This window comes from Metopolophium dirhodum, chromosome 6 (genome assembly GCF_019925205.1).
Source record: "Metopolophium dirhodum isolate CAU chromosome 6, ASM1992520v1, whole genome shotgun sequence".
Lineage (NCBI taxonomy): Eukaryota > Metazoa > Arthropoda > Insecta > Hemiptera > Aphididae > Metopolophium > Metopolophium dirhodum.
Window position 1 is genome coordinate 20,410,389 of NC_083565.1, and position 121,896 is coordinate 20,532,284.

Genomic DNA, 121,896 nt, shown 5'->3' on the forward strand with positions numbered 1-121,896 from the left:
TATGGAGCTATCTCGGGGCCCCACCCACCATTTGACAGCGAGGGTTCAATTTACATTTTTAAATTGTCAACATTAATTTATACATCAAGCATTCTTGCTTTGCGCTCGGTAATCCTAATGGTGGGGGGGGGGGGGGTATCTCAATATCTTGAATCTCTTGTTAATATATACAACCCGCCTATAAAATATCATACATTTACAAGCTATCTGTATAAAATAATAATTATTATAGTGGTTCTGTGTACGAATTACAGGAAATCTTGATGCTGAATTTAAATCTCAATAGAATATTGTTCTTTTCAATTTAAACGTCAAATACAGCTGTACAGGTTTAATCCCTTTTAAAAGCCCCTAACATAGATATGAATATTATATTATTATTAATTACATTTGATAACGAAAACTTCGGTCTACAGCTGTACCTACATACAATCTACATAATAATATTATGTATTACGAATGGAGTAAAAACTTTGGAAAATTCATAATATCGAGTTGGGCTGTTGAAATTAAAAAATAAATAAATACAGATACCTAATTTATCAAACAGTATAAACAAAATTAACTATATGAATACAGTAAAAGTGTTTGCACATTATAGTGTTAATAATGGTTTAGTTATTATAAAAAGTTAATAAAAATATTTTACCAAACTATGCTGGAGTTTAAAAGCACAAAAACTCCAACCTCTTCTAAACCACACTACATTATAATGGTTGACGGTTGAAAGTGAAATTAACAGAGGTGATTAACTCATTTTTATACTGTCCATATAATATAATAACCGACGACGTTAAATTTATTATTTAAGAGAACTTTATGACTTTGGATTATTACGGCAAAAAACACATCATATCAATCGATTTGTCGGTCTGTTGTTTTAGAGGAAAATTTTTGCCAATTTTTCCCTTATTCGATTTTATATAGTAGAAGTATAAATTATTGTACTATCTCTAAAGTTGCACCAGAAGCAGTAATAGAGCGATCTGCATCAACATGTTCTTAATAACTTTCTATAATATATTTTCGTAATTACCTTATAATTATGTACGACAACCATCAGGCCTAAAATCTTAGTAGGTACGTGCTACAAGCTACTATAACTGCAAATTTCAAATCTCAATCGATACCTACCTAATAACTAAACAACTTTAAACATTTTTTGTTTTCATAACAGTCAGTATATTGTATTGAGACATATAGTATAAATCATAGGTACCTACTGCGTAGTATGGTATTATAAACATCAAACATGGACTCTGGTAACAAGTCAAGTGGTAGGTACTGTAATAGACATTTTATGTGTCACGTTTTTGAATATCAAACAAATTTACTAAAGTTAATAAAGAATGTTATAAATGTGCAGTATACTGTATAGTGCACTAAGTGATGTGACTATAACTCCGCCAGGTATCTTTATCCGTTTTATAAATCATTGTGCCTAACAATAGAAGTAACTGAAGTCAATTACTTACGCAAAAATGTCAATAAAATCGTTTTGGCCCGCAACATATCAAACACTTTCAAATAATATAAAGGTTGCTTATAGTGAACATTTGACATCTGGACGTGGAATAATTCTCTTTTAACATTTGCAATTTCACTCGTAGCGTTTAAATAGATCTCGTTGAAATACAAATGTGATCATAGTATGACATATTGTAATATTTTTCTCGTGCAACAATATCGACAATATAGTTATATACACTTTTGCATAAACATTAAAATAAATAAATACAACAAACCATCGATTTGAATTCGCATGCGAGCATGCAGATTACAATGTAAGATAGAAAAATATTTCATATTAAAATTATACAATATTTCAGTAAGCAATAAATACATACTTACAAAAAATTAACTCAAATAGCTTAATATTCTTGTGAAGTCCGGTTTGGATAAAATATTATAATGAAGTAGATGCAAAGGGTTTTTTGTTATTACAGAATACGAATACACCCAATTTAAAAATAACTTCAATATATAATATAGTCAATAGTGAATATAAGCACATGAACCTTTTTGTTCCGGGATCGAAAGAATGTTAAAATAATAGGCAATCTTCGCTCACTTTTAAGGGGATTCGATACCGTGATTTTCTGTTTTTGTCCAACACACCAGCGACATAGTATATTAGACGGGTTTTTTGCCAAACATATCAATTGATCTAACGAAGCGATAAGAATTCTGAAAACAGATTTGAATTGGTCGTCAAGTCTACTTGAAATCGACTTTCTCACATTTTTGATAATATTATCCTCCGAATTTCTAAAAAATGTCATATCAAAAAAGAGTATTTATAAATTGTCGTATTTAAATTTTTGGAGAAGTTAAAATCAAAAAATCAAAAATGTGAGTAAGTCGATTTCAAGTAGATTTTACGACAAATTCAAATATATTTTTAGAATTCTTATCTGTTTATTATATAAATTTGTATGTTTGGCAAAGAACCCGTTTAATATTCTATGTCGAGCATGTGTTAGACAAAAACAGAAAATCACGGTACCGAATACCCTTAATGAGATGACATAAGACCTTTAAAAAATTTGGTAAGTTACACATAATAGTATATGGTGGATATATTCAATATTATAATTTGTATTTGTATCATGCACGCTATGCTTTATATTCAGTAATTACTAGGGCTCGGAAGTTGATGACCTTAAAAACATCAAAAAATGACCTAAAAAAAAATGCAAATATGACATAAAAATGACGAAAAATGTCTTTAAAAAATGACCTAAAAAAATTACAAATATTTGTTTGAAATTTATAAAAATATTTTACTCTATTTTACTATACAATTCTATATACATTTATCAAAGCTTACAAATTGCTCAAAATATAACATAAAAATGACAAATAATGTCTTTAAAAATGAAATAAAAAATATTTGTTCTATAAATTAAAATATGACATAAAAATGACAAATAATGTCCTTAAAAATGAAATAAAAAATATTTGTTCTATAAATTTATCAAACCGTACAAATTACTCAAAAATCATTGCATTGTATAATTAGAGCGTTTTTGATGTTATCAAAAGTAAATTAACGACGGTTATCTGTTAATAAATATTTATACTTTGAAATTTCTCTCCACGTCCACTGAAGTGATTGGGGCATATCTGAAATTACGACTTTAATCGGTCAGAGAAAATCGGATACTAATCGATTATTAGGAAACACGACAACGACAAAATGTAATCGGCGAGATAAAATCGGATAGGTACTAATCTTAGTCCGTGGTAATTTCCAAGTTTTAAGTTATCGTCATAGACAAGAAACGATAAGAAATGAACTAGTGTGAAATCAATAAAAATGACTTAAAATGTCAAAAAATGCCTTAAAAGGAAAAAATGCAAAATAAAATTTAGTTTTTTAGATTCACATGCTAATGAAACACATTTGTAGCCAGGAGAGCATCGTCTAAAAAGTTCCAAAAAAAAATGCAAAATGCCTCAACTTCCGAGCCCTAGTAATTACTAATTAGTATACCGTCGAAGTATGGGAATGCCTCATGTTTGGCAAATTTCATCGTTTAGTATCGAATAAATTCAATGGTATAGAATCAATATTATGCTCAATGTTATAGGTATAATTAGCAACAACTAGCAAGACAAATAGTAATAGGTTACGGCCACCACCCCCCCCCCCCCCAGAAAAAAACCAAAAGCCAATTCAGTATAGTTGTTCATCTACATCACTGCGGCCCAGAGATTCCCGAACTAGGAAGTGGGTGGCAATTATTATTATATTTTTGGTTTGGATTTCGTTCTAATTGACAAAGTTTTGTCGGGTGGTTTGCCCGTTTTATTATTGTCGTTCATTGGGATTGTTATTTTAATTGTATTATACTATTATAATATTAATATTATCTGTTTCGATGAAATTATGCACTAGCTATCTAAAGCTATAAAAGCGCATTTGCTATAAAGTAACACACGTGCTGCTGCTGCTGTAGTGTATAGGAGGTCAACACGTAATGTTATTACTTTTTGTTGATTTTAATTTAATCATCAATAATAATAATTATCCACGACAATTATTACGAATGTACTGCAGTGACGTGTCACCACGACGTGGCAAAAAAAGAAAAATATGTAAAAAAAATAGAACAAGGTACTTAATTATTATAGTGTGCAGTCGTAGGTCACCAAAATTTACAATTTTTCCAAAATAAGTCTTATACCGTAAAAAGTTTGGGAGCCTCTGATCTGTGCTCTTGAATTTCATGTATACCTAAACAGCAATATAAGCATATATACATGAATAATCTGTATATATTGTTGATATAATATGACGCAGCTTAGAGTCACCTGTTGAGTTTCACGCACTGCAGATAGAAAATAAAACACTTGTGTACCAACCAATCGATACTCGCCGGTCGCCAAATCATTTGTGCAAATAATCGGTTAAAAGAAATTGGTTCTTTGCAAAAGACGCGGCAATCGAATTCGGGCGTATTCCGGAACATTTTTTTGGTTTCAAGTTTTTTCAATAAATCTACAAAATAAATATATTTTATACGATCAAATGTATATGATAACCATCAAGCCGACGATGAATGTGTCTGTAGTTGCAGCAATAACTTGAATTTCTAAAAAATTTACACATTGTATAAATTCTTACATAATATATCTAGGTATACTATAAAAACTAATAATGTTTTTCAAGATGAAGTCTTGATATGTACCTATTTGGTTCATTTAAAAAATATACATTTACTCATTCTTGTGTATTGGAATAATAGCATAGGTACCTATTGTATAGTACGTACTATAAATATATCCATTCTTTTTTTTTAAACAAAAACTGATCGTTTTCGATAAATGTATTATTATGCTATACAAAACTATTTAACTTTTTTGGTTGTAAAGTTATAAATATGTGTGTATAAAAAACGGAGTATAAACTATCTAGCATAACTTGGGTCAAATCTTTATGAACGTTTTTTTCGATTTTAATTGTGCATGTTTGTTGTGTATTTTTTTGAGTGATAGTTTTTGAATTTATTTTAATTTTTGTGTCACGAAAAGATACACCCAAACTATAAATTACAAAAGGGTAAACATTTATTTTTTTAGTAATAATAAAGTAATATTAAATCATGAGGAAACTTTTTTAAATTACGACGAAATAGATTGCTTCAAAGTAATATTAAAAGAATGATTTTCCGTTAACATTTTTGATTCTTATAATACGGAGCAAAATATATATATATATATATATATATATGATATATAAATAAGCTATATGATTGCTATTTTTTTGGTCAAAGATGTTTTTATATTTGAAAAAATTGGCATGATTGTGTTCGGCAGGTCCGCCTGAGGCGGCTTCTTTCCAGTATGGAACGTTTGAAGGTGACAAGTGACAACAACATAATATAGCAATACACTGCAGTTTCAAATGCTACAGATTGTATTATTGGAGATTGCATTGTTGTAGACAAAATCGTAGAATAATGAGTTTTACCGGTCGTGGTTGTCGGTTGGGTATATACATGTGTGTGTGTCATATAGTATCTGTTTTTTACGGTGGTTTGAATTTGATCTTTTGCTCGGAGAAAATGTTCACTATATTGTTTTAAATATTAATTATTGTTGTTCAATGTACATAATATGCGTACACGGATCGTTATCCCGTATTAGTTTTGCCGCTTTGACTGAAATCATTATTTTCTCAAACCGTGTAAATGTTATCGCTGTTATAGAAGATGAGAATTTATGAAATAATGATGAATTTACCGATGAGAGGACGTAATGCCTTGTATGCCAGTACCTATACCTATTATCGCTGTATTGTTGTATAGATTCTGAACGAATGTTTAATTGTTTTATACACCGAGAGTCTGTATAAGTCATAAGACGCATTCACTTTAGTTTGTTGAAAAATAAATATAACACATTTTGAAGATTATTATTTAAAATTGCAATAAGGAAAATATTATAGGTACGTCATTTGACACGAATATTAGAAATCTCATTTAAGTTCACGGTTTACCATCTATTATATTTTAATTAAAATTAAATGTATATTTTAAAAGCAAATACTATTATGTAATGTTTAACCTCATCGGTCGGGATGAATATAAAATCAAACATATAAGTAAAATGTTAAATATATATATATAACTGAAATATTTATATTTGCATAATTAACTTGACAGCATTAGCGTGAATATCCCAAACATTATAGCCTATAGGTACTATATGTATTTCCATGTCACGGTGGTTGGATAATAATTTTGAAACCTGACTATAAAGGATGGGAACTTTATAAAATTACCGATACAATTTGAAGTTGAAAGCCGATTAGCAACACTTTGCCTGCAGCATCTTTCCGACAACTAATCTATCTATAAAGTTTTCATAACAACATTTAACCAGAAACCACCATCAAAAATTAAAAATATATTAAATATTTTTTTAAAAAATCTACTCAAACTTAATAGTTTTTAAGTACATAGTTTAACTTAAATATTGTAAATACATTAAAAACAAGATATATTTATTATAATATGCAATCCTATTTCGGTAAAAATAATAAATACTGGGTATTTAACATTAAGAAATATATTTTGTATTTCAATGATAAAAAATATTTTATACCTACTCGGAAAAAAATTTGAAAAAATTCAGAAGATATTTATGTATTAGATATTTATAAATTCGATTCAATTTAAAACTAAACCTTCACCTATTTTGTAAAGATCTGATACATAATATTATATGCACCAAGACTAATCAAATTAGGACTTACCGACACAAAACCACCAACCGCATCGACTAAAGCTGATTTTAGTTTTCAGTGCTTCTATTATTGTATCATGACCATTCATAACTCAAGTAGATTTATTAAATAAAATCATTGTTTAAATCATATCAATATATTTATATCAATACATTTATACATCAAATACATTAAATATTTTTTTACTTAATCATTCAAATATATAAGAAGTAAATAGTTAACTATAGAGTTTATATTATTTAAGTGTACCAGATATCTATAGTTATCTCTTTTCATTACGTAAATTTAATAATATGTTAAACTTTTTTACTATGTATAGGTATCGTGGAAATAAAATGACGAACAAAATTAAAATAGTAAATAATAATGTGCATTTTAACAGATTTTACATTGAAGGAGATGTATGTCATGCTTTATACTGTACGAAAGCAAATTCCCGTAATTTGAAATCTAAACAGACAAAAGTCCTTCACTGCTTTATAACAGTCCCTTTTGTAAACATATTGTATTTTATTTGTCAACTCTTTGTGAAAAAGTTGTTTGAAATTAAATTGAATAATTTCTATCGTGGTCGCGATAAGAATAAAAAAAAATAAAAGGGTGAAAGTAGATAACCGCTCTGTTGTACATTAAGGGTCGAGTGTATCTCATCATTGAAGAGTAAGTCACTGCAATATATGTGTTAAATTTTAATTCAACGATAAATCATTGCATACGAAAAACGATTCTGAGCCAAGATGATCTGTCAGCCTATACCACAAAGAATATTTTATGATATATTTTATATAGCTATTAAAGTAATTTATTTCAGTATTAGTAATAAAGAAGGTCGAATTAATTCTTGTTGAAAACACTGCGTTTGAAAGTGTCATTGTGTGCATAAAATATAATAATATAGGTATGTTAAAAGTTGCAAGTACCCACGAATAGTATTTTAAAATTACAACAAAATAACTAAAACCGTTATTCTTTGTTTAAATATCTTCATCCAAATTGGAACTTAAAATGTCTATAAAATAAAACTATGTTTATATATTTTTAGATTGTTTGGTTACATTATAAATTACTTATGAGGAACTTTGTATTACATTTTCAGTCGTTAGTTAAACAAATTGAACATTTCATACATTTTCAACAACAAAACAATTTGCAAATGTTAAACGAATTTTGAAATTGTTTATAAAAAAAAAAATCGTGTTTACGTATTTTTAATATTTTGAAAATACCTATAATAATATTTTATAAGAAACATGAAATTCAACTTTATTTTTTAATTTCAGAAATAAATACTTTTGAGGACCTTGTATTAATAATTTTTCAAATGCTATGCATGAATATTATAATTTTTAAGAATTTTTAAGTTCAAAATAATTTCAAAGTGTTCACATGTTTATCAAAATTCTAACTTTAAACTTTTATAAAATAATATTGTGACCATTTATTTTTATTTTTATTTATTTGGTAAATGTACTTTGTACAACTTATGAACTTTGACGATCTATCATCTATGTAATATATTTTCTAGGTTTTTGACCGAGCGAAAATGTTATTGACATTTATAGAAAAAAAAATGTCTAATGTCTTTCCCATGTCTTCTGAAAATTACAAGAAATTTTTCTCTTTTTAAACGCCAAAGTTCCAATTATGAATTAGATACAATTTGCAAGTTGAAAATCCAAGTATTTTTAAAACCCCAAAAGGCAATGAAGGACAAAAAAATAAAAAATATAAAGCTAAAAAAACACACATCATTGTAAAATAAGAATCTAAAATGTGCTAAAAATCCAAACCATGGATGGTTACGTCCACACTCTATATTATATTTTCTTACTTAATAAAAAAATATAATAATTAACAAAATAAAAGCACACAGAATTGTGTTATACATTTATTTTAAACAAATTTGTCATAGCAAAACAAATGTATTATTTTTTCAACGCCCAACTCGTATTCGTATTGGTACATCACATTGATGATTGAATAATACAACAAAATAAAAATGTAATTCACTCAATTTTTTTATAACTTTATTTTTCTTATACTATAAATTTGTAACAATACATTTTACAGGTGCTTAATCGGTAGGCATTCCCCTAATTGCGCTCATGATTTCTACCATAATATAGTTTAATTAAAACACTAATGCGAGACCAAAATTAATCGTTTATAAACATTGTGAAAAATATTTCTTTAAGCACCACCTTACAGAGTAATAAGCAATTAAGGACAAATTATGTAGATATGTACTTACATAAATATAAATTAGAGTTTGGATGTACTCAATTCATTCGTTTTTATTAAAATAGAGAAAGTGTAGGTAATAATAATATAGTTGAATAAACTGAATTTATATTTTTCTTAAATTAATTTGTTTTAATAATATATATATACCACCTACCTATTTCATCGTTAAATGAAAATGTTTTTTTAAACTATAAATACAAACGGGATTCAAGTCAGAGTTTTTTTTTTAATATAAAAACGTTTTATTTTGACAAACATGTACTTTTTTGTTTTTTTTTTACTGATTTCGCGTAACTGTTTGTCTGCATACATATATTTATGGTACTTTACATTTTTCTCAATCATTTTTTCATAATCTTTGAAATGTTACCTTGTCATTTTTAAGGGTTTTTATCCATAATATTTCATTTTTTCCGAATACATTATACTAGTGTTATTTTATGTTCTGAGATTCTCTGGAACGTTTATGAAAAACATGAAAATAAAAATCATTTGTAGTCTCATATTCGTATTATCAGTGTTAGTGGAAAAATAATATTGATACGTACGATCAAGTTACACAGATATCCATACCTAAAATAATAGATATCTGTATCAAGTTATGACGTAAGATATTATTATAACTGTATAGATCGAAATAATATTCTATTTAAGACACAAAAGAATATAAGATGTACAAAGTCATAGTCTGGGAGTACGTAGAAGCCCAACCAATTGATATCGTAATTTCGTCCAAAATAAAGCGTGTACATTTTAGATTCTGAGCGGAGCGATAAAATTAATGTGTATTGGTGTTACAATGATGAGTTAACAATTAAAAATAACAATAACGATTTATTTTTGTGTCTGTCATCGGCCATCGCCTCTATGAGCATTAAAACCGCTTGGGTTTCCAATTTTAATGGTCGTTTCTGGTAGTCTAGTCAGATCTTCGTTCTTCGAGAGAGTAAAAAGTAAAAATTTACTGTACTTTTCTTAAGAACTGAGATAATAGAAATAGGGAAAAACTAAAAAAGTATAAGAGTTTTTAATATTTTGATGAATTTAGTGTAATTCAAAAAGGAAAAACTTGAATTAATTGCCAAATATTCGTTCTAGACATGTCATTGTTTTCAATAAATTAGTATTTTTTGATGCTATAAACAGATAATATAAATTTTCGTAATTTTTTTTTACTTATATATAATACAATTTTTGCTTTTGAATAAAAAAGTTTGAACAATTAAAAAACAACATTCTTAAATTAATTTTAATTTGTTTATACCACGTACCGTGGAAAGCAATGAATGACAACGTTCTAAGGGTCGTTGGTATTTACTTAACTTAGTTACTAACAGCTAATGACATTGTATGAAATAATATTATAACATTTAGTATATTATATTGTATAGCTGTAAAGGATCGTGGTACCATACATTAAAATTATTCTTAATATTTTGAACATTATTAACAACTTATATTAAATATTAATATTCGTTATGATAAGTTTGAAGTCCCTACGAATAACGTTTTTGGAATTACAAAAAATTGGTTAACATTAGCCAAGATCGTTATTTTCCAAGAAAAAATTAAATGTTGTCAAAACTAAAACTTTAAATATCTATTCAACAAAATGAACCAACTGTAAGACCAACTTATGAAGAACTTTACACAGAATAATTTTTTAGCCTTATTGATAAAAATTTAATGAATTTTTACCTAGAAAATAATTTGAACATTTTCATGATTTTGACGAATATTGTCGAAATTTCAATTGTCAACCCTTATATAAAATTGTGTATTTAAAATTTTTTTTAATTGCCTAAAGAACAAACTGTGAACAAACTTTGTGTATTTTAAGTAAAACTTTCAAGCTGTTGTACAAACCACACAAATTTCAATCAATATTCTTAAAAAAAAACTAAAAAATTCTCGTACATTTCGTTCCTGTATATTAAATAATATCACTTCAATAATTTGTATAATTAATATAGTTTGAGTTACTTCAAGAATATAACTTCAGGGTATTTTAGTCGTTTATATAAATTAGAAAGACATGAGTGGTGTGATGTGAAATAATTGATCAAAATATTGTTCGCTGCGGGCAATTAGTCGGAAACTTGAGTGTTTAAATATTTGATGCTGAACAAGTCACAGAATTCAAAAACCGATGATATTCTGTTTGTAACTTCATATTGGTTCGCCGCAATGGTAAGAAGTTATTAAGTCAATCCAATTTGAATATTTGCAAATGCATCGATATAAGTTTATTCAAATAATATTCGTACTACTATAACTAACGTACAAATTTGATTCGGCGTTACCGGAATAAAAATTCGGTAAAAATATGATGCTGTATAATCTGTTTACACTTTATGTACTTTATTTATGTTGATTTTCAACCTGAATTATTATATTTTCAGTTTGTATGTTTGTTTCTATCTAAAGAGTAAAGAAATCAAATCGAACTCGATATAAATGTATATTATGTAAGGTACATTCCTGTATATGATTAAAAAAATCAAACGATTAAGGTAATAAGATTAATATGTCTTCATTTATTTTTATGTTTTAAATCTTAATGACTACTATTCAATTAATTCGTATTTATAGTAACATCTATGTACCTACTAATATAATTTGTTTAAATAGTGTAATAAATTAGATGACATAATTAGAACAGTAAATTAAGGATTTTAAATTTAAGTAGCCAACTAAACATGAAAAAGAACTTTTTATTTCGGTCAAACCGTAATACAAACAAAATAACACTTCGGTAAGTATCTAACAGAATTGTGCAGATTATGACGATTGCAATTCTAATTGGTAACGTTATATCCTATTAAATTATTAAAGTTAATTCTGCAGAGGTTATATTTTGCATTATATTATGTATTTATGTATATATTTCAATTAGGTTTAAAATTTTACGTATAGTAATTTTTCTGTTCTTTTTTTCTTTTAACTTATTTTTCTTCTTTACCAAAATATCAAATATTGTAACGACGTAGTTCAGTTATTGATGAAAACTATTATCTCGAGTCTTATATGGTATTTTTTTTTTTTTTATTATTATATAGATAATAGACCGTAAAATGTCCATTTTTGTTGTAACAATGTTACACCTATTATAGACTTGCGCTTGAACCCCTAAACGCATTCTTTTTTACGTGTTTCTGACTGGGGGTTTTTGAATTTGTCTTGGAATGTTTTATCGTCGAGTGACAACTAACGACTGTATACATAGTCAGAAATCTCCCGTTTGATGTTTAACCGTTTTAGAATGTGGAGAATTCACCATATCCAAGTTACATTGTATGCTTTTTACATGCATTCTACCTATAATATCATTCTCTTGTAGGGGCGTATTTAAGGCCCACTCACCGTATTCTTTACTTTTTTATTACCGAAAGTAAACCTCTCCTACTAATTAAATGTTATGTTGTATGTATAAAACACGTGTATTTTGGTTATTTGGTTAGTTATAAATTATGACATTATTTCGAGATGCAAAATGCCCCCAGCGCCCATAAGACATTTCTAAATACACCCCTGTTCTATTTTTCCAGAAGTGTGAGTTTTTTTAATTTTTTAAAAATCAATGAAGTATGCATTGACCATTTTTTGTTTCCAGGACATTGCTCATGAGTCATAAGGAATATGGAGAATTTTAATCGACTTACATAATTTTGTCAGGTTTCGAAAAGGCACAATTTGTTTCTATTGCAACAGCATTTAGGGAGTTAGTTGGTTTATTTTAAGTCCATACTATATCACAATACAAAATACAACAATATATATCGAGTTGCTATATAAATTGAACCAATTGAAAGAAGATTTTGTAAAGAAGAATAAACAACTATTATTGAATATTTCGTCTTAAGGTTTTTAATTTTTTTCCTGCTGAACGTTTTGCTTATAGTTGAGTTTGAAATTGTGTAATATATAATACAATTATTCATCTTCTTTCTTCTTTTTTTCTTTTGCATATAGTTAGGCCAGTTAGGGTACGTCGTAATTAATAATTATTTTCATTTTTATCTAGTATTGTACATTATAGGCATGCGGTTCCATTTATTGCATTTATTATAGATAGCTATAATATATTTAATCTCAGTTTACGATTTAAACTTTTTTTTATTTATCATTTAATTGAATTGTACCTAATGTTTTATTTTTGTTAGTACGTAAACAAGTCTTATGCTGGTTGCATGAACAATCACTAAATTTAGAGAATCAATAGTGAGCTAATTGTCCTTTAAACATAATTTAGTGGCCCATAATTGGTTCATTAAATTTTATTGAACCATTAAATTAAGAAATTTTTCATGCAAACCAGCATTAGTGTATACACAATACCCAATAAAACTTTATAAAGAAAGATGCCAAAGTTGAGCATTTCACACTATTTTGTCCCTACTGAAGGTTATCAATGAATTCGCATAACTAAAAATTATTGCCTCTCAACAACAATTTAATATTTCAAACTAAAAAAATGAATCAAATGGATTATAGACAATAACAAAATAAATAAAATGCAGGTATTGAAATATTTTAACACAATTAAAACACACAATGAATAAATAAATACAGAGGACTTAACACTGACCAAATTTAATTCAAATTTTAATTGCAGTCCCATTTTAATATAATAATATATGTTGTTATTTGTTATCGTGTTATTTACACTACGATACATTGTAAAGTATATGATCTATCATGATTTACACTTGTAAACACAAATTGTACTTCTATACCTATACACTGTGAAACGCTGTTTGTTGTATAGGTACAAGTATAGATTAAAAAATGTAATTAAAAATACTGCTTGGAAACTGAAAATGGTTGTTAATAAAATACTTAATAATTAAAAAAAAATTATTGCTACTCATGTGAACTATAGTTACGAGTGTATACGAATATACGAGTATACTTCGATTGAAAATTGTTAATTTTATTATGATAATATATTGATAATAATATTTTAATAATTTAATTTAATTTAACTTACAATTTTTATTTTTTATTTAGAAACAGCCAAACAAACACCAATATGTTATAAAGTTTATTACTATTTTTTTTTGTCCGGGCACAGTGTTCCTAAATTCCACATGATATACCTTATAGAGATTTAATTATTTATAATATGACTAATATTATAAGTTAAATCTACAATGAAATAAAATATTTAAGCATTTTACCTCGATAAATTATTAAAATTATATATTACATTCAAACAAGTAGTTAGTTTTTAGTTGGTACGCCATTACCATATAGGCCATAGTGTAATGTAGGTATTCGTTCAAAATCTACTTGTTATTAAGTGAATATTATTGTATTTTGGTATGGATTTTTCTTAATAATATATTCTTACCAAAATATTTAAACTAATAATACATTAAATGCTATTATTAAAACTACAATAATTTAAGAGTATAGATTAAATTATATAAATTCGTTTACTCACAAATCATTAACCATTTTTAAATTACATATTACATCATTACAATAAATTATTAATATAGGTAAATATAAAAATTGGATTCTATTTAAAATTTAAAAAAAAATCATTAATTATAATGTAATATAAATCATACACTGCAGATTACGCTTATCGTACCTACAATATTATGAATAACTGTTATTATATTACCTAGGTATGTGAGTAATAAGATTGACTTGAATCACAATTTGTGTTTAGGATCCAATCAGGCTCATATAACTATATAAGCTACCAAAGCATGATTCTTTTAAAACAATTTTGCCACCATAAAGTGTTTTTTTGAAAATTAATCCACATCATTGATCATTGTGTAAAATAACAGTTTTCTCACTCTTCTTAGAAACACTAAAAAATAAGATAAATGTATTTATATTTAAACTTAAATATTTTATTCATTATACTAAAAGGTTCAGACTTGTATATCTTTTATTCAAGATATCACGAATCTTAACATAATGTAATGAATTATAATATTATTGATTATAATACAATTAATTTTACCTATGGATTAAAATGTAGGTATACTTTTAAAAATATTAAAAATACAATTTACAATCTCGTCCACAAATGCTATATATTTTGTTCAATATTAAGTTAATATAAAAATGTTAACATCGTAAATATTATTTAACTATTGGTTTTAAAATTAGCTTATAAGACCTGTGTTACATTTATAATCTTCCTAGTTATTAATTTATTTCCTTCATTCATAATGAAATAAAAATAAAATGCCTGAATGTTATTTAGTATGCTAATTTTTTTATTAGAATCCAATTATATGCAATTTGTGTACCTCTGTTTTATAATTGTATTATAAACAACAAAATTGGTTTTATTTTATGAGCTTATGCATGTAGATATAACATAGTTCATAAATGGTAACTATTTATAATATGAATGATAATTTGCATTTGGTTAGTACCGCAAAAAATGTAATGTTGAAAAATAAAAATGTTCATATATTTGTTTAGTATAAAATAGTTAGGTATATACATTAATTAGACCACGGATAACAGTAGATATGTTAACCGAATTTAATGAATTTATGAGTCTAAAATTTGTATTTTTTGGAGAGGTGGTGTTTTTACAAAATTATTTTTTTAACAACAAGACAAGATACCAAGCAAAAATTAGTGTAAAGATAATTTTGAACGACTTATAAATAATATTATCTTAAAACAACGTTAAAAAATAAATAATTATTATGAATTTGGGTTTATAAAAACGTAGTTAATATAAACGTGCAGTGTAAATATTAAGTATAGATTAAGGTTTTAATAAATTTGATGTGAAAAAACCTTTTAGTAATGTTAATTAAGTAACAATACTTTATTTTAAATTTAGTTTTACACAATGTGGTAACAGACTACTAACAGTACTTGTAATATGATTTAGATTAGGTGAGTAATTTTTCCTATAATCCAGTGTTGGATGAAGAGTTTTTTTCTGGTTAACTATTAAAATTTTAAATTACTTAGCTTTTTCATTTTTTTTTTTTTATATTCACATTTCATTTATCGAATAATATAAGTCGTTGTAGAGAGAGAGGACTATTTTAAAATCGTGGAAGATTGACAGTGGAAAATGCAGAATATGCGAAAAACATAATAATTGCTGGAGAAGCTTAAGAAAATACACGTATTAGACAAATAGCTAAATAACTAAAAGTAAAGTAAAATAATTGGACGATTATGAACGAACAAAATGAAAAATATTTAATTTCACCCCAAAGGGATTTAACGTTTTGAAGGGTAACAAACTTTAAATACCTTGAAGCAGTTTTGTTAAAGATACATTTTAAAAGTATTAGAGTACAGATACGGATACTTACTTCGGAAAGTATATATTTTAAAATACGTACCTATATCTGAATAGTCTGTAAAAAAAAACTATTTGAATATAATTAAAAATACTTGAAAATAGTATATTTTATAGACAGGTACTTCCAAATACTTAAACATTTTTTAATCGATTTTCTTTTACCTTAAAATATATTTTAAACTAGTTTATTTTCTTATTCTACATTAATTTTGTAGATAATTCATACTGCACCGTTTGCATGTGTAACTATAAATTGCTCATCTGTTTTCCTTATTTGAAAGTTCAGTTGAGTATGAGTCACACACAAAAAAATATATTGTTAGTGAGAAAAATAATTAAAAATACTTATCTCTAAAAAGCTATTTCTTATTGTACTATAAAATTGATGGGAGATAGAACCTAGGTATCGTATACCGCCGTCTACTGACTACTAGTATTTGGAATTAAATTAATAGTTTTTGCTTCTGAAATAATAATCTTTAAATTTGAAACTATATATATAAATGAAAATAAAGTTACTAGAATATGTATTTTGTATGGATTATATATTTGTATGACTTATTCGCACACGTTCTTTATTATTATATATTATTTTTTATTGTGCTAGAATTGAAAATAGTAATTACCTATGAAGTAAGAACAACAAAAGTATAAAATACTATACCCAATTGTTTCTTTCACAAATATTTAAAATATTAGAATTCGAAAGGAAAATCTTTAAAAAAAACTTACGTTAGGTTTATGGTCCTGCAAAGAGATACGAAAAGCAATTAAAACATACATAATACATATGAAAGGAGAACTAAATATTATTATGAACTAATGTAGACCAATAATAGGAGCCCTCAAATTCCGTAGAATGTAGATTAAGCTGAGCTGGGCATATTTTGGAAACAGAAGGCAAGCTATTACGAGAAATCACAATGTGGAGACTGAAAAACCTAAAAAAAAAAGACTAAAAAAAAAGACTAGTCCAAGACAACGCGGTGGAGTGACCAATAAAGTGAGGACTTCTAATTAGAAATAAGGTATGGAAAGAAACTGTAATAAACCAATATGGCAACAACTAAAAACGTCGCTATTCGTTTATAGGGATAATAAAATGTAGTATGTATAAACACTAGTTTTTTTTCAAGGATAATACATTACATCATATTTATTTTAAAACTTTTTATTAAATTTTGAAGTTTTTCAAACTATAAAAACAAGTATTTTAATAATAATTTTATTTCTTGATTCTTCCCCTAATGCAGCTGCATATTGTGGAACCGGCGGCAGTGTCTTATTATTTAGAAAACTGCCAATATACCTATTTATTACGCCATCCTTGGCATAATTGACTATGATTAATAGTCATAATTAAATAGTAACTAGTAAGTACCTATTACAATAGTATTTTAAAACAAATGCCAATTATAACAATATAATATTATAATATTATTATGCATTATTATACAATAATTGTTTCAATTTCAGCTTCCGTTTGGTGTTTCAATTAGCTTATAAGTACCAAATTCGAAATATAATCGGAGGTAGGTATTTCTGCATAAAAAAACGGTCGTTTAGAAGTTATGTCTTTTAAATGCGATACCAGCGGCTTACATAATGTTCAACACGATCGGATTAGTGTGTATTATTATGCCGTGGCGCGGGCTAATTAAAATATAGTTTGTTAAGTTGATTGTTTAAATATTAAATACAGAGACGCAATATTTTTCGGTTATTTTATACAGGTATTTAAAAAGACTCATTAGTGTGGTGGCATCGCGCGTTTAGGACACGCTCTGTGGACAGACTTTCGAACGGGGAAGAATATTACATGCAACTATTTAATTGACATCAGCGACGGGCCAAATCCACGTGATATTTTTATCGGAAAAGAATGTTTATCGAAATACAGATCGAAAAGCGTGTAGGACACACACACATCTAAATATGATGGCTGTATATAGATATTATTAGGTATATAATATTATGGTGGAAATAAAAATATAAATCGACGATTGATCTCCCGAATTGAAATTTCCCGCGGGAAAACCGTTTTCGTAAACTTCTACAGTCGGGCCTTGTGTATTTTAGGTACTGACCTTTTATACGTATATTGTACATTTAATATCGTAAGATATCTATATTATAATTTTATGTTATATTATTCTGTTTGCACTTGACGGTTTATATTAAATATCGTACCAAATATTATACATTCCATATTATGCTCGTTCGCACGGTATATACAACATACAAACATTGAAACATTATACAAACGTATTTTATGTATTGGTGTATAAAAGCAGTATTTAAAATTTGACTCAGGAGTACTTACTTTTGTCGAAGTGGCTTTTCGATTGTTTTTTAAAAAAATTGTACGATGGTTTTGTGCGAATCAAATAGAAACATTAAAATGCTTTGATCGAGCACCGATTTGGAGTGAAATACTGTAGGTCCATTCATCATAAAAATTGTACCATCACACAAATATCGTACCTATAGATTTATCATATATTGTTATTAAATTCAGCTTTGTTTTACAGACGTAATTTATCCATTCAAAATTTGAATAAAAAAACACGGATACATTCAACAATCGAATTAGTATAAAAGTTGCTCCAGAAAAAAAAACGTGAAAGTGCTGCACGGTCCTTTGGCCACCTCCCGGTCGCCGAGTTTGTCGTTTGCGCATCATTAATTCCCCAGGCAAAATATCTGGTCGGTCTTTTGCGCATCGCAAGTGTCTTAACGGTATAGGCCACACTATGCGTTTTGGCGGGGAAAATTCACTGCAGGTAGACTGGAAAAACAAATCACAAATTGTTTCTAATCATAGGTGCCACATTAGAGGGAGTTTTGTCGCCACCAAAGGATTCCTGCCACTGACCGACCGCAACACGTTAATTATACGCTCATGACACACTGTCCGTTTCGGCGGTTTCGTCTTTGAACCAAATAATTAATACAATAGTTATAGGAAAATCTACCTGTGTTCATTATTTTGTCATATTTATTTAATAATGGTTTTTGATATATTATTACCGATAGTTAATGTTCATATCGTGTATTCAGAGTAACCCGCGGTCTATTTTGGGAAATGGATAGTAGCGAATACACGGAGAGATTCATCAAATAAATGTTAAATTAATGTTTACAATATTGTCAAATTTCAATGATATTTGTACCAAGGTGACAATTTCATTAAAATTAACGAATACACTATATAATATTATTGTCTGAACCACTTTTTGAGTAAAACTAATAAATTGTATATAGGTATAGGTGCATATTATAGTGTGAGATACTGAGATGTGTTGTGCGTGTGTGGTTTTATGCGCAAGATCGTTGTAGAATGTTTTTAGAACAAAATAAAAGAAGAAAATTTCCTTCGGTGCCGACTCGGATAGTGCATGCGCGTGTACATGTTAGAGTGATTAGTGGCTCTATAAATAGTATAAATACTCAGTTTTTCAGTCGTGCCGGAACCGCCGCTGAACGAAAAAGCTTAACCGCAAATCCAAAGTCAGACTAAATAATATATTGTATGGTATACTCGGTAGTAGAAATGTAGAACTATTATATACCTAGTAATAGTTTTTAGCATTGGTCGAGTTATTTGCGAAGCCCGTGCGTGCAGCAACGTTCATCACTTTTATCTGTGTTTTTCCTTATAGCCATAAATTATACGGTTTTCCGCATTTACCGAGCTGGATGAAAAATAAATAATCTTCATAACCGAAGTTTGTATAGGTACCTCATATACTTGTATTATATTCGCATTGGTATTAATAAAAAAAACCCACAAAAAATGGCTGAAAATACGTTTATTTTCAAGTCTAAGTAAATGAAAAACCAGTGTCTCGTAAATTAGATAATTTTTTCGAGGCGTTTCCTTTCTATATCGTTTTATAAAAACGTGAGAAAATTAAAAAAATGACCGCAGCAAAATACAATCTGGACCCGCAATGTTCTACTGAAAACGAGGTAAATCATAAAAAGCGGTAAGTGGATGTCTCGCTCTGCTGTACAGTAGGTTACAAGTGGGTCAGTGTATGATGGATTGTATTAAACTTGAATTCAATGATATAATATCATTGTATAAGAAAAACGATTATGAGCGGAGACGGTTAGTCTGGATATTTTATGTTGTTATTATTTATTATAGCCTGTAAGTTAAATTGATATTATAATATTATAATTTTTTATTCGGTTCTATGGTGATAAACAAAGCGTTAGAAATTAAAATCCTGTTTTTAGTAGTTTTTCGAAATTTGTCGGTGGTTTTTCCCGTGGCATTAAATAACTATTGAGAATATCGAAAAATTACCTCTTTAAAGTACCATCTTGATCCAATTTGCCAAAAGATAAGATACTATAATAATAATATTATAATATGTTAAAATCGAAACACTCCTTCTGGTAGAAATGTTGTATACGGGATAAGAAAATATATATATATATATATATATAAACACCATTGTAAAACCACTAGCTTCCTCGCTACATAATTATTATGATCTTAAAATGTGAGTAACAATATATTATTATTACAATAAAAGAGTATTCTATAATCGTCAAATCTGAGAAATTTGACTTTTGTATTTTATTCGGAAATACCGTCCCGGTTCGAACATACTTACCTAATAAAATATTCTTACAAAGTACAAAGTATTATGACTCCTACACTGGATGGTGCGCGTGCTGCAATTCACCACGACTGCTTCAAAATCATACATAGTATTATATTAGACGTTTCGCAACTCTGATACATCGAAATGAATGTTTCCCGAAGTCGTAAAATACACGGTATAATACAATAACACACTTGCGAGAAACTCGGCGACTTTTTCGCACGCATTGAATGTTCAGTCACTCGTGTCGTATAATATTAAACTGGAACATTTGAAAATATATTTTAAAAGTATATTTAAACATTTTAAAAATCAGAACTGTAAAAATTGAATGCGTTAAGCATAAAAGAAAAAAGGGAGGAGCGTGATGCTTGGTCAATAATTATTATACCCAGTAGGGTAAATCTATAGATAAACACTCGTTTTCATTAAAAGTTTTAACGACTTTTGGAAAAATTTGAAAAATAGGTACCTACATATTATTGATAATTAATCAATAATGATTAATACCTAAGTATATATTATATCTATTAGTGAATAACCTAATAATGGCTAATATGGATATGTATTAAGGCGTTGGACTAAGTTTATTTTGAGGAATGAACATATTATTTCATTATTTCCACGAAGGTATCTTATAAGATGAATACCGAATTTCCTTTTAGAACTTGAAGCCAAAAGAATGTACCTATTTGAATTTTGAATAAAAACTTAAACTTTTATGTGCGCATATTATATCATTTTATTATTAGAGCAACATATACATCTTCAATATAATTTAATTCCATATTCCGAAACAGAATATTATCTGAATGTATTAATATAATTTCTTTATATTATAAAAATCGAAAATCGAACGACTGTATTGTGAATCACTAGTTTTACTCGTTGGAAATTTGTATATCATGTTGAAATACTCAGAAGATATTTTTTTTTTTTTTTAAATATTTTGCGTTTACCTATTTATTATTTTTTTTTTTAAATATTTTGCGTACCAGAAATCATTTTAAACGCATCAATTTACCGAGCTACCAAAATAATATAATGACTGGTCAGTGATACGACAATCACTCTGTAATAATTGTATTCAACGTCATTGTATATATACAAAAAAAAAACACATAATATTCTAATATAGGTGGGTACACCGCGGAGGCGTGATGGTTGTAAGGAGACGAAACTTCGCGATGAGGTGCCAAATCGGTCGGCTATAATTATTGTTATACGACTACGACGATACTCGTGAGTACATATATAATGCCGCCGCGTAAGAAATTTATATTATCGTACGGCAATTCCGGGAAAAAGTGGGCGTTTCCGGACGCGCACGTAAGAAAATCGGTCGGGCGCGTGCCGTCACCGGCAGAAGAATATTGTCGTCGTCGCCGCCGCCGCCGCACTGTATGTCACAGCAGGCCACGGCCGACGAGAACTTCCGCGGCGCCTCTGTCGATTGTCCTCGCACACACACCATACTGACGATTTCGCACACGTTTCTGTTAAATATTTTATTATATTATTATAATATTATGTATATTATATTATTATAATTTATAGTGTATTATATTAAATAATGATGTTATGATATAATAATATACGGTTATTTGAGATATTCGCGAGATGGTCACATAATATTATTATCCTAGATTTTATTACATGAATTACGCGACCTACCATTAAAAAATGACGTAATACTATATATTATTATTGTGTTCGAGCTACCCGCAAAAATGTTTATATTCTCGTATTTATCTATTTCAAATTTCTGTTATCATCGCGAGTTTAAGACGATGATATTATTATGATTCATGTGACTGTATACTCTTGCTCTGTGCAGACGAGAGGTTTTACCTCAGTCGTATACAGAGTGCAATGCTATAGATTTCGCTTGTGTATTAGTGTATTATTATCTATTATCTGCATGTGTATATCATTTAACTCTAAGTTGTAACGACATAAAACTATTATTATTCGTATTTTTCATTTAACGGCATACCTACGCGGCGGCGTCGACTCTATTGCACATAATATTATTATTATATTATTGGTCGGCTGCACGAGGACGTTGATTTTTTTTGATTCGCATGCGCCGCCATGTATACAAAATGGCATAATGTGAACATGATATTATTATATCGGTGTGATCCCGTGAGCCCGCGGAGAGCGGTAGAGCGTAAAAAAAATTTATTCTTTATAAAATGTATTATCATGATACGCTTTTGCACAACTGCGCCACCGCCTTTTATAATAATACAATACGCATTCATCGTGTAGCTTATATATGTATTTATAATACTATATAGCTATATATAAGTTAACCAGTATCATCCTTATTTATATTTTAACGGTAAATAAAAATTCCAGAATTCGGATTTTTAAAAGAAAGTTCTAAGAAAAACTAAAATAATAATTTGTAAAGCATTTGATTTGGTAGGAGTTTTTTTTTTTTAAGCATAATCAAATCCAGTAAAAATGGATGACAATTGGGTAATTTTTTGATTTTTAAAAATAATAATTGTTACTACGTTATTATATAAGAAAACCAAAAAATTACTACATTTTAACAATAAAGACTGTAGCCTTTTAAAAATAATTGACTAAAAGGTATATGAATGAATGTGGCTTTTTAGTTTTAATATTTGCGAAATTATTTAAGTTAGGTATTAAAATAGACTTGAAGACATTATACTATTATAGTAAGTATAAAAATGAAAATAAAAATTAATAAAAAAAACTATTACTTTGTGCATCATGGTACCTCGTATACCTAGGTCCTAAAAATTTTGATTTTTTTTCAACGATTTTTCGTAATTATTGTTACTTATCGTTTATCGCTATAGGTACCTAAAATTTTCCAGTTAACTCAATATTCTGTTAAGTGTTTACGTAAGTTTAATATAGAAGTGACAAGTGTTGTATACGACTGTCAACAAATTCTTTGTAATCCGCATTTTCACCTCAAAAATCAGGGATTTACTATGAAAAGAATAATTGCTGTGACTTTTCTTTATGGTATTGACCTATGTCCATATAGAACTTTGTCGAAGAGACGAGAGTGTGGGTCACGAATTACATACTTCAACACTTTCAGTAAAGTATTCTACTTGCGATTATGAAATTAAAATTTAAAATAATATGTGTCAGAATATCTCGTAACAATGAATTTTGGTTATAAATACATCAAAAACATAGGTACCTATATTATTATATCTATAAATTATAAATATTCATAAATAACACAAAAACCGACAAACAAACATACATAAATAACAGGGAAATTGACTCGGAAAATAGTATTGTACATAAGTGTTGCCAGTGTTACTAGATTTTAATAGATCACTCCGTGTAAGTGTATAACAGTATAATTGGTATTTATTTATTTATTCAAACGCTCAATAACAGTTTTAAATATAAGTAGGTATAATAACAAAGTGTATTCAAACAGAAAAAAATGTAATAAATAACAGAATAATACTAATGGATATAGGTAACAATAAAAATAATTCACGCATTAAATCTAATAATATAAGTAGGATAAATAGGAAAAAAAAGACTCAATAGAGTTAAAATGGAAGTTAATCAAATTTGGGTTTTATTAGCTAGACGCATGATTTAAAAAATCAAAAGAATTCAGACCATAATTAGTTTTGATTATTTTTGTATCTAAAAATAACTAAAAAACTTAGTTTTGTATTGAAGGACGTGAAAATTTAAACAATTTAGTAATTGTGAAAATTCAATGTATCTATTCGAATTGTCTCTAGATATTATGAATTGCATTGATATATTAAGTTGTATCTACTATAGATAATCTTTTCAATAAATATAAGCCGAAAAATTGGGTTCACGCTTTAATGGTTATAATTTATCATAGTATAAATAATTACCATCTAAAAAAAGTATCCACGCAGCCACATATGACATATGCAGGTATATTGTTTTTAAGCTGCTAAAATGTTTTATTTTTATATTCTCTTATTTATATTTCTAATTTCTGTTATCACCATACAGCCCTACAGTGTCCAGTTAAATAAATGGTTATGAAACCTTCTGTTTGAGAGAAGAAGTGATGAACCTCGGTGTTAAGCCTTTAAAAACAAAAATATTTACAACATAAAAATCAAATCTAAACTTTTATAATATTATGATAAATTTTATAACTTTTTATATGATAACAATACATTTTAACAAATCTTAAAAACAATAAAATTCAATGCACTCCAAATATATTTCTTCATCCGTCATACACCGTCGTATGACCGTATGCTAGCGACATTTTATCGGTTTATGGTTTATCCAATCTGATTTCTATAAGGTGATGATAGTTTCACTGATGACGAATTACGATAACATACATTGATTGTAAAATATATAGCTACGAGTAACTTAATATTATTTTTGCCTGTAAATTCTCATGTACATAATATTTTACTTGTTGTGCTAACGTGTGCGGATTGTATACGATAATAATCAAAAATCAAAAATAACATAAAATATTGAAAAAAAAAAATCATCGTAGGCCCTATTGTATGCGCTAATACGGCCCTGCGTGCCTGCGTATAATGTAACAATTACCTAACTCTAGCCAAACACAACTGTTATTATTATTGTTTGAAATCGGACGAATGACGATTACCAACGGGTCCCTCCCAGAAGGCATTAGGTGACACGATAATATTATTATGATATCATTGGACCGCGCGCGGCACCGAAGCTGTACCGCGGTACACGGACGACCGCGCAAAGTCCGTCCGCGGTACAACGCGGCGCGTCATCCCGCGCGTACACGGGACGGACACACACGCCCCCCCCCCCCGCGCCCGCGAGCGGCACACGCACACGCACTTGCGCCGACGACCGACCGACCGACCGACGAGTCCGCCGCCGGCAGCCGCGTCGTCGTGTGCCGCCGCCGCCGCCGCCGCGTATTATATATATTATTTTGAATAATAATATAACACTACGCACACGCCACGGCCACTCGCGCGTTCGTCGTTCGCGCCGACGACACGCGGTGATTTGATCGCCGCTGCTGCCGCCGCCTCAGCTGCCTCCGCTGCCTCCACTTCGCCAGTCAGACACGACACGCATATTCTGTTAAATATTAATAACATACAATGTCATAATAATTTTTAATAATGTTTCGGACATTTGCCCGTCGGTCGTAGTCGTGTTTTTGTCACACGTTTGTCATCGTCCATTCGTGAATAGGTTCGCGACGACGAAAAACGCGTTCACATATCACGATTATATTCAAATAACAACAGTAGGTTTTTCGACATCCGATCGGCCCTCCCCGGACCGTCAATCATCCGCATCCCCCCCCCCCCCCCAATCAGTACCCCCAAACTGCACCGCCGCCGTTACGTAGAATATTATAATAATACGTCTCGTTAAAATGTTGCACAGGTAAGTGGTGTCGCTTTTTACCGAATAAATATATTCTATTATTTATATGTGCATACAATATAATATCACCCATATTATGTATTATTATTATTATTATTATAATTGTTATCCACGACGAGTGAATACCTGCAGTGAATAGTGATGCATTATAATAATATTATTATGATTTAGGTGATGTATTTCGCGGGGGGACGAACGCGCGTTCGTCGTTGTTTTGTTTTTTGTTTTTTTCAACTTTCGACTTTCATATTTCGATTTATCACAATATGTACCTGTGTCAATGTCACATATTATTATTATAGGCACAATACCTACGTCGCTTTAGAAATTAACATATAACTTTATAGAAATATCTTTTATCTTACGCGAAATAAGACGTAGTCGTGTAACATAATATAATATGTACATATTACTATTATATTATCTTATTTTTATGTATTTTTTTTTTGCCCGAGTTACCGTAGAAAAGTAGTAAATTATTTTATGTATATATAATATAGTTCAACGGCTAGTAAATAGTTTCCGTTTGTAATATTTTAGTAAATTCTTACCAATTTCATAGTTGTTTAGTCTGTAAAGTATATAGACAGGTACTATATTATAATAGTTATATGATATGGCGTTGTAGTTATAATAATATAATGGTTAATAGTACTTAATACGTATTGTTACTACTACCTATAGTATATTGATCTCGTTATTTTAATAATTTAATTCAATGTCAGGTTTTCGAATGCAAAATATAAATTATGATTTTTTTTCTTATACCTATTCATCGATCAACGATTTACTGATAAAAAAAAGTAGTAACTTTGGAATTCTTGATTTTCAATGGTTGTTTATAATAGTATTTCATTATTTGATTAAGAGATTTTAATAATAATAATAAAAAAATAAATAAATATGTGTCAATAAACTTCCGACGTTTGAATATTTTAATAGACAGGTCTTTTAATATATATTTTTTATTTAAATGCTGTGCTAAGATAAAAATGAATTAATAATTGCTTATTTAACTTTAGTCATTTGATTGAATTTAACCAGGTTTCTATTTACATAATAGGTGCATGGAAAATAATCAATTTAACTAAATATATGGAAAACAATAACAGTGATAAATTAATAAGTAATACTAATAACGTTTACCAAACATACGTACAATGTACATATATACAAAAATACTGAACATACTAATTGTAATATGTACATGAAATGTATAAAAGTACTGACTACTAAAAAATTAAGTCACCAGAAATGAATCAATGCATACAATAATATTATGTGAGTGGTGTTTTGAATACGAATTCATAATATTCATTAAAACTGTATTTTTCATTAAACAAAAACATATTACCCCAGCTATTAGTAGTCTTCCAAATCACATTGTGTTTATAAGTTAACATCGATCAGGGATTATGTATATCAGGGGTTTTGTTTCAAATAATATGTAAATTACCTTCGTTAATCTTATCTTTAAATATTGATCAATAGAAATGATTATAATGTAGGTTGCTACAAAACTGGCAATAATGCGTTACACGCTTTAAATGATCGGTATAAAATCGGTATTAAACATGTTCAATATAATACACCCTTTTATGTTATTATTACATTGGCTATTAATTATATAATTAATATACTTGTTCATAGTCAATGACAATATATTATGTATCTTTTTAAATTTTTAGTGGTACCGTCTGTATATATTATAATATAAATAGTATAATATAAATTTATCCTATATTATATAATATTCTCCCGATCTCATATTCATATTATGGTATACTACCTTTTAATTTTAGAAGAACTCGTTGACGAGGTACATTCAGAGTACATACTAACTTGCTTTAAGTAATTGATATGTATATCTAAGAGGATATCTAACTATCCAAGTTACCTATATACGAAACTATAGGTACCAAAGTAAAACAACGTGATTGGTAATTTAGCTACCATAACCATATTATTGAAAAATGTAATTAAACTATATAATATTATGTGTAGGTTAGTGCATAGTTTTTTTACCAATATATAAAAGATTAGTGTGTCCGTGGGTTCGTTATTTTTATAAAAATAAAAAAAAATGTTATATAAGTGATTTAGAAAACAGATAAATGCACAGGACAAACAAATACAATATAATATTTCCTTAGAAAAACATTTACCTATTTAGGCGATACAGTTTGTCTATTTTCAGAAATATTTTTAATGAAAGTAATTCATGACATTTGATTTTTTTTTAATTGAACTTAAGAAAAAGTACCTATTTGATGTACAGAAAAACATAATCAACTGAATATATTTAAATTATAGTCTAAAACAACCGAGTAAAATAAATATTATGAGTATTAGGTATATTATTTAATAAAATGCTACTGTTTTTTATAACGACCTTATCATAATGTGTCTGTATGCACAGTCAAAGTGTGTGTCACATAATTTGACTATGCATACAGAAATCATTCTTATACCTAATATAAGATCGGTATGCAATTTTATCGACATAATAAACATTATATTATGTTATAACATAATTTGTTAAGTTTTTAGACATTTGCTGGACGAAGAACTTACATAGTTTTAAACCGCAGTGTGATTAAATATTTTAATTTACCTGTATTTCAGTATACTTTCTTGCACTGTTATATTTGTGTCACGATATTTCTTATTTTATTTAACACGATTAGAATCTTTAAACACGGCTTTTTTTAAATTGGACATTTTCCAATGACAACAAGTATTAATCGTGTAAAAAATCAACTATAATGTCTAACTGTCGGGTAAAAAAAGACACTAATTTTATAATACGTTGTATAAATACATATTATTTTACGTGATGCTATAATATTTAAATATATATACGGTCTTGTCAAAGATAATGATAAAATATTAAATAATGACAAAAATAAACAACCCCAGCCCCCCCAATCCCCCCCACCCACACACACAATCTTTATTATATTTTACTATTATTGTTTGAAATTGTTATAAAAATTATAATTAAATAACATAACAATAATAATAAAAGCGTGTTACTAAAAGGAATTACATTTTTTTCGATCATAAAATATACTGTTTATTCTGTATCATAACAAAACAAACTGAATCAATTTATTGTATTGTTTTCGAGTCACGTAATCTACAATGTTGAAATGTTGGAAAAGCATTTACCATGCCCGTTAGTGCACTCTTTGTTAAAAACTGTCAATAAGATCTAAAATAATATTATATTATTTCTGTGCCTTTGTGGACAAACAACTAATGACTTGAATGATCCCACAAAAAATGGCACCATATTTTTCTTTATTTTTTTTTTTTAAAAGGTATTTATAATACTCATCCCAATAAGCTAGCTTAACTTGTTTTACAATAAATATAAAATGTAGATGTATTTTTATTTATTCAAAATTATTTATAAAATAAGTGAAGTGCAAAGATATATTTAACTATTTATAAATGTATTGTGTCGTTGATTATATAGATACGAGATACCTATACTTATGTAGTTATAATTACCTACAATACCTATTAATTATTAATTAGGTATGAGGAAGTATTTTTTATTATGGGTTAATTCAATATTATAAGTAGGTATTGTATATATGTAACGATTCGATGTTTTATTTAATTATTTTCAATCATGAAAAATTATGATAAGGTCGTTATAAAAAACAGTAGCATTTTATTAAATAATATACCTAATACTCATAATATTTATTTTACTCGGTTGTTTTAGACTATAATTTAAATATATTCAGTTGATTATGTTTTTCTGTACATCAAATAGGTACTTTTTCTTAAGTTTAATTAAAGAGGATCAAATGTCATGAATTACTTTCATTAAAAATATTTCTGAAAATAGACAAACTGTATCGCCTAAATAGGTAAATGTTTTTCTAAGGAAATATTATATTGTATTTGTTTGTCCTGTGCATTTATCTGTTTTCTAAATCACTTATATAACATTTTTTTTTATTTTTATAAAAATAACGAACCCACGATAACTCAAATATTTGATGATTGGAATTTGTTTTATTCACCGCGATATAATACGAGGTATGAGTGGTTATACACTTATACACTTTTATTTGCCAATACAATTACTTTTTTAATCTGTATGGGTTTAGGACATATCATATTATATTTTCTATATATTTTAACACGATTTATGTAAGTTTTTTTAATCAGTTATGTTTACATTTCTTTACCATGTGCTATCTCTATGTGTAAATATAAACAAAATAGCAATAAATTATAATTCATGTTTACATTATATAGGTAGATATCAGATTTAATTCTCGAGAAACATTTATATTTTACACTTTTTAGTTGTAACTGATTAATCCCTTAAAGTAGTTGGTAGAGTACTTAAGAGGTTTTTTAATACGTGTAATTGTATGAAAAAAAAATCCTCTTGATATAAAAAAAGCTATTAAATATTTTATAGAAAAGTTTGAAAAACTTGAATTAGTTATTTAGTTATTGATACAATTTTTGCTAATATTCTTCTTTAAAGCATTCAATAATTACACTAATTTAGTTGACAAACAAATTACACTAATTGTAATAAGACTACTCATACCTAATAACTTGATCATATTTTTGACTATTGAATATAATATATTATAAATAAACATAATATTATGTCATTTATAATAGGTACACTTTTTTTTTTATCAAGATCTTATAGTAATACTCCATTTTTAATCATTTGTAAACTTTTAATTTAATTGCAGCTTTTAAATTATCCAATAAAATGTCAAATTGAAATATTAAAGAAATATTATCTAATCTTCTTTATTAGGTTATATGTTTAAAATCACCCAGATTAAAAAAACGCCCACGTAAAAAAATACAAACAATCTTCATAAATTAGTTCTTCGCGTTTTGTGACGCTTAAAGTTAAAATTACATTTTTCTATTATGTATATACTTATTAGTGAAGCGAGTTTGGAACGTTATACTAATACAGTAATACTATTATTCCAAAAGTTTAAAATAAGAAACAAAATAACAATCAATCCAGTTGTAAATAAGTAAAAAAAAACAATTGTTAAGAACCAGGAATTTGGGAGAATATAGTCTACGACCGTAGTTGCCTTTAAATAAAAAAAAGCTTGATTAACCCAAAACTGTCAATTTTTGTCAATGGTTGTTGTTAGAATATATAGGCACTTTTCAGCTTCTTCTTGTTGCTTTTTGTTATTTTATTGATAACAATAATCAAATTGACTCTTTGAAATTAAGTTTGTGCTTTCAACTTATTAAGTTTTTTGAGCTTCATAACTACTCTGTAATTATATAAATGACAATAATATATAAAATTATAAATTAATAAATGAAAAATGAAAAATCCTAAAGTAATTTATTATAAAGAAAAATAATTAAAACTTTATTTTAATCAAAAACACATTTTATTATTATTCTTATTTTTTACGGCCATTTTGGAGTAAAAATAAACTATACAATTGATATATAAATTACTTAGTAAATTAAACAAAATATAACTAAAATATGAAACATTATAGTTCGTAAGTAATTTATTTTTATTTTAATATTTAATTGTATTTAGTTGAATGTTAAAAATAATTAAGCCATAATAGTACTGTACAAATTTACAATAATATATTTTGAAAATCCGTATTAGTCATTAAACTGTGGTTTATTAATTATTATATATTATTTTATTTTATATTTATAAATATATTTATGTAGGTATATTATTAAAAATATACCTAATGACAATAATAATTAACAATTAGTCTTATGTTTCAGAAAAATTATTCACAATTTCTTACTAACATATTATGTAAGGTCACTGAAATATTAATACTAGGTATTAACACTAAATGAAAGAGTTATTTCAACGTTTTCTGGAGTTGATCTTTTTCAAAATAATGTAATAATAAGGATTACACATGGATGAATCATGTGTGCAGATACGACAATGCTTAAGTTATAATACAATTGACTGCCTCTTAATGAAACTTCCATGTATTTAAAAGCTTCCAGTTAATATGTATATTTTTACATGCATCTATATTTTTACAGTTTGTATTTAATAATTTTAATTACTTCTGAATTATATACTTTTAAATGAGAAATTTTGACTTTCATAAAATTCAAATTAGAAATTGTAATTAAAATGTTTTTGAAACACAGTGCCATTCAGCGTCCTATTAAGCTTTGAAAAATTATTTTATAGCAAGTTGTAGATAACATATTGTATATAAAATACATTTAAGTTAAAAGTTAAAACAAAACTTATAGATTTCTACTAAATAATTAAAACCCCTATATAATTTTAAAATACAATGTTTAATATAAAGTGTGCGTATTACCGATTGCGGTTAGTAACTTTTTTCGTCATTATTCTTATAATGAGTTATTTTTCATAGCCCATAGGTATACTAATATGATTTATATTTGGATATTTCCATTTGAATTTAAGCATCTTGGACACTGGACTTATTCTTGTTAATTTAGTATAAGTAGAATAATATGATCATAAAACATTTTTGATGATGAATATACGCGCAGGTGTAATTTTCTTCGTTCTGTGCCTAATTGCATTTATTATGATATTGAAACCGTTATACATTGTTGGTACGTAAGTGTGTAGTGTTTTGTAAGTTTAAAAATACGATATGTATATAAATGAAGTATATAATATATACCTACATAACTTGTTTTTGTTAAGGTTTATGGCTTTAATATATTTGATCACTTTTCTATAACATATTTCTTCTCAATTGGTTTTCTATAAAATGTCAAAATTACAAAATATTATCGATTGCGTTAATAGTTAATACTATCACTTTAAAGGGGCTTCAGCGTATTATGTTTTAAGGAGTAATATTTAGGCAATACACATGACATGAACATTTGGGCTTTCTTGTTTGCATAACTATAAAAACTACTAAAAGCGATGGAAAATTAAACATACTTCTTGAAGTTCGATTGAAATTTTGAAAAAAAAATGTTTGAATTTATAAGCTTCTAGACTATATACTCTTTAAGAATCACTTTTTTGATTTAAAATCAGATTTGACCTAAATAAATACAAAAGTAATTCAATTATTTCATTGGATTTTTGAAAAAATCCTAATTTAAAGGTCCTTTAAAATTGAAAATTAAAAATCTACTTCATAAAAAGCCTATAGATATTTTGTCAAAGTGTTCATACATGTATAAAACAAATTAAAATCAATAATTCCGAAGTATATGTAATTTACACCGCTTATTGGTTTAAAACATATGCAAAATACGTGTTCTGCGATCCCCTTAATAGTAATATAAGTATCGTTTCTTGTACTATACAATTATAATTAAATATCTTACATGGCTTACGTTTCCGACACATTAAATATATATTTTATGATAGTATTGTTTATATAATTCAAAATAATTTACACATCTAATTTTCTAATTGCACTTGCGTTTACTTGATTATATCGAAATATTAATCATGATAATGTGAGAGACACTTTTTCTTTTTCCACGACCTACTCAAAGTTTTATTAATATTTCTGAAACATTAAAAAAAAAAATTCAACAATTTATGTATCAAACAATATTAACTCTTAAGATCTATGTAGATATTCTTTTCCTGTAAGTACCTAAGTTTTTTTTTAGTGATGCACCTTTTACTGAGGCCTGTCGTCTTAAAATTACTTGAGTTAAGCTTTATAATGTTTTAGATGATCGTATTTTCACTCAACAGTCGAAACAGTAAAGCTGTAAAGCTATATATAAATATATAATATGTATATGAATACATATATTATATTTATTATACCGTCTATGTTGAAAAATAGTGATGTGATGATTTTTATATTGGTCTGATGTTGTGGACTATCTCACAGTATTGCCTCATTTCTCCAACTTGAATAAACAAAAATATATTGCAACGAAATTAATAAAACATTCAGGTATTCTGTTAGCTAAACACAGTCTACTTAATGGGCAAATACCTACATAAAAACCATTATTACAAATTGAATTAAATCAACGGCTGTAAGTCCTTTACTTTTCTTCGTTCATTTTTACGACGTTGAATAGAAAACGTTTAAACCGTTTAAGATGGTTTTAATTAAAACTGCATAACACAATAAATAAATTCAAAGAAATCAGTATATAAATAAATCAGTTGATGGGTTTACTAATAATATATTCTATATACTGAAACTAACATGATATACGATTTGCCGTGACGAAGAGGTAGACTCTAAATTCTTTTAGGAAAAATCTTGATTATTTTGTGGGGAATGTTGAAACATAGAAAATATTAAATACAATACATGGTTTTTCTATATGTGTATGAGTATTATAGTCCTTAATGGTAATATTTTCAACATTAAAACATAATTACCCCGATTACATGTATATTTATTAATTTATCTGAAATTCTTTTAGATTCTGAATAGACTGATGACTCTATTGGTTTTACGATTGTGTGGTTGTTTTTTTTTTGTGCGCCTGGAGACACTTTTATAGAAAAAATAAAATAAAACCGCTTCAATCTCCAACTTTAAGGCTGGTTTCTGACAGGCACAAGCTGTTGAATATAGTTAATACTTTGGGGTGTTAAAACTAAAAATTTCAAACTACTTTTCTTAATAATTGTTGACAAAATCGATTTTGTTATTTTGTTGTAATTTAAACACGAAAAGCCGTAAATACTTGAAATTCTCACCAAAACATTTTCTAGAGATAATATAATATTCAAAATATTTCGGTCCTTTCTAAGCTATTTATATAGACATGTTAAACTCTTTTAGTTTTTCATCTATAAATATTTATGAAAAGTGTTATACTTGGTCAAAAACTTGAAAATGAAATAAAAGGTTCCTCATAATTTGTTCTTCTAATAATTTAAAAAGATTGAAAATACAGCATATTAATTATTATATACACATGTTTATTGACATTTGAAGTTCTAATTTTCAAAGAAAAATAACGATTATGTTGTAATTATTCAAAACATTGTATTCGTATAGGGACTTGAAATTTTTCATCACTATACGTATAAAACTATTTACCATACGTTCATACACACTATGAAATTTTCAAAATATTTAGACAAACTGTAAACTATTTATACCACGAACCTTTTTACACCGTTCTACTGAACGTTTCAGGTATTGTCTTACAGTCAATATAAAATGTCAAAAATATATTTGTATATGATAATATAACATCAAAATAACTATTATATAATTTGTATAGGCGATGTTTTTGGCAAAAATAATTTTAACTTCCGTAAAATTATTATAAATATGATTTATAAAACACTATAAGAAATAGAGGCTGTTATGTCGTCTTCACTGAAAATCGTATTACGTACGCAATTATTTTTTATTGTATTGCAATATTAAGAGCATGCATTACAGTAACCTGCTAAATGACGAGGGTCACTCAAAATCTACTATACAGCAGAGCGATTATCCAGTTTTTAAAAAAAACATTTTTACATAATTAAAACCCTAGCTCTCAAAAGTTACTAGAACAATTTTTGTGTAAAATATTTTTCAGAAAAAGTAGAAAATTTAAAAATAAAATTAATATATAAAGTCCGAAGGTCCGAGGGTAATAGTATAACGCCAATGCTTAAATAATTGTACTTAGATGCTATAATATTTTCACCAACATTCGAGGCCCTTGGGATAAAAGTTATAATATAGTTTTTAGGTAATATCTATTATTAGCTTAAACTGAATTTTAACTTAAAAAATGTTAATTAATTTCTATCAATCTTAATTAATTGAGTTATAACTTTGTTGAAACAAAATTACTCTGAATAAATTTAAGTAATAAACGGTTCGTAAACATTTATTGAAGTAATACCTGCTGCGACTTGTCCATTGTCCTTTGTGATTATTCCTTATACTACGGTGTTTCTCGGGAAGTTAATTTGCTTTTATTTATACATTGTTCTATCTTTATGTATAAAAGTTTGATGCAAACTGACAATTAAACGTTGGTAGCTCGTAGGTTTTATTATACTATATTATTTTTGAATTTTTGGTAAACAAAGTTACGATCAGAATCATTTTGTGAATGCAAAAATTGTCGGATTCAAATTAAAAATATTAATACGCCATCCAGCATCGACGCGAATGATGACTTTTTTTTTGTAATTTAATTTAAAAAATAATCAATGTAGGATGTACTGTATGAAACCGCTTATACCGCACGAACACTCCCCCGAGACATTGTAAGTTTTCTATATAAATCCGTACAAATTATAATATTTAATTTGCGTTGAATTATATTGCTGCAGTATAAATGATTTGCAATATTATGTGTACGCATGTACCTACCTATACCCACCGTGTACACGATAACAGTATTATTATAGGTATATGATAATATCGTAATAATATGACGATGATACGAATTGTGTAGAAATTGTTGAAAACATACAATTTGGTATTATGTTCGCACGCGGTGCTGCAGCAATATCTCGGAGATACACTACAGCAGCTGGTATCTTGTCATAGCCGTGCGGAGTGGCGGCAAGGGCGATTATAATTTGTTATTAGGCAGTTATATGGGACCGGCCTTTCAATATTTTCCGAGGAATGGCCGTTGGCAGTTTTTAACCAAACTGGATAATATAATAACTGCTCTGGTAACGGTGGCGACAGTCGCGGCCGCGACCGCTATAAAATCATATGATATATAGCGCTCCGTCTGCTGGAATGTGCGGAAAAATCTTCGGAATCCGGCGATGGCGTTTTATTCGCATTGAGTATATTAAATTTCGGATGGTCGTATACAGCCCCAACGTGTTCGCCGCCCACACTGTGTCCATCGCATTTTATATACACGCAAGCGGCGCCGCGCCCCCGTCGAAAACTATATAATAAACGGTAAATTATTTACGTCAGTTCGATTTGTATCCGAAAATATATACATATACACACACATATATAATGATATATAATATATATACAAATAAATAGGTGGACGTTATACCTATTACCTATGTATATAATATATACAACGGCGGATGACAATAGTATTCCCGCGGGAAAAGCGCATTCGCACATCCCAGCGTTCATCAACAGTTCAATTTCCCTTTACTTATAATATCTGTCACTAGAAATCTGCGTCCGAAATTTGGCGGAATTCGTTTTACAAAGTTTCTGCCACCACACGAAACACATAATATGTTATAATATAGGTATATACAGAGTGATTCGCCGAGCATGCTCATCCCTCTTTTTCTTCTTATTCAATTGTCGCATTTGATCGAGATCCGACTTTTGGTGGAATGACAACTATACCGTTTTACACTGCGACTTGTTTACCAATTGGATAATTTTTCTGAAAATGTCGACGTATCAAAATCAAAATTCGAAAGAGTGGTTTTTGAGTTATTTGACTATGCGTATATTAAGGATACTAGATCAATGATAATGGGTTAGGAAGAAATAAGTGCTATGGTGGTTTGAACATTTTAGTATATAATAATATTAATCCATCGGTATTTATAACTTGTAAAAATGATCAAGACGTGTAATGACTACTAGATCCAATATTTTTGTAAAACCATTTTTAAGGTCTATTAACCTTAGTATAAACATTTTAATATCTGAGTAATTACTCGTTCAAATTTTAACATCAACATTTTCAAAAAAAATACGCACTAATAATAGTTCACAGCAAAAAGGGGTGGGGGGAGGGTCTAATTAGAAAAACAGAAGTTTGTGTCGCCACAGAAAACTTATTAAGTGTTCCAGAAAATCTCTCAAAAGTTTAACACTATCATCTTTAAGTATATTTAAAAATTAAATTATTAAAAGAAAAAATTCGGGTGAGCATGCTTGGTGATTCACTCTGTATATATTTCATGCGTACTGTGAACGTGTATAACCTTTATGAGGCACTAGGCACCAGTCATAATATTATATTAACCGTTTGTTCGTGATTTATTTTCCTGTATACTACATCGTCTATATCCACGCCAATAGGTATAGGTACAACGATTTTGGAGTAATAACAAATTGTCAACTCAAAAAATATCATATGAAAACATAGTAAAATATTATATGGAATTGAAACTCAGAAATGCCGTACGGGACCTATACAATTGTAACAGGACATTCAAGTACTTCCAGCGAGTCGTTATTATATATTATACAAAGCGTTCGGGGCCCTAACTAATTGCGATTCGCGTACGTTTGATAAGTATGAAAATGATGAGGCGCACAAATCGACATTTTCTTATTTGTGGTCAATATCTGAAACTTGCGTTAATTGTTTTAGTACAAAATGTGTGCACTATGTAGTTGTGTAAATTAGCCCGTGTGAATTCACCATATGCGCTTTCAGTTTTGATATATTACGGTTATCCAAACTTATCGTTTTGAACGCATATTATATAGGTACTATATTATGTTGTGTACGAATCCCGAAACTCGAATAATTTATTTTCAAATTATATTTTACAAAGTAGATTCAAAAGTAGTGAATATTTCCGTATTGTGGTATCTACGCCGCCGCTATGATCGATATGATAATATTATTTTAAAAATTAACGGAAAACAGGCTATCTAAAGAAAGAATAATTTTTAACGGTATAAGTTAGTTTTTTATACTTAAAGTGTTATATTTTGCAGACTATATACCGTTAAACTCGATTACTTAAGAATTTATTGTAATAATATAATATAACATATATATAGGTGTAGTGGTGTACACTGTGCATCTGAAAAACGTGTGCTTGTTAAACTTCTAACGCACATCATATACTTTTATACAATTTAACTATATCCATATTTAGGTATGTTTTTAAATTAATTATAAATGCTAAATAGTTAACCCACACAACTATTATATGCCTACCTGCTATAATAGCACATATCCTGTCGAACTCACTATTGTGGTTATAATAATATAAAGGGCATATTTAAATATTTCCCCATTTCCCCCCATTTCCCCGCTCACAATGATTAAAGAAAACGATAATGGCACAAAGCGGTTTAAGTTACAGTTAAGACTATATTATTAACGTTGAATATACGCTATACTATATATACATCTTACTGAAAGAGACACATATACATTTATCAAAAACTAACATCGCGGATGAAGTTATTATACAAAATTGAATTATTAAACATTTTAAACGAATATTGTATTCAGTACGGACGTTCGCGGAGTTCCTTAACCGAGTAATATCGTTAGGATCCGTGCAATCAAATATTTAAATCTGATTGGAAAAAATAATCGAGGCTAATCTAAAAAAATAAAAAAATAATAATTGTAAGACGAAAAACAATACAAAATACGTATAGTTTTAAAACTTATTCAGGTTACGTCTGAAGAATACATCAAAAAAATAAAATAAAATAACTAGAATCAAATCAATAAATGAGGTAGAAAGGCAGGGTGGAATTTCGGTACAAGAATTTTATCTTTTTTTTATATTTTATATATAATGAGATAGTAAAATATCAAATATTTATGTAATATATGCATCATACTAGGAAAAATCAAAAATATTATAAAAATTCAAAAGAAATGCCGAATATTTTTTTTTATATACTGCTGGATATTTTAATATTTTATGTTTAGATGGTTTTTTTATAGAACATACACCATACTTGGAAAAAATACAAATAATGCGCTTACTAGCAAAAGAAAATAAAGAATGAAGACAATTTTTAAAATTCCGTAGAAAAGAGGAAAAAATGAATTTTGATCATAGTGGGTCATCTATATTATAGTCTCTAGCATATACAACACTTATATCTAATACCTTGCTATTTAGTATTTGAAATAAACCAAAAATCGATTCAAGTAATAAAATATAAGACTACAAAACTGTTGCAAAATATATTGTTATATTTTCTTTTGTCTTAAGAAAAATATTAAACATAATCATACCATACGGAACTAGAAGCAAACAAATTCTGTCACATACCTACCTATATAGTACGAATTGAATGCCATACAGTATAATACCCGTTCTATCCGACATTATTTTTATTGTTATGGTTTCATAACAAAAGCATTTTGATTTTATAAAACCAACATTTTTAATTTTCATAAATATTATTTAAAGTATTTCTTTTTTTGCGTTTTTTTACTTTATTAAATGACAAGATACATTTTTAATTTCATATTCTGAAGCAGGGTAATTTTTTTCTGAGTATATTGATACACACAAATCGACTTTTGAACGAGTAGTTAATAAGAACTTGAGTTTAGATGAGTGGAGTTTGTGGCTCAGGGGTACCTTTCAGAATGTTGGTTTACTACTCTACATGTCTAAACTTTAAATACTTAGATTTATTTAACTATACCCATTCAATTTTTCTGTATCGAAGCACTCAGAAAAATATTTATTGAATATTGTAATATGAAACTAAATAGTGTCATAAATATTTTCTAATTAAAAATTTACATTATTGTTTCTGAGTACCTATTCTATAATCAGTATTCATAAGTTATTTGTTTTTCCCAAAAATTAGTAGGTACCATTACTGGTATCACTACATTTTATTTATTGGCCCAACCCCTATTATTACGGTTATAGGCCCAAAATTCGTACTAAAATTGTATTAAATTTGATTATCCCTGAGCACTAATAATGACATTAAATATTAAAACAATGAAAATAGAAACTACACACTAACTTTCATGAGATTATTTACTGTAAACTTAATCTTCATGTTTTTTTTTAAATAGTTGTTTTATGAACATAAAGGGTTTATTCTTGAAAACAAATATTTGAATAATAATCATTGGGTACTCTTTAAGAAAATGTTTCCCTAATATTATTTTCATATTTATTATCTTATCATAAATTCCGAAAATTATTAATATTCTATTAAACATTAACCAACCCCCCCGGAGAACTAACAATCCTACGGTATTCAATCGAAACATTCGAAACGTTTTTAAACTAAAAAGAACACTATGTCATACACTCATACATTCAAAATATAAACATATTTAAATTGAAGTACCTACTACTTGATTCCGTATCACGTCACATACTCATAATTTATGATATTAAATATTTAAACGCACATGCATATTCCGTACACAACATCTAGCTAGCGCATTGTGCACGGAAAAAAATTTTTGGTTTATCTAACTTCAATTTTAGGTACATTATCTGTAAATTATAGTTCCCTATGGCATTGCTATATTTTTAGTTTCAGATACTATTTTTTTATAGTTAGAATATTATAGTCACCACATCTAAATATTGGTTAGTTGCATTTCAACTATTTCATATAGCTAAGATGACAGTTGTTTTAATGCATTCAGACTAAATGCAACTAAACTTTATAGGTAATATAATCACAATTTTCTGTCAATTTGACTTCATAATTAGTTATATACCTTAATTAAATTAGTTGAAACTGCCAAATAAAATACCAATTGCATTAAAATATATAGTTGCACTAGAAAATAAAATTTTAGTTAACTTACTATAAAATTATAGTCAATGCTCTAAAATAATTTAGTAAATGCAGTAAAAGCACGTAGAATAGATTAAATTTATAATAATTAATATATTTCATTATATTGTAATAATTAATAATTTAATCCATTCTGTGGTAAAAGTAAATAAATACAAAGTAAGTAAAAAAAACTGTTTTTATTAACATAAAATAATAATTGATAATATTTTTTTATTATGTAAGTATTTATTATACATTTTACATCCAGATTGTTATTTAAAGAATAATTTCAATTTTATATAAAAAAAAAACAGTAGGTACCTACCTAATCAAATGAAACTTATGTATATTTAATAGTAAATGGAAAATATGAATATAATAATTATCATATGTTATGCAATATATAGCTAAATAAAGTTTATATTTTATAACATTGAAAACTTATGTATTAAAAAAAAAACATATACCTATTACTTAGGTATATAACATAAACCATTAGATTTGACACATACAGTTGGGTGTACACTATTTAAATTTTCAATACAGCAACACACTAATTTACTTGATAAGGTTACATTATATGATTGAAGATGTTCGTTAAAATAATTACAAACAAACACATTGCATACTATGAATGGTTTGTTATCATCTTGAGTAATAAACAATGATAGTATTAAACCAAAAATTGGTAGAATATATGGATCTTCACTTAATTGTAAAAGGACTGACATATTATTATAATTATACAATGTACCTTTAAAATTAATCCATGAAACAAATGAAATATTATCAGTTAAAAAGTTAAAACTATTATTTAAGAATTCAGAATTATTATATTGAGTTAATTTTGATTCATTTATTGAAATATGGCGTCCTAATTTAGTACTGTTTACAATTAATTTATTTTTAGTTGATAAAATTCTATAAGCTACATTAAGCTGATGTTTCAAAGCTAATGTATAACATGCATTCTTCCTTGATGTTATCGATTTAGCTGTTTCTTTAAGTTCCTTATGTTTGGACTCAAACCTCATAGACCAAATTAATGATAATGGGCCACACTTTTTTATAACCATTGGATAATGCACCATATGATGAAATTTTGGTTTCAGGTTTGTGTTGAATAAATTCATATACAACTCATGGTGTTCTGTTATAAGGGTTTTACAAAGGTCTATATCATCATATTTTATACTTTTTTCCAGAAGAATACTAATTATTTGTCTAAGACTAATGTATAGACACCATATTTCTGAATTCAATGGTACTAAATCTCCTATAATTAAAGCAAAATACTTTGTAAAACAAAGCATCTCACTTGCAGACATTTTTATTGAGCCATTTTTTAATAGAGCAGTTGATAAAAGAGGTGGTCTGTTACGAATGTCAATTGATCCGTAATTAAAAGATTCAATTCTATTGTTTAAAGTATCAATTGTGAAATAATTAAAATCATAAATCATTTTTTTAAGGATCATACCTATATCATATTTACACACACCTTCTAAAATATCATGCATAATATCAACTGCAAAATTCTGAGTCACATGAAATGAATTTATTTGATTAAAAACACATTGCTCTTTTAGACCAGTAAGAGTAATATTATTAATTGAAATGTCCTCATCATAATTGGTTTTATTTCTTAACACCCCATCGACTTGAGTAACTTGATGATGACAATCTAGTTTTGGTGATTTACAAAAACGACAGGGAAATTGTGCAACAAAACTTTCGGTGAACCCTAGTATGGAGTGCAAACCTAAGTTGTCACCCAAAATTAAGCCTAAAGAAAAGAATACTCTATACATTTCACCATTATATAATATATCAATCCCTACATTCTCTATAAAATTTAATTCAGATATAAGTTCTGCAAAAATAACTTGATTTCCAAATTCTTGTCTATCATTGGATTTAAATAATTGTACCAAGAATATATTTTCCAATGAAGATGCCAAATCAGGAGGCAAACATGGCAAGGATACATAAACAGCCCCTAGTTTAGTAGTTCCTGCATGTGATCCCAATGCATTATTTATTTCAAAATCGTCGAAGTACAAAAATAGTGGTATTAATATTTTTCCTGGATTTTTTTTTAATTTACTTTGCCACAGTTGGGATTGAACAAAATTACTAATAGTGCTACACATTGAACTAGAATCTAGGTGGTTCGTAAATTCAAGAATCACATGAAATAAATTACAATCTTGGAATAGAACTTTAAGAACAGACCTCAATGGAATAAAAGACATGGTAACTGTTTTTGGTTCAAATATAACACGTCCATTTCTTAGCTTGTCATTTAATCTATACCCAATTTCAACCATTTTTGGACGAATTAAAACTCCCATTTTATCAAACATTTTGAAACGAAGATGTTCAGACTTGATATTAGAAAATGTATTGGAAAGTTCATCAAACATACAAAACAAATCTTTTGTTTGATTAGAATCAATCTGGTTTAAATTTATGATTTCTAACATTTTTGTTTTCAAATTACATAAAAATGAATCATTAAAAAACTGAATGTCATCAAATAGTGTTTGAATTATTTTTCTGGGAATTGAATTATTACTATACCATTTTGATGCTAAAGAAACTGTACTGGATTGAAGTGTTTCAATAAATTCAGTAATTGTAATTGGTTCTGGACAATGTTTTGGAGGGTAATTATAATTTTCAATGATAGAATGGAAATCGTTTAAATCAGAGGTTCCTTGAGAAGATGTTGTTATGACAGGCAAATTACAGGAAAGAGGTGTGTCTATAATATATTGTGTGTCTACATTAATATGTTGATTTAAATGATTTTTAAATGAATGAAAAGAGTTAACAATTCTAAAGCAGTTTAATTCATTACATTTAAATTCCCCTATGGATTTTGGATCATGAAAAATATTTATATGTATTAACAAATGAGAATTTAAGTTGAATTTAGTGTTGCACAAAAAACAAGAAGGCATCTTTGTATTCAAAAGTCGTCTAATATTTGTAATAGGTATTTATTAAACTTTTCAAATGAAATATACTTTTTTAATTTAAATTAAATTACTTATTGTAAAGTAAAACAATAAATTAACAAAAAATAAAATATTTAATTCGGTAAATGTCTACATTGTAGACTACAAGTAACTGTATAACACCTAATATTACTTTATATTAGGTAGGTATATTAATACAAGTGGGCATTTACTACCTAATGACAGCTTACATGTTTTTTAAATCGTTGATAAATGTTTTAACAAATAAAACATGTTTATCGGACTTGAGTGTTGTATCAAAGAAATAGTTTTGGATAAACAACCAAATTTGTTCACTTTCTTGAGGATAGTTTAAATTCAGAGCAAAATATGATTTGTAACAAACATCTAACGCTTTTAACGGTGTTTCCAACTTGTAATATATGCTGTTGATCACAGCATAAATGTCAGTGTTGTCAACAATTATTATGTATGGTTGTAATGTTGTACCATATTGAACTGCCTTCTCTATTTTTTGGGCATGAACATTTCTTAATTCTGAGACATCCTGAAATAAAATTTACCAAAAAATTATATTTAATTAATAATTAAAAACATAAATAAGTAACACTTAAAATTATTTGAAATCTATTTATTAATGAAACTTACAGGTATAAATAAAACAAAAGAATCTGCCTGTTCAGCCTTTGATGGTCTCCAAATTGAATGTTTACCGTCTCGTTTACGCTTTTTGTCCAACTTGATTGTTAATGGTTGAAAAAGTTGAGGCAAAAGTTTAAGAACAGATATGTTATCATTACCTTAAAAAATACAATTGTATTTGAAGATAAAACAAATATATTAAATAAAATATTAACTAGGTAATTAGTAATTACCTGGCCTTGACGGGGTTTTAAGTTCGGAAAGTAAAGTAGACTCGTCTTGTAATGAAAAACGTTTGTTTAGTTTATCAATATACTTGATTAACTTCACTTTAAATACATCAAACTTATGAAATAGGAGTTTATCTTTTCCAGGATACAAAGTCTGGAAATCAATCTCAATCTATAACAGTAATAATACAAGTAAATCCAATGTTGTTTGATAAAATATAAACATGTTATACAAATTTAGTAAAACCATAGATAATATTATAATACCAACGTTAATACATTAATTTCATTGTACACAATATTGTATTATTTACATAAGCATTTAAATACAAAACTCACTAATAAATGACCAGTAGGACTTTTAAAAGCAGGATAAAGTTCGATACAATTTTCTTTTATTGTCAATCTATAATTTGATGTCTCAGTCCAATATTTATGTAAAGTAAGGGTAGGTTGTGTGTTGTTCTTAAGCCACAATATTTTTTCTTTACACTCTAATAATTGGATATTACAAGTTAAAATAAATACAAAATATTTACTATCTTACATTAAGAAATTAATACCGTCATCAATTAAAATATCATTTTCTGTCGACTGTGTTGTTACAATAACCTTTGATGGATTTATTTGTTTAATTTGCTTTCGTAGATTACAGTATTTGTCATATAGTTTCCCTCGCATTGGGTGTACATTATTTCCATCTTTAAAATAAGGGGTAAAATAGGTTTGACCAGTCTCACTTAGAAATAATTGTTCAATGCCTTTAGTTTAAAATTTAAATCATAAAAAATTAGTCTTTTTATAAATGTGTAACGGTAAAAACAAACTAAAAACTCTTCAGAAATTCTACCTTTTGCTAATAGTGTAAATTTATTTTTTTCAATTTTGATAGACTGCTGAATTTCATGTTTAATAATGATGGAAGATAAACTATTTCTAATGAATTGATTTAATGTACCAACAGACTCATAATAATTTAGTACTACTTTCCCATCACTATATTTATTCAATATTTTACTTATATAATCTTTTGCTTTATTGGCCTAAAGAATAAAACAAAAATAATAGATTAAGTACAAGTTCTGACCTATTTTTTTTTAAATAAATAAGTAATTTAAACCTCAACAATTTCATCAGTACTTAATGATTGATGGCAGTCATTATTTGAAGTGCCAATATGGTTGGTCAAATTTTTTCCAGGATCTAAATTTTATGATTTAAATTTAATGAATATACTACATTAATACAAAAATATGTAGAACTACCTTGATAACTACCGCCTATAAATAGTGATATTTTTGTATTATCATAAGATTCAAGCAGTGATGTGTTACCAAATACATTTTCATCGGAAAATAAATCAATGTTATTTTTTACACCTTCAACATCGTGCAATTCAAAGTTTGTTATGTCTGATATATTTATTTTGTCTACATGCTCACCTAGATATTTATATGAAATAAAAATATTCAAGTGTATTAAGAAAAATAAATCTTTTAAGATTTTGAACCTACTTATTTGATCTTCCAGCACTAAAGGTGAAATTTCAATAGGTATAGATGCTTCAGTATATTTGATCGATTCCTATTGGTTAAAATAAGAATATTTATTGAGTATTTTGAGGTGATCCATTTAATATGAGATACTTAGTCGAGTATTTATCTTAAATTAAAAAAACTTATTGAAATAATCAATTTGGTAGGTATTAAAAACACTTTCTATTTAAAGTAATAATTAATGGTCAAATAGTTATTGTACAATTTATTAATCATTGTACATACTGAAGTATTAACTGATGTTTTATAGAATTATATGATATATATTATATTATATTTAATGATAATACTTAATATAGATTAAAGATTTAAATTTCCATAACTACTGCCAAGTGGACAAGAAATATGAAATAATATGTATAGGTATTGGTTATAAGTATAAAGTGTTTCAGGGACTGATTTGACAAGTTATTGTTGTTTATATATATAATTCTAAAATAGGTATACATAGGTAGGTAGGTATAATAACTTATTTACTCACTTGAATTTCTTTTAGCCTAGTTAGTTTACTATAAAATGATGAACGTTTACCCATCTTTGGTATTAATTCTTTTACCATTAGTTCCGTTAATGACAAAAAGTCATCTTTACCGATTTCTTCATCTAGTTACATTTAAAAACACTAAGATTAATACGTTAGTGACAATTGAAACATTCATTTTTGAGTCAAATAATTCTACCTACATATAGGCTATTCCTTTAACTCATAAGTAGGTATGTATTTTGTTAGAACTTAGAATTATAAAACATTTAAAGCAGATACATTCAAAACTGTATATCTTAATAATATAAACTTGTTAGTAATTTATGAATTTTACAAACAAAAAAAATAAATAATAAAATATAATAATTACCTTTAAACGTATCGATGAGTTCCTCAAATCCCCATTCAATCAGCACACCAACAGTAAATTCATCCATTGCAAAAGAAGTCGATCAACAATTATACGCAGACGACGACGACGGAAGTCAGGTGGAAGGTATAAGAATATACGATTATAATTCTCACTGTACCGTGTACAAGCACGATATAAAAAAATAGTTAGGTACAAAAGAACGGTCAAACATCTATTACTTATGTATACACATTAGTACATCACGACACAAGTAAATTCAAAAGTGCAGTGGAAACTGGAAATTATTGCAGTGATGAGTTTTTATATAATTTTTATATAAACGGATAATGCGCGACGTACGGATGTTAGGACAATGGACACGCGCGAAATGTTGTATGTATTTACTTATGCATCTAAAAATAGTATGACAAGAATAATAAAACTTAATTTTATAATTATCCCAACTGAATAATATAGTAACAATACCTAATCGTTTAGCTCTCGACATATGCAGACACCAGTTTTAGTTACTTCAACTAGTATTATTAGTAATACATCTAAATAATATTAACTATAAGTTTTAGCTTATTTAACCATTTATTTTTGTTGTACCTAAATATAATTTAACCATGCCAACTATATTTTATTGGTACAACTACTAAATGTCTGACCATAACTTTATAGTAAATGTCAGTACATAGTTGTATCAAGCCTCACTAAAATATAATTAGACCAACTAAATTGTTGTCACCCAAATTTATTTGGTTAATATTTTTTTCCGTGTGCGTTGACGGTCCGTAAATCATATTATATAAACATTCAATCAAGTAAATAAAACATGTGTATACTTAATAATAATAAAAGATTGCATTGCCAATAAATGTTAAATGTACAATATATTATGTACATTCCTACCTGTATTAAAAGTATAATACCTATATAGTTAAAATAGTATAATATCATTAATATCCATAGGCGTGCGCACGGGGTATGCAAGGTATGTCACAGCACACTCTACGACTCCAACAAAGGGGTTCATTTATTTCCCCTCGAAGACCGTTTTTTTTCTTAATGATCTCAGTGTTAGTACATTTTTATAATTTAATTTTCAAAAAGCGGCCTCGAAAACGGAATAATATAGATATTTGAAGAAGTTGTGAACAAGTTCTAAATTGTATGAATATTTTTTTATAAAAAGTTACCAATACATTTTATATTTTGATGACAATAATTTTATTACGGCACTTTTTTGTTATTGGTGGGAAGAGCCAAATTTTTATAAAAAGTTACCATTAAATTTTATATTTTGATGACAATAATATTTTATTACGGCACTTTTTTTTTGTTATTGGAGGAAAGAGCCAATTTTTTTTATTTTGCATACCCTGTCAATGAAGTCAGCGCACGCCAGTATAGCGTATTATAGTCTACCTAGCATAGATTAGCACATTATAACTACAATTTGATTCGATACATACCTATATTAATATATACATATTACATATACCACAGCTAGCTATTATATTATGCGGACTAGATGATACTGAAATACTAAAAAGGGATTTATATAAAAGCGTAAATATTTCCAAATATTGTCTGTTACTTGTTGTAGTTTAAGAAATAACATACGCATCAAAAGAAAACCAAAATAAAACTATATATATTATTACCTAGTTGAATATCCCTCGTGCAGTTTTTTTTTTTTTGTGGCAAATCTTATATAGTACTTATACAGAGTGATTCATAAGGCGTTAACACTCATTATCTCAAAAAATATTAATGTTTTTGAAAATATTTTTTTACATAGTTTCAAGTTGTTAAAAATTATATTTTTAAATATTTTTTATCTATATAATTTTTAAGTTTTTTACTTTTTTGAATGACAGCATAGAGTTTTAAATTCATATTCCAAAGCAGAATATTTTTCTAAGTATCTTGATTCATAAAAATCTAATTTAGGGCGAGTAGTCTATGAGGTATAAGCATTTAAAGTTTAGATGGGCGGAGTGGAGTGGTATGGGGTTACCCCGCAAATATGTGTCCACTACTCCGCCTGTCTAAACCTTAAATACATATAACTCATAAACTACTCGTCCTAAATATAATTTTTTAATAAAAATGTTGTTTTTTTAACAACTTGAAACTATGTAAAAAAATATTTTCAGAAACATTAATACTTTTTGAGATAATGAGTGTTTTACGCTTAATAAATCACCCTGTATGTGTGTCTCAGTTTGAGTAGATATATCACATTTTTAGTGTACCACAGTTCACGGACAAATCGGGGTCAGTGTATTTATCTTTGTGAAAAAAATTTGATCTCGATGGGCAACTATAAGGCGTGAATTAGATTTAGCAATTGGTATATTTTTTAACGTGGTTTCAACTACTTACGTCTTACACTCTAATCTTTTCTGACATCTCTAAATAAAAGCTCTGAGATTTTCGTCAAATTCAATTGAGTAGTTTTTGAGTGTATAAGCTGCACACATACATTTGGTTTCAAAATATACCTAGTTTCTTTCTTCGAGGCCATAAGGCAGCTTGATGCATGTTTGTACCTAATCTGCCTAAAATGGCAACCATTTATATACAAAAAGAAACAATAATCATTACCTCCTATATTACTATTATAAACAAACAAAAATTTAAATTTCTACCATGTATTTCGATATCCCTGTTTGACCACCTCTTCAAAATGTGAATATTTAAAAATCCTTTCTTCTTGCACATCTAGATCATCAGAAGAACCACTACTATTCCTAATTTCCAGTTTGTACGTTTTGTAGTTTTAAAGATGTTCCGATGAATGAGTGAGTGAGTAAATGAATAGCATTTGACTTATATATAACCAGTGGTTCCGGCTAGGCGATGATAAATCAATACATAGATATAGATCATTTGTATGATGCGATAGTCATAATTGTATTTTACCTGCAAAGAAGCCAAAAGGGATACATATTATTGTGACTTCCGTTTAAGTATTATTCGTTGGTAATTAAATGAAATTAATATAATATTTATTTTTAAATATGTGATTGATAGTAATAGGTTAACTTAAATATCGAAATCATAAAAATAATGCATGGAGGCTGTCTGAATGAAACTCGATAATTATCACACAACTCGGGTATAATGACGAAAGATGTCGAATTTTTAATTTATTTATTCTGTTATTACTGTTGTGTAACGTTTAATTGTCGAAACCGAAAAACATTAATTTGGAACTACGCATAAATCCGGGTTTAGTTTCCAAACTTTTTTGTACACTGCGCTGCTGTTGAACAATATGAAAAGTTTATGCTTTGTACCGGAATCGAAACCTGGCCACGAGAACGGTCGATAAGACGAAAATATATATTTATGTAGATACAATGACTGATCATTATAATATTACGGAGTCACCAAATCGGCCGACAAACGACGACTTTTAGTGTAGGCAGTCCCGACCATTATTATAATAGTCGTTAACGGCGCCGTCGATGCACTCAATAGAATTGCGTCAAGTAAATGGCCAACTACGGTGCCGGTCCGTCGCGTCTTGGTTGTCAAACACGGAGATGCGTACAACGGGGACATTTGTGTGAATGAAATCGCAAAGGCAATAACAATCTTATTCTATAAAATCGCAAGAAAAACAGCTGATCTATAGGGAATTCATGGAGGATCTCATGGTTGAAAAAATTAAACACCGCTCCGTTTCCCCAGTCCGCCGGACCCATCCCGTCGATTCCCTATAACGCGACCAATCGCGTACCTTCGCAGCGGCGGCGGCGGTCGGTTTTTAAACATTACGCTTTTTACGCTGTTTTTCGACTTTTAGACATTTTCACATATAGTTCGTTTCGTTTAAAAGCCGCGTGGTTTGTACGCGATATCGGTCCATAGCCATCGCAATCGACGCCAGCGTAGGTCGTTATTATCGCTTTTCGTTTCGTCTTTTCAATTGCCGTTTGTGCTCTATTTGTTAAGTTTATTTCTTTTGAACCCCGTGAATATGCGGTTTGTACACTTAAAAATTCGCGTTCACGAAATGTCAGTCGGTCTTCGTTCCAACGCACAAGTGCACAATAAATATATACTGTTTTTTTTGTTTTGTTTTTGATTCAATAAATATTGCATTATGTGATTGTAGACGTATTATTTGGTCCTTAATAACGTAGCTGGTATATTGCTTAACGTAAACACAATTACATGTATTATTAAACACAAATAAATGTATTATTCAAGCATACATAATAACGGTCAGATAAGTGAATAAAATACAATTAAAGTTTAAACAGTGTGTAGAATTATGATACATAAAATTATATACGATTACATCGATGTATATCGAATATATTGGTTTACGTCGCTCCGTAGACACACAGCTTAATTGTTGAAGTTTTGACCGTGATTTGCATCACAAACTGTGGCTCGATAGGTTAGGCGTAGGTTCCCCAAACATAGGATGATAGGTAGGTCCGGGTTCGAAACCGTCGTAGCTCAATTCGGGCGGCAAGACTGTACCGTGTATTCTAATGCACGGCCGCCCGAAGATTGACTTTTTTGCATTTTTTTTCACTTTGTATTTATTTTCATAAATAATATAATAATATACATGTTAATTTTACATTATATGACTGTATATTATATATAATGTACCTATATGTTATTTAAATTATTAGGAATATAACTCATATTATTTTCTTTAAATTGTCTTTATTTTTCGTAAGTTATTTCGAATGTTGTGTGATTGGGTTTTTGGAAAATACTATTTTTTCTCTTCACTTATAGAAGCTATACATACTAGACTTATTTTCTGCAGCACATTGTTCGCTATCCGACTAAGTCGGATAGCCAACCTAGCTGACGAACTTTAAAGTTAATAGATTTTGACTTGATATGACTGACTTTCTAGACACTCCAACACGGTTTCGACTTTACACTTTTTACATAAGAAAAAGCACCGGACATGTGACGGCACATACCATTCTATCCGCAGTAGACGGATTGTTCATTTTGATTTCGTCTTAGACGGTGCTGACTGACTTGCTTAACACTTAAACATGCAGGTTTTTTTTTTTTTTTTGATATAATTATATATACATTACAGGTACATGTTTATATGTATTGTATTGGTTAATATAATATTATGTATCTATATGTTATTTTTTTTATGAAATTTAATAAATAGGTACAATATATTATAATTGTTTGTATTTATATTGTATAGTCATAGTTTGTATTTTTCGTAAATTATTTCTTAAGTTGTGTAATAGGGTTTTCACTTATAGCCGCCCAACGTCGGGTCTGCAATCCACCGCAGGTGGATTGCCTACTTGATATGCTGTAGCACATTGTCCGCGATCCGACGAATTCGGATTGCCTACGGCCGCCCGTAAATTGACTTTTTTGCATTTTTTTTCACGTTATATTTCATAAATAATATAATAATATACATGTTAATTTTACATTATATGACTGTATATTATATATTATATTATTATATACTATATTATTAGGAATTTAACACATATTATTTTCTTTTTGTCATTGTTATTATATCATACTAATTTATTTTATTTTTCGTAAGTCATTTCGAATGTTGTGTGATTGGGTTTTTGGAAAATACTATTTTTTCTCTTCACTTATAGCAGCTATACATACTAGACTTATTTTCTGCAGCACATTGTTCGCTATCCGACTAAGTCGGATAGCCTACCTAGCTGATGAACTTTAAAGTTAATAGATTTTGACTTAATATGACTGACTTTCTAGACACTCCAACACGGTTTTCGACTTTACACTTTTTACATAAGAAAAACTACCGGACATGCGACGGCACATACCTACCATTCAATCCGCCGTAGACGGATTGCTCATTTTGGTTTCGTCTTAGACGGTGATGACTGACTTCCTTAACACTTAAACATGCAGGTTTTTGCATTTTTTTTTTTTTGATATAATTATATATACATTACAGGTACATGTTTATATGTATTGTATTGGTTAATATGATATTATGTATCTATATGTTACACTAACACGGTCAAGGGGTCCAACTATTTTTTCAATTATTCACCCATCTACGCAACTAACGGGGTCCGCAATCCACCGCAGGTGGATTGCATACCTGGTGATATACGCTTCGTTTATAGTCCGCGATCCGACGCAGTCGGATCGCCTACCTATGTGATTTTATGACTGATAGCTAGACAATCAAATAAACCTATCGACTCTACACTTTTTAACAATTTTAACAACCAAAAGCAGCGGAGAAACGGGAGATGATCCTGGAGATCGTATCCAGCCTATCCATTTAGCCAACCTAGCTGACGAACTTTAAAGTTAATAGATTTTGACTTGATATGACTGACTTTCTAGACACTCCAACACGGTTTCGACTTTACACTTTTTACATAAGAAAAAGCACCGGACATGTGACGGAACATACCTACCATTCTATCCGCAGTAGGCGGATTGCTCATTTTGATTTCGTCTTAGACGGTGCTGACTGACTTGCTTAACACTTAAACATGCAGGTTTTTTTTTTTTTTTATATAATTATATATACATTACAGGTACATGTTTATATGTATTGTATTGGTTAATATAATATTATAGGTTATTTTTTTATGAATTATAATAAATAGGTACAATATATTATAATTGTTTGTATTTATATTGTATAGTTATAGTTTGTATTTTTCGTAAATTATTTCTTAAGTTGTGTAATAGGGTTTTCACTTATAGCCGCCCAACGTCGGGTCTGCAAGGTTTGCCTACTTGATATGCTGTAGCACATTGTCCGCGATCCGACGAATTCGGATTGCCTACGGCCGCCCGTAAATTGACTTTTTTGCATTTTTTTTCACGTTATATTTCATAAATAATATAATAATATACATGTTAATTTTACATTATATGACTGTATATTATATATTATATTATTATATACTATATTATTAGGAATTTAACACATATTATTTTCTTTTTGTCATTGTTATTATATCATACTAATTTGTTTTATTTTTCGTAAGTCATTTCGAATGTTGTGTGATTGGGTTTTTGGAAAATACTATTTTTCTCTTCACTTATAGCAGCTATACATACTAGACTTATTTTCTGCAGCACATTGTTCGCTATCCGACTAAGTCGGATAGCCTACCTAGCTGACGAACTTTAAAGTTAATAGATTTTGACTTGATATGACTGACTTTCTAGACACTCCAACACGGTTTTCGACTTTACACTTTTTACATAAGAAAAACTACCGGACATGCGACGGCACATACCTACCATTCAATCCGCCGTAGACGGATTGCTCATTTTGGTTTCGTCTTAGACGGTGATGACTGACTTCCTTAACACTTAAACATGCAGGTTTTTGAATTTTTTTTTTTTGATATAATTATATATACATTACAGGTACATGTTTATATGTATTGTATTGGTTAATATAATATTATGTATCTATATGTTATTTTTTTTATGAATTATAATAAATAGGTACAATTTATTATAGTTATAGTTTGTATTTTTCCTAAATTATTTCGTAAGTTGTATGATAGGGTTTTCACTTATAGGCGCCCAACGTCGGGTCTGCAATCCACCGCAGGTGGATTGCCTACTTGATATGCTGTAGCACATTGTCCGCGATCCGACGAATTCGGATTGCCTACCTAGGTGGCTAATTGGATGTTAATCGATTTTGACTTGAGATGACTGACTTGCTAGACAATCCAACTCGGGTTTTGACTTTACACTTTTTACATAAGAAAGAGCCACCGGACATGCAACGGCACACACCACTCTATCCGCCGCAGGAGGATTACTTATTTTTGTTTTGTCTTAGACGGGTAATAACTGATTTGCTGGACACTCTAACATGCAGATTTTCGAATTAACATTTTCTTACACGTACAAAAAAAGCACCGGACATACGCTGGGGGGTAGTATCATCATTGAATTGCCGGTTTTCATGGGTCATGGGAGATTTCTAGACACTGAATCTTGACTTTCAAACGTTCCCACCTTCGAAACGAGACCGCCAAAGATCCAGGCCATATCAGAAATTCTTATCACCTTCTAATGTGTAAGTGCGACATTTATAATTCGAATGTGTCTCCAAAATCGGTACTCACTTACAACTAACACGGTCAAGGGGTCCAACTATTTTTTCGATTATTCACCTATCTACGCAACTAACGGGGTCCGCAATCCACCGCAGGTGGATTGCATACCTGGTGATATACGCTTCGCATATAGTCCGCGATCCGATGCAGTCGGATCGCCTACCTATGTGATTTTATAACTGATAGCTAGACATTGATAAACCTATCGACTCTACACTTTTTAACAATGTTAACAACCAAAAGCAGCGGAGAAATGGGAGATGATCCTGGAGATCGTATCCAGCCTATCCATTTACAACGTTCGTGACGGATTGCTAGACGCTCAAACTTTTAAACATTCCCGCCAAAGCGCCAAGCCTTATCTCCAATCCATATCACTAATCCTTATCAGAAATCCTAAACTTTCGTCTTACAGCTTTTGACACTTTTATAATTCCAACGACATTGTCTCCAAAATTGGTACCCACTCTCAGCGAGTCCAACTTTCCCAGAGTTTCACTTAGAGCTAGTATATTATATTATCATAGGTATAATATAAATAATACTATTAATTACAAGTGCGGCGTAAACGTTCGTCGTCGTACTTATAATTACAACCCTATAAAAGCGTTACCGTAACTTTCAAACTCGCAACCTGCACTAGACGCCATGAATACAATACGATATTATATACCTAGATAGGTGTACATAAGTTCGTCGATACCGCCGATTCGGTCACTCGCGCGTCAGAGATATTTGCCACCTTAGAGTAAAAGGCTCATATACGACTAATTATTATTCATTTCACAATCGCACTACGTCACACTGCACGCAATACAATTCTTTTAGCGTTGGTTGTATACCCGCGCGGGCTATTATATTCTCTACCGAATCATTTAACTTTGTGCGCCTGCGCAGTGAACGAGAAAATATGTTCATTTTATTCTCGAATTGTTTGTTTTGCACGACATTTTTACATTTTTACCAAAAATTAATTTTTAGACTTATTTTTTGGAGATAGTAATGATAATAATAATATATCGTAGGATATTAATTTAATTAATATAATATAACACCTGTATATTATGTGGTCATATTATATTTGTTAGTACGCCGTATTATGAATTGTATTATTATGAAATTGGTGACATTATAAGTCACAAAAAATGTTATCTGCAGAATATTTATTTTTTCTAAACGACAACAGCGAGATATTCTGCATAATATCTGAAGTAGTATAAAATATAACGTAATATTATTAGGTATGTGTGCAGTTATAGTACTTTCCAATCGAAATAACAAGTATGGAAGTAGCGATCCAAAATATTCTTATCTTTAAACAATTATTGTCTTTGAAAAACACGTAAGTATACCTACTGTTTTTAGTTTGCAGTACAGAATCGTCCTAAGTACAATGACAAAGAAGAATTACATGAATCATTAGTTATAACAAAGACAAAGATAAAATAATAACTTTAAATTCCAGGGGATTTGGCCATTTGTGTATGTGGGTTGACTAGAATAGATTTGCTGCTATGCTTAGGTCCAAGCTCTATATATTTATTTTTTATTAAGGTTGGTTTTTCTATAAGTGGACTGAATCTTATGATAGCCTGATCTAATTTCTTACGCCTCTGACTTTATGATAAATAATAATAATAATACCTTTGGGCAACATGCGTGAACTTGCTTTTTGACGTGGAAGAAATGAACAAAAATACATTTTGTGATGTTAGAAAATTATATTTTTATATTTTAGATTGGATATAACATAAAGAAAATTCATCTATTTTATAAGTTCTATATACGCTTTTCAATATCCATACAAATATGATTAAATATATTACACTATGCAGCATAATATATATCCAGTGAATATCCAAAATTAAATCATATAATAATTATATAAATTATAATTTAATATTAAAACTGTATTTCAATATTATAGTCCACCAGATGCAGTTTATAATTAATGCAATTCACTAAAGCTATAATACAAAATAATTTTTGTTTTTATTTTTTTAATGTTTTTAATTTTTTATATATGTATAGGAAGTCCCTTGCCTATATTTTAAGTTCTAAAATATCAAAAGTAACGTCACAGCTTAAAGATTTTGTAATGCTGCTGAAAAATGTATCTATAACTTAAATATATTTATAAGTTTATAACAATAGCTATTTTGGAATTTAAACTATTGAAATATAATAATTTTTTCAATATGTGAATTTAGATTAAAATTCATCTGTAAAAGAATTTGGTGTTACGTACAAAGTGACTTATGTAAACTTTTATAATATGAGTATTTATATTTTTATCACGTAAGCAAACCCTATTACCTATTAGAATATTACTTATTTTATTTATGTGTTTTACTTATTAGTTCTTACACATTGTATAAAATGCCTACATTTAATAGTTTTTTTTTGTGTGTATTTTAACCCCGCATGTAAGAAATTAAATCCTTTTTTATTTTCCTAGTTTATTAAAAATTTGAATTATATGATGTAGGCCCGATTTATCTGAAAAAATGTAAGACTAATATTATACTGAACGCCATAGGTATTTATAGAGTTATAACGACTCTATTACACACCGTGGTTGTTCGTTTCCATCTTCAAGGACACTGACAAGTGACAAATAACTGTTATACCTACTTTTAAACATTAAAATAATAATAATCACTATTGCAAGAACCCTGCAGTGTCTCGTACATACATTATAATATTATAAGACTGTCGGTCGTATACAGCATAAATATTTGGACTATAAATATTTTTATACCTATAATAATATAAAAATATAATGCAAATAAATTGTATTATATTGTGTAGCATATTATATTATAGTTAATGTGTTCCAACTTCAAACCAATTATATAGTTAAATAACAAAAACACGTGTTAGGTATATTGACCCTTTGCTTTTTATATTCGACTAGAATATAGGTACCAGTGACCAATCGAAACTTACAAATTACAAAAGATATAATAATATGTATAATTGTATATTTATTTATTTATTTATTTATTTATTTATTTATTTATTTATTTATTTATTTATAATATATATATATATATATAATTATACATAATATGAATGATAATTGTATTAAGTAGTAATAACGAATATTAATTATATTAAAACTAATATAATATTATAATCAATTTATGGTGCTCGCATATAATTTCATCTATTCATGGTTGAGTGGAAATAAAATCATTTCATATAATATATAAATGTATAATATTATTATGTATCAAAAGCTTTTTTCTTTAAAGAAAAAAATATAGGTATGTCAATAATACAAAATATTGACAAAATATAACCGAGTATATAATATATATCGGTATACTTATTATTTTAGATATTCCTATACTTTTTAAATTTACAAAGAAAATTAAAAATATAAATAATATTTTCAGCATTGTTATAAAAATAATCCATTTTTACAAGATTGTTTTATGGTGGTTTTTATGGTGGTTTTTATGGTGGTTTTTATGGTAAATATTTGAAAATGTCTACCTATATAATATTATCTTTTATACACATACATTTACTTTTCATAAGATATGAAAGTAAAATACTACCACAGTAAATAAAAATATTTCATTTCTCCTTAATTATTTAAGGAAGTTTTTAATAAATATATAAATTCAAGTTTGATCCATAAACACAAATTTCTTTTTATTCGTTCTAAATGTAGCTCGTAAGAATAAAATAACTATCAACATACCTAAACAAAAAATATATCATATAAATATCATGTCCATGTGTATTAATAATATTATGAGTAGAATCATTATAATATATTCACGTAATATTTTGAACTTTTAATTATTTAATGAAATCTATGTTAAATTAAATTTGAATTTACAATTTTTACGTACCTACTATTTTTTTCTGACAAAATTCATTTGTCTATCCAATATGTGTTATTGAATTAAAATGTAATATAACACCTGTTTTTCATTTTGAAGAACCATATTGATGTTTTATTTTTAGCTGATTTACCTACTAAATGCTAAAATATATTGAATTATTAAGTAAAAATTAATTTTCAAGCTCTATATATATTACAACTTAGACTGCATTCTCTACCCTCAGGGTCGTAATTATTTGAATACATGAATAATTACTAAATGCATGTATATTGTTTATTACTTATATAAAAATTATATGTATTTTGCTTGGGTCTAATGTGTGACCTATATACATCTAAATACTCTTGAGTCTTGAGTAATTCAATAACTATCGATTATGATCCTGGCCTTATGATAATACATACAGCTATACAGGGTGATTCATCAAACATGCTCACCTCCAAATCCGTCTTTATTTAATAACGAATTTATTCAAATTCTAATTTTTGGAAATCATATACTTCTAATGTTAAATATAATTTATGTCAATGAGGTTTTTTTATAAATTTAATCAACTCCATATAATATGCATTAGACAAACCTGAAGCTATAGTCAAAATTCCACGACTTAAGCCAAATTATCGAAATTTACAGTAAATAACCCTAGGTTCCATTTTCATATACCATTAGTTATACGATTTAGTAGGTTTATTGGTGATTTTGGTAATCTTTTTTATATAAAAGGTTTATCTTAAACTTTATACTATAATACAAATTATAAGTTTTAAATACGTTTTAAGAACTACGATTTTTCAACGGTCTCAAGATTTTAAAATATAAGTAAAAATGTTTTAAGCTGATATAATTTTAATTTTCTGCACAAAGAATTAATCTCAGCTTCCAAAGAAAATGTAAGAAGTTTATATCATACAAATTAAGTTTTAAAAGGGGAACTTATTTCGTACTTTGGGACAGCCATTGTAATAGTACCCACTATTATTTAGATAATCTACCTTAATCACTGCTTCGGATGTTTTCCTAGGGCAACCATACACATCCCATAATAGCTACAATAGTTCTTGCATTTTGACCCGGAAATAGAAAATCGCAAAATACAGGACCTTATAGATTAACAAAATATCTGAAAGTGAGCGTATATAAGACGAAGCTGAGTTTGGTATTTGTATACCGTAAAAAAATATATGTCTATAAACTATCAAGAAAACATTTTAAATCTGGAAAAAGTTTCTTTATTTTTTAAATTGGATTGCTATATAATATATTTAGTCATTTTGGACTACGTATAAAATCTGTTGATTAAAAAGTCCAATACCTAATTTAATTTCAATATCTAAACCAAGCCAAACTTTACATGTGTAAAAATTAAATTGTATACATAATATAATAGAATGAACTATTGCCATTTAATATAATATATTATTATATAGAATACATTTGTATATAAATTATTTGAATTTAAATACAAAATGAAATATAAAAAAGTTTAAATATTAATTACCTACACAACTAGTAATAAATAAGTACCTCCAAAAAATAAGATAAATAAGAGTATACATAATATTATGTTTGAAGGTTATAAAGTGTAATAACTAATAAGTAATATCTGCCACTGCCGTGCCTCGATTCATATCGGACCATATTTGATGTTGGTTGGGAAACGTGTGATGTACAGCCTAATATATCAAATTTCAATTCCAAGAGGGTGTTGAATATAACGTACAACTATACAAGTCCAGCAAGCATGTCCACCCCCCAATTTTTCCTTTGATAATGAATTCAACCAAATTCTGATTTTTAAATTTTTAATTATACTAAAGGACCATGTTTTTAAAAGTTTAGATTTTTGTATACCATTTTACTCCTTAAATGGTATAAAAAGTATTGAAGTATTTAAAAATATAATATGATCCTCAAATATACGAAAAAATTCACTTTCAAAGGAAAATTGTGAGTGAGCATTCTCGATAAATCACTCTGTACGTTGTTTGGAATCCATGATAGGATTTATAATAATTATCTAAAACTGTTTGTCCACTGTAAATGTATATAAATGTATAAATGCATAATACTTAGTATTATAGAATCATCGAGTTTCCCTGAATAACAGTTTTATACTAATCGTCAATTGAAAATATAGATTTGAAATAATACATTTTCAGTGTTTGGTGCATATCAGGTTATAGGTTATAGGTGCACATAAATGGGACATTATATTTTCAGACTTACCTCGTTAAAATTAAGGTCGTTCGCCACGTAACTGTGTGTATACGATGCTCATATATTTTACTATACAAATTATCTTCTTCGTTATAAAAGCTTAAGTGCCTATATGTAGTAGAGTTGAGAAATATAGTTTTCATATAATATCATGGGGCTTTATTAATTTTTCACCTTATCAAATTTCCATTCAAGGGTGAAGAATTTCGGACTAGAGCGAACCCTTTCGTAATGCGTAATGGAGTGTGCGAGTGTGATCATAGCAAGTTTATAATAACATAACCATCGGCTGCTGCGACAAAGTACTGAAGAAAGGTAAACGCGTAGTTGCGACTTGTCGTACATTTACGCGAACATTTTGCGGGAAAAGTAAATATGCGCGATTATTAAAATTTTTTATTTATTTTTTTTTTTTTATTGATCCAAAACAAAACATCGGCGACAACTGCCATTATTATTATTTAATGTGGACCATATACCGTTTTTATGACATTTATTTTCGTCGGGCGTGTTAAAATGAACGTAAAATAATATTATATATGTACAATAAAATAATCTCGTATTATACCGAGGGTCGTTAACAACAAGTTTTTATCATAATATTTTGTTTTCGATATCGCCTAAATTTTTGATTTCATACGGCCGCGGCGATACCCACGTCGTTTGAAACTTGTGTCAAATCGATTTCTGCGCCGTACGAAATTGAAGTAAACGTAAGCACGCGGGGAATGGTGCAGTGGCGTGAAATATGGAAACCAGTTTAACTTAAATTGTTGACAAACATAGTACAATTTTGTATGCACGTTATAATTATACACGTAAATACAATGAACGAAGCGACGATAATCCACACTAATACACCATGTTATATTATTATTTCGTATGATTATTCTAAAAACCATTATACAGCCGCGCCGCGTTACGTGACTGTACTACCAACATTCAACTAAGCTTTTAAAAATGTATCTGGGAAATCTCTGTTGAGCGAATCCAATCATTATATCATGCAAGTGCGTAACAATAATAATATAATGTTAATAAATTCCAAATAATGCCTAATACAAGGCAATACAACCACCACTACGGTTGTAGAATAGTGTGTACCTACGGAACAACAGTATAGCTATGTCTATCACTATACGAGGAACTTGTGAATAACAGGTATATACCAGATAGGTGTGTAACAGGTATATGGGTGACACGATGTGCGCACTCTTACCTTGACATGCCGCCAATCGGTTCGTGAATCGTAATCCTCGAGAAACGGATGACGGAGATATTGATTATAATTATTCTTGTTGCTCCGCTGGAATTTACGTAACATCGATACTATATAGTAGCGTGGACGATGATGATATAACTTTAGTTGGTCGTCGGATCGACAACAATCGAATACGAGGGCGCACCCAAGGGTCGTGGGGGCTAACAGGCTTGACTAAAAAAAAAATTATCGGCCGCTAACATTTCGGTAATTTTGTTAGGCACCGACTTTAAAATATATGATATAAAAAAATTAACAACTATCTAACAGACGTGCTTTCGGATTTCTGTACACATATTTAAAAATATAAATACTATTGCTATTTTAAAATAATTTTATTTAGTCCCCCTCCCCTCAAAAAAAACTCGGGTGCACCCCCGAAAGACCGACCGGGTTTTACTAAGTATTTCGCGTATATTAATATGTATATACGATGATATGGATCGTGGTCGCCGAATTTGAATAGCCGACGAACCGGCAGACTTAATACCACCGTCTTACGAATGGGTCGAGCATGCTTCAAAAATCATCTATACTCAATCATACAATAGTATACACAAATATTATAATATAGGGACCAGATACGTATATTTTGAAGAGGGACCTTGTGAATGGGGGGGGGGGGGGAGGGGCGAACGAATGGTGACCTCTTTTTATACCTACAGGCATATTTTCGTTGGTATTTTTTCCGTTATAATTCACCAATGATGTAACAACGAACTGAAAAGGATTGTCTTGAGGATTGTCGTGATCGTGTTCCGTGCCGTAGTAAAATGTGCTGTTTGTTTTTCACTTTTGAATTAGTTTCCCATTTAATTATGTAACACGGAAACAATTAATTGTAATTGTCAAACATTGACATATTATTTACTATTTACCAGGGTGTAAGGCGTTGCAAAAAAAAAAAATTACAGTCTGTTTGCAACAATTCTGAATACACAAAGTATTTCCTATTTACCGATGAACGAAACTTTAATATAGGAGTGATTTTCACCTACAAAGTAACAAAAAATATTATTAAGATATAACAATTTCGACTTAAATATTACCCCAAATATACCGGTTGGCTGTTTTGTACAGAATTTTTTTTGAGAGTACCATATTAAGTATTATTAACTTCCATTCTCTTTCAAAATATTATTATATTATAATACCTATATTACACAATTTTCACTAGGTATCGCAAATATGAATTAAATATTTGAATGCGTTACAATTATATAATTATTTTATATTGGCAAAGAGTTGATGTGATACTTGTAGAAAAGTAATTTACAAGACGATAATTTATATCATATAAAATTGATGAGAAATTAATGTATCACTATATAGTGCTGTTGATTTTTGTTAGTAAATTGTGTTTACTTTAGCGCATACAATGATTTATTGATGTTTCAAAACTTGGTGCTATTTTTGATTATTTACACTACTTTCGTATTTTATTCTTTGAAAGTGCCATCAAAATATTTTCATCAACGTCTATATAGTATTCAAACCGTGGATCAATCTGGCATGTGTTCCTTAGCAATCATTAATTAAGTGTTGTCGATTTTTGTATTATATCATGTTGGATTTATAATTGACATAACGACTTTGAGTCTTGAGGTGGTTTACGTCTATACATCACAGAAATGGATAGTATCCAATGACGTGTCTGAAATAGTAAAAATGGGTTATTAAAAATAAGTACAGAGTATTTTTTCACAACATGTGATATTAATTTCCTAAACATTTTTCACAATGCATACGTCATAACAAAAAAATTCAATATACTACAATCAATAAGCAATACAATTTATTACGAGTTACCATTATATTAAGCTTTAGACTATTTGTTTAATTCAAATATTTAGTGCTTAATGATTTTTTACTTATATAATTATAAATAACTTAGGTTTTTCAATATTTTTATAAACTTAATAAAATACCAAATTACATAGTTTAAATACCTAATGACATTAGTGTACTAGGTTAACTATATTTCTAAATCTATTAAGAAACTAAAATTTGAAATGCAATATCCTGCAAGTATTTGATTTTTTTGTAAAATAAATTAAAAGTTGTACGTCTCCATTAAAACAAACCTAGAAGTTAGAAATTACACTACTTTGTTAGATTTGTGTTAACTTTTGATTTTTAATGGTGTTTGTTTTCAAGCTGTCACCTTGAGTAATACCCATGGAAGTGTTATTGGAATTCACTATTATTTACCTTTCTATACCTATTGTAGGTATTATATTTATTTTACACTTCATCGATTTGTTTAAAAATTGATTGACTAACTAAAAATAATAAAATTATTTTTAATGAAATGGACTAATACAAGTTCAAAGGATGTAGACTTTGTTTCATATTTTATAATGGTTAGTAATTAAAAAAACATTTCATTAAAGTTATGAAAAAGTTTTTATAGTTATTTTGTTAATAATTCTCCTGTTAATCTTGCTGTACGGTTGCACAATATTCTTTACAATTTTATAATGATTATAATAACAATAATTGGTGTGTGATAGATACCTCTATATACTTTAGTCTCAGTAGTGTGTTTTTGTTTAGTATATATTTATCAGGATTGTGATAAATGTATCACCGTCTGACATTTTGTGTTCATTGTTTATAAGCCTTGCAACGAATTACAATAAAATATATAAATACAAACTGATACTCGATATATTTTTTTTGTTTTATTGATGGATTTTTCACGCTGAGCCGAACTGCGAAAGTTGTACATTTTTAACACAACACGTTTTACTACAATGTATTTACTTTCTTCTACGCTGAGTACATATAAGTTATTGTTTTTAATAAGTAAGCAAATAATGGAGTAAAAATATCACACTTTAATAGACTATACTGTTTTATAGATATTATGTACAGTATACAATATATATATACACGTATTGTATCTATGCATCAGGTATTCTGCCCACGTTCATAATTTATTATTATTATTAACATTCTAAAATATTTCATTAAATTTATCATTCAATACTCACTGAACGTTTAAAAATAAAATCGAATTAGTGGTAGATAGCTGGATAGGGATTCGTGTAGGTTATCAAAAATTATATTATTAACATAATATTATACTTCCACGTTGGCGTGTTATAGCAGTCACATTCTTGGTCGTATCATATTATCAATTATTATACATCACAATATTGTTATAAACTTTATATTTTATTATATCAAGAAGTAATAAACATTTCTTTTTTTACTCAAAAAATGTACAGTCGTAAGCTCCGTGACGTACCTAATATATTGTATTATGTTTAAATATTTCAACTTTAATACTAACACGTGCCATGCATTATGGTTGAGAATTCGTCTTTGTCTTCAATAAAAGCGCAAAATGTTTAAACAAATAGACATTCAATTATGAACATTTGTCTTATGGTATTTTAAAGTATGTAATTTTTCATCTTCTATTCGCGACAATGGGGTCCTTGTTATTGACATTCTCGTACATTTATTTAACATAACAGCGTCAAGTAGATATTTTTGTACATTTAAAGCATCATTCTGTTATTTTAAATTATTTAATATATCTTGTTAGTTGTCATACATACGCCATGCACACATGTATAATAAAATAAATGCTAACCTAAAAAGGTCACGTAATACTAATAAACAATTTAATCTATTCAGAAAAAAAATGAAAACTAAAATATTTTTGAAATTAAAAACCATTAATTTTTTTGTTATACATACGACCTAATATACCGTATTGAAAATCGTAAATGTTTTCAAAATGTTCACTGCACGGCCATTAGCCATTTTATGTTTCAAAATATATTTTATACAAATGTCTTTCTTAGCTTTAAGATTTATCTTAGGAGCAAAAAATATAATATAAAAGGTGCCTATTTGTACGGTTATCTTTAATTTTAAATAACGTATTTATGCAGTTTTTTTTTAAATCCATTGATATTTACTACCTATCAGTTTTATTATCAAACCATTATAGTTCATAGCACAAATGTTTTGTGTCATAATATTTATAAAACGATCACTCTATTAAACTTTTTCAGTGAACAAGTAATTTTATTTCCAAATGTTTTCGAGTCGTTGCCGTTCAAGTAGAATTTAATTCACATTACTTATCTATACTACGTGCATAGTACCTGTAAACATTACGATTGGTAACTTTATATCAAGTTATTGAACTATTTTGCATAACTATTACTTTTACTTATCGGATCATTTGGCATTTATTACAAATAATGGCAGGCATATAGATAGTAATTTTATAGCTTTGTAACACGTTAAACAGTTTAAACAATAGTTTGAAGTGTTTGTAGATATGCTATTTATCGACTTTTAATATCTAAATAAGTAGCTACTATAAATTAAATAATGATATATAATGACCAAAAAATAAATATATCCACAAAATGTACTAAAAATATAATGTGTAATATTATTATTTTTACGATTTTACCAAATATTATAGATTAAAATATAATACATTTTTTTATTAATAAGTACATAGGTAATATGTTACTATCAGTATTCAGAACTTAATTCAATAAATTATTTAATCGTATTATATGATAAACCATTAGGTTTAAAAAAATAAATAATTAGACAATTATACCTATACCAAATTTTTGAAATGTATAAAATGTTTCATTTCAAGTCAGGTTGTATTTATGCAATTATCAGTCCATTTGAATAATTTATTACATTTAAATTATATTCTAAAATATATTATTTTTTTAATTTGAAGTACAAACTATAAATTATAATTGATTTAGAATTGTTTGTGAAATAATTAAATTTTTTTAGTACAGAACTACATAGCGCTTTTATGGAAATTATAATTAGGCGGGCAATTTGGTTCTAGCTTGATGATAACGCACATTAACGTGACATAATTACACAATTGCAATTACAGTTAAACGATAATAAATAGTACACGAAATTGATAATAAACGATTCCTAAATTATGTCCCATTCAGATAAATATAAAACAAATTAAATTTTGAAGTTAGTTTTTATAAAATTTAAAAACAACAATAAATCATAATATAACTGAATAATTATATATTTATAAATAGTCTACGTCACACAATTTTGGATGAAGCTATAAAATAGATCAATACCAACACAAAATGTATCGTCAAGGTTTTGTTAATTGTGATACTTACTATGATCATATTGAGGGATTTCTTGCTTAGATCATATTATGCTATAATAGTATATGATCTAAGGCTCTAAGGGTTCGTGCTATTTATAGTATTTTCTCAAATATAATTGAAAAATTAAAACAGATCTAAGTAATTGGTTAACATGTGTTTAATGTATAGTGCATATCTACGTTATAGTAAGACATTGGTACCCATACTATATAATATTTAAAAGTGCCGACTGCTCAAGAAAGTGTTTAGTAAAATAACTTTCATCGCTGAGAATCTAAAATACAATTAAAAATATGCCGACCCGAGTTCGATACCTCGGTCGCGGGCTGCATTTTTCTTCGGGCAAGTCACGGTGTCCGGAGAACAAGTGCCGCCATCCCCCACCCGGGCATGCAAGATACCTACGGGTGCCCAAATTAAAAATTCTGCCAAAACAAACACACACGTGTAAACTAATCTACAGCACCCTCCCCTACAGTATCACAGGCTAATGCTCTAGTAGTCAAAGCCTTAACCCCAAAAAAAAAAAAAAATTAAAAATATGTACTGAAAGTGAATCATTAAAGTATTCAATTAAGTAACTCATATAATCTTCTTTAACTTTTATAAGCAAATAAAATGTAAAAATGTTATATAGTTTAAGCTCTTTAATTCAATAACACAATATTTAACTAAGCTATATAATATTTTATCAACATAAAGTTTTAAAATCGCACTTAGGCACTTAAGAGTTCTACTAGATAAATAAGTTCTTAAAGTCTTGATCATATATTTTTTTATTTATTTATCATAACTATAATACTATAAGAGTAAATTTAATTTTTACTTTTAAAAAGTTTTTATGTACCTACGTTATTATAGATTTAAAATTGAAATCATCAATCATTAGATTTGTTGACCAATACTAATGTTTACGATATTTCCTCGTCATTTATTGTAATAAACCATTACATGGTATATGCGTAATGTATATTGTGTATACACAATAAAGTTTTATTAATTATTATTATTATACTATTGAATACGGTATACTTTTTTTTATTACTACAATTACGTTTTTAAGTGTTTAATAAGACGGTAAATTAAATATAAACTTTTTAAATTATATTTTATTTAGTATTGCCATAGCGCACACATCCAATTTACTGAACTTCACTCTTCGGGAAATAAAATGCGTTTCAATGTGAAAAAAAAATTGAGGAAACCTTTTCAAACTTACCTCTTTCAAACAGTTCTGAAATCCTTGCTAACATTCGTGCTATCTACAAAAAATAAGACAGCAAAAAAAGAACAAGTTTTAGAAGAACATTCTAAGGTTAAGCAATTTGTCATCGGTGAAGTCCAAAAGGTTTTTATCGCCAAAAAACACAAAACATTACTTATTTTCCTTTCATGATACATCAAAAGTGACTTTTATTTCAAACAAATAATACCTTGGAGGTACTAATAAATGTTATTCAACATTGAGTTTTTAACTAGGTAATAGAATTGTACGTATTATTAGAAATAAATCATACTAGCAATGTACTAAACATTAACAATTAGTTTTGAATTCAAAAAAAGCAACGTTAGCTTATAACAAAAAAAAAAAAATTACACATTTCATTGCGTTTTAATGAACACTTCTCGTAATTACGTTTATGAAGCAATACTTTATGTGACTCATGTGAAATGAATATGATATGAGTTTACAGAAATATAAGAATAAAAGTTATAATCAGTTTAAGCCATCTGTTTGGTAAATATTTATACATGATTTAAATTTATACACGAATTACATCCTAAATAAATAGTGAAAAAAAAAAACCATATTTTATCGAATCGGCAGAATAATTTACCGTAAATAATTAAAATAGGTACGAAAAGTAAATTTAAAGAAAACACGCTGAATTTTAAACTTACCGTGTGGTCTGATTTGTTATTATTTTGATTTTTTTTGTTGCTGTTAAGTTATTTAAAATAATTCACAACTTAAAAACATGTATTATTATGTGCTCATTGTATATTATATAATAATATATACACACGTAAAATACATACATTATGGTGAGTTTAGAACTGTTCATTTATGTCCATACTCTCTGCTAGTAACTATTACAATTTAAAACAGTAACTAACCTCGTCCATGTTAGTATGTTTTCACACCTGTTACTATATACCTCTACTCAGTTAGTGCACTCACTTTTCGACAAAACTTTTTTTGTGTTGTATTACAAAAACGGTCGGACAAAGCAATTTTAAATTTCATTTCAAAAATATACAAATAACATAATTAAAAGTCTTTTTTTCTAGACTTTATAGTTCAATTATTATATGGACATATACTACAATCGAATTATTTTCTGGTACACAAATATGTTGAACTTTAAACGATATTATCTCCAATATATCATATTTTATTAAAAAATGTTTACTGGATTATTAATTTACGATGACAAGATCACGAGTATACAATTTTCAGGTACAGTTATAATATTATGTATATTGTTAACTATATATTTTACTATCTTACAGTTTTCGAGGAAAATAAAAAATGTGTTTGTAGTATAATTATTTCATATCATATTCGTTGAGACTTAACTATTGTGCTTCAAAATATCAAACTCCCATGCATAATATCATGTATACATGCTTTAGGTATATTATGTATCTGGAGGTTTAAATTTCAATCATTATTTGAAAACAAGCCGTTTTTATAAATATGTAATACTTTTTTATTATTCAAACAACATTCTGTACAATAAGTAATAATGGTTATTAATTACTTATTATGTTATATAATTGTAAAAGTCGTGAGTGACGTAAATAGGAAGTTATCCATTGGTAGTAAGTAATAACTCATTTAATTGTTTATATTTAATTTATTTAGTTAATCACGATTTAACAATCCGATTGCGTTTTAACCGGCAAAGAGGGTTATCGGTGATAGAAAGGGAGGGCTTTTTTTTATTACAGAGTTAGTGTTGGAGATTAATTTGCAATATAAACGTTTTTCATCAAGTTTGTCGAGGTCATTATAACTGTCTTAATTTCTAGATCTTTGTGTAATTTATATTAGTTAAATACCATGGTCCCCGGTAAATGGTAATAACACGGATTATGGAGTGATATTTTGGAACGTTTGAATTGGATGGTTTGGCAGGGCCCTAAATACAACCTACCATATGACCAAACTGGGCTGTTTACACCTTAGTAGTTAAGTTCTGAGATTGAATTTGGACTTGAGAAGATGACGACAAATATGGAGTCTGAATTTAGCTATTTTTTCTCTTCGTTAGGTTTGAAGATAATGTATCCAGGTGTTCGGTTTTTCCAAAATATTTGGTTTCGTTTCGTACTAAAATATTTATGGTAATTATTGTATAGTTTTGGAATAATTGACTGGACATAGAGAAAAGATACCTTGAACTGACATTTATTCGTTGATTTTTAATCACTAATTGAATAATATGCATAAGGATAATGAAATATATGTACGCTAATATGCTATGCAGCGTTTCTATAATATATTTAACACTTTTATTTCATTTAAAACATATCGACGCTTTGCGGTGATTAGATTAGGTTAAGCAATTATTGGATTTCAGTAAGTTAATGATTATTCATGTTTGTAACTCGCTCACTCGATAGTTCGGTTCCGTTACTAAAGCAAATTACTCGTTAGTAGTAAAAATTGGTAAATTATAAATTGTAAAAATCTCATTTCAACCTGACTGAACCCTAATGAAATAATCGACCCAAACTCTCAAATAATGAAAAAATATAACTACCCTTTTCAACGATTGTATTATACTGTGCGTATAATGACTGAATGGATTTTGTGAACGAAATACGACTAAGCAATCGAAGCAAAGCGATATTAAAAAAAAAAAAAAATATGATATTAAAAGCATAAGGCGACATTGGTTAAGTTTTGCAATCGATATGTATGGACTACTTAAGTACAAACGATTAAAATAAAAATGTTTATTTTTGTATAAATAAATACACTGTTATTATTTTTCCTTATTATTTTTAAAAAATTGATTATTATTTTTCTTGATGATGGTTTTTAATAATAATTAATCAAGGAAATAATGTTTCATGAACTTAAAATCAATAAAATCAAAAATAATAACTAGTTTTTTCTCTAGATTTTGCCTTCTAAAAAAATGTGATTTAATTTATTAACAAATTATCACTGAGAACTAATGTGATGTACACCATATTTCAAATACCATATTTCAATTGAATTTGTAATATATTGTCCAACATAATTGGTCACAATACAAATATTTTCAAAAATAAATAAATATTAACATTTTGAAAAATACGCGAAAAGAATTTATTGTTTAGAAAATAAATCGAGAAAAACCAATAAATACAAAGAAATAGGTAGATAGTCGTTATTTTTTCTTGGCGCCTATATTAATGGCTGTATACAACAAAGGAAAACGTTTTTAAAAATTTGGATAGGTACTGATAGATATCTACCTACTATATAAGTTACTCTATCATTATTTTTGAACTTTTACAAGTTTAAACTTTGATCCATATAAATATATAATGTAGACTATTTACTTGTTCAAATACTACAGTTGATCCGTATATTTTATAACGTTCATTATTCTACCACGAAATAAGGTCAATTTTTTGAAAGACTAGGTTTATTTATTACTGACTTTGTTTAAAAAATATTCTAGTATTATTCAACCAGTAAACAGTTTCCTTAACAACTTTAAAATAATATACAATATACTTTGTCAAACTAAAAATAAAAAACAATTCGATTAAATCACATTCTTAAAAAAATTTTAAGCGAATCTCGTGATTTGTTAGTGCTGCAGTCCGACATCAAATTATTAAAAAAAAAGTATTCGAAGCTTTATAATATTTGGATTTTATGGTATTTCCTACTTTAGTGAAATCAAATAAATACTTATTTCAAATGTTTGTAATACAAATTTTATTTGGCATGTTTCGTGGCTTCTGTACTTAAATCAAGTACCTACGGAAATGTAAGTGTATAAAATGCATATTATGCGTGTGTTTGTTTGTAAATAGTAAGCGTCTAATGTTATATGAATGTTATATAAATGAAAAATAAGTGTAGTTGAATTTTTTAGTTCCACAATCCGAAAGCAGTGGATTCGTATTGTTATTTCATGCAGATTTACATTTCCAATCGAGAAATTTAGTCGAATTACACAGTGTTATTAGTTTTTAGTAATCAAAATGTATGTTACATCAATACTTATGCAAATATAGCTTATTTTCAAAGTATTGCAATTATTACTGAATGAATGACATACAAATTTTAAAAACACGTATTGAAGCATTATCATTATTATTTACAGTTTTATACAAATATCTCATTAGTTATTGTATTTATTAATTGGTTTTTACGGTCAACCTATATTTATATGTTACTTTTGTAACAATGTTTTGTTAAATAATAGCTTGGAACTCCCTTTGAAATATTTGTTTGGTTTATTGAAATGCCGTCAAAATATTCTCCTTTTAACTTATGAATAAAAATAGTTGTCATAGAGTGGCAAATCAGGTTAATGCGTAAAGTACAACTACAAATATTATTGCAAATTGATTTTCTGTGGAATTATTTGACACATGTTGATTGAAATTCAATAACGTTTAACAATATCATTAAAATACGGTTATTTGTCGTTTGATGCTTTGTCGAACTTCACGAAAATCTTTTTTTTTATAAATTGCATGCCTATTTGCTTATGAATATACCTAAATATCTACCTATATTAATTCATAACAGGACTTAAGACTTTTTTGGTTTTGAACAATAATTATTTTTGTTTGATACAGAAATACTCGTGAATAAAAATAAATATAACTATTATCGTATGCATAATGCATACAATATACTCAGAGGCTAAAAATAAACGTACACCTAGTTTGGAAGTTTATAAAATCACAATATGTAAATACCATTTCCAAAAACATCGTCACAGAATACCCGAGTAGATATGAATTATGAACAGAATAAACTTTAATTAGTATTACAAACAATTGTATGGTAAAGTACACTAATAATTCTAAATAGCCCATAAATGTATTCACGTCATAAATTACTTACAACGGAAAAACTATTTAATAGTTCAACAACAATGTGAATATTTTTTAATTGATATTTTTCATCTGTATTTGGTCTTACCATACATGCTACATCGTAAATATATAACAATCTCACGATTAACAGTTGACAGGGTAATAAAGTGTAATATAGTTTCGTAATCATTTTTTTTTTTTTTTTGTAATCATGTCATTTAAAAATGTTTTTAGATTAATATAAAATGTTGACAAATAGATGTAATGATTATTTAAGTCACAGTATGTTTCATACAATATTCAATAAAAAAGTTTATTGATACGATGTAAAAATAAATTGTATTGAACAAAATTAACGAGTATATCACCAACCAATCGTTTTTGTCATGGTCATACTGCTATCTTGATTCTTGTTTCAACAACATTCCAATATCCAAAACCAAAATAGTCGTGTTCCTTCCACTGGAAAAATATGTAAATTTTTTCAATCAATTTTTCCTATATGCATTTCAATGCTAAGTCGTGCGTAAGTCATTATACTTTTGAATAAATCGGCTTTGGTCTGTTTCGTATTTTCTCATAGATTTAGTTTATTTACACGGTATAGTTTTACATGACGTGCAAAATAGAAAATATCAGAAAGATATAATCTTATGGTATGCAAGCCATAGAATTGGTTGGTTGGGATAATAAACTTCAGATTCACTATTCGCAAGAACAAAAAAAAAAAAATAAGAAAATAAACGTAATTAAAAATAAATAATTACATTTTTAACAAATACATTATAAGTCACACATTGAAACAGTATATTTCTGAAGTCAAACAGTCAACAACTTTTTTGTTAATTTGTTAGTTGATAACAAAATATTATAAAATTTAACTATTTTTGTTGTTTATATGTCGTCAAAAAAGTCATAAAATATATTGTCGCTTTCAAGCCATTGCCGTTAATATTGGGTATAAAAATAAGTTGATCACAAAAATACAAAATATTATCTATTACTATTTATCACCTATAATATAGGGTAGGTATAGTATTATAATATTATTATAGTATTAAATACAAAACTTGTTAAATACATCTTATAATTAAAAATAGAATAATAACAGTAAAATATAAATTATATATGTCTCGAGTCACATTATTATTAAATTAAAAAAAACTAACCATTTTAACGAAATCTTACATCTAATCGTCTTCACATTGCACATTAAAAATGTCTGTAGAGTAATATTATAATAAGACAATTAGTTACAATGTCGTGGACATGGTACATTACCATAATCTATTTATCAATAAAATTGTTAAACAAAACGTGTAGCATAACTGTAATTGTTACGATTTATGTCGTATACAGCGGAGCAAAGTACCTATTAAGCGGTTTTTTCTTTTCAATAGCGATGTACATGAAATATTCACCAATTAAAGTCCAGTATTATAAAACGTTTTTCTTATTGATAAAATCGATGACCTTGTTTAATGTAAGCACATAGTATTTTTTTTTTTTTTTTTTATTGAGTAACCCGCGGCAACATAGGCCATTGGGTGTGGGGAGGGTACTGTAGGTTTTATATTGGGTAGGTTTGGTAGGTTTTATATTGGGTAGGTTGGTACACGTGTGTGTTGTGTTTGGCAGAATTTCTAATGGGGCACCCGTAGGTTTCTGCCGTGCCCCGGGGTGGGGGGATGGCGGCACTTGTTCTCCGGACACCGTGACTTGCCCGAAGAAAAATGCCGCCCAGTGGCCGGGAGTCGAACCCGCGACTGCCAGCGCCGCAGTCGACGCGTTAGCACATAGTATTATATTATAATAATATAATACATTAAGTATCAATATTTAGGTAATGGATCTGCAGTGATAATATTTGTTCATCCTGAACCGAAATTAAACTATAAATTGTTTCTTGTTCCGTATATAGCTACCTATTGAATTTCATAAAATATTTTCATTTATTCTGTTTTATCAATATTAGATTCTAAGCTAAGATTACCAACAAAAACCATTACATACTATGTCAATAAAGACAACTTTTCGATTACATATAGTAGCAATATGCATTAACAAAAGCTTAAAATGAGTTTTCCTTGTGTAAACTTTTGTAACTCTAGAAGTTACTGTGTGAAATTGTAAAACTAAGTAAGCACAATGATAGTAGGTATTCGTCTTAAACACCGAGAAGATCATTATTTAATTTTTAATAGGTGTATGTATACCGATGAATTATTATACTTGTTAATTATTACATAATATGTAAGTATGTTACACGTTTGATCCTTATCTTCACGTTGGTTTTTGTTTTAACTTTTAAAACGTAATATTATGAAATAATATTGATAACGGTTTTTTAATTAATAAACTATTACCCCTTAAAATAAAAATTTGTATTATATATTAATACTAATATACGATTAACTATGTACGTTTTATAATTATACCAATTGACTTACATAAAACTTTATTCAAATTTAAACAATTTAAAAATATTTGGTCTTCGGAATAAGAGTGGTCAAAGGCATTATGATAAAATATTCAATTCATCAAATTTTATCTTATAAAAAAACAACATTGATTATTTTAGCAGGCAAGTAGGTATTAAAAAATCCACGTATTCAACATTTTCTTTTGGCATACCTTTGCTTAACTTTTTTGACCATGACCACTAATGAAAACAAATTATAAATATTATAAAAAACGACAGTTTGGCATTTTTATATAATGTTTGTATTATTCTATTTCATTTTGTATTATTATATAATTATTCATATTAAAAGTTTATACTCCAAACTTGTTATCACTGACGGGTGGCGTTAATTTAATCCTATTATATTAGGTTTTCAAAGACTCGAAATCTCAAATTGATATCAATCTCATTTTGAAACGTTCAGTGCTCACCCTATAAAATATATTCTTAAACTTGCAGATTGTATAATTAATTTTTGTACAATGATTAAATTATTATATTTAACGGGAAACAGCCATTTAATTAACAATAATAAACTGCATTATACACAGTTGGACGAGTTGGTGTATTCGAATATTATATCGTCTGAAACACGATGAACATTTTAAGTAAAATGTAAATAATATAAGTATTATTGAATAAAACATAATATTATAATAATATTTATTTATAACTGAAGCTATACGTATTATAACCATACGAGAGCACGTTCTCAGCCACGGATTATCTGTTTGTATTTAAATAATAAATATTCTACCATGGTTTTTTTTATCCCGGGGTCATATAATCTCATTAACTAAATATGTTCCAAGATTTAGTTATATGTTTTACATTTACGTTGATTGGGGTTCGTTAATATTAAAACAAGATATATAACTCCCTCGTTCAAAATGATCATGTTTTGCTATCGAAAACATGTATGTATACATAATAGTTTCATATATTTTGTAGGTTATACGTTATGGAATTATGAAATTTTTTCAGGGAAATACACTATCCGATATTCAATAATATATATAATATAATACGTCGTATAGTAATAAATGTAGAATTTTATCTTTATAAAAACAATTAATACTTATTTATTTAGCAATGTTTACGATTTATAATACGTTATACCCATAGAATAATAATTCACATTGTGTGGAAAAATAAAAATTACATTTGCACGATAATTTTAACAGAATGAAAATATTAAACGTTATCCTTGGCCCAAATTAAATTTGACTCTACACGTGTGTGTGGGATATTATTATTATTATTTACTGAACAATATAAATACACTGAAACATGATAATATACCAAGATTCTCGGTTATTTCTGGTATACACAATGTCGATCCACATTAATCTCCAGGTTTCTCAATTAGAGTCGCGTGGATAACGTAGCATTCAATTAAAAATAATAATAACCATAGACGCCTATCGCGATGCAAATTAATTTACTCGATCACTTGAAATCCTAGAATCAAATTTACGCTTTGTTAATGGCCAAACACTTTGAAAGGTGTGTATACTGCTGGTTCGTCGGTCAGAATTGGTATTGGGGTGTATTATTGCGCCAACTACGACCCAAATAATCGTGTGCTCTAAAGCATTGACGAGTACCCGTGCATTCGAACCCCGACTATAATTAAACGCGTGGATATCCTCTAAGTCCGAGTGGTACGCGATTGATAAACGATTAACAGACGCGTATTCTCGTTCGAACACCTGCGCAATATATCAACAAAAAAACAATAGTACCTACCTATATTATTATTCAATTCTAGTCACGATATTGCAATACTGCTCAAATATTCATTCAATAATACTATAAAAGTATACTTTACTACAGTAAGTTCAAAATAAAATACGTATAAATTGTTTTATGTAATAGGTATTTACATATATATTGTATTTACCGTAGTGCTCTTATGGAAAAATTTGCATTGTGAAAATTGAACTTTAATAAAATTAATGAGCATTGAAGATTTATTTAATATGTTACATCTTCCATATTTTATATATAAATGTTAAAATGCATATGCTTATAGGCTTTTATCCTAGAAGATGACGTTGGGTTTAGCATATCAGATAATACATCGAATTCGAAGACCAAAGAAAAGAAAAATCGATTTAAATTCTGTCAGCTGCTTGACAATCCATTTAAAGTATATGTAATGGTTACAAAAGTGGCATGCGATTTTAAGTTTATACTCTTTGACAAGAATACATACATTTTGGATCTCGTCTTTTTTATCTCCAGCCCTTTAACACCGGAACAAGTTTTAACTAAAGCATCCTAAAGACCCTGTTTCCGGTATGTAAAATACCTATTATTATAGTATCCAAATTCCTTCTGACTGCGTCTCGTGAAGGCGATTCGAATACCTGGAAGTGGTAAGTACCAACAAATTGATGTCTAAAAGATTTCGTACGAGACAAAACATTATATGAGGACATGAAGGATAAGCAGGGTTATGTTATCTGTACACGCGCGGGTCTATAATGGATAGTGATGATATAATAGTTTATAACATTTTCTAGGAAAGAAAGCCATACAAAATGTATTATTTGTAGTATATTTGTAAACGTTTTAAGTACTTAAATATTGTACCATCTACTAGAGAATATTTCATCAGGTATAATATGAATTGTTGTGTATAGCTTTCTGTATACAAAGTTTATAATAATACCTACACGATAAGCTATTAAGCTTCAGGGGGATAAACAATTGTTTTTTGAAAATAAAATTGTACTGTAAAAAGGTACAATGTACCTATAGTACTTAATATTATATAAAAAAAGAAAATGTAATTAAAACACTAAGCTAAAATCAAACAACAATATTAATGGAATACCTGTCAATATTGTTGTTACTGTCATCAATCGCCGGACATGCCTTCTATTAATATTGACGATTCCAGGATTTCTATTTAAACTGATAGACTGCGTGTCGATCATAAAATGCAGCATCTGTTACCTATATAATATTCACTGTTTTATTCAGTAAAAGATACTATACTATGATCTATTCAAACAAACCACATACAAACATACAATATTTATTAAAATATTGAGTATAATAATATTATTATAATATATTATAATGTTAATACTGGAAAAATGAACAGATGTACCTTAATTGCCTATCTATGACGCCGTGTGACAATAGGCGTACTATAATAAATAGTGAATACAGTCCGTTCTATAAAAACATTTTTCTTTAAATAATAATTTAATTGACGATTCCAGGATTTCAATAATTTCGTTATCGATGCTCATATAGTTATCACATTGTATGGTAACATTATTTATTTTTCGCAGATCCTAATGACCATGGAGAATTGCGCGGCACTAATCGTTCAGGACCAGAAGTACTGTTACTTCCGGAAAGCAGTGCACTTTTGGGCGCAACAGGCACTGCTACCAGCTGTTGTGGCCGTGGGCGTGGTGGGTAACATGCTGTCCGTGGTCGTACTTACCAGAGAACCGATGAAGAGCTCCACCAGCACGTATCTGACTGCTCTGGCTGTATCCGACTTGTTCTATTTGCTGTTTGTGTTTACCATATCCTTTGAGAACTATCCGTGGATCGTCGAGGCCGATTACTACATTTATTGGAAATGGTATCCTTACGGGCTGTGGCTTACCGACGCTGCAAGTAAGTATATCATCTATATTATACTCTTCCTGTATACGATTTTATGAAATAACTTAAAATCGAGTACTATTGTGTGTTGTTATCGCGAAGATCAATAATTGAAAGCACTAAAAGTGACATTCTAGTTTTACAAAATTGTGTTTTTGCTGTTCTTCATCCTTTCTACATATATTTATTAAGAACGAGATTCTTATAGTTTAAGCTTGATACACCGAACCCAACCCATTCATTAAGTAAATCATAAACTAAAAATAAATAAAATATGTGTTTTCGTGTTTCTCAATAATCGTATAGGTAATGCGTATAGAGCTGATTTTAGTTTAATTACTGATTACCATTAAGTATTCAAATAGTTAGGTAAACTTTAAGGTTAAAGCCTTAGGTGGTTAGATGTGGAACGTGTTTACATAAATATATCAGTGTATGGTTGGCCAGAGGGTACTGAGAACAAACATTGTGCACTCGATTTATATATGTATATTGGTCCTGAGTAATCACCGAAACTACTGACTCGATTTCTATGCGGTTTTATTGTACTTTGTTAATAATTTTTCAAAGAGAACACAGCAACTACATATATATTATACTGCCGACCTAACTCGTTCTCTCTAAAACCAAGCGGTGAAACGGGAATGACTTGGCGCCATCTGTTTGGTTTTTATGCTTATTTAAATTTTTATAAGAACTAATTGGGTGAAATTATCTAGGTAACACAGTGTATTATATAATATATTGCGCATTAAAATATTATGTATAATACGTTTGTGTACATTTGAAATAATTACTATTCGGTATCACGAGTCGCAACGCAGCTAATAAAAAATTTAGCATAATAATATAGTACGTATTTAGTAAGGTAGAAAATATGCACCTAATAATTTATTATATTTATTTTATTAAATTATTAATTATTGTTATTTTAATCTTTAAATTAATTCGAGTAGTTTATTCGTGAATGGGGTTCTGCAAACGGAATATTATTTTCAATACCGTATTGATGGTCTCTGGGGATGAAGTGGCCTAAAGCACATAATATAGAGTGTCTTGGATAAATTGGATGACGTATAGAGGTACGTATATGGATACGAGGATAGAAGAGATGATTTCTGCGCATTGTTTAATTTAGTGAAAAATTGGAAGCCGGACAAACTGAAACTTTCGTTCAAAAAGTTCATAAGCTCATTATTTCCTGTCGCGAGCGTGTGCTATACAACTGAAAGTTCGATTGGGTTCTTTCGGATTGAGGTTCCGAACAATATTCAACAAAAGACTCAACAACCATCCGCTGAAAAAAGTGTTATTAATTTTTTTCCAGAAGCACGCGTCTTTTGTGTGTGACCAAAGTAGAAGAGATACAGAGAAAGAGAGAGAGAGAGAGAGAGAGAGATAGATTTTTGTCGATGTTTCGGCGGTACCGGTCACGCGCTTAATCAACACGTCTATTGACGACGATGATTCTTGGAAAAAAGACTTGACCCTCCGTGAATTTTTTTATGAGGAAAAACAAAATGAATAAGCCTCAGCGTGCAGACTCAGGGGAACGACCGCATACCCTTTTAAGGGACTTTCTAATGGAGATGCGAGTCGTTGAGTACTATAAATCGTGTAAGTCGTGAGCAATAAAGGTGTGAAAATAAATGGACACTCCTCTTATTATTGTAACGCACACACAGCGAACATATTGTTTTCTGTATACTGCACGTGGATGTCTCGGCTGCACAAGTATCAATGGTTCTTTCATACAGTGATTCCGTTGTTTCGCAAAAGCCGACTGCGAAACAATTAACGCTAGCAATATTTGGCCGTTTTGAAGTATCCCCCGGGGAAATACCGGTAAATAGTATTTATAAAGAGAAACAACAGACTCGAAGTACTAAAATTACTTTCCCCGGGATAGAAATACGCACTGCGCACACGACGAGAATGTAAAATATGATACAAAAATTGTACGCATATCTACAGCGTGGGTTTGTATGAAACAGAAGTGTTAATAAATTTAATGTGCAATTTTTATCGTTTCCCATCGAATTCAATATTCATTACATATGAGACATATAGGAAAACAGCAAATACCTACGCGTACGAAATTAATACAAAACACGGACTTGGTGATATCGTATTACACAATTATTTAGATACCGTCACACGACCATGTTATAATTATTATTGCTGCGGTTATTCGTTTGGTTTTCTTTTTTCAATTTTTTTTTTTTATTATTCCGATTTGTAATCATTTTATTGTAATTCGATAAATATTATTTTCTAAAATTGCGTTGGGATGAGTTTTTATACTATAAAGATTTTTTAACTTTGATGACGACTTCGGATATTTTTAATTTCCGTTAAGTTAATAAACTCACTATTAAGTACCTACTACCTACATCAACATAATTATTCATAATATTGTTCGTTTTAGACTTTTAATCACGATCAGTATCGACAAAATTTGTTAAAATTTGTTTATATTTAATATAGGTAGGTGTGCCACATTTTTATGTATTTTAAATAGGGCATTTAATTAAGTCTAGTTATGTATTATAGAGTAATTTATTATAGAAATCAGTGTTATTTTTCAAAAACAATAACATATTTAGTGTGATCATAATTATTTTTGAAATAATTGTTTTTAAAATGGTAAAATTTAAAATAATATATATACGTAATAACATTACATCAAGCGCTGAAAAACTTTATTTTTAATTAGTGTTCGAAATATGTCAATTTCGAAAGTATATTTAATTTTAAGTGAAGACAACTTTATATTAGTTCCATTAAGCAGAACTAAAATTTATTGATTTCGTTGACATATTCTCAGAGAAAGATCCTGTTAGTTTATTATTAAATTTTAACTTGTAAGATTAATCGAAATAGTTTAATTGTTTAAACATGGTCGTACATAAAACTATTGTTGCGCTTCTCCACGGTTTGCCTGAAGTTACTCTGAATAAATAGACAGTGAAAAACTATGAAAACACAAAGTTTATTTCGCACTTATTATGAAGTTCAAATTTGCAAATTCTTACTAAAACAATATAGTGCTTTAATGTAAGCTACAACCAGTTTATTAAAATTAGTTACTATTTACTCAGTACTTTTATAATTAATATCAACGACGTATTACATTTTATGAATTAATGTCATTTTTATAGCAGTGCTTACTATATTTCTCTAAAGATCACAACATTTTATTAAAAATAAATAATTGAACATTCATACGTTGTATTGAAATGTGCATATTATTATCCCTATGTGTTGTCATAAACAGTACCAAAAAATGTGCACTAAAAATAATAATAAAAACCAAATGTCAAATTATTTTAATATTTTTTTCTTTTATTCCATTAATGTCACAACATTATGGAAAAACGATTTACATTCAACTAAAACGTAATTACATAAAATGAAGAATACATTATAAAAGTAATTACAATGCCATAAATTTGTTCTTCGTGATTTTACAGAGGTCGTAAATTGTGTCCATGATTAGAAACGTTGCGATTTCGACTAACTTCAATTACTACTATAAAACGATATTAGCATACTCTAAGAGATTGCATATACCATAACTTAAGTTTACAAGCTATTCATGAAAAGATCACAAGAAAAGAATATCATATTAAACTAATAGCTACAATAGATTTATTTAAAATCTTAAAACTCAAGACGGAAACGTCCATATTTTTTGATTAATATCTCAACATTTTTCCAATTGTTTATATTATACTTTAAAATGTTATTTTACTAAAAGATTTACCCAAGCTTTTGAAGGGTAAATACAAATTTAAATAGGATTGAAAAATAAAAAGCAGATGAGGTATAAATATATAATTTCAAAATAGTATCAAAACTTCTCATGATAATATATTATTATACCTATTGTTAATTTATTATTATTAATTGTGTACACAGTACACACTGCACAGTATTAATAAAATGTTTGATTTTGGCTAAACTTAAATTATAAGTACAAAAGTAATTTTGAATGTACGTTTACATTTTTAATTCTAATAATAGGGGGGTAATAAATAATAAAAATATCAACAGTAAGTCGAAATATATATATATCAAATACATATTGTGGTGGTTTACGTTAAATATTTGACTTTAGGAATGTAAATCTTTTTTTAAATAAAACTTTCAAAAAAAATCAAACTAATATCAATATTTCATTGCAGCAGTTATGTACTTTTTACATTCTGAGCTAACCGATGAATGTTTTACATTTCAAATGAAAATTATAATTTGCTTATTTGATATTGGTTTTCCTAGATATTTATGAAATTATAACTAATAGATGACATATTGGAACAAATGCAGTTTAGTTTCCAAACGATTTTTGTGAATTTTTTTTCCAAAATGTGCGTTGTTGCATAAATAAAAAGTTGATAAAATTTTCCTTGAAAGTTATGGTCAAAAAACTTCAAAATATTGTTTTTAAGTTTATGGTACCAAAAAAAAACATTTTGAATTTCTTGAATACATCAAGAAAACATTCACATAAAACATTCCTCGATTTGTTATGCAACACTACCTCGAGTCGATGACAAAGTAAAAAAAAAAATTAATTTTGGTTTATAAATGTATAAAAAAAAGCGCAATAAAATATTTCTGGACACGGTTTCATAACCGAAAAACGATTCTGAGCAGAGACGTTATACTTGCATACTTGTATAAATAATCAAATTTAATAGTTAAAAAAAATTTATAAAAATCGGAAATATTCATACGTAAGTTTCCAGTGAACTTTTTCTTTTTGATAGAGGTATTAACTATTAACACTTATTGTTGTCTAACCTTCTATTAAAATTTCTTGTGTTAGATATAAAAAAAAAACTTTTATGAATTTCACTCAGAAAATAATTTACAAAAATTGAAAATATTCTCATTGCTATATACATCTCAAAAAGAGTCAAAATAAAGTTTGAACATTTTATTTGGAGAAAATTTCAAGAGTCTACAGTTATTCTTTTTGGAAATATCACAAATTCTCAAAAATCGATTAATGGGAATTCGATAAATTACCACTAAAACTTAAATATCGTAAAAATTATAAGTTCAAACAAATAATGTTCCGTTTCAGTACATTTTTTTTTTTTGTTATAGGTAGAAAAACTTATTTCAATTATTCAATTGAAATGTTTAAGTAACTTTCCCAAAAAACCAACTAGATTCACATTTCTATCAAAAAAGATGCTGTTTTAAAAAATCAGAATATTTTTAATACCCAAAATGTTGATGACCGGTGAAAAACACACACATAATTTAAAATCAATAAATTCCCAGTAATTTTCTTAACAGTTGGAAAAAAGCAACAAAAAAATTAGGGAAAACAGGTATTATTCAAACCTAGTTGTTGTCAAAATTGATTATCAAAATGTAATTCAAAAACAAATAATACCGTCGATACTTGAATTCTCACTTTAAATTTTCTATTCGTGATATAATTTTCAAAATATTTTTAACTATCTATTCATAGACATTTGAAATTTTCAATTTTATTTAGTTTTTTTTCTATTAATGACAATAAAAAAAATTTTTGAAAATTTAAAACAATATTTCTCTTAAATAGTATTCATACTGGAACCAAAAAATGTAAGAAAAATATACAATCACAAACAGTCGGAAAATATTAACGATTAACTTAAGTATATTAATATATTATAATACTTATCGATATTTTGCTTATCGTTGATCTATATAGGTACCTACTAATATGGAATTCTTGATACATAAATATATTATGTACCTATACATATATTACAAAGTATACGCGTCGAGTATACAATCGCCCCTTGAATAAAAAAAAAACAAAATAAAAACGAATAGTGACTGCTGGAAAACCGAAGTCGACCAAGACGTGCACAAACTACTACCAGAGTCGGTGTGCGCGGGTATTATAATACGGAGTTTTTGTACATTGTAACCGATGTAATAGGTATATAAAAAGAAAAACCGGTCATGTGGAACTTTGCATATGCACACACACACACACACACACACACACACACACACACTACACAGATTTAGTTAAAATGTTGGCACCGACGACGTGTGGTCGGTGTTTCGGAAACATGCCGCGTAATATAATATAGCAATGATGATATTATATTAATTCCACGCCGAAGCTCGCAATATTTTGTTATTCAGCTACACACACGCATTCACATCGCAATTTGCAATTTCTTCCGTGCAGGTACTTATATAACACTGCTGTTATAATATACATCATTCGTTGTTCGACCCGTCGACAGTTATTATTATTTATATACGTGTATAATAATATGACACGCGTGTTGCAAGTTTTCGTGACACTTCTTCGCCGCGGTTTGAAGTTTATGGCGCTAAACTATTTTCTTGATACGCACCAGCACGGCATAATATTATATTGGTATGAGCGCACGAACTACGATCGTCGGAGAAAATGATAATATTGCGATTCTCGTCGCTATATAGATAGGTACCTACGTCTTATACTATGACATCAGTATAGGCATTCAGCAGTATATTATTATACAACGAAGGACGACGCGATGCCTGCAGCGTCTCCAAGGTACAAGGTGATCCGTTAGAGTGTTATACACTGCTTCATGGTTTGGAAAAGTTTTAACTTTTTTGAAAATATTATTTTTTTGTACTTAGATCTCATTGAGAAACAACGAAGGAAAAAATTAGAAAATATTTTTACAATTTTTATCGTTATTCGAATTATTTTACTTTTTTGAACGACAACAATTTTATATTCCAAAGAAGAATATATTTAAGAATATATTTACTATAATAATATTTAGTACTTGCATATGAATAGAATTTCAAACAAGTAGTTAATTATTAATTAGTACTTTAAGTATTCAATGTTTTGACGAGAAGAGTTGTAGTGAATCAACATTCCGAGGGGTACCCGTGCTCGTCTAAACCTATCTAATTAACTACTAGTACGAAATTCGATTTGTATGTATCGAAATCTTCCAAAAAATATTCCGCAACAGAATATGAAATTTAATATATAATATAATACTGTCATTCAAAAAAGTGCAGATGTTCTGTCACGACATCAAATTATGTGAAAAAAAATATTTACAATACAGCAGTAATATTTTTAGAAATAATTAGTGTAAACACTAAAATGGATCTCACCTTGTATAATAATATGAATTTATACATACGCGTTTGAGCTTAGCACTTCGACACGTTTATATATTAAATTTTTTCTCTGGTTAAACAATCCCGTCGAGTTGACTTTTCATAAATTACCGGTTTCGAGTTTATTAACTCTAGAATATTCTCTCGTTTGTTAGGCAAGTATAGTTAAATTATAGGTTAGGTGTGTGTGTGTGTGTGTGTGTGTGTGTGTGTGTGTGTGTACTGTGGGTATATTCCGGTAGCAGTCTCGAAGAGATAATATATAATGTTATAAAATGTGTACGTACTAATTGTGTCTTTCCGAGCATATTCGTCCCGCAAGTATAGGTATTATATTATATTATGAAATAATAAATAGGTACGAGTGTGTATTTTTCATTATAATTTCATCTCTTCGCCGTCGTCCAAGAGTTTACGTTCGGATCTCTCAGCGGGTACCCATAAACAAATACAGCTAAAACATATATTTATACACCAATACGTCCACGTCGAAATTGGAATGTTTGTATAAAGTCTCGCAGGTATAACGTTTGTTGTCCGACAGGGATCGATGTATTTACGGCAAGAGCAGAAAAACGTTATTCGTTTTTTTTTTATAAAAAATAAAGACTTATCGTTGAGATGTCTGAATTGGCGATATCCCAAAACTTTAGGTGAAAAAATATCTGTTCTTCGCCCCAGCTGTTAAAAAAATAATAATAATAATGATCAGCTTATCTATGTCTATATACATTATATATAATTAGGGAACGGATTTTATTATAATAAAAAAATCAAAATATGTACTTATTTTTATTGAAATATGTGAAAAAAATCAAAATATGTAACAACCGCTTAACAAAAAAAAAAATTAAAATCTTATCTCTTATCTCTTATCTAGTTATTAAAACAATGTGAAACTACATGTTGTCTAAGATTTAAAAATGTAAAATGGCGACGACAGGTCGTAAAATGTTTTTGTATTGACTGAATGAACGTTCCACATCGACTGACGTAATGATAGCATACTTCATATTAACTATATCAAGTGGTGTAAGTTCGACATCCAATAATTCTGTTAGATTTAGTCCTATTTCTCTCATTATTTTTTAAATTGTTCAGTCCTTGATTTTTTTCTATCACATTTTTACATTTCAAATTTCGAGTTTTCAGTTGTTTTACAGTACAAATCAAAAAACCAATATTAACAGAAATGTATGTTAAATTATTATTTTCCATCAAATAATTTGCTTTATCGATAGCGGTGGCAGTTTCAGTATTTAGATTTGAAACTATATTTTTAACTACCACTTCCTTATTTTATATTTTTATCGGCCGGCATTACCAAGATCGACAATAACTGAAATAGTTCTAAAGTATATAGTGGCATGCCTCGTGCCGGAAATTACCTAGGTAAATGCCAAAATTGCTAATCTTGTTAATTTAGTCGAAGTAGATAATGTTTAGTCATCGAAAATTAATGACAAAATCAAAAATTACCAAAATATGTACAAATTATGTACTTATTTACCAAATATGTAAAAATATGTATTTATACCAAAATATGTAAAAATATGTAAAGTAAATTTGGGTTTATTTTAATTAGAATGATCTTAATCGTACACATTTTTTATCAGATTAAAAATATCTCATTTCAATGAAAATATGTGTTTACAATAAAATACGTTCCCTATAATATATAATAATATATATTATACGGCCGATAGAATTTATTTCAAAATGTATTTAAATTTCGGAAATTGCTAGAGGAATATTAACACCCCTGGTTGGAGGCAATAATACGATTATTTATCTTGAATTACTTTTAAACAATAATAAGGCTAATGTGATTACTGTGATTCGATTAATTTCTTAATGATAGTTATGCGCACTAGTGCTCTACACATCAATATCAATCAAAATCGAAATGTTTTGATCGAAAACTTTTGAGACAAGCTCCAATAACACACACTGTGTCCGTGTGAATACGATATAAAAACTTTTCAACCCGATTTTTCAAAAATCGTAATCTTGTAAAAATAACTGTGTAAATAAACTAAAGACGAATTTACTTTTTCAAATGTTTTCCCAACGCTATATAGTTTTTTTAAAGGGTGAAGTGTTTTGTATGTACAGTAGTTACACTCACTGAAGCTTAAATGGAATTGGCACAAAATAACAAGCAACAACATGGTTGAATAATCGTGTTTTCAAAAAAAAAAAAAATATAAAATAACTATCTCCCTAAAATATACCGGTTGTCACCAAATATAATAAAATATTTGTTGATTCAAATGTTTATATACTAACCTATACATACATTGAACTATATAAATCGGATATGGGGGGAAGTACAATTTTTTCTCAGAAAGTCTATAAAGACAATTTTAGTACACATAATTAGGTATTACCTATAACATATATTATTATTTTTTTAAATCATAACAAGTGTAATACCTAACGATATTAACAATTATTATAGGCATGTAATATAGTATATTATATGTCTATGACAATTATAATTATATTTTTTAAGAATAGATAATAATATGAATCGAGTATTTATTAAAAACAAAATATATAACACGTCGAAAAGTAAAGCTAAAGCCCCTTAGCCTCAACGCCTGATATTCGTTTAAATAATTGGTAAATGGTTAAATACTCTACTTTATTCAATGTCAAATGTTAAATTAAATTATGATTATGTTTGAAAATTTAAATAATATAAAACAAATTAATAATTATAATTTTTTTTTTAATAATCGATAACACACTAATTATTCTTATAATATTATACTTATTATATATATTCCGAATTCCATTAATTTTAACTTACCCAAATAATATATTATGCTTGAAATATGTCCAAAAAAACGTTAACCCAAATGGATTTGTATCCTATTGGCTATTACCCATTTTTCAAGTACCTAAATAAAAATGTCCACAAATTAATAACTGTGATAAATTAGTTTATTGGTATTCATATAAAAATGTAATATTAAATATTATATCACATATTATGTACTTGGAGTCTATTAATCGTGTAGTAATAAACTCTTTACAGTCATTTTTCTCCAAGATATACAAACTTAAATTGCTGTTATAAAATCAAAATAGGATAATAACGTAAATTCCACGTCTTAATAGTACCTATATAATTAATGTACTATAGTGAATTGACATGTATTTATTCAACTCAGCTTAATTTATTATTCACGTAGTAACGTCAGTTTCACACTCGGGACATACATGGGAATTTTAATCTTTTCAAGACGAAATGAATTTCTGAACTTCCACTTGTATCAAATATTATGCGCGAAATACATGAACAATTGAATAATATCACTCTTTTCGTCTTATGTCAAAATCTCACGATTTAATATAGTGTTGTCGACTTGTTGCTCAAATGGAATACTCTTCTCTGCCAAACGATCCACGACCCTTCGTAAAAGTTAGCCCAAACGGTAGGTATACTAAATAAATTCGCTAAAACGGTGCCTACGGATTTAAAATCAATTCACCCGAGAGAAATAAATACACCTGCAGGTCTGTCTACTTTATCAAAAGCCAGTATAAGTATTTTCTAAACTTTACAATCTAGAGCATTTATTAAAAACTATGATGGAATAATAAATTAGTAGAAACTGAATGTTTCGATAAAAAAATAACGCTATATAGACTGGGGACTTAGGATGGATGTATTATATTATATTAATTAATATATTTGAAATAATAGACTCATTGAATCACGGGTACAATTGAAAATGTAGGAATTGGCCGATAACTTCTTATACTAATATGTTTATCACCAGATATTTAAATTGGAGAAATAGAGGATTTTTCCTAAACATTTGAAAATATACACTGGTGAAAAATTATGGTAAATAATAATAATAATAATAATAATAGGATAAAAGCTTAATAAGCACACATCACATTTTACTTTTTTTCAACAGTGGTGTACACATCAGGTCCAAATTATGGTTAGGTATATTATAGTATAGTAATACAGTATAATAATATTTATTGATTTTGTGTAGGTCGTTGCAACAGTATTTTTTTTTACTTTGCGCTTATCTGTAACAAAATTGACGCATCTTTATATAAAAATAAATCTAATTTTTACTCATTTAAGAACCATGTTCAGTTTGTGCAACATGAATTGAGGAATTATTATATTATACTGTTATTAAGCTATAATAAAAGAGTTATAACAAACTTATGAATTCAAACATGTTAAACGACGAGCGTGGTACACGACGTAACCTCTGCAGGACGACTTCCTCTCGGTTTTACGACTGATATGAAACGAATTGATGCAGTCATAGATATAAACAACAACCAGAACAACCTTCTTGTCATCGAAGTCGGCCGCCATTTACAAAGCAGGCAATGTTTACAAAATAATATTATCACAGTATATATGTATATAAATAAATGTAAAATAAATGTAAACATTACCCGCGCTTTATAAATGGGGGCCGATTTCAACATTGGTCACAACTGTAGTCTTAAGACAGCTATCTAGTTGTTGTATATATCTATGGATGCAGTTCACTTTGGCCACCCCAACGTTGGTGTCCGTCAATGTGACCACCAGGTTGGCAGAATGTGTGCCGAATGAGGACCGCTCGGCCATCACCGCGCAGCCACGATGCTGTTATGTGGTAACTGGTAGATACGTTGATACCGTGATCAACCAGTGGTGGTCGCAGGTTCGGAGTCTAGTTGTGTGGGACCGTCGTCGTAGCAGTCTTCGGATGATGTAGTGGTGTTCGCTGCGTAAAAGTGTTTTTACAATCTACTATGATTGATTATTTTGAAACTGTAATATTGTATGTAACATTTAATAACACCGATTATAATTATAATTATATTATTATAATTGAAAAAGTAATTTTTTTGTTCTTTAGTTATGTTCATTGAAAAATGTATAGGTAGGTACCTACTATAGTCTCAAGTGTACAACACGATTCGGTACGGTTCTTATCGACTACTAGAGTCTTGTACATTTTAAAACACCCGATTGCGTACGTTATTTTTACCAAAGATTTTTGTGCGATATTTCCAGATTTCATTGAGGTTGCGTATTTGACTTATAGTTATAGCGTTTTGCACTGTGTATATTATTATTAATTTTCTCTAAGTTGACAAAACTTGTATAGCTACGTTATTTTGCCCAAACACATTACGAGTTTACAACTTTATCAAAAATATTAAAATGTATTGTGTTTCGTTTTTTGTGTACTTTATACACTATACTTATTACTTGGCACACATCTTAGAATCTTACGTAACTATTATCGTAAAATGTATAACGTACAATGGCGATACAATCGTTATATTTAATTAATTATAATCATGCACATTCCATAATAATATTAGCTAAAATTGTTGTGTGTTGTATGTACTGTACTGAGCTCTCGCCCCTCACGTATATTATCAATAAATATATATATTAATATCAGATAAGTATCTAGTATAATATCATAAGTTTCATGCATACAGTCGTTAAGGTTGTTGGTGTAGACTGTAGATCATAAATTGTTATCGCCATTGTACGATATATTGTTATAATTTTATAAATGTTACAAAGTCTCACTATGTTTGTTCGTTGAGGCGGGAAATCGGTGGTTAATATAATTGGATTGTAGGGTGTATATAAGTTTGGATGGTCCGAGCTGTATATTTGGGTGAGTAAGTGGCATTTGTGTTAGGAGATCATAAAATGTTACCACGCAATGGGAATGTCTCTTGGCTATAAATAGCTGTATTTTTGGGTAAAATATCACCGAGCTAATAATAGCCACGTATTTTATTTTATGGACAAATTAACGCAATTTGTAATATTCCGAATAGTACGTATATACATATACTTCATATAATATTAGTTATTACGTCCGAGGCAGGCCGGGAACAGTTTAACGGTATGTTTGCGCGTGACGTAATGGAGTAATACTACTCGCCGTGGTCCGTATAGCAGTGAAAGGGTTAAATTTGAATTTCCACTTCAGTATAAGGCTCGGTTAAATTATTGTTTGCTGTGTAAATGTGCAGAATTAAACAGCGAGGCGTTTTATCTAGATGTGTATTAGATGCATTATTTAATATAGCATTGCTCTGGAGTTTTCCGTGGAAACAGTCGTACCCAGAGTAACATTTTCTAGGTTTTTCGGTGTTGGTTATCTTGCACAGTGCTTGTTTTGGTTTATGGGTAGTAATTGTTATCTAAAATATTTATAACTTATAAATATTTTAGCCTTTAGGTGATGATGATTACTCGTATATGAAAATAATCTTTTCTCGTAATAATATGGTGATGCAAGGCGTGACAGTGCACAAATTTACCATGATTTTTCACATTTAAAGCCTCGAAAGTGTTATACAAATCATTTACATTTTATAGAATATAGTATAATATAGTATATTGCATATAAGTATTATTGTAAAACGCGGTGAACTAAATGTGTTACGGTGAATAGAATAACTAAGTCTCAGTGTCGCCACAGTAAATTATATTAAAATAATAATTTGACGCATAAAATTGTGTTGGCCGCACCAGTGCACCACTAACCACCAGGTATAATGTAAGTGCGTAGGTATAATAATTTTTATTATAAATAGGTAGGTATATTGTTTTATAATACATTTCTATATATTCCTAATTTATATACTTAAATAGCTTTAAGGTTTAAAGATGACAATGGGTTTTGATGGTATATCAGTGAAGATTTTATGACTTATGAGGTCCATGTTCATTTTAAATTAACAAATCTTTGTGTTTTGATTTGTTTATTATTATTTAACTTGAAATCAGAAAAGTTGCAAGTTTATAAGAAATATAAACTATTCATGGTATATATTACATTAGATATATACAATTAGCAGTAGATAACTATAAATAATATTTGTATTATGCATGTAATTATTTTTCACTAAATTAAATTACACTGTTGCATTGTTGTGTGTAAAAAATGATAGATTTTATCGACTCTGATAAAAGAAAAGTCAAATAGATTTACGCGTATACATTTTTTATTAAACGTGATGTACTTAAACTCTTAAAAATCAATATAGATGTAATACCTAAACCACGGATATAATGTCGTCCCTAGTAATCGTGACTATAACTCAGAACTCTTAAGACTTATCATACCAAAAGATCTACATTGTGAAATTGAATGTACATTTCATATTTGGTGAATAGTAGCGAATAAAGGAAGTTCAAATGATTAAATGATATAATGAGTCACTGTTCATTTTTATAAATCTAATGCTTTTCAATATTTTATGATCGTTAGTATTTAGTATACCTACCTACTTACCTACTTCTCTGTATTAAGAATAAAATAAATATTAAAATGAACACTTATTGAAAAAATGACATGGATCAATAATTTAATGTTTCTTTTACTCGTTTTATTTCTAACATGTACAACAACTAGCGTCAAAATATTATAATAGTTATAAATCATTATTATCAGAAATTTAAAAATTATAATTATCTAAATAAATGAATAGAATATTTCATTAATTTTTAAATAGATACAAGTCTTATCATTTTTGGTACCATACAAAAACTTAAAGAAAACATTTAACACGGTCAATATTATGTTGTTATTACTTAGCACCCTATAGCTAGGATACTAATTAAATTTAAAATGAGTTATTGAAAATATATTATTAAAAAAAAAAGAATTATATATTTTTTAATTTTATCATTTTTACATCACCAAAGTGCAAGTGTTATTTTTTTATAATGTTTAGTTATTTTATTTTCATTTTTACTGTTCAAAATATATATATATTTGAATGTTAGTAAACGAAAAAATAATCACAAAAAGTTCAGTTTCATGAAAGATGATAAAACAAAATAAACCTAAAAAAAACAAGGTTAAAATGTAATGTGTATACGAGGTATTAATTATTTGAGGATTCTATAGGTATATTATCTAACCTTGTCTAAATAATTTTAATATAAGTATCATAATAACCTCCTTTGTTAATTATTAATTTGGTTTATGCAATTATTGTGTTTTAGAGTGAGATTATTACAAGTTTCATACTTAATTCAGTTTATCTAATAATATATGGTATACTTCTATATATTATATAATACAATACAAAAGTTTTTTTTAGTAAAATATTTTTAAATTTTTTTCAACCCTTGGTGTATTGTTAATTTAAAAATTATTAATCAGAGAAAATATATAATTAACTTTTTAAATGCTACGGTCTACATTTATCTATTTAATAAATTTCCACTATTCCGTCAAGCAATTTGTTTTTTATTTACAGATATAAATATAAGATCAAATCATCAAAATAGATTTTAAACTATAAAATGGATAGTAAAATAATAATTTCACAAATAATAAATGTCGAATTTAGTTTCTAACTTGATATTATAATTGAATAGACCCTTAATTACTACTATTAAGTTATAATTCGTTAATAGTTAAATCGCTTATACTCAGAACCCAAAAGCTATTTTTTCACTTTGATATTATGTGTCATTAGCGCTGCCAACAAAATAAAGCTTAATATATGAGGTTAGGCGTACACTTACTAGCTATTACGGTACTAACTGCTTCATCGTGTGCATTCTTTAACTATAATTTTTTTAATTGCATCATATGGTTCATAAAATTAAAATAAAATAATATCTGCCTTTTACAAAAAAAAAAAAGTAAACATGCAACTGATTCACATCGCATTCACATGCATTATACAATATATAATATTATCTTATAGGTATGATACAATATGTAACTGCGGCAGATATATCAAAATACTTGATAGATATAGCTGATTCCCTACAATTTGTATCTATATTAATAAAATATATAAAATATTATGATGTAAAAATATTATATAAATCCAGTGAAATTGCTAATTTTTTTTATATCTGAGGTTGGTTTTTACAAAACAAGACGGCATGATAAGCTTATTTAACCTTTTTAGCTTGTTATGAACAAGCTAAGGACGAACAGAGAAAATAAAATAAATACATTATTTATAAAATAAATACCTTCTTATTGATGTTAATGATCTTTAACGTTAATGTTTTTTTTCACACTGTTGAATAAAAAAGAATGTTTGCCCTCTTCAGACTCAAAAACTATTGGACCGTTCTCAATAAAAATTACCTATATCCAATAGATTCCTTGATACTTATAGGGTGTCTATACTCTATAGGCTATTCCTTATTTTTTTTAAATCAGTTACTTTTGAACACGATTGACAATGATTTCTTTTATGATTTGCTTCTTAATTTTGAACATATTTTTGATTTTAGCACATTAAGAGTAAAGACAAATACTAACATTAACTTATTTATGTCGGTTTTTAAGCATCCAGTTGTTTATGTTTATATCAAAAATATGTCCAGAATAATTATTAATTATTAAGAAGTGGAAAAACATAAAATTAATGATTGTTATTGTGTTTGGTATATTTCAACTACTGAATCAAACCGGAAAACGATAGAAAGATAGATTAATTTTAACACAGATATGAAGTCGGGTAACACACTAATACAGTTATATATTATAAGTTATATAATATAGACAATACAGACGTCATATAGTTATTGTTATAATAGCCAATACCTATATTCTGTGACGAATAAAATTATATCCACACTAAAAATTGACCAAAATTAAAATCAATTCGTCGATGCCCGATATCTATCTATAGATTTGATCAGTATTTATTCACGAGTTGGTCGAGAGTGAATGACGTAGCGGCACGGATTTTTCAATAGTATAAATCTCGTGTGGGAAAACTACTTGTAGATCTCATAATTTTTCTTTTTAACCACCTGTGATTTGTTCGCAGGTAACACATCGGTGCTGTTAACGGTTTCGTTCACCGTCGAACGGTACATAGCCGTGTGCCATCCTCTGCGCGGCCGCGTGCTGTGCACCGAGTCCCGGGCCAAACGCGTCATCCTGATGGTGGCGTTATTCTGCATCCTTTGCACGGCCACCACTCCGCATGAGTGGCACATAGCCATCAACGCGGCCACCGGCAAGTTCCAGAAGAGCAGCACGGAACTGGGCCGGAACGACATCTACAAGAAGGCGTACAACTGGTTTTGCATCGTCACGTTCATATGCGTACCGCTGCTGGTGCTGGCCGTGCTCAACTGGTTCCTGATCAACGCGGTCAACCAGAGCCGCCGGAACCGGACGCGGCTCACGTGCCAGGTAAGCCAGTGCTGCGGTGGCCCACCCGTATGGTCTTGTACGATGTCGGTCTTGCACGACGTCGGCCTTATACGGTTTTGGTCTAATACGACGTTGGACTTAGACGACGTCGCGCGTGGTCGTATATGCGTGCGAGTCTGTAAAACATGATCGATCACAATACGACGACTGTGGATTTACCTTCTTAGCGACACGATTGAGCAATAATAGAATATTTTGACTGACGTTACCGAAATGTTATAAACTATTATTTTCACGTACCCACTACATATTCATAGGCGAAAATTGAGGGGGGCTTAGCCTATATATACTGTTTAAAATATTATGTATATTATTAAACACTGCAGTACCACCTATATTATCTTAATATGTGCACTAATCAAAAAGCTTATCGATTAATAAGGTAATGCTGCAGTAAAATATCTGTTGAAATTATCACAATATTAGTTTTATCCGTGACAATCGCACTGCAGACCGTTACAAACGCGACGAACTCATTTAAGCATTGCAGGGCAGTTGTGAAGATAAGTAAATTTCAAATTATCATAGAAATAATTCAGTTTAAAATGTAAACAAAGTGAGTGTTGGTCGTTTGATCACCTATTAGTAACTTATCGATAAGTCGTAAACTCGTAACATAGCCTTATTATTAATTATTACTATCATAATCAATAGGTCATCAATACGTAATATGACCGTGGTCCGTGAAATCGTAATATTTTTGAATTCATTCCACAATCGTATTATTGCAATAAAAAAATTTAAATCGTTTAACTTTGGCAAATGGCAACATCCTAGTTTTTATGATCAATCGAGAAGATTTTTTTTTTATTTCTATAACTATCCTTTGATACGCCTGCAGAAAATTTGCTCAATCGTGTAGTAAAAAAAAGCGTTATGTGCTTAATCGCGTCGTGCCGCATGCGTGCGGAAATAATAGTGAAATTAGGGATGTTTATATTAGATATTTGGATCTACTTTCACGTGATCACTGGACTTTAGGTAGGTAGGTATCTAATGGCTAATATGCACTCGCAGACGGTGACGAGAAAACCGTTCTAAACCGGAAAATATTGCGGTTACGTCATACTCATCGCGAATATACCATAATAATATATATCCGCAATGATAATGGAACGGCCTAGCTTACATGCATGGTAACCAAAATATATTTCGTCGGACAGTCTTATGAAGCTTTTTTTTTTGATAGAGGGACACATTAGCTAGTGCTTATTGCTTATGTATAATAATAGTGTTTTGCAGTATGACGAAATCCCAGCAGCAAATCTCCATCTACAATCAAATATCTTAGCATCGTCTTTCGCGAGTGCGTATTTTATTTATCAAGTCTTATACCTACTACTAATATATAGAGTCTAATTAATTATCTCCGGCCTTTCGACATGTGCCATCCGTTTCCCGATAGGATTACACAGAGATCGTCACGTTAAGATAGGATGCTCAAAGTCGCACCTATATAATACGTACACGTCCTTGGTAGGAATAAACAGTATTTATGCGACTCACGTGTTCGGAGTCACGATCATTATTAAGATATAAGTATTTATTGTATTTCCGCAAGCTATATCGAACGATGGAGAATGTCTTACCTTTTTGACCAAACGATTGAAAACACTTAAAATTCGTAAAAAAACTCGCCACTTGCCCAAAAAACTAATACACGGTTGAAAACGTATTTACGCGAAACGTTGCGCCATATCATTTAATTGGCTATCGAAGGAGTCAGCACATTTAATTCTTTTTTTTACATTGTCTTACCGTAGCTCTTTAACTCTAAAGACGCATTTACGACTTCTGCTTCGTAATGACTTAAAAATATCGTAGACTAAAAACGACTTACGACACTTTCACTGGTCATCGATCTTTTTAAATGCATTTGAAAGTTGATTTTCGCTATTTATCTGGACCAGTGACAAAAATAGAGTGGGTACAATCGTTCGATAAAAATTATGAAATATGACAACGTCGGCAAAAATATATAAATTGAGCGTTGTCAGTCGTATTTTAACGTTTCCGTATAGTATAATAATAGGATGGATACTGCAGGATAGGTCTTAAAAATCCGAAAAAAAACCCTGTAAAATAATAGTGTGACCTGTTGCACTTACAACGATTTTAATTGTATGCGTGCACAAACGGCCTACTTGCAATTTTTAAAATGTGTGAATAACATAATGCCATGACCTTTTTAAAAATGTTTGCGCAGCACAAATTTCTAAATAATATAAATTGAATTGATGCATTGAATGAATAACATAATATACTAAATATACTAAATAAATACTATACATTAGTTTGAGTGCTTACCTTCCTACAGTTATATCTTGGTACCAAAAACATATACAATAATATTATGTATTTATTCTATTTCCTCATTTCCAAATACGCTGTAGGCGTTCTTGATAAAATATTGGTATACAGTTGAGTTATGTAACTAAATTGTATTTTCGAAATCTATAAAGCATAACGACGTTGTCTATGCTATTGTTATTTAGTTTTCATGAGTTTTCCGCCATTATGCAAAAGCATAAAATTCAAATTCATTAAATCCTAGTAATCCTACCACCACCAAATATAGATTTTAGGGATCGAAACCTTCGGACAAATAAGCCACCACGTGACTTTAATATAATATAATAAAATTAACATTTTTTTTTTTTACAAAGCATAGATTGATTTTTCGATTACCTGCAGCACCTACGCGGACGACAGACGTACGCGTATGTATAGGTTACCGAGGTAGGTAGATTTATTTAATATCAACGCACTCAAATCGAAATTAGTTTACCGCTGCAAACAAAAAACAAGGAAAAAATAAATAAAAAAATGCATATACATTAATTAATTAATAATACCATAAGTAAACACCACGTAAGCACACACCGATTCCAACATCATAAGCTCTTTAAATATAAAATCATTATCCGAGTTTTAATTAGAAAAAAACATTAAGTCCTTACGCATCGCACGTTTAAAAACAAAATGCATAATAATATATATATACCTATGTATAGGTTAAATGGTGCAGCAGTATTCTGCAGTATAATATACAGTTTTTTTTTAACATACATTAATTTATGTACGAGTAATTGTTCGTAAAAATCGCAATCCAAATATTTGCTTAAACAAAAGACGTCATGTAATTGAAGATAATTTACGGAAACAAGAAGTTTTTATTTCCACGATGCGACGTTGGTAAAATTGATGAAACCGGCAAGTATGAAACAAAGCAAATATTTCTGTACTGTATTTACATGTATTTACACAAGTAATTGATACCGCAAGCTACTATTTACTATTTTCTGCATACTCGAGACAGAGATTTTTTTATACGAATATCCTATATATATTATGTATATTGTATATCGTCTATATCTATATAATATATATATTGTACATTGTACACGGCAAACCTCGTGCCCTATGCAAATTTATAATACTATTCTATTCTTTTTTATTCATGAACAAACAGAAAAATCAAAAAGAATAATATACTGATGCAAAGCACAATCCTATACATAGTCGATAGACTTAAAAAAATCTATCTGAATATCAGTAGGTTTTAATTCACGACGGTAATAAATAAAACGCTAATGCCTATAATAGGTACCTCTATACTTAGGTATAGAGTACCCTAAATATAACATAAAGTTAAATAATTCTGAAATTGACTATTACATCAATGCAATGGTAATCATATTTGTATGGATATTTTTGCAAACCATTTTTAAGAACTATTATTCTTAATACAAACATTTTAATAACTAAGAAACGCTCATTCAAATTTTAAATTAGGTACATCAAAATGTTCAAAAAAATTATCCACTAAATAATTTATAGTAAAAAGGAGGGTTCTCGTTTGATAAAAATAACTTTGTTTTACCACAGGACACTCTTTAAGAAGTAAAACAAAATTCGAAATTTTAAAAAATTGCCTTCAAATATATTTAAAAATTTTAAAAATTTGAATTTGAATTAATTTATCATTAATGGGAAAAATTGGAGTGAGCATGCTTGGTGAATCACCATGTATACCTTTCTATAATCGTACCTCAAAAAATAAATAATCGGCTTACCAATTTACAGTAAAAATGGGTGTTTCTTATTTGGAAAAAAGAATAGTTTGTATCGACACAGTGAGTAATCCATAAATGGTATGAAAACTACGTTTTTGAAAAACAGACTTTGTAAGTAGGACATAGATATACTTAAAAATTATAAATAACTGAATTTGAATAAATTAGTTATTAATGGAAAAATAAGAGTGAGCTTGGTGAACCACCTTGTAGTAAATATATGAGATATTTTAAAGAATAACAAATAGTGTTAATATATTATTTAGGTACTTATATACCATTTAGTATGCCATACAATACTAACAACTCGTTGCTGTAGGTAGTATCTTGCCTATACACTTTCAGACATCATTTGTAATTTTTTATATTCTACGGGACAAGACAGTTTTTCAAAACTTAAACATGAACTTCATAACACATGTTGAATTTTATTATGACATTTTGTGCAGTCAATTTAGCGCCCAATTGTGTTGGTATTCAAAAGCCAAAAACGTGCTCAATCATTCCAAATATTCCCCATAGCAACCACAATCGCAGCTGCTTCTTTTCCTAATCCCTAGCGATAACAACGTTTACAAATAACATGGAATTTTAATGAGATTTTCTACTTTATTTATTATCTATTATTTTTTAAATTTTATTTTAGATAATTCATTTTGACTATAACGAATTGAAAAAAAAATGTAGAAGCATTATAGTGGTTTCAGATGACTGAGCCAAATGGAGTATAGACTTTATTTAGTTTCTACTTTATACCTTCTAAATTACCACGACCGTGTGCGTCCTACAATCTTCAATCACTTTAAGTGGTCATGTTGAACTAGCCAGTAGGTTGAAATGTACGAGAGATACAAATAAAACTAATAATTAAATAAAACTCCACGGATAATGAAAAAATAAAATAAAAGTCGACTAATGATTGATAAAAATCTACTATACATGAGTATTTTACCTACAATATAAATACCTATTCAATTATTTTTATAATAATAATTATGATTACATCTGAATTTAAACATGAGAAAACGTTTTATTTTATTTACTCATCACCATTATAGTTCATCACCATGTTATTATAACTGCACAAATCATATAACTAAAAATTACCAAAGAATATTTATCATAGTAAACAATAATTATTATTTTAAAACTAAAATAAATAAGCAATGTCGATAGTTATGATTAATGATAACATAACAATAACAATTTATAATGATTCAAATAGGTTAAAATAATTGTATACTTATAAGTGTCTTAAATTGAGTACGTTTTAAACATGAATGTGGTTAATGTGTAACTGTGGTATAATAAATAATACTAAAAGTTAAATATTTAAATATATTACACAGTTGACCGTCGCTTGCTACACCGCGATATAAATGCTGTTTAAAAAGTCTATAAGTACCTACCTATATACTATACCTACATACTATTACAATATAAATTCTTACTAATTAAAATATTTCAAAAGTACTTATCTGCTCCGTTTAATCATATAAAAATAAAATATTATTTGAAATTTTTTGGTTTAAAATCGCACAAATGGACCCTGGAATAAACTATATTTTATGTATACCGAGATATATTTATATTTATAATAATATCCTAATTAGAAGTTAGAACGATAGGTATATACATTTTAATGAAATGACTAAATCGCACACTTTATACATATTTTATAAGTACCCTTTAATCCAGTGGTTCTCAACCAGTGTGCCCCGGCACAATACTGTGCCGCAAGATCGACTAGGTGTGCCGCGAGAAATGTCTGATATTTGGGATTATGCTGTTGAAAATACCTATTTTTATAAAACTGTGGCAATTAAATGTCAATTAATTGTGCAGATAATACCGCGATGCATATGTAAGCGCATAGCAATGAGTGATGACTAATTTTCTCGCATTAGGGCCGTCATTAGGGAGGGCGAGCAGGGCCCAGACCCTGGGTTTCACGCTTTTTGCTTACATTTGGATGCATGGCGTTTAAAAAATGTGATAAAATTGATTTAGAATTTGGACCTTGAAAATCCTAAGAACGGCCCATGGTTACTTCGCATGGTTGCCAAAATTATTGTTGTTGTTGTCAAGTACGTGAGTGTGTCGCGAAAACTTGTAATGTATAATAGTGTGCCGTGAACCAAAAAAGATTAGAACCACTGCTTTAATCGTTATACATAATATATAATATAAAAATATATTATTACCTAATTTATATTAATTAAAGGTAAAAACTTATAGTCCGTGTACATAAAAACCCGTGGGTATAAAAACGTACTTCAATGGTCTGGGAGTAAAGCACTATAACAAAAAAAAAGCGTAGGTACTTATGTGTTATATAATATGCTCACGCGGGTGGTTTTCAAGAAAACATCTACTGACCGTTGCCGTTTATTTTGTGTACAAAAAATGGTTGGAACATTTCCCGTTTTTTTTTCCGTGCGGACAATTTTAAAGTAATTTGTACATTTGGTACGGATCCAGATTGTTATCAGCATATGAGTATTTTCTGTTTGTTTTTTAAAGTATATTACATAAGTATAAAATATGCATATGTGTATACATATAAGAAAGTGGATTATGCATTTATGTGTATGATATAATAATATGTTCGACACTATATGTATAGACAACCGCACATTGAAAACCTATCTACCTTTATAAGTACAATGGGAATTGTTTAAAAAAAATATAATATGGCTTGCAAAAGGCGTGCTTGGCGCTTTTGTGGGTTCTTAGCTGATATAAGAACAACCACATCAAAAAGCTGGTGGGTGCTAGGTAGGTTAGGTACCTGTCAAAAGTATTATCTGCATCGGGTAGAGTCTATACTTACACTATAGCAATTCTCAATTGCAGTAATAACGATTAGTTTGGGTGTACGTTTTGACTTTTTTGTTTGTACAATGTACTTGTTTGCGCATCATCTCCTATGTAAACTATAAAAATAAACCCGTAGATAATAAAGTTGACATTTTTGTTCTGGTTAAATAAAAAACTAATAATACATTGAATAATTATTGAATTAAGATATTTTAGAAAAAATAATTTTCTTAGATAAAATACTTTTCACCAGTCACTATGAATCTAAAAATTGAAATATATAGCATCCGCGTCGACCGCATTATATCAAATATACAATAATTTTACATTATTTGCGTAGGACGATAAATAGATAAATGTTATTTTTGCTTTTTAAAAATAGTTTCAAAATAAACTGCATAAATTTAGTAGGTAGATAACGAATATATTTTTATCTGATATTAATAACAATATATTATATAGGTCAGTTCTCTTAGGAATTAGGGAGATATATTATGAAATAGCGAAAAAATATTGTTGGCCCGGACACGACATATCATTGTGTGCTAAATATGCTATGACCTGTAAATAAGATATATTTTTTAGTGTAAGAATTTTTTGTTTATATGTAAATTCAGAATGTATTGAGATATCTACTCGTATTTTATTAATTTACTGTCTAAATATGTTTTGTAATTTTTTTGTTAGCTATTAAATTATTTTAAATAATGATATTTATTATAATATAATTTTACCTACCTACTGTTATTAGTTGTATTAATATCACTATATGTCTATAATATATATTATACCTGATTTATTATAATAGTATATTTGCTTAATATACTATTATTATTTTAATAGCTAAATCAGTAATATTATGACACGGAAATATGTGAATGATAATGATTTTACACTATGTGTAATGTGTATGGTGGATATATTGTATAATATATGAGTATGTATATACATACCTATATTATTCTTTGTATTAATAAATCAAAACGTAATTTAAAAGTTTAAAACTAAAACCGTATTAACATTAATTAATCGCAAAATATTAACTTAGTTAAATTTAAATGGAATTAAAAAAATGTATGAGCAACGATATTATTATTATATTACAAAAAGGACAGGTACTTATAATACTAATTTTTATCTATTCTAATTATGGGGCTTAGATATATGGAAGTCTAAAAAAAAGTTTAAAACTTAAACAAACCCAAAGTCACATAGATACTAACCTTTAAAATTGGGGACTACAGTTAAAAATAAAAAGGACATCTGAAAAAATATGTATATTATGAACCAAGAAAATTAAACCAAATTATAAATTGTACTGCACTACTGCCGCATATATAGCAGCTAGACGTCCTTAATGAATCGCCCCGTTTATAATCAGTAATAGACGCTGCGGTAAAATGTAAATGAGCAATCATTATTCATTTGTACGAAAGCATATTTTATATGAACTACTACAGGCATAATATAAAAAGAGTTGTAAGAAGGAAAAAAATTAAAAACGTTATTTTAAATTAAAAATTCTATTATCAACACTTCGTTCAAATTTTAAAATGAAATAATTTAACATATTATATCATATAATTCATAATAGGTAGACGTGTTTAACCACTAATACATAAACACACTGTGCGTACTACTCATTTCATTATAAAATATATCATAAAGATATATAATAGAAAAATCTTCTTTAAATCCTGTACTCCACTGAAGTAGAATAAACATAGTTACCAGCAAGTATTTTAATATGTACCTAAACTATTTGTTTGAACAATATTAATGAATATTAATTTGTATTTATAGTGGGTAAAAGACGTAATGAATATGATTTTAATATATTAATATGTAGGTAGGTAGGTACATCTCACAATACACGATTTTACTTTTATACTTTAAGTTAAGTAATGGTACTTTTATACTTTAAGATATGGAATTAAACATTACAGTATAATTAGTAATTACTATTTTTTTTAAACTTTTATTATTATTATCACTAAACAGTACACCTACCAGCTGTATACCTATTATAATATTTTAATGGTTCCTATGGACTAAGCCGACTAAGGTGTACCTGTAGGTAGTACTGCAGTAAGTACTATTTATTGGACAACTGCTTTGGTTGATTTTTACTAAATATCTTTATTCTGTATTAAATAATAAATAGACTATTAAAGTTATCTTATATTGTGCTTTTATTGATATTTTTTAATAAATTCCTTTTTAATGAGTTATAATAATTATTTGTTTTGTTTATATTAAATTGAAAAAATTGAAATTGAAATAGTTGCCTATACCTACTGTAGTTGTATCCCAGTAAAGTATATTAACAATATTTTAGGTTCTTTATTTTATTTTATTGTCAGCCGATTTTCATATTATAGTATTAACACTATGAAAATCGGCTTTTTCAAGTTTAATACTTGAATGAGATTCTACTCTATACATCTCTAAACATTTTATGACACTGGTTCTCAAGTATAGATCAATAACCGTTGTTTATTGCGCGCCACTCATAATATACCTACCTATATTAATTCACCCACATATTTATAAAATTCAAATCGTATGCTGTATTCTGAAGGAAATTTAGTATGGTATATGTACATATAGTTTTATCAGTTGTACAGTTAAATTATTTTGTATGTGTATAATATATATACCTATATATATATAATATACCATATTAAATTACTTACTTTAGAAAAAAATGCCTCTCAAAGCACATCAAAAACGGCTTTTATTCCTCTGTTAGGGGTTGCGTGAGTGTATAAATAAATAAATATAATTTAACTACATACTAGTTTGTAAAAAAAAACACACATTCATATAAAAATACTGTTTCATATTTTTTTTTATTATGTATAACTATATTTGAATATATTATTTTGTATTATTTAAACTCTTTGTGATAAATTAAATGTTTTCCACGTTCATTGAATGTAAATACACACAAATATATTTACGAATTATGCGTATCATGCGAATTATGTGTAAAGTGGAGTAGGCACTAAATAGTCCGCACAATCGCAGCGCGCCGTGTCCAAAATATATTATCCGGAAAAATGATTATACTTCGCAATTCAGTAAAATCCGTAAATAACAGAAAAATATTGGGCTTAGAACTGATCGTCGTTATTACCCAAGCTTATTAAAATATACGTTCTGCCTCGTCAAGTAGACAGGAAAAATGTAATTAAAAATGTTATCGATAACAATAATTTGATAGGTACCTAATAACTGGTGAAAAATAATTAGTTAATAATTAGCTATTGCTGTTATAACTATACGACGCATGTATAGAGCTGGTACTTACATAAAAAACATATAATGCCTAAGTGTTAGACTTGCTATTTTTAAAAAAAAGCATAAAATGCAAATTGTATAACGAGTTTTAATTACTATATTTATACGATGTACTCGTTTCGGGTAAGAACGTTTAAGTGCGGTTTATTATCTAACACATCAACAGATGGGAGCACCGCGCCGTTTTAGTCGTATTTCATAGGTTGCCAAAAATCAAAAGAAACCAATTGACATTTTATTTCAGCTTACAATCTGCCAAATCGTCATATAACGTTCAGCGGTTTAAAACATTCAATCGATAGTTAATTATTTCGATAGCATAAAATAATTATAATATTGCCATTTACTTTAGACGGAAATAATAATAGTTACATCATATAGTTATTATTTATAAACCCAATTGAGAATTATACCCATACTTAAGGTACACCGTGGATTAAAGCCTGCAGGAATTAATATGCTAAAAACGTCCACACGCAGACCCAAGTCACTATATAAGTATCTCAGTCGATATATTAAATACTATATTAGAGAAAATCTTGAACCTGTCATCGGGCACCGCGGATGTACTGACCTTGAATGAATGCCACCAGAGAAGCAAATTTTGCGAACAGAATTCTACAACAAACTCGTCGCTCATATAAGTCGTAAATAAATCATACTAATCCTTTAATTATTGCTAATCCAACTTCTGAAAAAATATCTGGCAACTTTTGTCGGCGCTTAAAACATTTTTGCTCTGGTGCTGAAATATATCTTAACATATAAATACACACACAACACTTAAAAATAAATTTATATTAATCAAACATCACTATAATATTATACATTTAGTACTTATCATATGTTGAAGTAACCATAGACCTACAAACTAAGTTCAGCTCAAAGTTAGTACAAGAGTGTTTTCAGGGAATGGCGCATCTTAACTCAAAATAATCGATAAATATTAAATACATTTTATTTTATTCCTATAGCCGAGCAAGAGTACCGATATAATATTATGATTGTTGTGTACTTGTTAAACAAATTCTGTATACCTATAGGCTTATAATAATAATAATAATAATAAAAAAATGGTTGTTAACCAAATGTATTTTTAAATAAAACACTTGTTTGTTCTTGTTTAAATTATTCAATCACCGCGGTGTAGACAACAACGCAAACATAACACTTTTCGTGTTCATAATGTATACAATTACCAGAATCAATATTGACTTTATATTATACTTATTTTCTGCAGCGTGCATATATTATAATATAGTCGGGAATTATGACACTCGCAATATTTTTCCTCTACGACGTTAATGACAATAATAATGATAATAATAATGATAATATAAAAGAAAGTAGTGACGAAAAACTAAATATGAAAATGCGAAAAGCTATTAATAAAATATAATGTTGCTATTCTTAACTACAGTTGACTAGTTGACTAGTACTACGCGATTTGAACATAATACAGCTGTATGGCATTTTTTATTTTATTTTTTTTTTTATATTCACATCCGTAGCATCAAAAAATAGAAAACAACAAAAGGCAAAAACACGCGCGTTCGACGACCATATTATAAGCTGGGTTAAACGTTATAATCGTTAACAATTTTCAACCATCTCGAAACCACAAACCTCAAAATGTTTACCAAACACTCGATGGCTATATCGGGCTATATAGTGTTATAGCGGAGGATATAGATTATAGGTACCTACCTACCTACTTATTGTATGCCTTTTAAAATCCGATATAATATATACACACACTTTCCAGACACACTCGATAGTATTATTATATATAAATTTATTTATATATCATGTCATCGTATCTATTCGAGAACTATTACGAAAGTTATGCGTTACAATATACATTTTGTTAGACGTGAAAAGGAATAAATAAAACTGCCATCAAATGCGGGTTCCTCCCTCCCCCCCCCCCCCCGCTTCGTACAAACACATATTATTATATAGAGAACAGGGGTAGATGTATCCCGCAGAAGCTATAGGTACTTTGAATATAAAAAAGGCTTTTTTCGTGAAAGTCGTGGTGTTATATTATGGAAATGGTGACCTTATTTATACACATTTATTATTAAAAACACACATACATATATTATATTCGAACTAAAAGAGAGAGAGAGAGAGTGAATTTGAGCAAGACTGCACGTTGCGCAGGCGGTGGCGAAAACATTTTTATCGATGAATTAAAAAAAAAATTGCATTAGAAACCCGTGGGCGATCATATTTGTGTTAACCATTAGGTATATCCTCCACCGTCGTCGCAGGGATAAAGCGAACTCGTTAATCGCGGTCTCGTCATAATAATAATGATGCCTGCGATGGGCCAGCAGCGAGGGGATGTTGTATATTATAATATCATATAATATACCTACCTTATGCGCCCGTCGTCGAGACATTAACGAGTCATAAAACTGCGGGGGCCTACGATAGTCGCAGGATTTATATATTCCTTATATACCTGCTGCAGTTAATCACTCCTATGTGTTATATAATATATATATAAGGGACGACGAATTTGTACGACGAAACTGCATTATTCCTCACGGACCTACTTTAAAACTTTCTTTATGGACCTGTCGAGTTTTTCCAAAGAAATTAAGTGACGAAGGCAATAGAATTAATTAGCCGTGAACATTTCGAGACACGGCAACGGTTATAGGTAGGTACCTGTGTACATATAAATTATGCATACAACGGTATAGACGCCTTCGAGTCTGTTATACATTTTCAGCGATAAAAAAATGTAATAGAACGAAATACTTGGAAATAACCAGATTCTCGCACAAGTATAAGTAATATACTATACTCGTTAAAATTATGTATAGATAAAAATATGAATTTATATAAATATAAATTTACAAAAATAATGTGAATAGTAGTCATAATATAATCCCAATCATAGACAAGACTTTTGTGCCTGGAATCTAAATAGAGTCTACGTGAAGCGTATTTTTGGCATGACTATGCAAAATATGTCGAAGAAAATATCAACCGAAATAAATCCATACCGGATAACTGTAGTAGGGATATCAAACTTATAAAGGCAGTGGCCAATAAATCGATATCTCGAGGTCATAGACATAGTTCTACCCCCTGTAAGAAGGAATCCAAAGCATTATTTCACGAACATAAAAGAGATGGAATTGAGGTCAATGTTAATAAATTCATCGGCTTACTTGATACGGAGTAAAAGAAAATATGGTTCACCCAATCGTGCAGAGAAGGCTGGTCACTTCTGGCAATGCTGAGAACAGCATCATAATTATCAGCTCAAATATCATAAAAAAAGTGCAAAATATAACCAAATTCTGTTTTAAATATTCTTTATGAGACCTCAAATATAAAAACAATGAAGCATGAGAAGCAGAAGACAAAATCGGAATACAAGTATAAACCCAAGAGACGTGAAGAAAAATCTGAAAATATGAAGAACTTTAGGTTGGAGGAAGTAAAAGTTACTTTAAAACTTTTAAAAATAACAAAACAGCAGGCATGCGGATGGTGTTTTCTTTTCTAAAGCCAAGTGGACTTATTTAAATAGAATACGAACAGAGCAAGTCAGTTCTTAGGAGTCAACTCAGAGTTCAGACACATTGTCGAGGAATGCCCATCACAAACAAAATATGAAGGAGGCAAAAATATGGACTGCACATGGGTGATAAAGAGGCGACAGGTTGATTGTATAATCTTGATGTCCACCTTTAGATATAGGTTCTTTATTATTTTCTTTATTGTATTTTTAGTTTGTCCACAGTTTTAAATTCTATTTTCATTTTAATTACGTGTGTCCTACGACCCTATCCCAATTTGTTCCATCATATGAAATAAAAAACTAAAAAACAAAACAAAAATAATATTAACTGCTGTAAAGATATAAACAATTAAAACTCACACAGATATTAATTATAAGATACTTTTTTACTTACTTGTTATTCGTTGTATTGCATTTTGTGTCGGAAAAAGAAATTGTTCTTTCTTGCACAAAATAGAAAACGTTTGTCTTGGCGTGGAAAAATAATGTTGCGATGATATCTATAGTTCGGTGGAAGAGGGGAAAAGTTTAATTTAGCGGATAAAAGGATCACTCCCAGTAATTCGTTTTGTTAAAATAATATATAAACCAGGAGAAAAAATTGGTAAAACGTACACGGTCTACCTTGTACAGTAAGGTAATCTGCGCAGGCTGTACTGCGCATTTCAGCGCATACGTAGGAGGTGAATTAATAAGTTGAGGTGAACAAGGCAATAACAACTGTCAAGTGCGTTCATTTTTTCAAAGGTCTTAATAACTATTATCCATCTTTTTCTTTTCAGTTTTCAGTCGTTTCCATTGTAAATTAATTATCTACGCATACACCGTATATAAACACACACACACACACACACATTTATACATACCTACACGAGCATTGTATAATTTGTATAAGAATTTGAACATTTCGTTTTTTCTTCTAGCAGGCAGATCCCTTTTATGAAATAATGCAAGACTTAAATATAACGCCTTGGCGCACCACTAATAATATACACTGCGTTGTAATCCCGTTATTCTTGCGTCGCTCAGTAGGTAGGTAGGTATAGTATAATATACAATAGCATATTATTATTGTGAAATTAATAATGAAATCAGCTTTGAAATATTATTATCAACAATCTATACGGTGATAGTGCGGCGAGTAAGCGAAACTTATATGATATAGTAGGTATATATATAGATAGCTGGTACCCACCGGTCCCCTACAAACTTATATAGAGCTCTACGTAGGTATACTACTCATTGTCAGTTTTTTATTCGACTTATTTAAATAGCAATAATACCTAAGTAGTAAGTATATTATAATATTATAACGAGGTCGAAAAATAATGACGATAAAACGTTTTGGCCCGTCCTCCGTTTGACAATTACTTTGATGACCTTATATAATATTATATGTTTTTTAGTAGCACCTACGTATTAATTTGTAGTACGATATCATTGAAGTTCCTGCCTGTACACCTATATACATACAACATACGCGTAACTTCAATTCTTTGTCCTAGGACGGAAATGTTCAGCGGGCTGATGATGTCGCCATGTCGGGCGCAGAACGTAGGATAGACTACCCTGGAATAAAAATGAAAGCTTTTACATTTAATCTTCTTCCGCCAAAATCTTACAAGTATATACTATATAGCCATAGGTCATTTTTTTCCCTGTCCGCCGACTATATTCACCAAACTTGCTACAACTGCAGCTGATCTCTCTTCGACCAAACCCAATAACATTGCTATGAACAGTAGGTACCTATAATAGCATTTTCAAAGTTTAAACATTTGGGGAGGATACTTTACCGTAGTTAAATCCGTATATTTTATAACAGTGATACGAGGGGGGGAGGGCACTGGTATATTACCGTTATTTGTACTCCCTAATAATATCATATTATAATATATTATCATAGTATATTGGAGTCCGGATTCCAATACAATCTTAAACTACTCCTGGCCAACAAGTCCAAGTATATGTTCAGAAAATTCATAATGTGTACGATACCTAAGCAGTTAGCTGGTGTATCCTAAGCTTGCGATTATAATCTGTAACCGATGATAACAATTTATAAACATTCCATTTTTTTTTTTTTTACTTCAATTGTGAATCTTAAATTCCGTGTGTGATCACCTCTTTAAAATGGAACTTTGGAAAATCCTTTCTTAGTGTAGGTACCTTTACGTGGTGGTGTGAAAGTACCATGTAAATCTCAAGTCTCTGTAACTATCATAGTTTAGGCTCTACGTTGATCAGTCAGTCAGTCGAGACACGTTAGATAATAGATAATAGTCCATAGATAGATATATAGGTAGATAATTAATGACGAATGTCAGAGTGAGCGCTCAGCACAGTGCAGGACTAAATTTAGGTATAATTCGGTACTTGGGTAGGTATCGATTATTTAATGACGTAGCACAATTTATTACCAGTGAAATTAAACTCAATATCGTTGTTGTGAAAATTGTTTGTTATAGACGACTGAACACTTCATACCTACTTAATACCTACTCGTAAAAACAAAATAATAATTTAATATTACGCTTGCGTTAAACTTTGTAAAACGAGTGGATTAATAAAATATGTTTGAGCTGGAAATGACCTAGAGGCCCACGCCATGGCTCAGTGTTGCAGATATCATGGCAACGACGGACATAAGTCGATACTAAAAGGTAATAAACCTATATGGCTATATCAGATGTAATCAAACTGTGCGCAACGGCTTCAAGGGGCGTCACAAGTATAAACATTTCTGCAGGAGAGCCGTGACAAAGAATAGGAAAACAAATAACGACGATGACGATTAATAATATATTGTCTTATTCTAAACGTAAGACATTTAATTTCAGTCTTCTGTGCATAGTTGTACTAATACATTTGTTGTATTGATGTATTTATAATCTGTATGTATAAAAATGGACCCTGATCTTTTGTCATGTGGTTTGCCTACCTGAAAATATATTGCTCGCGTAATCATAATAGTGTGTCTCATAGGCAACGCCGGTCGGAATGGCTATAATATAATATTATAGTGTATTAGTATCCTGACTCACTCACTCCCTGAGCCTAAATAATGATAGCTTGAGGATGGCAACTTTCATGGTACCTTCGCACCACCATGTAAGTGTGCACTAAGAAAGTATCTTCCAAAATTCACATTTTATAAAGTGGTGCTTGTACAAGTATTTTGAGATTCAAGAATCAAGATGATCTGTGGACATTAATTTTAAGTTTTGAACAACATACACCGAATATTAAATAACAAATTGAACAAAATTTGAAACTTTGAATCATATAGTGTTTGTACAGTTAACGGACAACCAAGTGCACAGGATCAGCTAGTATTATATAATATAATATTACAATAAACGTTAGAACGTTTTCTTTCTGTGTCCTTCATAATTCGTCATTCGAGGGCCACCAAAATGTTGCGAAGTGACGTAGAAACCGTGGAGTGAAAAAGTCTGAATACCTCTGTGCTATAGTATAATGGTCTATTGAGGTGTACCAATTACGACTATACGAGTCCTGCAAGTGAATGGTGATATTATATATAGTGACTTAGGGCGGTCGTGATGTCGACACGGGTTGTTTTGCACTAGGTATTTTAATTAATATTTTGGATAAAAAAAAGGTATTTCCATAAAGGCCTATTTTACTCTGATATTATAGGTTAATCTATTCTGCGTACCTATCTACCCATCATGGTGTATATTAGTATGCATTAATATTGGCGGAAACTGTGTGTTCTACCCTTTGTGCACAACTAATTCTTAAAATGTGCCCTGTGATGTAGGTAGGACATTTCCATTTTAGAAATTCCTAAATTGGAAATTTCTTAACCCCGGTAAATTGTTATTATTTGTTTTTATTTACTTTTTTTTATGAAAAATATCGATACTGCGAAGTTAGAATGTGCTAAACTACCGCGGAAATATTAAATATTATCATTACCACTGTACTTATTAACTATATTATTATGTTTATAAACAAAATAGGTATTTAAATCAGTACAATTTGTACAGTATATTTTTAAATTTATGAAATATACTTCAAAATGCAATGTGCATTTACATGCCTTAAATAAAAAAGTAAGTTCTATTAAAAAAACAAAATTTAGTTCAAATTTCAAACATTTCCAAAAATGTCTTCTTAGAAATGCCTTGAATATTAAATGTCTGAAATAGTACATCACTATATTCACTAAATGTACCAATAGGTAATTAAATTAGGGTACAGCTGACATCATTTTCGGTATACTGTGGTAATAACTGGTATTGTTTAATTGCTGATATTCGGTACCTATTTGAGAATACCGACATACCATGGTTCAGCAATAATTACCTACCGTTGTTACCAAAAAAACCGTACAAAAGTAATTATCCAAAATAAATTATTTGTACATCCTCGTTATACAGCGAGATAGGTACCTACTACCTACCTGCAGTCTTTATTATATTTAGAAAATCTATTTGTGTGTATAGGTAGTTCTTAAACCACGCATAAGGACATAAATGGTCCGTAGTCCTACTTTGAAAACTATAGGTATATTATGGTCCACGACTGCAGCGAAAAGGTTAGCATCCTCGCTGATCTAGATCAGTTTAGAACATAAACCATTTTTTATTCTATTCCCCGGAAATAATTATACCGAGTATACCAGTGATATCCACACTACCGATATACCTGTAGTAAACAAATACCGGATAGCCGATACCAGTATAAACATTTGCAGAAATACCACTAGTCCTAGGCCATAGGGCGCACCTACCTGTATGTTATTATTATATTATTGTTATTACGTCTGATCACAGACTAAAGCAATCATTAGGTATATTAATTTTTATTATATCATCGTCTAATATTTATCGTGCGTGTTGTTCGCAGGGGAACGTGGTGTGGAACAGGCAGCGGCAGGAGAACAAAATGACCATGACGCTGATCGCCGTGGTGATCATGTTCTGCGTGTGTCAGACGCCGACGGCCGTGATGATGCTGACGGCGTCCGTGTACGAGCCGCCCGAGAAGACACCCGCGTACTACGTGAACCGCGGTCTGCACACCATATTCAACTTCCTGATGGTGGTGAACGCCGCGTCCAACTTCATGTTGTACTGCGCCATGAGCCGCAAGTACCGGCGCACGCTCATGATCACGTTCATGCCGTTCCTGGCGGCCCGGCACGCGCGCAACGCCACGCTCCGGTCGTCGGTCAGCTACCCGCGGTCCGGCACCATGGTCCGGCGCAACACGGAGGTCACGCAAATGACCGATATAATCGGCGCCGCGGCCACCGGCAAACGCGAACCTCTCATCCGGGCCGGCACCAACCACGGCAGGCACGCCGCCAACAACAAGCAGCAGCTGACCGCCACGGCCGTTCTCTAAGCGCGCCGCGGTCGTATCAAGCCGGGTTCACCTCGCGCGCGGTCAGTCTTGCCGTGCGGCGCTTTTCATCGTATTTTCGTGACAATCATAATATTATATTATTATGATATTATAAGAACGATCTATGTCGTGAAAATTCCCATGTCGGGCCGAGCTCGACTTTTGGGCGCGACACGACAGACGACGCATAGGTGGCTGCAGTGAACCCGGCTTTATTATATTATACAACTGATGTCCGACTATTACATCTATATGATATGATAATATTATAATGACATCCGTCCCATTATACAATTATTATTATTATTATTATTATTATTATCATTACCAACTATATATTATTTTACAATTTACTGTTATATATATACGAATCACGATTGTACATGATATGCTATATATATTATGTTTACAAGCACCTGCCTATCACCGCCCCTTCGCCAATCGACAACGCGATTTTCATTCGACTAAAATGACCGCGATTTACGTCGAAAACGACCAGATAACCTCTCGGGCGGTCAGCAATTGGGCCACATGGCACGTCATATTGTTATCTACCTGTTTCGTATACAAAACGTTACCCGGGTATTGGACCACAACAAAAATATGAAATGTTTAAAGGGTACCGGAAATTTGACCATATATATTGAATATAAATTTTACAACTTAATCAAAATAATACTTATAGCTTAAATAAATTCAATTTAATTTATGTATAGTTAGTACCCACATATTTATTCATTCAACAAAGCCATGAAATTATTAAATTAAATAAAAATATGGAATATACTATAATTATTATAGGTACGCACAGTCAGTTATAAATTATAATAATTATATCAATAATAAGCCGAAAACAACTATTTTTTAAAATTATGAGATAAGTACAATTAAAAACATATCATTACTAGTACGATTACGGTATAGTGGGACAAATGACAAATATACCTTTTGATACGCTCATAATAATATTATGTTCCCCAACAACTATGAGGAATTTCATAAAAATAGTTAAGTCGCGGCCTATGGTGCCCCAGTTACCGCAGGTGCGCCCTTTATATGCGTAAAATTGTAGTGGCCCGGTTACTGTACAGTTACTCCTTTTAAAAACATGGTTAATTGTGGCCCGATTCTCGAACGCCCATAATCGCTCGTATGTATAAAAGTATAAAACCCTTTTCATCGTCTAGGTAGGGCGTGTACCTTTACACATACACCCACCAGTAACGGATAATGTAAGAATCTGTGGCGTTTGCGTCACATTTCGATAATCCTCGTTACGTTTCGTTTTTGAAAATAATTTCCAAAACGTGTACATATTATATTATAACATTTTATACATAAGTAGTGTAGTTTTTAACACGAATCAAAAAACCGCGCGGCCCGGTGAAAAGTATATAATATAGATGACGGTATTTAGTACGCCAGTACGCGTTACGATAATATTATATTTTAACACCACCTGTGCTTCCAACAAGCAGTGGCGTGTCTGAACGACTTTTAAACTTGAAGCAATACAAACAATTAAGAACCCACCAAGGAGTACCAAAATACGGATTTGTAAGTCCTATATAAATACATTTTTTTCTACAGCGAAAAATCCGCCATCGTTATATTTTTCGTATTTTCAGCGGTTTTTACACACCCGCACCCATTTTAGACTTGAGGCAATTTCCTGAATTCCCTGGAAAACCCTCTTCGGCTAGCCACTGCTGTGATATTATCAAGTCTGCAGTCAGACCTCTGAAAATTCCACGGCGGCCGCGCACTTGGATGACACATCGCATACCTACCTAGTTAGCTCTCTCCTCGCCGATTAAATATGCCGAACCAGTGTCGGTGCTGTGGCCCAACGCGTTGTAATAATATAACAACAATTTTTTCATAATATTCGTATTTCCTAGTCGGAGGGGAGAATTTTAGAATCGTTAAAATCATTTCGAGTCGGAGTAGCTGCAGATTATAATATACAATTTCGATAGAGCAGTCACGCGCGCGTGTATCTATATCATTATATCCTTTTATCTGCCTGAAAGCGGTGCTGAAAACTATTACTGCCGGCGCCAAAAGCAGTAATTATTATTAGCTGGTAGGTATATATAATCTACATAATATTATAGTGACGCAAATTACCATCTTCAAGGTTTTGAGCTGATGCAGGCCCACACGTGTACCTTTATGTATATATATATATATATATACATACACATATTACATATTAACATATATAACGTAAGTTAAAGGTTCGTTCTTGCTCGTTACGATTACATTTTCTTTCTTGTTTTCTCGTGCTTAGGTACTTAGACTACTTAGCCAATTAATACTATATAACTATATATATATATATATTATATTGAGTTTTGTTAGCACATGAAATAAACATATTACATTTTAAGATCGACAGCATGTGATAATCCCCGGGATCTAGGATCCCATATTTAAGTCCCATCAATGCACACACTCCGGCGAAATGTCAAGAAAAATTATTTTTTTTTTATTATCTACACTTATATCTACACAAGTTTAAAAGAGATATTTAAATGAGATGAAGTGTAACTCCCGCGGACGTTTAATTGTAAAATGCACGGCATAAAAACAAGAGTCCGAATCAACGCAGATAATATAATATTGTAATATAAAGGGGTTATTCAAAATGATTCATCTGATATAAAATGTTTATATATTTTTAGTTTTTAGGATTAGAGTACCTTATATAATATGATAGGTACATTAAATACAATAACAATATTTCAAATTGATTTAATGGTATCTACCTAGATAAATATATAATTAATGTTCTATGTGGCTTCCCTTTGTCACATAATATAGGTAGTAGGAACTTAAATTCCGCTACATACGATTTCGCACTTTTTTCCTTTTTATACTTGAGAAAACACATCACGAATGCCCATAACAAATAATTTATATTTTTGGATTACTTGGATTTAAAGAAATATTAACAACTGTCCAACAATGTCACTGATGATTTACTTACACTTCTCAAACGTAGTATAATCTATTACCTATATATAATATATACATATCTATTAAATTATATTAAATTGTATTTTAAAAACAATATTCGTCAACAAAAATAAAGAAATAAAACATAGGTAATCAAAATATAATGACGTACCTATGCCTACGTATAGTCAGAAATATTGATTGCGCGTCCAACGAAAAACAAACTAAAACATAAATAAAGTTCACAAAATTTCCAAATCTCCTGATGTCAGTAAATTCATAGTTGCATAATAATAACCTAATACGTATAGTCATAAATTAATCTTAATAAAAAATAAAAACTTTTTGTGCTTAATCGTGTTGTTTTTTGCAGGTAAAAAGTCTGCAATCGTGTTACAACCCTTAAATTCATTTGACGCATATCCGTTGGAATAAGCTCCGCTAATTTTTTAGCTCCTCTGTGTTGATGATAAATCGTGGTACACTGCCACGTAAGATACTGCGAACATTTTTACTTGCCAACTTAAATAGTTACAATATGTAAGGTTGTCGTATCGATTTGTTACTGATCACATGATACTGTATCTAAGAATAAATGATTAGTTTAGCTTTAGCGTATCCTTAAAAGAAGTAGTCACATAGCGTAAGATCAGGTGACCTATAGGGAGCCAAGTGCAAAAGGTCGAATGATTCATTTTGAATAACCCTGTACAATTTATTATCTAAGCGCTCGGGAGTAACGTTGTTCCGGTCGTTCGTACGTTTATTTAAATGGGTTTTATCGGATTCACGTCGAAAATATCAGAGAAAATTATTGAGTTAAAAAAAAAAACGCTAAATCGCCCCCCTTGCCCACACCTATAATCACGACGGTTTAAAATATGATTTCGTTGAAAATCGGAGTCAGAATTCGATCCATCGACAGCTGAGTTGAGACACGCATTCGATCACATCGATCGGGAACCTGCTCCCTATGAGTCAGACAGAGACGCAGAGTAATAATTAAAATAATAGAGCCAAAATTACGTTTTATTTATTGTACAACCCTCCCGGTACACGATCGCGTTCTCGATAATATACAGAATTACAGAAAATAAATAATAGGGACCGATATATTTTTTATAGATATCCGATGTATAATAAGAACAAACCGATTAGGTAAGTAATATTAAACACCAAACATTTTTGGAAAAAAAATGAACCGATATTAAAAAATAAAAGAACTATAACACTATAGTACCTATTACCTATAATCCGATAAAACAATAATTTTAAAATACAGAATTATTACTTATTAGTTATTAGCATTAATAATTATCTGCGTTTATTCTCAATAATAATGTAGTAATAGGTAGTATATACTATTAGGCAGTCTCATTTGCCAAATATTAATAATATATACCTAAAAGATCCATAATATATACAAATTAGTATAATTTATTACATATTATATTTTAGTCAGTCTTCAAGACAAGGTATAGATAGTTCAAATTCGAATACAATTAATATTAAACGATGTTCCTGAGTTTCTCTTAATAAATTGAATTAATATTACCTTCTAACATTTCAAAATAACTAGACGGGTAGCATTGCAATTTTCAGCTATACAGCGGGCATTGTGTGCAGTGCGTTGTGTATCGTATGCATAATTTATAAATCGAACGTCATTGAATAAAAAAAATACTGTCAAGTACC

At 29.0% G+C, this 121,896-nt stretch overlaps 3 protein-coding genes across 4 annotated transcripts; 1 reads left to right on the forward strand and 2 right to left on the reverse strand.

Annotated features, from left to right (window-relative positions):
* Positions 1 to 25,809: 25,809 nt before the first annotated feature.
* Positions 25,810 to 117,549, forward strand: LOC132947275 (FMRFamide receptor-like). Of its 2 annotated transcripts, none has more exons than XM_061017535.1 (4): positions 25,810 to 26,329; positions 80,431 to 80,767; positions 97,727 to 98,097; positions 116,740 to 117,549. In XM_061017535.1, the coding sequence occupies exons 2-4, from the start codon at positions 80,437 to 80,439 to the stop codon at positions 117,238 to 117,240; spliced, it is 1,203 nt and encodes a 400-aa protein (XP_060873518.1). In that variant the 5' UTR covers positions 25,810 to 26,329; positions 80,431 to 80,436; the 3' UTR covers positions 117,241 to 117,549. The 2 variants fall into 2 exon arrangements, with proteins under 2 accessions (XP_060873518.1, XP_060873517.1); XM_061017534.1 differs by lacking the exon at positions 25,810 to 26,329 and adding an exon at positions 70,713 to 71,059.
* Positions 42,024 to 44,720, reverse strand: LOC132947540 (uncharacterized). The gene has a single exon (XM_061017846.1). The coding sequence runs from the start codon at positions 44,718 to 44,720 to the stop codon at positions 42,225 to 42,227; it is 2,496 nt and encodes an 831-aa protein (XP_060873829.1). The 3' UTR covers positions 42,024 to 42,224.
* LOC132946779 (uncharacterized) lies at positions 44,637 to 49,783 on the reverse strand. Its single transcript, XM_061016849.1, has 11 exons — positions 48,021 to 49,783; positions 47,648 to 47,769; positions 47,125 to 47,194; positions 46,876 to 47,052; positions 46,731 to 46,813; positions 46,461 to 46,653; positions 46,174 to 46,371; positions 45,950 to 46,104; positions 45,614 to 45,782; positions 45,387 to 45,538; positions 44,637 to 45,285 (listed from the first exon to the last, which is right to left on the reverse strand). The coding sequence occupies exons 1-11, from the start codon at positions 48,085 to 48,087 to the stop codon at positions 44,965 to 44,967; spliced, it is 1,707 nt and encodes a 568-aa protein (XP_060872832.1). The 5' UTR covers positions 48,088 to 49,783; the 3' UTR covers positions 44,637 to 44,964.
* Positions 117,550 to 121,896: the final 4,347 nt, after the last annotated feature.

What these genes read in the sequence shown, in the direction of transcription:
- LOC132947275 (XM_061017534.1), top strand. Translation starts at nt 71,030, where the DNA reads ATGACAAGATCACGAGTATACAATTTTCAG. An exon ending in CACGAGTATACAATTTTCAG is followed by an intron (nt 71,060 to 80,430) that starts GTACAGTTATAA and finishes TATTTTTCGCAG; the next exon opens with ATCCTAATGACCATGGAGAA. An exon ending in GGACGCGGCTCACGTGCCAG is followed by an intron (nt 98,098 to 116,739) that starts GTAAGCCAGTGC and finishes TGTTGTTCGCAG; the next exon opens with GGGAACGTGGTGTGGAACAG.
- LOC132947540 (XM_061017846.1), bottom strand. Translation starts at nt 44,720, where the DNA reads ATGCCTTCTTGTTTTTTGTGCAACACTAAATTCAACTTAAATTCTCAT.
- LOC132946779 (XM_061016849.1), bottom strand. Translation starts at nt 48,087, where the DNA reads ATGGATGAATTTACTGTTGGTGTGCTGATTGAATGGGGATTTGAGGAA. An exon ending in ACTCATCGATACGTTTAAAG is followed by an intron (nt 47,770 to 48,020) that starts GTAATTATTATA and finishes AAATGTAACTAG; the next exon opens with ATGAAGAAATCGGTAAAGAT. An exon ending in AGTGCTGGAAGATCAAATAA is followed by an intron (nt 47,053 to 47,124) that starts GTAGGTTCAAAA and finishes ATAAATATCTAG; the next exon opens with GTGAGCATGTAGACAAAATA.